We start from the raw sequence: 144,179 nt of genomic DNA, 5'->3' as shown, positions 1-144,179 counted from the left end.
CAGTGGTTTTTGTGTGTAGGAAGTTTTATATAAAGATATAAAAGTACAATGAAACTGTGTACATACCGTGCTGCTGCAAAGGTCCTGCTACAAACAGAACCTGAACAGGGTTTTTATGTTGTGATTCCACGAACTCCTCCCCAGTACAACACACGGACATGCAAATTACAGCCTCTATAATTCTTTGTATCTTATCTATTAGATTGAGATCAGATGAATCTGACTGTTTAGACAAGACTAGATCTTATCAATGTACACAAAAGGGCAGACAAACAGAACTAAATATAAAAAAGGAGTGGTGGACAGTAACAATATGTACTCAAGTACTGTACTTGACAATCCATTATGAAAATAATAATCATTAATTGTGGTCCGATACAGAAGTGTTCAAAGTGAGCTTCAGCTCAGGAACTGCAGCGGTACAATCCTGCTTTTACATTAATGCACGAATAATCATAATCCAATGATATAATATACAATAGCACAACAGTCACAGGGGACATTTTAATGTACTTTTACTTTTTAATACTTTAAGTACATGTTCCTCGTCATACTTGCATACCTTTGCTTAAGTAACATTTTCAATGCAGTTCTCTCAGGAAAGGTTGAGCCCAGGACACAAACTGAGGACTGATCATCCTGCAGCAGGCCACTCTTGTGGACACCCAGTGATGCACTGGCACACTACTAATGATGCATCCCATGCTCAATTGACCAGAAATGTTACCCTGGCCAAGATTTATCTCCCACACAACTCGGAGAACCAGTCGAATGTCTACCACTCTCACTTAAGTAAAGGATCTGAATACTTAGTCCATCACAATAAAAAAGGAACGTCCAGGGATTATAAAGCGGTATTTTCCAGAAACATGCAGCTGAATGAGATGCATGTGAAAAAGCTCCAAAATGACTGAGAAGACAAGACTTTCAGGTCTGCACACGAACGTTTCAAAGAATGACACAGCTTTTATTTCTCCTTAGGATTCATCATGAAGTTATGAACCACCACACCAGAAAGGCCAAACGTCACAGAACACAACAGACCATGAATTCAACATGAAATTATTTATTTCATTATAAATGTACATCACAGCTATAATACAATTTGCTAAAAATGTGTAATGTGATCCTGCCGGAACAGGATCCGGGACCACACGGATCACATATTTAAATCAAATATTGAAATAGGTACACTATTAAGCTCCATTCCAAGGGAAAAGTTTAGTTTACTAAGTCACAGCTGTCTGACAGTGACCAGCCTTGACCTTTGAGTTCAGCCTTATCTCTTTTGGCAGGTATCCTTCTGTTCAGTTTTTCTGTCTTGTGGCCTCTCTTAGTTAGGTTGGTTACAGTTCCAAGGACCTTAAACGTCTTGATAATATTTGTGTTGTGACAGGAACATCCAGCTGTCTGGATTTAGATTTGAAGATGCTTGTCTATTGTTTTCTTTCTGATCTCCTCAGACAGCTCCCTCCTTTGCTGTCTCTGGTCCACCTTCAGTGTGGTGCGCACGATGATACCGAACAGCGCTGTGACCACTATTCTCCATTTAAAAAGGCTGAATGAATGATTACAAGATTGGAGATGTGTGATGTTAATAAAAGAAACTAAATGGGTTGAAAAATCAACATCATCCAGTTATTTACTTTAATTATGACTTCAACTAACGAGTCAGTTATCAAAATATCTGCCCAATAACTGACAAACCAATGCATGGATTTGTGTGGTCAGAATCAACTCTTGGCCGAACATCAGTGAAACAGAATCCATTTCACAACTCACAATAAGAGCAGTTTGATATAAATGACTCTTTCTTGCCCTTTCAGAATACATAATGTTCGAATCACTAACTATCAGCTCTCAAACTGGCTTTTTTGGGATTTATAGTGACTTGACAGCCCAGTGATGAGCGCTGTTATCCTGGATTCATGTTTGCTGCTTGTGTGCATTTGACTTGAGACGCTGAAAGGAAATCTTTTGCTTCCTGTCAACCTGCCGCCTAAATGTTGTCCACATTTACATTTGGTGGGCGCTGATTTCAGACCCTGGTTCCAGCTTCACAACTGTGAAGATTTGCTGCTTTTCCTTTTTCAATTATTTTAATAATTGTAATGTATTGTTAATAGTGTTGAGGTTTGGACTGTTGGTTGGACTAAACAAGCATTGTGAAGGTGTCTCTTTGGGCTGGTTTACTGTGACGGCATTTCTCACTATTTTCAGACTTTGTACAAACAAATACAACAGTAAAATCCTGCTTTTATATTAATGCATGAGTAATCATAATCTGATGATAGAATATATAATCACAGTCACAGAGGACATTTTCTGCTTTGATTACTTTTAATACTTTAAGTACATTTTCCCTCATTATACTTGCATACACTTACTGCATTGAAAATGTTACTTAAGTATCTTTAACAGATTATTTTTACAGTTTGTTATTAGTACTTCTAGAAAGGATCTGAACACTTTGTCCATCACTGTAAAAAGTATGAGTAAAAGTATATCCAGATATATGTAGGGACTTCTCAGGCATTGTCCACAACATGCAGCTGATTGAGATGTACGTGAAAAAGCTGCAAAATGACTGACAGGACAAGACTTTCAACTCTGCACACAAAGGATGACACAGCTTTTATTTCTCCCTTAGTATTCATCATGAAGTTATGAAGGAAATATGAACCACCACACCATAAAGGCCAAACGTCACAGTAACAGAACACAATAGACCATGAAATTGACAGGTATATAAAATGATTTATTTCATTGTAAAAGTAAAATGTGAAATGTGATCCTGCCGGAACAGGATCCAGGACCGTACAGATTGGGACTGGCATGAATTTGATTCAAATATTCATTTATTCATTCATTCTGAGGAATGGAGCTGTTTAAAACAGTATAAACACAGCTGTCTGACACGACATACCTTGACCTTTGAGTTCTGCCTTATCTCCTTTGGCAGCTGTCCTTGCTTCTTTTTGTACTATCCTTCTGTTCAATTATGGGGTTGATTTCCCTTTTGCGGCCTCTCCCAGTTAGGTTTGTTACAGTTCCACAGGCCCTAAACTTCTTGATAACATTTGCAACTGTTGTTACGGCTGCCGCCAGCACCCGCCTGTAATTAACCTGTTCTTGTGAGTATCTGTTATGCTGAGCAGGCTGCGCCAACATCACAGGAACAGGAACATCCAGCTGTTTGGTCTTGTAGCCTTTACCATAACCATGCTTGTCTATTGTTTTCTTTCCTCAGACAGCTCCCTCCTTTGCTGTCTCTGGTCCACACTCAGTGTGTTGCACACGATGATACCAAACAGCGCTGTGACCACTACTCTCCATTTAAATTGGCTGAATGATTGATGCAGGCCTACAGGTATTTAGCTTGGCTCTTGAACGCACCTCTAGAGCATATTAGCTCTACCCAGATAATCCCATTTATTAGCTGAGCTTAGTTAAGGCAGCTGTGTTAGCATAGCTGCCTCTTTCCCTGCATGTTGGTTGCCACATGGAACCCTTTGTCACGTTTAGGTAGGCGATTGAGTTAAAAACCTGTCTTATGTTTTCATTGTGTTTTTCAAATGACTGAGGTTGTATGTTTTGCAGCAGTCTGCTGCCCGTCTGCTCTGTTTTGGTTGATTCCAAGGTTCCCTGTTTGGAGTGGCGTGATGTTTTGTCCTTTATAGAGCACCTTGTGTTAAGGTATGAGAGCTTAATAAGCAACAAGGTGTGTGTGTGTGTTCGCTAGTACACTCTCTTGGTAGTGAACCGGTTTGCAGCGTAGTGTACCAACAGTATGGATTTGTGCATTTTATATCAAATAAATTTGGACTACTCCAAAATCTTTCTCTCTCCCTGGGAGAAAGAAAAGGAGGGGTTGAGATATCAACTCAACAGACGACTGAAGAGACCCCAAAGGAAAAGGTGAAGGGTTCGCTTTCCCTATGTGGCGTTTCTGGGCAGTCTGATCGTAAAACTGGCCACCTCTGATGCCGCAGCGAGATAAGCCTCGGTGCCTGACTGTTAAAATGACAAAAACACTCACCAGAGATTAGCGTTCTCCTGAACAGCCTATCAAAACTCTTTAGAGAGAGTAGGAACCCCCAAACTGCCCCCCGCACATGTAACCATGGCAACTGTCCTCCCTCTTTGTTTAATTACGTCACATCAAAGGATATTATCCTTTTCATAGCCAGATGCAAATTTGAGAAACTCCAGGACACCAGGAGGACAGTCCTGTTGTGTAAACCAGAGTACTGTCTCCTCAAGACTCAAAAATGACCTTGTTTAATTAAATCTTTTAGTTAACTAGGTCTCCCCACTCCATTTTAGTAGTTACGTTACCATGTTGTTATTTGTTGAAAAGAATCTAAATAAGTTAATTTAGCAGTGTTTTAATTTTCAGCAAGGTCACCTGATTTTATTCATTTTATTTGTAACCAATGCTTTGTTCACAATACTTTCTGAAACTTCCTTTAGAAATGATGATAAAGAAATGTCGTCCTATACTCGATTAATTTTCCAGCTCCTGAGAAGATTGTTTTAGGATTAATCAGAGCTTTCCTCATGTAACCCGATCTCCCCGAGTGGACAAAATAAGTATTACATGGCATCGTCTGAAATGCCATTTAATGTATTTACCTGTCCATAATCTAATGCCATTCGTGTATCTTGCTTATATTCTCTAAGAACATGTAGCAGCCAATATATCCAGAAAGCTAGTTAAGTTCTTCTCCTCTGATGATTCAATCTGAAATGCTAGCCTCAAAGTTGAACTACTGACAATTGTTTCCTTTTTATCAAGTGCAAAACTAAGAATGGTATAACCGTTTGACAATCAAGGTTTGATTGTGGGAAGATATTTGATTAAAATACGCGCAAATAGATTTTTGATTAGACATATTAAAAGTTAAAAGACGAGCCCTCCCTCAGGGAACAAAGGACTGCCCTCTGGGAACCACGCCCCAACAGACAAAAGCAGCGACCCAGTTTTCTCGCTCTCTTGTTGTCTTGCTTGTTCCTGGCTCTCCAACTGTGCTTCGGCACGCGCCCAGCGTGCTCCCTCTCCGGCAACGCCCTAAGGGCTTTGACCCGGCGCAGCAAACGGTAATCCGTTTTCAAGCCACACACGAAGTGCCGCGACCTCAGCTTTCTCTCGTTTCAGCAACTGTACTTGCATTTTATTTTCTTCGGTTTTGTTATCAGTCCGTTAAGTTACACTAGTTTAATTGAAGAATGACCAAGTTCTTTCTTAAGCTTTATTTTTCAAGCTAATCCCATCTGACCCGAGCCAGGGTTGGGAAGGCCCCACTGCGAGTTTCTTCAGTAAGCCGACAAAAGACGGACCTCCAGAGCCATTCCCTGGCAGAGAAAGCGAACGGCTGATGGCTTTAAGCTGTCCTAACCGAGAACGCACGGAACTCAGCCAGTGTGAGCCGCCTAACGTTACCAGCAACCCGGCTGAGAGAAGCGACGTGCAGTAAGACCAAAACCCTGCATTCTGTGATCAGTGATGTCCCATAGTTAATAGACATCACTGACTATCATTAGCTGCCGTATGAGTTAAATGCTCCCCACAATAGAACCCACATTCTCATTGTTTAGCCATTGTTTATTTCTTGGATATATATTTTATCCGCATTTTTATAGTCACCTTTAATTAGTTAATAAATTCACTGTAATCAAAGGAGGTGTGTGTGTGTGTCCTGTCTCCAAGTCCCTGCCATGAGAATTTACTCCTTTTGATATGAGACTGACTGATTATTTAAGATAATTGAGCGATTATTAACTAACTGATCACTAGTGAATAATTATTAAAACGCTACCCAGAGGTCCGGAGACTCTGGGTTAATTAAAACTCTGGTGGTGCCCCGCAAAACGAGATATTTATGGATTAATATTTTCTGAATATTAAAATTCATAATTTGGTATTAATTCTCAAATTTATTAAAACATAGTAGACATGCTACAGCAGTGTCTATGATTGCAGTGGGCACATGCGCAATTGGGTTTGCTGATTTGCTGCTTCAGTGATGTACCAAAGGAAATGAAAGAAAATGCTTACAACTGAGAAGCTGGAACAAGGAAGCGTTTCATATTTGTGGTTTAAAAATGACTTCAACTGACAAGTCAATAAAATTAACAGCCTAAGGTGTGTAATCGAGATGAAAATGACTGAATTTGAAGATGGGTGTGGTCCGACGCACGAGTCCTGAGTATTCATGCGTCGGAACATCATCGTGACTTTCAGCTGGTGTGATTTCGTCACAAGATTTCAGTCATGAAAAACATATGGAGAATGAGAGAAAGTAAAATGTTCTGGAAAAATCTTGTGTTGTCCTGAGAAATTTTAAACATTATGTTACGGTTGCTCGGTTACATTGCGGCAGCTGTGAACTCACCACCGAGTCACGTCCCTTGTAGTTCCACACAACTACTTTTTTGTTGCATTTGGATTTTTATTACAGCACATGGGGAGTTTCACCTGATGAGTAAGTTAAACTCCATCGCCAAAATCAGCCAATGATGGCAAATTTTAAATGTAAATAAAATTAAATGTCCAGTGTCCAACATTTAGGAGGATTGACAGACAGAAATGCAATATAAGATCCATAACTATGTTAAGTGGTGTATAAAGACCTTACATAATTATTAGAATGAGACATTTCTAGCTGAAAAACTTAAATATTTTCCTCCGCTAACTTTCACCGTCACGTTCTGCTGCTCGCGCTCTCTCACGCAGAACCTTCAGAACTGCGGGAGTGCGGCGCCCGGACAGTCGGAGGTGTGCACATAACAGAGACCTGGTTATTTGCCGCATTTCGCCGCTGCTGAATGAATGACCAGGCTACTAAAATTTCACTCGCTCATCAATATGACCGCAACATTGATTTTCACCGGGACACCGTGCAGCAACCCTCATCGGTGTTTTGGCTCCCTGTGTGCAAAGGAGTGTGTGTGTGTGTGTGTGTGCCCGCGAAGGAGAGAGAGTGAGCAGCAGAACGGGGAGAATGTGACGGTGAAAGTTAGCGGAGGAAAATATTTAAGTTACTTAGTAAGTTGTCTGTCAGGCAGAACATGTGCAGTGTAGGTCACAGTGTGTCCGTTAAGTCTGTTGTTTCCGCAACTGCTGGAAAAGTGAAGGCGGTTAGTGTTACGCCCCTGTAAAAGGGGAAACAGAAAGTACAACACGGACACGATGTAGCAATGTTGTAATGTATTTACCAAAAACATACCTAAATACTTTCACAGCATTTTAACAGTAGTGGCAAATAACAGTAAATTACATTTACATTTTGTGTGTCATTTTTTTGTGAAAAATGACACACATGACACAGCTAGCATACAGGCTACACTGGAGCAACACTTCACCTTTAGCCTGCTAATTGTGCATACTAAATCGCTACAGTCATTAATATTTACTCCCTGCATGTTCCTTACAGCATTAAACACATAAATAAATCATTCGAACAAACTACAACCCTCGTTCTTACCTGTAAAAGGGGAAATAGAAAGTACGACAGGGACACGATGTAGCCTCAGTCAAGTCCAATGTTGTAATGGACGAACGTAAGCCACACGTTTCGTACACAGGCTGAACGAGGCATGAGCAATCGTGAACAGATCCTCCAATCACAAACTAGTGCTTAAAACTATATGTCAAAAAGAAAGTTAAACTTATGTAAACAATCAAACACTGCATATTGTTATTTAAGATGCATTTCCCAAATTGATATAGAAGTTAAATTAAAAAAAGCATTTTAAACATAGATCGTCTTTTTATCCTATTAACCTTTTTAGCCTCTTTTACCCAAAAAGCAATAGATTACTGATCTACAGATCAGTGTATTTTAACTTTGTCCTGTTTTATAAAGGAATGAATTATCAGTTTTTACTCAAACAGTGCAATGATTCAAAGCATTCTAATTTTCCTTTTTATGGACATTTTTAAGTATCTTTTAACTCATATCAACCCAACTTATATCCTCCCATTCAATTTATTCAGTATAACACCTTTTTGATCATCCTTACGTGCTCACTTAATGTACTCAGTATTACATCATTTTCATCATCCTTACATAAGCGCTAGCTAACAGATCTCCGGTCTGTACAGCGCGGTTTTGGCTGCAGTGTAACGTTAGCTAAATTGGTAACTTAGTAATGTTAATTAGTTGTGTGTCATTACTACCTCACTTGTTGAGGAATGAGAACAGCAAGTTCAAGCTAAACTGGTGTCCACACACATATGTACACATACTGTACATCCTGATAGTTAAGTTAAATTATATTTGTGTCCAGAGGCCCAGAGGAAAAATCTTTTGCCCAGAATAGTCTTTTCTTTAACTCTTGAGAAAACACTAAAATCTCAATAGTATATCTTTTTGAGATCACTCCAATCTGAATTGTTGCTCCTAAAACCCCTTAGGAGAAAAGAATGAGATGAGGAGAGAGCGAGGTTTTGAGATTTAGGTAAGACAAATGGATACTGAATTGAGATTACAATAGGATAAATGAAAGTAACAGATGAGATCTCATCATTGTATCTTTTTCAGTGCTTATTGCTCCTAAAAAGCAGTTGGGAGCTCTGGGGAGATGTTCGTGAGCTTGATTGTATCACATTACTGTCTGTGCTTAGTGAACCATGCTGGAGTTTTAACCCCGCTCCTGCTGTTGAAAGGGTGACGCCGCTGCGCCATCCAGATAAAAGTAACAATGAATGACTGACTGTCTTTAAATAGTGTACAATTTTCCTTTACTTAAAAGAGGAGAAATAGCAAAGTTCTCAAAGTTCTACTCAAGTAAAAGGTATAAAAGTGAATGTACTTAATTATCAAAAGTAAAAGTGCTCATTCTGTAGGACAGATACATGTTGTATCTCAGTTCTTGTGTGCATTCGGTCCTTAATGAATTAATCTGTAAACATCAGGTCAAAGTACTGGGTGTTCCAGTTATGCTGGCTGTGACTACCTTAACAAATTTGAAAGCATGACATTTGAAAGTGAAGATTATTTTCAATGTCAAAACTTATTTTTCTCAGTAACTTGTAACAGATAATTAACAATAAATACAATAAGGATTTGAAATTAAGGGGGGTAAAAGTACAAACCCCATAAAAAGAGAATTCTCAGCCTCAACATTTGATGTAAGTAAAGTGCTTGAGTAAAATGACCCCTAAGTGGGTGAGAGCCCAAATGCAAGGCAGAGCAGATGCAGTTCAGGATATTTAATCCAAATGAGAACAGGTAACAGGCTTACACACAGTTGACTGGAAAGTCCAAATAGGCAGGCAGGCAGAACATTTCTCCCAACAAACATGACTGAGGGTGAACAGAACACTACAATGGAAAGGGAATGAACAGAAACACCAAACATTTATACATGGGGACTAACCAGCAAGGCGGGAGCAACACAGGTGACCGGGATCAGGGCTAACAAGGCAGGCAGAGAGTATGGACAACAGAGAGACACTTACAGATGCAAAACACCATATATTAATAACAAGGACTACAGGCTGAAGCAAAGATAAAACAGAACTCAGATTAGACATGGGCAAAATAACACATAAGAACACAGACCAGAAGTAAACACTAAGATATGAACTGAGGCACAAAACTAGGAGCTAAGACACGGGGCTAAGATGCAGGGAACGATCTATAATACATGACAGACCGGTACAAAGAGAGCTAAACAGAACCACTAAATGAACAAGGGAATACACAAAACTAAACAGAGAACACAAGACCAGGAACCGAACCTCAAACAGGAAACACCTGACTAACAGAATGAAGTAGGGAACAGAGACGGAACCAACTGGAAAACAGGACACCACAAAACACAGACATAAACTAGGTTACTGGACATCTATAAGAAAGATACAGAACTGATCAAAATATCCAAATACCAACAGAGAGCTAAACTTAAAAATAGCCGACAGGCAGAACGTGACATCACTAAGACAAAACTCAGAAATATCTTGGAGCTTTTTTTCTGATCCACATTCTGGAGGCTGAAATTACACCTATTTAAGATACTGTAGAGATCTCATGTTTTGATCAGAGTAAGAGAGAGATGAGTTTTTGCTCCTGAAGCCAATATGAGAAAACAGACATATTTGAGAAGAATCATGAGATCCCAGGAGTCATAGCTGAGTTTTCTTTTAGCTCTTTCTCTGATCTCATGGTCCAATGTTAATAGACTTAAATTAGACTTATTTAAGATGAGTTAGAGATCTCTTGTTTTGATCAGAGTCAGACATAAATGAGATTTATATGGTTGTTTCTCCTGAGATGAATTTGAGAATTGGGAGAAAAGGTCTTTGGTCTCACCTTGGTATTAAAAGCAGCTCATTTTTGTCTAGGAGAAAAGAAGGAAACAACTATGAGATCTCATCTTGGATTTTGCGGGGAGTCTGACAACTGGTTGTTAAGGGAAGGACACTGGTGACGACTGAAAGAGTTTCTTGCCGCACATTGATATAAACTGGTATCACAATTAGTTATAAAACATTAAATCAAAAGGTCATAATACATTATGAACTTGCTATAGTGCATGTTTGTAAGTGATTATAACAGTTGTTATAATGTCTTATGGACGTATTATATCGTGTTATATATATATATATCTTATAGTGATGACCTTCATAGAAAGTGTTACCACTTTTTTATTTTAGTTAATTTTAAAATGCAAATGCTTTTGACATGGCTGGATTAACCTGCCAGGGAGCCCCAGAGCAAAGGTGAGGTGCTGGAACTCTTTCAATCAACCCCATTTCTTTCACTAGCTGTGCAGTCTTGTCTGTGCTTGAAAGCTCCAGATCAGGTACTAATGCAACCAAGTTTGACATTTTCATATAATATATTCCACCACAACCTGTTCAGGATGTACCCCGCCTTTCATCTGATGTCAGCTGGGATTGTGTCCACCCCCCCGGCGATCCTGTACCCAGGAGTAAGTAGTTAATGACTGAGTGAGAGAGAAATATTCCACCATAACAAGCTTTGCCAGGAGAGATTTTTATTAATGCCATTGACATTGGTGCACAGACCTGCATTTTGATCAACAAATGACGTTGTGACGTAACCTACATTATTGCAGCATGCCGTGTTATGTGAGTTAGCATTTTAGTTACAGCTCACGATTAACAACATCTACCCCATAAATTTTGAGCTGTGTTGTTTCCCAGTCAATGACATTTCCTCTGGTCACTCTCTTCCCTGAGAACATGTCTTGGATCGTGCTGTCTGAGAGGACAGAGTCCCACAAATTAACATCATAGAGCTCCCCAACAAAACTCTGTTTGATATCAAAAGCACCCTCATAAGAATCTGGATCTTGTCCGAGGAGAACCCTGCCTCCGGGGCGGACAGAGTGACCTTTCCTGTAAATTTTGGTCAAGCTTTTCCTCCCGTTCATGAAGAAGGTAGTCGCACCTGAACTGGAGTCCCAGGTGACGCAGAGGTGGGTCTGCAGGGCGCCGAGCTCAGGGACTTTGAAGAAAACCCGTGTCCACTTCCACTCAGGTAGAGGGACAATCTAAACACACATATATAATTAATGTGTATGCATCTTTCAAAACGGTTTCAAAGAGTTAAACTAAACAACATAAAAATATATCAGGGTTAAAAGCCAAAAGAAATATGGAGCCAGGAAGTTGTCAGTGAAATGAGGTCAACACTAACGTGAGTTAGTGTTAACTTATTTAAGTAGAAGGAATCCTGAAATCCTCACAGACGTTGGCAACGCCGACTACTCCGACAATGACCTCACAGCAGTGACGGTTCCTCAGAATACATGAACAGTTTTCAGTTGTTGCTGGACATTCAATATTCATGTTCTTTCCAGCTGATCATTTATCAATTGCCAATAATGACACGTTGTACATTCACAACTAATCATGTTTAATGTTTTACATTCTTTGTATCAATCAGGGAATATTTCGCAAGACACAACTGACCTTGCGAGGATGGTTAGGTACCAACAGTTTCCTTATTACAGGTGAACTGTTGGTGGTAGTAGTAGTAGTAGTATTGTTATTGTTGTTTGTAGCAGTGCAGAATATTGTTATTAGTAGTATCAGTAGTATTGCTTGTAGTAGAAAGTTTGTTTTCAGTAGTGGTGGTATTTTAGTAGCTGTTCATAGTATCATTCTCATCAGTGTTAATATTTGTACTAGTAGAAGTAGTAATATCAGAAATATTGGTAAAAACACAATACTAGTGTGGTTAGGAGTACAAGTATTTGTAGCAGCAGTAGTTGTCATATGGTAATTGTTAGTAGAAGTATAGCAGAAAATTGCTTTTAGTAGTAGTATTGCTTGTAGTGTAAGCGTTTGTAGTAGTAGTAGTAGTCGTCAAGACAAGGCAGTTTTATTTACAGTGTACAGTACATTTCAACCACAAATTTAATTCAAAGTGCTTTGCATGACAAAGGAAAGCATTTGAATGACAATAGTAGTAGTTTTAGTAGTATTGTTAGTAGTAGTTATGTATTTATAGCAGTAATCATATTATTATTAGGAGTAGTAGTAGTAGTGGTAGTTAGATGTTAATAGCTAGTAGTACTAGTAGTAGTGGTGTTTGTAAAAGTACTGTTAGTAGCAGTCATTGTAGTAACGTTTGTCTGTTTGTGGTTGAAGTGGTTGTATGAGATACATTTTTGTCATGAAAATGGAGACATTTAATGTAATTTAATCACTTAAATCCTTAATACTATCTTAAATGCAGAATATCGGCATGTTGTTGGCTGTCAGAGTGTCTACCTGCCGTCCAGTTCACGCCACACATTCAGCTCATCATCGTCCATAGTCCGGTAAGCAAAGAGGATGACCTCACGCCTTCCGCTGAGCTCTGTGGCCACATTCATGCACAGAGTGAAAGCCCTCAGTTCCAGGGGTTTCTGGGGCACCATCTCAACATAATTGGTATCGGTCTCAGTCTGGAATACCAAGGTCTTAACGGCAACACTCCCTGAGAGACAAGGAACAGATCTTGTCAAGAAAATGTAAACAGCAGGCAACATCAGTATGTTTGTCTATTTGGTTGTCTTAAATGGTAATTCAAAGTTATGGTATTTCAAAGCAAATTTCATGAAACGTAAAATCACAAAAGAGCTTCAGTTAATCAAGAGCTTCCTGTTTGTGTCCTAGTTGACTGAGGTGAGAATGCGCCCTCTGAGATATGTTCAGTCTACAAAATATAAGTACTTCAAATGAATAATATTTTCACTGAAACATTATCTTTGAATCAGAATAGGATAGTTTTAGTCTTTGATTTGAACATTTGTCGAGATGTTTTTGCGTTCCTCAGGGCTACAAACAGCATTACGTAAAGCCGGCATAATCACTTCCCATGCATCGTAATTGTCCGCACATTTCAACGTGGTGCAACATTGTTATTGTTACTGTATAATTTTTCTGCTTCAACTCGTTTGCCACAAGCAAAATTTCTTGCTTGCTGCAGTTAGGATTTTATTTTGTTTCAAATTTGATCCATTGGTATTTGACTTGTAAAACTGTCAACCTGCTGTCCTAAATGTTGTGCATCCACAGGTTTAGCTGCATTTATTTCCCTCCTTCTCCTCAACATCTTCAACACATCAACATATTCCTAAATTGAAAGTAAATGCCTTTTAATCATGTTCATGTCTGTTTGACAAATTTATTAGCACCATGTAGGCATATGCTGCAGTTAATATAACACACAAATACCATATACACTTGGAAGTAGTGGTGTTTAAATGCATCTAAAGAGTCTGTTTATTTATCTTTAAATTTGCAGACTAATGCTCTTCAAATTAAAATAAAACGTCACATTTATGCATCCACTGATATGCACATGAAGACTCAAACGAGAAGTATATAATTACTGTACCAGCCAACATTGCGGAGAAGGCACTGAGAAAAAGGATGGCTGAAAGTCCCATTTTGTCTCTGTAAACCTGCAGAAAATAAGACACTTTTGAACTCTTTCCACACATTTTCATGCAAGTTTAGGTTAAATGCAGTGTCAGTAGTTTCTGTGTGTGAAAGAGTTACAGAAAGATATAAAAGTACAATAAAACTGTGTACATACTGTGTTGCTGCAAAGGTCCCGCTACAAACAGAACCTGAACACAGGTTTTTATGCTGTTTTTCCACAAACTCCTCCCCATTACAACACACGGATATGCAAAAACAGCCTCTTTAGACAAGATTGGATCTTATCAGTGTACACAAAAGGGCAGACAAACCGAATTAAAGACAAATATAAAAAAGTAAAGTCCAGGTATTACAAAGTGACCTTCTCAGGGCATTTCCCAGCAACAAACAGCTGATTCACATTCAGGACAGCAACGTGAACGGCTGAGAACAGGACACCCAAGGATGCATTGGCACACTACGAATGATGTATCCCATGCCCAGTTGACCCAAATTTTTACCCTGGGCAAGATTTACCTCCCATACAAGAGAACCCCACCGGTGAATGTCTACCACTCCCAACAACAAAGCAAATCTCGAGAAGAGCTCACCACCTGTTGGCACAAGGGACAGTCTCTAACATCTCTGCCTGTGTTTTTGTGATTTTTACTTGCAACAGAGTATTCTACAGTGTGGTATTAGTACTTTCACTTAAGTAAAGGATCTGATTACTTTGTCCATCACAATAAAAAAGGAACGTCCAGGTATTATAAAGCAGCATTTTCCAGAAACATGCAGCTGAATGAGATGCATGTGAAAAAGCTCCAAAATGACTGACAGGACAAGACTTTCAGCTCTTGACACGAACGTTTCAAAGAATGACACAGCTTTTATTTCTTCCTTAGGATTCAAAAAATTTTGACCAGCGTTGATCTTCGAGTTCAGCCTTATCTCTTTTGGCAGGTATTCTTGGTTCTTTTTGCACCATCCTTCTGTTCAATTATGGGGTTGATTTACGCCTCTCCCCGTTAGGTTGGTGACAGTTATTATCATTTATGGTTTATTTTATTATTATTATATTTATTAGTTCCAAGGACCTTAAACGTCTTGATAATATTTGTGTTGTGACAGGAACATCCAGCTGTCTGGATTTAGATTTGAAGATGCTTGTCTATTGTTTTCTTGCTAATCTCCTCAGACAGCTCTAGCTTAAACACAGCTGTCTGACATGACATACCTTGACCTTTGAGTTCAGCCTGATCTCTGTTGGCAGGTTTCCTTGGTTCATTTGCACCATCCTTCTGTTGAGTTATGGAGTTCCCTCTAAAACTTCTCCCAGGGAGGTTGGTTACAGATACATGGACCTTAAACTTCTTGATAGTATTTGCAACTGTTTCCACATCCAGCTGTCTGGAGATGGTCTTGTAGCCTTTGCCATCACCGTACTGTCTATTGTTTTCTTTCTGATCTCCTCAGACAGCTCCCTCCTTTGCTGTCTCTGGTCCAGACTCAGTGTGATGCACACGATGACTCTGAAATACTAACTGAAAAAAACCAATAAGGTTGATTTGCTTCTGTTGTGACATACCAAAGGCATGCAGGGAAATGCTCACAACTGAGAAGTCTGAACAAGGAAGCGTTTAAAATGACTTCAACTGACAAGTCAGCTATAAAATTAGTCAAGATGAAAATGAAGGATGAATTTGAAGATGTGTGTGGGCCGACTTTTATATACAGTCTCTGGGTCCGACCCATAAGTCCTGAGTAGTCGTGCGTCGGAACATCAACATGACTGACGTTGCAGCTGGTGTGATCTCGTCATAAGATGGCCTGTAGCTGTATGATGGTTTTACGATCACCTGAACTTCTACTATTAAAACAGGTAATGGGAAAGATGCTTTATTTTTCTTCTTTAACATGTATATAGCCACGGAACTAAAGGCTCTGAGGGGCCTTCGGATTCCTTCCGAAAATCACAGGGCAAGTGTGCAAAACACTGGTTTTTCCAGAGGCGTGCGACCTCTGACATACATAGCAGTTGTAAGTCGCTTTGGATAAAAGCGTCACCTAAATTAATAAATATAATGTACATGTAACTATGTTTTCAGTGGTGTATAGATACCTTACATAATGAACCGTTATGTTTTTATTACCTTAGAATAAACCATTTAAATCTACATACACAGCAGGTCCCCCTGACATGGAAGTCGCCATGTTGCACCGCCATGTTTCTACAGTAGCCCAAATGGACAAACTGCTCTACAGAGCACGTTTCCTCACCACATTGAATAACTAAAAGAAGAAGAGGGGAGTTTCAAGATGGCGGAGTGAGTGGCAACATTTCGGCAGGCTCCGATTAAAATTCCTTAATTAGTCCTTGAAATGTGATTAATCAATGCAATAACCCTCGATTTCAAGGCTGCTTGAGTAAGTGTCAGTACTGCAGTGACAAAAGTAGGATACCAAAACATTTTGGGATCTTGTTGCTTGTTCTTTTTGCAACAATGTCGGACCACAACCACAACTTGGAGATGCTCCAGGAGGCATGTGATGATATCGACATCGGTGAAGAATTAGGTGCGGTCGGTCTCTCCGCCAAGGAAGCCAAAATTAATAAAGACCAAACACCAATTAAAGAGCCAAATCCCAAAAAACAGAAATACAGAAGTGGAATTGAGGACGAGAACACAGGCACTGCAATTCTTCAAGCAGTACAAGCTCTGACCCGAAAAATGGACGAACAGACTGAACTTTTGAAAAGCTTTGACAGACGTATTGAAGCGAACACAACTGCGACAAAAAAAAAACGGGATGACATCGGCACGCTCCAGGAAAGAGTCGACGACCTTCAGAGGAATAATAACCTCCTTAAAGAAGCATGTGCTGAGCAAACCCGATACAAAAGAAAGTGGAACCTGAGGGTTATTGGTCTCCCAGAAAAGGACGGAGAGGACACGAGAGAAGTCATCTCGGGATACTTACAAGAGTTGTCCCAATGTCTGTGGGACATTGGGTCATGGGTCAGTGCGGGATGAAGTTTGGAAGAAGTCGAAAGATGCAAGGGTGTGTAAGGACATGCACATACGTTTCAAGGAGGACTTCTCGAAGGAAGACCGGGAGGCACGTACGAAACTGTGGCCATTAGTTCAAGAAGCCAGAAAAAGAGGTAAAAGAGCATTCTTGAAAGAGGGATTCGCCCTGATTGATAACCGAAAAGTAGTCCCTGAATAAATCATTTCATGTGAATGGCTGATTGATGCCCAGCCTACACTAACTCTGACTGAGGTGTTTTGTTTCATGGATCGGTTATGTGACTGAACGGACGTGTTGATCAGCTGATCACAACAGGTTTGATAGGGAGAAAATCCCTTGTTAATTGTTAGTTGTTGCTTATTTCTACAAGGTTTTATCACCTGTCACCTTTCTTGGTAGCCTACTATCAGTAGCGATTTTAGTTATTATAAATAAGGAAAATAGGGGAAAAAGTAAGGTGATGTTGTTGTTTTTTTTAAATGGACCATTGCTATACCTTTCTCTAGGGGGTTGAAAGATAACGTAAAGCGTAAAGTTATTTTTCTTTTCTGTAAGGAACAAAGGGCTAACTGTGTTTTTAGCAAGAAACTCATTCAGGTGAGGCAGACACTAAATTTTGGAAAGTGCAATGGGGAGACTATTTTTTTCAGTCATGGAACATCACATTCGGCGGGAGTTATGATTTTATTAAACAGATTCCCTGGGAGGATTATTGACCATGAAGGCGACCCTAATGGTTATTGGCTAATGGTCACCGCAGAAATTAATAGTATAAACTACATTTTAATATGTGTATGGATACAACAGGAAACCTCAGAACAAAAATCTCTGCTCATCCTTAGGTAAAAGCCTAGAGGACTGGAAAATAATAATAATAATAATAATAATAATAATAATCCTTATTTGTAGAGCACTTTTCAAAAACAAGTTACAAAGTGCTTTAACAGGTGTAAAGAATAATACAAAAAAACAAGATAAGAGCATGAAAAATTAATATAAAATTAGTAAAATACAATAAAATAAAAGGGATAAAATAAAGTCAAATAAGATCAGGAAAGGCTCTCCTATAAAAGTATGTTTTAAGAAGGGACTTAAAAGAGTTCACTGACTCAGCCGACCTGATTTCCTCGGGCAGGCTGTTCCAGAGCCTCGGGGCCCTGACAGCAAACGCTCTGTCCCCTTTAGTTTTCAGTCGAGACTCTGGAACAGACAACAGACCTCTGCCCGAGGATCTCAAGGTACGTGCTGGTGCGTATGGGACTAAAAGGTCAGAAATATAACAAGGCGAGAGGCCATGAAGAGCTTTAAAAGTGATCAATAGAATTTTAAAGTCAATTCTAAAACATACTGGGAGCCAGTGTAATGAAGCTAAAATAGGAGTAATGTGGTCATATTTCTTTGTTCTGGTTAAAAGCCTGGCAGCTGAGTTCTGGACAGTCTGGAGTCGATCAATAGATTTTTGGGTTAAACAGGTGAAATGGCTGTTGCAATAATCCAGGCGTGATGAGATGAAGGCGTGTAAAATGGTCTCGGTGTCCTTAAAAGTTAACAAAGATCGAATTTTTGCTATATTTCTAAGTTGATAAAAACATGATTGAACAAGCTTTGTGGTGTGCTGCTCGAAATTTAAATTACTATCAAACCAAACACCAAGGTTCTTTGCCACAGGCTTAATGTGATTTACTAGGGAACCAGTAGATGGCAGTATTTGATTTGCCATCTGCTGGGACCCGAAGACCAGGATTTCTGTTTTGTCTGAGTTCAGCTGGAGGAAATTATTTGTCATCCATTTTTTAACTTCACAAAGGCAGTTGTTAAGTGAACTCAGCATTCCAGGGTCTGTGGATCTGACGGGCAAGTATATTTGTGTATCATCAGCATAAATATGAAGAAATGCCATGTTTATGGATAATATGTCCAAGGGGAAGCAGATACAAGGAAAACAAAATGGGTCCTAAGACCGACCCCTGAGGCACACCATATTTAACTGGACAGAACGAGGAGACATAGTTGTTTACAGACACGCAAAACTTCCTATTTGACAGGTAGGATGAAAACCATTCTAGGGCAGTACCAGAGATCCCCAGCCAGTCTGTCTAACGTGATGTTGTGATCAATGGTGTCAAAAGCAGCGCTAAGGTCCAGGAGTACCAGGACTGAGCACATGCCTTCATCAGCAGACATTAAAAGGTCATTGGTGACTTTAAGCAGGGCAGTCCTAAAACCAGACTGAAACTTTTCAAATAATTTGTTATTTTCCAGCACAGTGAGCAGCTGTTTGGACACAATTCTTTCCAGAATCTTTGCAATAAAAGGCAGTTTTGAAATTGGTCTAAAATTATGTGGGAGGGAGGGATCTAAACCAGGTTTCTTTAAAAGTGGGTTCACGCAAGCCATTTTAAAATAATCAGGGACACAACCAGTAGATAGGGAGCTGTTGAAAACAGAGATCAAATGGGGCCCAACAGAATCTATTACTTTCAGTAGAAACTTTGTAGGTATAACATCAAGTAGGCTGGAGGACACTCGCATTTGTGATACTGTTTTTAAAAGCTCAGACAAGTCGATGGGATAAAACTGGTTAAAACTCTCTTGTTGCTGGTGAGGAACCTCTGAGTAAGAAGCCGCGGGGGTAATAGAGGCTCTGATTGACACCACCTTATTGGTAAAATAAGATAAAAACAATTCACAGTCATCATTACTTCCAGCTGAGGCACAAGGAGGGGTTGGGTTTACCAGCTGATCCACAGTCTTAAACAGAAACCTCGGATTGTGTTTATGTGTAGTAATGAGTTCAGAAAAAACCTTAACCATGTTATTGTAGTTAATTAATAAATCCTTCAGACTGAGGTAATGGACTTGGAGACTGGATTTTTTCCATCTGCGCTCTGCTTTCCTGCATTCCCTTTTTAGGCTGCGAATGCTGTCATTTATCCAGGGTTGCTTACTAGCTTTAGACGTAGGCCTAACCTTTAGAGGAGCAGTAATATTTAGTGATGACAAGCAGATATGATTGAAGTGATCGACCAGATTGTTGGTGTTGGAATCAGACAGGTGTTGGCTTTGGCTCTGAAAGAATGCGCAAAACTTTGAAACACTTTGTTCATTAAAGATGCGAGAACACACGGAGCTTGGTGAGGCGGCATGAGTAACAGGCGAATCACAGCTAAAAACTATACATCTGTGTTCAGATATGGTCATGTCCACCAATTCCACAAAGGAAATGCTGACACCCAGGGTAAAAACCAAGTCCAGTGTATGACCACGGTTATGTGTTTGCCCTTTGACATGTTTGAAGTTAAAAGAAGTGGCCATATTTAAAAAGTCAGTTGCATTAACATTGTTGGGGTCATCAACATAATATTAAAATCGCCACAAAGAACAATTCTGTCATAATTTAAAACCAGAGTAGATAAAAATTCAGGAAGTTCTGATAAAAATCCTCCAGGCGGTTTTGGGGGGCGATAAATTATAACAAATATGATAGGTTGCCGCCTTCCAACTTTAAGAGTGAGAACTTCAAAGGAGTTAAATTCATCACAGCGTACTTGATGACATTTAAAATTTTTCCTATACACGCTCACTAGCCCACCACCACGACCACTGAAAATGCTCTATTCAACTGATAAAGTAATAATTGGGGGCAGTTTTAACCTGGCCCCCGATCTTTGGTTGGACCGGGAACCATCAAGGAGACAATTCCACACATTTGATGAAACAATAATTGAACTGAACCCTTAACAGATCATTGTATAATATCTTTGACCCTCTCTATGGGGGGGAACAAGACTAATATAAACCCCATATGGAAATTCAATAATAGCCTATTGGAAGATACAGAGTTTTGTAAGGAGGTCAAACAGTTGATTAAGGAAGGAACTGGATATGTCTTTTGTGAGCAAATGGGAATGGCTCAAATTTAAAGTGAAGCAGAAAGCAATTAGGACAAGTAAGCAATCATCTAAACTCAAAAAGATAAGACAAAGAGACATCATTAGTAATATTAACAAACTGTGTTGTAAAGTAATCTATCAGTGGAAGAACAGACGTAACTAAAACACCTTCAATCCCAACTTGACATTATATATATATGGAGAAAGCCAGGGGGGCATTTATTCGATGGATGGAAGAAGGGGAAAAAAACTCCACCTATTTCTTCAGGTTGGAAAAACAAAGACAGACCAAAAAGAAAATTCAGAAACTTATTATCAATTACGTTATTATTGACAACCAAGACGAAGTAGATGAGAAAATCAAAGCCTTTTACAGTAATCTCTATAAACCCCATTTTCATTGTTGGTTTTTACTAGAAGAAATCCGATGCTTCCAAAAGAAAATGGATGATAACTTTAACCAACTAATGGAAGAAGATGTCTAAAGGAAAGTCACCTGGAATAGATGGGATAACTGTAGAATTTTTGACTTTCTTCTGGAACGATATCAGGGAACTGCTGCACAATGCCTTCTTAAATTGCATATCAAATGGAAATCTTTCTCCTACTATGAAACATGGTCTCATTACTCTGATTCCCCAGCCTAATAAAGATAACCTTTTACTGGACAATTGGAGACCAATTACCTTATTATGTAATGATTATAAACTTTTGGCACTTGTTTATGCAAATTGGATGAATGAGGGATTGTCACATATAATTGATGAGTGTCAATCAGCCTTCATAAGGGGTCGAAACATACATAACCACACTAGGTTGTTACTAGACATGCTTGATTACCGAGACCATATTGACTCTGAAGCCTTTGTTTTATTTCTTGACTTTTCCAAGGCATTCGACACTATCGAACATGCCTTTCTATTTGAAGTGTTACATTTTTTAGGTTTTGGAAACAACTTTGTAATATTATTAAGTTGTTATATAATGGCATATATAGCTCTGTGTCTTTAAATCCTGGTATAACACCAAGATTCGAGGTACTACGCGGCATTAGACAAGGATGCCCGATTTCTCCAAAATAATTTATTTTAGCCACCCAATTATTTATCATGCTCATAAATAACAATCCCGCTCTGCATGGTATTTCAGTCTTAGATAAGGATTTTAAAATTAGTCAATTTGCGGATGACACAGTCATCTTTTTAAGGAATAAATCTATGATGGATATTGCTCTCAGTATGGTCTCGATATTCTCTAAAGCTTCAGGACTTTCTCTTAATATTCAAAAATGTGAGCTATTTCCCATTCATTCATCTGGAGATTCCAGTATTGCTTCAATAAAGGTTAAGACTGAAGTAAAATATTTAGGAATAGTCTTATCCAAAAATGCTATTGGGAGGGAAGATATAATTTTTTTCTGACCGTTTAATCGATATGAAAAAGGCGCTGGGTCGTTGGTTAACCAGAGACCTCACTATCTTTGGTAGAGTTATGCTATCTAAAACAATTGGCATTTCCAGTGTAATTTACCCTTGTCACTCCCTATATGTATCTTCTAACAATGTCAAAAAAATCAATTCAATTATTTTCCAATTCCTTTGGAAAAATAAAACTCATATTAGGAAATCACAGCTTGTCAAAGAGTATGAAAAAGGTGGTATCAAAGCCTTGGACTTTGAAGCAATGTTTGGGACCCTTAAGATTAATTGGTTGAAAACATATTTATCACAACCAGACTCTATGTGGTTTCACATACCCAGATCTTTATTTAAAAAAATAGGTGGGCTTGATTTTTTCTTACAATGTGATTTTGAGGTGACCAAGATTCCTGTTAAACTTTCACAATTCCACAAACAACTTCTTCAGTACTGGAAAATGATATTTACTCACATTTTTTCTCCCCATGGTTCCACCCTATGGAATAACAGGGTCATTACAATTAATAGGAAATCATTATTTAAGACTGATTGGTATGAGAAGGGCATTGTGTATGTTGATGACATATTAGACGATAATGGAAATTTTTTAGAGCATACTGCTTTTCTGAACAAATATACACTAAACTGCATTCAGAAAGAATATAAAAAGATATGTAAAGCAATACCACTACCATTACTACAGCTAATCCAAAACACATTACTGTATGCAAGAATAAGACCACTACCAACCTTACCTAATCTTGTAATTAATGAATGTCACATACATGATAAAAAATGTAATAACAAACATATTTGTACTTTTTTAAAATCCAAGCTTTTTTCTGATTATAACAGAGGGCTGTGTGTACAGGTTCCAAATATGGATACCTTGTCCATAGATAAACCACATTTCAAATTCATCAAACGGCCCATTTCCCCTAAAATCAAAGAAACTCATTTTAAAATAATTTACAAAATCTATGTGGTTGCAGACTTTCTTAAAAAACGGTTGAAATTTGAAGTAGATCCCTGTAAATTTTGTGAGGCTGCTGAGGAGACTCAGCAGAACACATGTTCTTTTCCTGTCCCTTGTCCAAAACCTTTTGGTCTGATTTACATAATTGGCTGTCACTTAAGATTGATAATATTCCATCTTTCAATTTGTCACACATCCTCTTTTATATGGACAATGTAGATCTGCCTTCGTCTGATCTGGTGAATATGATTGTTCTCTTGGGTAAATATCATATCCATTGTAGTAAGTAGAAATCTTCTAAGCCTTCTTTTTTGTGTTTCATAAATAATTTCAAGTTGTTCTTTTCATCACTGAAGAATGTTAAATCTAGTATAATTGCCAGAAAGATGTGTAGAGATGTATCCAAGCAATTATTGTTTTAACAACCTCCCCATATTGCTGCACCGAAATGAGACCTTATTTTGTTTTCTATAGCCTTACTAACTGGTACCCCCATTCTCCTTTCTGTTTATTCATTTATTTTCATTTATTTCCTGTATTTGTAAGACTGGTTTTTGATTTGTACCAAGTGATCTAATTTTCTGTTCCCCATACGAGAGTGTTGTATGCTGTATGTATGTGTCATAACAATAAAAAAAGAAACTAAAAGAAGAAGAAGAAGAAGAAGAAGAAGTCGTTTCTCCTGCACGATGGAAAGGGAGGGTTGAACGGTGACTGATGCATTCATGTGGTACATGGGACACAAAGAAGTAGAACAGTATACAAATAACTAAGAAAACACAAATAATAAAAACTAGTCTATATTATATAAAGATATTAAAAGAAGACCATTTGTGGTTTTCACATCGTTTTTGTTGTTGGATTTAGAAATTAAATTGATATAAGATATCGTAGATGTCTGTGTTTATATGCTCTGATACTGCTAATCCAACACATCTCTGTTGGAGCGTCCATGTTGATTCCACACTTCACCGAGGTTGGAAGAATGACTTCAGAACAAAATGGGACCATCCGAGGAGCATGTGAATGCACTGTGAGCTGTTTGCAATTCGCAGCCTCACCACTAGATGCCACCAAAACTTACACACTGAACATTTTAATTAGGATAATTAAAGAACTGTAATTTGACTTTGATTGTTGCACTACAGTAATTTTGTATAATTGTATTTTGTTTTCCCCTATTGTTTTTAGTTTTTTCAACACTTTTTATTATAATTTTAAGTTGCTTTTGACATGGCCAGATTAAAATGTCAGGGAGCCCCAGGGCAAAAGTGAACCCTTTCAATCAACCCCATTTCTTTCACTAGCTGTGCAGTCTTTTCTGTGCTTGGAAGCTCCAGATCAGGTACTAATGCATCCTTAGTTTGACATGTTCATGTAATATATTCCACCACAACCTGTTCAGGGTGTTCATCTAATGTCAGCTGGGATTGAGTCCAGCCCCCCCGGTGGTTCTGTACCCAGGGTAAGTGGTTGATGATGAGTGAGTCAGAGAGAGAGATTCCACCACAGGCTTTGCCAGGATAGATTTTATTAATGCCATTGACATTGGTGCACAGACCTGCATTTTGCTCAACAAATGACATTGTGACGTAGCCTACATTATTGCAGCATGCCGTGTCATGTGAGTTAGCATTTTAGTTACAGCTCACGATTAACAACCTCAACCCCATAAATTTTGAGCTGTGTGGTTTCCCAGTCAATGACATTTCCTCTTGTCACTCTCTTCCCTGAGAACATGTCTTGGATCGTGCTGTCTGAGAGGACAGAGTCCCACAAATTAACATCATAGAGCTCCCCAACAAAACTCTGTTTGATATCAAAAGCACCCTGATAAGAATCTGGATCTTGTCCGAGGAGAACCCTGCCTCCGGGGCGGACAGAGTGACCTTTCCTGTAAATTTTGGTCAAGCTTTTCCTCCCGTTCATGAAGAAGGTAGTCGCACCTGAACTGGAGTCCCAGGTGACGCAGAGGTGGGTCTGCAGGGCGCCGAGCTCAGGGACTTTGAAGAAAACAGCATCTCCAGTCAGGTAGAGGGACAATCTAAACACACACATATATAATTAATGTGTATGCATCTTTCAAAACGGTTTCAAAGAGTTAAACTAAACAACATAAAAATATATCAGGGTTAAAAGCCAAAAGAAATATGGAGCCAGGAAGTTGTCAGTGAAATGAGGTCAACACTAACGTGAGCTTACCCGCCCACATCATTCCATCATCAGCCACTCTCTACGTAACAGTCTACTTCTTTTGTTATCTTGTCTGTTTGTCCAAGTTATTGTCTTTACCAGTTGCAGCAGTGTGGCTGTCTTCAACTTCACAAAAAAACCCATTATTTAAGTAGAAGGAATCCTGAAATCCTCACAGACGTTGGCAACGCCGACTACTCCGACAATGACCTCACAGCAGTGACGGTTCCTCAGAATACATGAACAGTTTTCAGTTGTTGCTGGACATTCAATACTCATGTTCTTTCCAGCTGATCATTTATCAATTGCCAATAACATTTATCATTTGCCAATAATGTTCTACATGAATAATCATGTTTAATGTTTTACATTCCTTGTATCAGAGGGAATATTTAGCAAAATGCATATTTGCCAAAACTAACACAGATTAAAAACTGACCTTGCGAGGATGGTTAGGTACCAACATTTCACCTGTTTCTTTATTATTGGTAATAGTAGTAAGATTATTGTTGTTTGTAGTAGTGCAGAATATTGTAATGAGTTTTATCAGTAGTATTGCTTGTAGTAGGTTTGTTTTCAGTAGTGGTGGTGGTTTTGTAGCTGTTCGTAGTATCATTCACATCAGTGCTAATGTTTGTACTAGTAGAAGTATTGGTAGAAACACAATACTAGTGTGGTTAGGAGTACAAGTACTTGTAACAGCAGTAGTTGTCATAGGATTATTGTTAGTAGAAGTATAGCAGAAAATTGCTATTCGTATTGCTTGTAGAGTAAAGCTGATGATACACGGGGCAACTTTTTGAGCAATGTTGCTGGACAATCTTGCTAGTGGCAAGTCCGACTATGTTTTGAACGGATAGTGGCGGTGCGGGGCGGGTGGCGGAGTGGTGGGGGAAGGGGATTACGGTAGTAATTCTTACTCATTACCATTGATGGCAACGTTGCCCTGCACGATTGCTCTAAAAGTTGCTCTGTGTATCATCAGCTTTAGCCTTTGTAGTAGTAGACAAGACAAGGCAGTTTTATCTGCAGTGTACAGCACATTTCAACCACAAATTTAATTCAAAGTGCTTTGCAGCATTAGAAAGCATTAGAATGAGAGTAGTTGTTGTAGTATTGTTAGTAGTAGTAATCTATTTGTAGCAGTAATCTTATTATTGTTAGTAGTAGTGGTGGTAAGATGTTATTTGCTAGTAGTACTAGTAGTAGTGGTATTGTTAGTAGTAGCCTGATGTTTGTGGCAGTAGTAGTGGTGTTTGTAGAGGTACTGCAGTCATTGTAGTAACGTTTGTCTGTAGTAGAAGTGATTGTCTGAGATATATTTTTGTTATGAAAATGGGGACATTTAATGGATTATCTTATCTAAATCCTTAATTTTATCTTAAATTTAGTCAGAGTGTCTACCTGCCGTCCAGTTCACGCCACACATTCAGCTCATCATCGTCCACAGTCCGGTACGCAAAGAGGATGAACTCGCGCTGTCCGCTGAGCTCTGTGGCCACATTCATGCACAGAGTGAAAGCCCTCAGTTCCAGGGGTTTCTGGGGGACGATCTCAACATAATTGGTATTGGTCTCAGTCGGGAATACCAAGGTCTTAATGGCAACACTCCCTGAGAGACAAGAAAAGATCTTGTCAAGAAGCTGTACATAGCAGGCAACATCAGTATGTTTGTCTGAGTCCTAAATATTATATAATAATAACAAGAAGAGCTATTTAAAATTTTGTAAAACTTAAAATACTAAATAGCTTCAGTTGATTAAGAGCTTCCTGTTTGTGTCCTAGATGACTGAGGTGAGAACACGCCCTCTGGGATATGTTCAGGAGACACTGTACAAAATATTACTACTTGAGATTAAAACTACAGCATGTTCACTGAAACAATATGCGTAATCCAGAACAGGGTAGCAGAAAGCAAAATGTCTTGTGTGTTTGGATTTTCTGTTGTTTCTATTTCAGCTAATTTCCTATTTCATCCCTATTAATATATTTATATATAATAAATATATTATATTGTTATTTGACTTGAGACACTGAAAGGAAATCTCTTTCCCCGGCCAACCTGCTGCCCTAAATTTTGTGCATCCACTTTTTTAACTGCATTTATTGCACCCCTTCTCCTCTGTATACATATTCCTCTATTTAAATTTAATGTTTTTAATCACATGCCTCTGGTGCTGCACAGAATCCATTCCATTTCACACAGTTAGTGTAACAAATTAGTGTTATTCATATAGTGTACCATATGTAGTGGTGTTTAAATGCACCTAAAATCAGTAAAATAGATGCAAGAATGTCTTTTCAATATACAGTAAATTGATCGAACAATACATTTTTGTCAGACCAAAGGTCAAACAAAACCTAAAGATACTTTGAAACATTTTTGTTTGAAAAATGACAAACCATTAACCTGTTGCACCTTTTTCCAGGAAAAAAAAAATGCCTAAAATAACATACCCAAAATAAAGCAGGAATAACTCTTCAACCATTTCTGGTCTCCTTTGAAAAGTCTGAAGCTAAGGAACATAAATCCATTGTATATTAATATATTTATTTTACTATTACAGACTACATGGAGGGTCGCCTGGTAAAAAAAGCTATATTTTAATGCAATAAACCATCAAAACCATCAAAAGGAAGCTTATAATGCTACTGAATATCTTGTAATACACTTAGAATGCAATTGTAACTGTAAATCTGATGAAAATAAACTAAAATACAACATATTGTTATCATACAACATTTTCAAAATATACCAGGCGAATGTCCGTATTTTGGCAATATTTAAGCTGATGACACACGTGGCAACTTTTTGAGCAATGTTGCTGGTGTCAAGTCCGACTATGTTTTGAACGGATAGCGGCGGTGCGGGGAGGGTGGCAGAGTGGCAGGCGAAGGGGATTATGGTAGTAATCTTTACTCATTACCGTTGACAGCAACATTGCCCTGCACCGTTGCTCTTAAAGTTGCTCCTTGTATATGTTAATCTATTAGTCTAATGTTAACAATTTCTATCAGTAATTTCGCCCACAGCACCGTTACCACCAGTATCAAATAATCATTTCAGTTTTTGTTTATTTACCTTTAAATGTGCAGACTAATGCCTTCAATTAATAATAAATAAAAAATGTGTCCAGTAACATGCATATGAAAGCTCAAAGTAAAGTTACCAGACAACACTGTGGAGATGGCACAGAGAAAAAGGATTGCTGAAAGTCCCATTTTGTCTTCGTAGACCTGCAGAAAATTAAACAAATTACTTTAAAACTCTTCCCACACATTTTCATGCCATTTTAAGGTATGTAGTTTTTGTGTGTAGGAAGGGTTGGATAAAGACATAAAAGTACAATAAATATGTGTACATACCGTGCTGCTGCAAAGGTCCTGCTACAAACAGAACCTGAACAGGGGTTTTTATGTTGTGATTCCATAAACTCCTCCTCATTAAAACACACGGATGTGCAAATAACAGCCTCTGTAATGTTTTATTCTCCATTAGCTCAGATGATTCTGACTGTTTAGACAAGACTAGATCTTATCAATATACACATCAACGCAGACAAACAGGAATAAAGGCAAATATAAAAAAGGAGTGGTAGACAGTAATTACATTTAAGTACATTTTTCTCAAGTACTGTACAGGATCCAGGCACAATGGGACTGACATATATGTGATCCAAATATTCAAATTGGTGCACTAATAAGCTCCATTCCAAGGAATGAGTTTGGTTTACTAAGTCACAGTTGTCTGACACTGAGCAGCGTACCTTGACCATTGGCGTTAGCCTGATCTGTTTTGACAGGTATCCTTTTTTATTTTGGCACTATCCTTCTGTGTAATTATGTGATCTCCAAGGGAGGTTGGTTACAGTTCCATGGAACTTTAACTTTGTGATAATATTTGCAACTGTTCCAACATCCTGCTGTTTCCATCGTTTGCTGTCTCTGGTCCACCATGTGTGTGGTGCACACAATGATACCAAACATTGCTGTGACCAAACTTCTCCATTTACATAGACTGAATGATTGATTACAAGACTGGAGACGTGTGATGCTAATTTAGGAAACCAATGAGGTTGAAAAATTAGGATAATCCAATTATTTAATATCTTTCTAAGGGGTAACAACAAATGTGTCCCGGCCACCTTAGGAAGAGCAATAATTATCTCTTTTCACAGCTTCTTTGCTTCATTCTGTGACATAAAGGCATGAAAAAAAAATTCAACAGTCCAATCCCGTGCAGACACTGTGGACAGAGGACAAACTACTTTTTATTCGATTTGGTGGGTAAAAGGTTTTTGTGATAATTTGTGCAATGTTTGTACCACGTCGGCAGTTTTACCAGAAACTGCCCCATTCCCATGAAACAGCAGCTCCTCTTATTAGTATGATGGAGCCTGATGGGAGCTGAGTTCGGGGACTCGACACGCAACCACTGATGACCAACATAAGTATTTAGAGTGTTTCTACAGTGTGGTATTAGTATTTTTGCTTAAGTAAAAGATCTGAATGTTTTGTCCATCACTGTAAAAAAAGTAAAGTCCAAAAGCTTTTCAGGGCATTTTCCAGCGACATGCAGCTGAATGAGATGTTTACGTGAAAAAGCTCAAAAATGACTGACAGGACAAGACTTTCAACTCTGCACACGAACGTTTCAAAGGGCGACACAGCTTTTTTATTCTTCCTTAGGATTCATCATGAAGTTATGAAGGAAATATGAACCGCGACAATATAAAGGCCAAACATTACAGTAACAGAACACAACAGACCATGAATTCAACATGAAAGGATTTATTTCATTATAAAAGTACATAACGGCAATAATCTAATTTGCTGAGGGTAATCCTGCTGGAACAGGACCCAGGTTGGGACTGTTTTGTTTCAAATTGGTGCACTAGTAAGCTCCATTCTAAGGAATGAGTTTGGTTTACTAAGTCACAGTTTTCTGACACTGAGCAGCGTACCTTGACCATAGGCGTTAGCCTGATCTGTTTTGACAGGTATCCTTTTTTATTTTGGCACTATCCTTCTGTGTAATTATGTGGTCTCCAAGGGAGGTTGGTTACAGTTCCATGGAACTTTAACTTTGTGATAATATTTACAACTGTTCCAACATCCTGCTGTTTCCATCGTTTGCTGTCTCTGGTCCACCATGTGTGTGGTGCACACAATGATACCAAACATTGCTGTGACCAGAATTCCCCTAAATAGGCTGACTGATTGATTACAAGACTGGAGACGCCTTATACTAATTCAAGAGACAAATGAGGTTGAAAAATCACTAAAATTCAAATTATGTAATATCTTTTCTAAGGGGTACCAACAAATGTGTCCCGGCTACCTTAGGATGAGCATTAATTATCTCTCTTCACCGCTTCTTTGCTTCATTCTGTGACATACCAAAGACATGCTGAAAAATTCAACAGTCCAATCACATGCAGACACTATGGACAGAGGACAAACTACATTTTATTTTATTTGGTGGGTAAAAGTTTTTTGTGATAATTTGGGAAATGTTTGTACTTGATTGGGCTATTTGTGTCAGTCAAATCAGGTCAGCTAAGCAAAAAACTCTAAACTTGTTTCCCAGTTCAGGGGTCGAAAAATTTGACAGGATGTGTGACTGTTTTGTTTCAAAAGGTGCATTCTCTGAACGATCCAAACGGCGTCAGACTAAACCGGCTCCCCCATTTCAAATGACAATACTATTCATTGTTGATTTAGGTATTTTCAAGGGATTTGAACAGCAGAATATCACCACACTTTAACAAGCAGCATGGCTGTTACAAAACACAATAAAACCCTCTACTTTATGTAACTCTGCCACTTTTAAAGGGATAATCAACACCTCATTTAGACACCTGTTACTGCTTCATGTGAAGCTGAGACACCTGTCAATCCTGTTCAATCTTACTACATACGATTAAATGATTGTAGGATACTATTAGTTTTTAAAATGTGTGCTGCCTGGGAGAGGGGTGATTTTGCATTGTTGAGTTATGACAAGTTGATCATCAAACCCAGAAAAAGTTCCTAAACTATGCAAGTCGGACTTTAGGACTAAGGCTGCTTCTAATCACTAATAATAACATTGTGCCCTTTAAATCTTCCAAATAAAGGCTTGGTCACAGCCAGATGGCTTTCTTCAGTGCACTGAGGTATTTAGCAACTCTATTTGAAGACAATACTACCAGCCATGTCTTCCTTCTTTTTCGTGTGGACGCTCTGACAGAGTTTTCATTTAGCGACCTACATGGACACAGAACTGCGAGAAAGTGAGCTGTTATTTGTGAGAACCACATGGTCAGCTAGCCGAAGCTAAATCTGGAGTGCACTCCTATTTGAGTATTTACGGTAAAGGCTCCCACACGGAGCAGCTCTTTGCTCTGCTGTTTCAACAAAAACGCCATTCAGGGTGAAAATTCAACCGTGGTGTTGTGTCGGGAGATGCAGTGACTTAACCAGCGGTGAGTAAGAATATTATGAATGGATCCGGACCCAGCCGCCGTCCTCTCTGGACCACTGACCTATAGCCCATTTATTATTGCAAATTACTACATCGTGACGGAGCTTTTCTTTTTTTAACTCACACAGCTTTTCTAGCATTTACTATACTGGTTTAGCGGCGCAGGAAACTCACAGACCACTCGCATGTGCTCCAATGGTCTCAAGTGATGCTGCTCAGCCAATCAAATCTGTGCTATCTGGTAAGCATTGCGAGTCAGTAGCTGTGAGAGTGAGATAGAGTCATTTTTGGAAACACACAGGGAGAGAGGAGGCGAAAGAGAAAAGAGATTTCACATGGCTTTTAATCAAGAATGTACAGATTCTTACATTTACATTCTTCTCACGGGCAGTTCAAAAGTAGAATATCTCATATAGCTCCAATGCTAGCTGGCAGGACAAGCTAGAGCTTGTAGAACTTGCTAGAGTTTCTCACTGAACAAGAGAAAGTAGGAAAGTGGTAGCTCTATAAGAGGGAATGAAAGAGAAGAGAAGGCATTACAACTGTTCATTTGTTAAGATGTGATGAGTGTTTATTATAAAATTGGTTAAGACAGCACTTCATCACTTCAAGCTAAACTTTTTATTTCATTTTTTTCTGAAACTAAGCACTTTATTTTAGTTTACTTAAATTTAGAATTTATTACTAGAGCAGTTATTATTTATTATCCCTCCAGTTTGATGTGAAAACTGAATATTGTTGAAATATTGTCAGTTGTTGACTAAAAACACATGTTGATACAACTATATGTTATGGCACTGAATGATAAAGCAAGTTAGTCATTTTGATGTTCCAGGCCTTTACTTTGGGAAATTTTCTCTAACTGGACCTCTGTCAATTCTAATTGAATAACCCTGTTGTGATGTGGACAGAGTGGACCCAAACGCAACGCTCAGGAAGAACAGGTTTTATTACAGGGAAAAGAGGGGTTGAGGGAGTGTAGGTGAGGAAGAAGCAGATGCCGGGGAAACACGGGCACGGGGAACCGAGGAGACTGAGACAAGGGAGCCGGGGGGCACTGGGGACCGAGGAAGACAGGAGGCACGGGAGAACTGACCGGGGAGGTTGGGGGAGGAATGTGGTGGCAGGCTGGTTGGCTGGGCACGGGAAAGAGTTGGGAGGACACCGTGGAGGAGGTCCGTGGGGAGAGGGCAGGGTGGCGAGCCCAGCTGACTTGACGGGAGACGAGGGTGAGTGAAACAGGTCTGGAGCAACGACAATCAAGCCAAGATGGTGTGGAGAACCGGGGTTGATATACATACTCAGAGGTTGATTGCTGGCATGTGTGGCAGGCAGAGGAGGTGGCTGACGAGGTGCAGGTGCGGGTTGGGCTCAGGAGCGGAGGGAGAGCACACACAGGGAGAAAGGAGGAGACACAAACAGGCAGGCCAAAACACCAGGGGAAAACAGGATCACAAGCAAAAAAGGAGAAATAAACAGGACACTCACCGTCAGCTGGGCTGCCACCACAACAGGGCCCCCTCCTCAACGGCCGCCTCCAGGAGGGCCTTCCAGTAGGAAGCAGACGTCCGTCAGGGGGGGAGTCACACTAGGGTTCACAGAGACCTGAGCGGGACAGGGCTCGGAGAAATTCAGGCAAATGGGCAGGGCAGAACAGAGGGAACAGGGCCAGACAGGGTGCCTGAGGGCAGAGTAGTGGGACCAGGGAGTTCAGGGGGACGGCCCGAGGGCATGAGGCCGGCGGAGAAGACGTAACCTCTCCAGAGGTCGGGCTAAGGGGGACGAGGGCGAGACCTCCCCGGAGGCAGGGGCAAGACCTCACCGGAGGCTGGGCTGGGGACCAACGGGGAAGGTGGAGTCCCTCTGGAGGCCAGGGACGAGGGCGAGACCTCCCCAAAGGCAGGGGGCGAGGGCGAGACCTCTCCGGAGGCTGGGGATTAGGGTGAGACCTCTCCAGAGGCCGGGGATTAGGGCTGAAGGCCGACAGCGAGACAGCAGTAGGGGGAATCTGGGACGGTCTGCTGGGCTGAGGGCCGGCGCCGAAGCGGGAGCAGGGGGAACCAGAGACGGGGTTGCAGGGTTGGGGGCCGTGGACAGGGAACAAGGAGGTGGCGTGGTCTGGGCGTTTTATAGCGGCTGGGCGACGGCCTTGGTACGAGGAGCAGGGGTCGGCTGGACCACCGGCAGAGTTGAAGCCGGTCGATCCACCAACAGGGCACGAGGAGCAGGGGTTGGCCGGACCACCGGCGGAGTTAAAGCCGGTCGATCCACCAACAGGGCACGAGGAGCGGGAGTAGACCGGACCACCGACGGAGCTGGTGTCGATTGGTCCTCCGACAAAGGACGGGGGGCAGAAGTCGGCCGGACCACCGACGGAGTGAGTGTCGGTAAGTCCCCCGACGGGGCATGAGGAGCAGGCTGAGGGCTAGCGGCGCTAGCAGGCCGGGGAACAGGAGGATCAGATTGGGGACTAGCGGCGCTAGCAGGCCGGGGATCAGAAGAGACAGGTTGGGGGCTAGCGGCTCTAACGGACTTGGGAACAGGCTGAACAGGCCAGGGATCTGGAGAACCTACAGGAGCAGGTGGAAAGGCGCTGGCTAAACATCTGAATACCGTTCCCTACCCGAGGAGCAGACTTGTGGAGGAAGCAGTGAGCCCATGGCGGTAGAGAGTCCCTCAGCCACAGCTTGGCAGCGACTGTGCCCTGAGCCAGTGATCCAAAAACCTCCTGCTCATAGTCATCAACGGCTTCCTTCCAAAAGACCTTCAGTTCGATCAATCAACCTCCAGTTCACACAGATCACGTGAAATGTCTGCAGGGTCCATTACTGGTCTCGTCCTACCATCACAGGGTTCACACCTGGCAGGGGACGCAAAGACGTGCTGGGGGACTCCTTTATAGGTGGAGGGGCTAAGGCGTGGAGGAAGCTGGCGCCCGGGGGGGGGGCAAAATATAATTTAACTACTGTCTACATTACATCAAAAATCCATATCTCAAAATATTAAAATATTAGAGTAAAGAATTAAATGTCAACCTGAGAAGAGCCTTTTATCTCTCAGTCTGGTTCAGTACACACAAGCACAATCATGGGAAAGATTTCAAAATTGACAGTTGTCCAGAAGACAATCATTGACACCCTCCACAAGGAGTGTAAGCCACAGAAGGTCACTCACTGCTGAAAGGGCTGGCTGTTCACAGAGTCTGGATCAAAGCATATTCATGGAAAGTTGACTGGAAGGTTAAAGTGTGGTAGGAAAAGGTGCACAGGCAACAGGGAGGACTGCAGCCTTGAGACTTTGTCTCTTTGACTGGGGGACTGAGGATGGAGTCAGTGCATCAAGAGCCACCAGACACAGATGGGTCCAGGAAATGAGCTGCAAGTGTCACATTCCTACGGTCAAGCCACTCCTGAACCAGAGACAACGTCAGAAGTTTCTTTCTTTCTTTCTGGTCTAAGGAGAAAAATAACTGGTACGTTGCTCAGTGGCCCAAAGTCCTCTTTTCAGATGAAAGTAAATTTTCCATTTCATTTAGAAATCAAGGTCCCAAAGTTTAGAGGATGAGTGGAGAGGCAAAGAATCCAATTTGCTTGAGTCCAGAATGAAGTTCCCACAGTCTGTGAGGACTTGAGGTGCCATGTCATCTGCTAATGTTGGTCCACTGTGTTTTATCAATTCCAGAGTCAATGAAGGAGATTTTAGAGCACTTCATGCTTCCATCTGCTGACAAGCTTTATGGAGGTGCGATGCTGATTTCCTTATCCAGACGGACTTGGCACCTGACCAAAGTGCCAAAACCACTAGTAACTGCTTTGCTGACCATGATATTACTGTGCTTGGTTGGCCAGCCAACTTGCCTGACATGGACTCCATAGAGAGCTTCTGGGTTATTGCCAAGAGGAACATGAGAGACATCAGACCCATTGATCGAGACGAGGTGATGGCCGCTATGAAAGCAACCTGGACTTCCATAACACCTCGGCAGTGTTGATTGGCTATTATTTGCGACGTGTAAACAATAAGATTGAGCAAATAAATATATATATATATACAAAAACACAAACCTAGAGAGAGAAGGGGTTTCGGGGTGCATCAACCCGGTCTAGAAGTAGAAGGGTGTGTGTTGCCTAAAACATTTTGTGTTAAACCCATACAACAGGTGGACATAGTCAAATTGCCTGGCCTTGTCCTCAACAGTCAACTGTCATGAACTGAGTATTGCAGTCTCAAGAAAGTTTTCTCCTTATGCACAATCACACATGCAGGGAAATTTCAGAAATAATATATTGCAAGACAGTGGCATACCATTGGAGGACTGTAGAGGCCAATGTTATGATTATGGAGCCAATGTGTTAGGAAAGGTGAAAGGAGTTTAATCCTAAAAAAAACACACTGGGTGTCAGCTAGAGCTGATGGCTGGAAAAGCAGTGTGAGGTGTCGCTATGACGACCAGCTACAGTGAGTTGGTAATATATCTGCAATGGAAAACGGAGGACTGGGCACCAGAGCAAGCTGAGTAAAGTGGAGGCGATTCGAGCTGGTACCATCCAGTGGAAAACAGGCAAAACTTACCCTCGATCATTGTGGCACTATACAATGTGTGTGACAAGTGAAGCCAAGTCTGAGGCAATTTGTCTGAAGAATTATTTCAAGATGTGTGTTGCTTTTTTGTTTGATGTAAAGCACTTTGAATTGCCTTATTGTTGAAATGTGCTATACATATAAACTTGCCTTGCACTTACAGATGAAGAGCACTTTTTAAATCAGCACAGTAAAGTGCAATGACAATAAAACACACATACAACAAATAACAAGATACATGATCAAAGCAAGAAATTAAAATACAGAAAAAGGAATAAATAAATGAATTTGACTTCAATGAGGAAGGGCTCTTTAAAATGTATGTTTCATGTTTATGATCCACTAGGGAAGCAGCAGATGGCAGTATTTGCTTTGCCATTCGGTCAGATCAGGATCTCTGTTTGTCTGAGTTCAGCTGGAGGAAAGTATTTGACATCCAATTTTTGGACATCACAGAGGCAGTCAGTAAGAGAAATTCCAGGGTCTGTGGATCTGACAGGCAAGTACATCTGTGTGTCATCAGCATAAACACAAAAAGAGACACCATGTTTCTGAATATTGTGTCCAAGAAGAGGCATATACAAGGAAAATAAAATGGGTCCTGAGACCTCATTTGACCATAGCAAAGATACCTTTTATTGACAAAAGAGGGTTGAAATGTGGTAAGATTTCAAACTGTGCCGAATTATTATTACTTGTTTAAATGTGTAATGAATTCATTAGTGTCTACCCTAATCACAGACTCATGTGTACAGTTGTTAGCTCCAGTAAACATTTTTCAACAGATGTGTGAGAGACATGGACCAGGAGAGGAAGGGGGCCCAGAGAGACTTTTTATATATAGCACCCAGAATTTTGTGCTACGGCCCTGAGACACTATAACAAATAGAATTGGCTGCAGTGTTTTTCCAGGTTGGGTGTAATAAATTAAGAACAAGGCTTTGGAATGAGTTATAATTTATTCAATTATAATTTATTTACTCTAATACTAACAATCTGGTTGATAATTTCAGTGCGATCTGCTTGTCCTTATTAAATGTTACAGCACCCCTTAAAGTTAAGTTTAAGTCCAGAGAAAAGCAGCCTTGGCTTCAGAACAAGGCAAGGCAAGTTTATTTGGATAGCACATTTCAACAACAAGGCAATTCAAAGTGCTTTACATTAAACATAAAAGCAACATAAGTTAAAAGAGTTAAATGGAAAATAAAAACAGGCTAAGGGGTTGAGGAAATAATCGAGTTACAATTGTTTTGAAAAGAGAATAAACAGAGAAGTACACTTAATCTACTCTCTCTAACTAGTCTGTACTTGGGTCCATAGCAATCTTTGGGTCCACTGAAACTCCAAAAACCCTCGGACACTACAGAGAAACCAGGACATGTCTGTCCGCAGGCCACTTTGATCCTCTGGACGCACTTGCGCGTTTACAGGTGGACAGAGGTTCCTGCAAATCACTCAGGCGCGAGATTTAAGACCACTTCCTTCACTCTGTTCAATCTCACTCTCATTATCTTTTCACTCAATTACCTACTCATTTCTCACTGTGTAAATATTTAATTAAAAGCAATGGAAAAAGAAAAGTCTTCAGTCTTAATTGACTTGAACTGACAGTTTCAGTAGACCTGCAGTTATCTGGGAGTTTGTTCCAGATATACGGAGCATAATAACTGAACGCTGCTTCTCCTTGTTTAGTTTTGACTCTGGGGACAGAAAGCAGACCTGCCCCAGACGACCTGAGAGGTCTGGATGGTTCGTAACGAAGCAGAAGATCAGAAATGTATTTTGGCCCTGCTTTCTAAACTAACAGCGGGATTTCAAAATCAATTCTTTGACATACAGGAAGCCAATGTAAAGACCTCAGAACTGGAGTGATGTGATCCACCTTTTTGGTCTTAGTGAGGACTCGAGCACCAGAATTCTGAATCAGCTGCAGCTGTCTGATGGATTTCTTAGGGAGCCCTGTAAGGACACTGTTATAGTAGTCGAGTTGACTGAAGATAAATGCATGGATAAGTTTTTCCAGGTCTGCTCAGACATAAGTCCTTTAATCCTTGATTGATTCTTCAGGTGATAGTAGGCTGACTTTGTAATTGTCTCAATGTGGCTCCTCAAATTCAGGTCTGAGTCCATGACTACACCAAGATTTCTGGCTTTGTGGTTCTTAACATTACAGATTGAAGTCGAGGGCTTACTTTAAATTGTTCCTCCCTGGCTCCAAAAACAACAACTTCAGTTTTATCTTTGTTTAATTGAAGAAAATTCTGGCACATCCAATCGACCTGGTGGTAGTCGCACCACCGTGCCGCCCAGGCCCCATGGTGATGTTTTAAAATGTCTTGTTTTTGCCCAACCAAAAGTCAAACAAAATCTTAAGATACTTTTAACCATTTTTTGCTCAAAAAATAACAAACCATAAAAATCGCTATAAAGATAGGTGATCATCAACTCATTGATTAATCAACAAACCATTTTAGCTTTAGTTTATTTACCTTTAAATGTGCAGACTAATACCTTCAATTAAACATAAAGCATTATATTTAGACATTCACTGACACGAAGACTCAAAATAAAGGTATATAATTACTGTACCGGCCAACATTGTGGAGATGGCACCGAGAAAAATGATGGCTGAAAGTCCCATTTTGTCTCCGTAAACCTGCAGAAAATTAAACAAATTTATTTTTAAAATCTTTACACACATTTTCATGGAGTTTTAACTTATACGCAGTGTCAGTGGTTTTTGTGTGTAGGAAGGGTTATATAAAGATATAAAAGTACAATGAAACTGTGTACATACCGTGCTGCTGCAAAGCTCCTGCTACAAACAGAACCTGAACAGGGTTTTTATGTTGTGATTCCACGAACTCCTCCCCAGTACAACACACGGACATGTAAATTACAGCCTCTATAATTCTTTGTATCTTATCTATTAGATTGAGATCAGATGAATCTGACTGTTTAGACAAGACTAGATCTTATCAATGTACACAAAAGGGCAGACAAACAGAACTAAATATAAAAAAGGAGTGGTGGACAGTAACAATATGTACTCAAGTACTGTACTTCAATCAATCTATTAATAGAGAAATTAATCAGCAAATGAATCCATTATTAAAATAATCATTAGTTGTTGTCTGATCCAAAACTGTTCAAAGTGAGCTTCAGCTCAGGAACTGGAGCGGTACAATCCTGCTTTTACATTAATGCGCGAATAATCATAATCTAATGATATAATATACAATAGCACAACAGTCACAGGGGACATTTTAATGTACTTTTACTTTTTAATACTTAAAGTACACATTCAATTTCAATTTCAATTTTATTTATATAGCGCCAAATCACAACAACAGTTATCTCACAGCGCTTTTCATAAAAGAGCAGGTCTAGACCGTACTCTATGATGCTATTTACAGAAGCCCAACAGTTCCCACCAAGAGCAGCACTAGGCTACAGAGGCAAGGAAAAACTTCCTTTTAAGAGGCAGAAACCTCGAGTAGAACCATGGCTCAGGGTGGGCGGCCATCGGCCTCGACCGGTTGGGGTGAAGGAGAGAGAGGGAGAGAGAGAGAGAGAGAGAGAGAGAGAGGGAGAGGGAGAGGGAGTGGGAGAGAGAGAGAGGGAGAGGAAGAGGAACAGAGAGAAAAAGAGAGGGATGTAAGGAGAGAGAGAGGGAGAGGGAGGCAGCCTACACAATATACACACAGAGGTACAGACAGTAAAGGTGATGTTGCTATAGACTAAATGAAAAATGGTACAGATATTTATAGTAGTGTTAATGGTAACAGTCGTAATGTTAATGATTATAATAACAATAATAACAATAAGACTATAGTCGTTGCAGCAGAGGGTGTCGAGCAGGAACACGGGGGCAGCAGGTGACCCGCAACCACAGATCCAGACTCCACAGCTCCAGAGTCAGAAAACCTGCAGGAAGTGATAGGAGAGAGAGGAGAGGGACGAGAAAGCACAAGACTACCAGAAAGGGGAGAAGTTGTGTTAGTAACATGCAATAATGGGATGAGGTTGCATAAAGAGGGAGAGAAAGTAGAGGAGAGAGGAGCTCAGTGCATCATGGGAAATCCCCCGGCAGTCTAGGCCTATATTGGCATAACTAAGGGATGGTTCAGGAATCACCTGAGCCAGCCCTAACTATAAGCTTTATCAAAGAGGAAAGTCTTAAGCCTACTCTTAAATGTGGAGATGGTGTCTGCCTCCTGAACCCAAACTGGAACCTGGTTCCACAGGAGAGGAGCTTGATAGCTGAACACTCTGGCTCCTAGTCTACTTTTGGAGACTCTAGGAACCACAAGTAACCCTGCATTCTGGGAGCGCAGTGCTCTGGTGGGGTAGTAAGGTACTATGAGCTCTTTAACATAAGATGGTGCCTGACCATTAAGAGCTTTGTAGGTAAGAAGAATGATTTTAAATTCTATTCTGGATTTTACTGGAAGCCAATGCAAAGAAGCTAAAACAGGAGAAATGTGATCTCTTTTCCTGGTTCCTGTCAGAACACGTGCTGCAGCATTCTGGATCAGCTGAAGAGTCTTAATGGACTTTTTCGAGCAGCCTGATAATAAGGAGTTGCAGTAATCCAGCCTAGAAGTAACAAATGCATGGACTAGTTTTTCTGCATCATTTTTAGACAGGATGTTCCTGATTTTCGCAATTTTCCTTGAAATTTGCTTAATGTGAGACTTAAACGACATGTCCTGATCAAAGATAACTCCAAGATTCCTCACAGTGGTGCTGGAGGCCAGGGCGATGCCATCCAGGGAAACTATATCTTTAGATAATGCGTCACGGAGGTGCTTAGGCCCCAGAACAATAACTTCAGTTTTATCTGAGTTTAACATTAGAAAATTACAGGTCATCCAGGTTTTAACATCCTGAAGGCACATTTGAAGTTTAGCTAACTGATGAGTTTCATCTGGCTTGATCGATAGATATAACTGAGTATCATCTGCATAACAATGAAAGCTTATGGAATATTTCCTGATAATATTGCCTAAAGGAAGCATATATAAAGTGAAGAGGATTGGTCCGAGGACAGATCCTTGAGGATTCCTCGTCATACTTGCATACCTTTTACTTCAACGGTTGAGAACAGGACACCCAAGGATGCATTGGCACACTACGAATGATGTATCCCATGCCCAGTTGACCCAAATTTTTACCCTGGGCAAGATTTACCTACCATACAAGAGAACCCCCACCGGTGAATGTCTACCACTCCCAACAACAAAGCAAATCTCGAGAAGAGCTCACCACCTGTTGGCACAAGGGACAGTCTCTAACATCTCTGCCTGTGTTTTTGTGATTTTTACTTGCAACAGAGTATTCTACAGTGTGGTATTAGTACTTTCACTTAAGTAAAGGATCTGATTACTTTGTCCATCACAATAAAAAAGGAACGTCCAGGTATTATAAAGTGGCATTTTCCAGAAACATGCAGCTGAATTAGATGCATGTGAAAAAGCTCCAAAATGACTGACAGGACAAGACTTTCAGCTCTGCACACAACGTTTCAAAGAATGACACAGCTTTTATTTCTTCCTTAGGATTCAAAAAATTTTGACCAGCGTTGATCTTCGAGTTCAGCCTTATCTCTTTTGGCAGGTATTCTTGGTTCTTTTTGCACCATCCTTCTGTTCAATTATGGGGTTGATTTACGCCTCTCCCCGTTAGGTTGGTGACAGTTATTATCATTTATGGTTTATTTTATTAATATTATTATATTTATTAGTTCCAAGGACCTTAAACGTCTTGATAATATTTGTGTTGTGACAGGAACATCCAGCTGTCTGGATTTAGATTTGAAGATGCTTGTCTATTGTTTTCTTGCTAATCTCCTCAGACAGCTCTAGCTTAAACACAGCTGTCTGACATGACATACCTTGACCTTTGAGTTCAGCCTGATCTCTGTTGGCAGGTTTCCTTGGTTCATTTTGCACCATCCTTCTGTTGAGTTGTGGAGTTCCCTCTAAAAATTCTCCCAGGGAGGTTGGTTACAGATCCATGGACCTTAAACTTGTTGATAGTATTTGCAACTGTTTCCACATCCAGCTCTCTGGAGATGGTCTTGTAGCCTTTGCCATCACCATACTGTCTATTGTTTTCTTTCTGATCTCCTCAGACAGCTCCCTCCTTTGCTGTCTCTGGTCCAGACTCAGTGTGATGCACACGATGACTCTGAAATACTAACTGAAAAAAACCAATAAGGTTGATTTGCTTCTGTTGTGACATACCAAAGGCATGCAGGGAAATGCTCACAACTGAGAAGTCGAACAAGGAAGCGTTTAAAATGACTTTAGTAAAATTGGTCGAGATGAAAATGAAGGATGAATTTGAAGATGGGTGTGGGCCGACTTTTTATATACAGTCTCTGGGTCCGACCCATAAGTCCTGAGTAGTCGTGCGTTGGAACATCAACATGACTGACGTTGCAGCTGGTGTGATCTCGTCATAAGATGGCCTGTAGCTGTATGATGGTTTTACGATCACCTGAACTTCTACTATTAAAACAGGTAATGGGAAAGATGCTTTATTTTTCTTCTTTAACATGTATATATCCGCGGAACTAAAGGCTCTGAGGGGCCTTCGGATTCCTTCCGAAAATAGTGTGCAAAATACTAGTTGCTCCAGAGGCGTGCGACCTCTGACATACATAGCAGTTGTAAGTCGCTTTGGATAAAAGCGTCAGCTAAATTAATAAATATAATGTACATGTAACTATGTTTTCAGTGGTGTATAGATACCTTACATAATGAACCGTTGTTTTTATTACCTTAGAATAAACCATTTAAATCTACATACACAGCAGGTTCCCCTGACATGGAAGTCGCCATGTTGCACCGCCATGTTTCTACAGTAGCCCAAATGGACAAACTGCTCTACATAATGAACCGTTATGTTTTTATTACCTTAGAATAAACCATTTAAATCTACATACACAGCAGGTCCCCCTGACATGGAAGTCGCCATGTTGCACCGCCATGTTTCTACAGTAGCCCAAATGGACAAACTGCTCTACAGAGCACGTTTCCTCACCACATTGAATAACTAAAAGAAGAAAAAGAAGAAGTAGAAGTAGTAGTCGTTGTCTGGTTTATTAGAAGTAAGAAGAGAAGTGAAAATCAACCACCGTCGTTTCTCCTGCGCGATGGAAAGGGAGGGTTGAACGGTGACTGATGCATTCATGTGGTACATGGGACACAAAGAAGTAGAACAACTACTAAGAATACTAACAATACTACTAACAATAACTAAGAAAACACAAATAATAAAAACTAGTCTATATTATATAAACATATTAAAAGAAGACCATTTTTGGTTTTCACAGCCTTTTTGTTGTTGGATTTTGAAATTAAATTGATATAAGATATCGTAGATGTCTGTGTTTATATGCTCTGATACTGCTAATCCAACACATCTCTGTTGGAGCGTCCATGTTGATTCCACACTTCACCGAGGTTGGAAGAATGACTTCACAACAAAATGGGACCATCCGAGGAGCATGTGAATGCACTGTGAGCTGTTTGCAATTCGCAGCCCTCAACACTAGATGCCACCAAAACTTACACACTGAACATTTTAATTAGGATAATTAAAGAACTGTAATTTGACTTTTTTGATTGTTGTACTACAGTAATTTTGTATAATTGTATTTTGTTTTCCCCTATTGTTTTTGTAGTTTTTTTCAACACTTTTTATTATAATTTTAAGTTGCTTTTGACATGGCCAGATTAAAATGTCAGGGAGCCCCAGGGCAAAAGTGAGGTGCTGGAACTCTTTCAATCAACCCCATTTCTTTCACTAGCTGTGCAGTCTTTTCTGTGCTTGGAAGCTCCAGATCAGGTACTAATGCATCCTTAGTTTGACATGTTCATGTAATATATTCCACCACAACCTGTTCAGGGTGTACGCCGCCTTTCATCTGATGTCAGCTGGGATTGAGTCCAGCCCCCCCGGTGGTCCTGTACCCAGGGTAAGTGGTTGATGATGAGTGAGTCAGAGAGAGAGATTCCTCCACAGGCTTTGCAAGGATAGATTTTTATTAATGCCATTGACATTGGTGCACAGACCTGCATTTTGATCAACAAATTACGTTGTGACGTAACCTACATTATTGCAGCATGCCGTGTCATGTCTGTTAGCATTTTAGCTACAGCTCACGATTAACAAGATCTACCTCCCCATTAATTTTGAGCTGTGTGGTTTCCCAGTCGAAAACATTTCCTCTTGTCTCTCTCTTCCCTGAGAACATGTCATGGATCGTGCTGTCTGAGAGGACAGAGTCCCACATATTAACATCATAGATCTCCCCAACAAAACTCTGATTGATATCAAAAGAACCCTCATAAGTATCTGGATCTTGTCCGAGGAGAACCCTGCCTCCGGAGCGGACAGAGTGACCTTTCCTGTAAATTTTGGTCAAGCTTTTCCTCCCGTTTATGAAGAAGGTAGTCGCACCTGAACTGGAGTCCCAGGTGACGCAGAGGTGGGTCTGCAGGGCGCCGAGCTCAGGGACTTTGAAGAAAACCCCGTGTCCACTTCCAGTCAGGTAGAGGGACAATCTAAACACACACATATATAATTAATGAGTATGCATCTTTCAAAACGGTTTCAAAGAGTTAAACTAAACAACATAAAAATATATCAGGGTTAAAAGCCAAAAGAAATATGGAGCCAGGAAGTTGTCAGTGAAATGAGGTCAACACTAACGTGAGCTTACCCGCCCACATCATTCCATCATCAGCCCCTCTCTACGTAACAGTCTACTTCTTTTGTTATCTTGTCTGTTTGTCCAAGTTATTGTCTTTACCAGTTGCAGCAGTGTGGCTGTCTTCAACTTCACAAAAAACCCCATTATTTAAGTAGAAGGAATCCTGAAATCCTCACAGACGTTGGCAACGCCGACTACTCCGACAATGACCTCACAGCAGTGACGGTTCCTCAGAATACATGAACAGTTTTCAGTTGTTGCTGGACATTCAATATTCATGTTCTTTCCAGCTGATCATTTATCAATTGCCAATAATGACACGTTGTACATTCACAACTAATCATGTTTAATGTTTTACATTCTTTGTATCAATCAGGGAATATTTCGCCAGACTCACCTGACCTTGCGAGGATGGTTAGGTACCAACAGTTTTGTAGTAGTAGTAGTAGTCGTCAAGACAAGGCAGTTTTATTTACAGTGTACAGCACATTTCAACCACAAATTTAATTCAAAGTGCTTTGCAAAGGAAAGCATTTGAATGACAATAGTAGTATTGTTAGTAGTAGTTATGTATTTATAGCAGTAATCATATTATTATTAGGAGTAGTAGTAGTAGTGGTAGTTAGATGTTAATAGCTAGTAGTACTAGTAGTAGTGGTGTTTGTAAAAGTACTGTTAGTAGCAGTCATTGTAGTAACGTTTGTCTGTTTGTGGTAGAAGTGGTTGTATGAGATACATTTTTGTCATGAAAATGGAGACATTTAATGTAATTTAATCACTTAAATCCTTAATACTATCTTAAATGCAGAATATCGGCATGTTGTTGGCTGTCAGAGTGTCTACCTGCCGTCCAGTTCACGCCACACATTCAGCTCATCATTGTCCATAGTCCGGTAAGCAAAGAGGATGACCTCACGCCTTCCGCTGAGCTCTGTGGCCACATTCATGCACAGAGTGAAAGCCCTCAGTTCCAGGGTTTCTGGGGCACCATCTCAACATAATTGGTATCGTCTCAGTCTGGAATACCAAGGTCTTAACGGCAACACTCCCTGAGAGACAAGGAACAGATCTTGTCAAGAAAATGTAAACAGCAGGCAACATCAGTATGTTTGTCTATTTGGTTGTCTTAAATGGTTATTCAAAGTTATGGTATTTCAAAGCAAATTTCATGAAACGTAAAATCACAAAAGAGCTTCAGTTAATCAAGAGCTTCCTGTTTGTGTCCTAGTTGACTGAGGTGAGAATGCGCCCTCTGAGATATGTTCAGTCTACAAAATATAATTACTTCAAATGAATAATGTTTTCACGGAAACATTATCTTTGAATCAGAATAGGATAGTTTTAGTCTTTGATTTGAACATTTGTCGAGATGCTTTTGCGTTCCTCAGGGCTACAAACAGCATTACGTAAAGCTGGCATAATCACTTCCCATGCATCGTAATTGTCCGCACATTTCAACGTGGCGCAACATTGTTATTGTTACTGTATAATTTCTCTGCTTCAACTCGTTTGCCACAAGCAAAATTTCTTGTTTGCTGCAGTTAGGATTTTCTTTTGTTTCAAATTTGATCCAATGTCCTATTTGTACTGGAAAATAACATGTTCTGGAAAACGTTTCAGTCTGGTTTCAGGAAGTACCACAGCACTGAGACTGCCATGCTTAAAGTCACCAATGACCTTTCAATGTCTGCTGATGAAGGCATGTGCTCAGTCCTGGTACTCCTGGATCTTAGCGCTGCTTTTGACACCATTGATCACAACATCATGTTAGACAGACTGAGGCACTGGGTGGGGATCTCTGGTACGGCCCTAGAATGAATAGGATTCATCCTACCTGTCAAATAGGAAGTTTTGCGTGTCTGTAAACAACTATGTCTCTTCGTTCTGTCCAGTTAAATATGGTGTGCCTCAGGGGTCGGTCTTAGGACCCATTTTGTTTTCCTTGTATCTGCTTCCCCTTGGACATATTATTCATAAACATGGTATTTCTTTTCATATTTATGCTTTATGCATATTTATTGATGACACACAAATATACTTGCCCATCTGATCCACAGACCCTGGAATGCTGAGTTCACTTAACAACTGCCTTTGTGAAGTTAAAAAATAGATGTCAAATAATTTCCTCCAACTGAACTCAGACAAAACAGAAATCCTGGTCATCGGGTCTCAGCAGATGGCCATCTGCTGGTTCCCTAGTAAATCACATTAAGCCTGTGGCAAAGAACCTTGGTGTTTGGTTTGATAGTAATTTAAATTTCGAGCAGCACACCACAAAGCTTGTTCAATCATGTTTTTATCAACTTAGAAATATAGCAAAAATTCGATCTATGTTAACTTTTAAGGACACCGAGACCATTTTACACGCCTTCATCTCATCACGCCTGGATTATTGCAACAGCCTTTTCACCTGTTTAACCCAAAAATCTACTGATCGACTCCAGACTGTCCAGAACTCAGCTGCCAGGCTTTTAACCAGAACAAAGAAATATGACCACATTACTCCTATTTTAGCTTCATTACACTGGCTCCCAGTATGTTTTAGAATTGACTTGATTACTTTTAAAGCTCTTCATGGCCTCTCGCCTTGTTATATTTCTGACCTTTTAGTCCCATACGCACCAGCACGTACCTTGAGATCCTCGGGCAGAGGTCTGCAGTCTGTTCCAGAGTCTCGACTGAAAACTAAAGGGGACAGAGCGTTTGCTGTCAGGGCCCCGAGGCTCTGGAACAGCCTGCCCGAGGAAATCAGGTCGGCTGAGTCAGTCTTTCTTAAAACATACTTTTATAGGAGAGCCTTTCCCGATCTTATTTGACTTTATTTTATCCCTTTTATTTTATTGTATTTTACTAATTTTATATTTTATCTTAAACGTGTATTTTAGTCTTTTCAATGTTTTCATGCTTTTATCTTGTATTGTTTTTGTATTATTGTCTTTACACTTGTTAAAGCACTTTGTAACTTGTTTTTGAAAAGTGCTCTATAAATAAAGAATGTTAGTATTATTTCATCACTATTGATATATTTATGTATTTTAAATATATTATGTTGGTATTTGACTTGTAACACTGCCAACCTGCTGCCCTAAATGTTGTGCATCCACAGGTTTAGCTGCATTTATTTCCTCCTTCTCCTCAACATCTTCAACACATCAACATATTCCTAAATTGAAAGTAAATGCCTTTTAATCATGTTCATGTCTGTTTGACAAATTTATTAGCACCATGTAGGCATATGCTGCAGTTGATATAACACACAATATACACTTCCATTTACACTTGGAAGTAGTGGTGTTTAAATGCATCTAAAGAGTCTGTTTATTTATCTTTAAATTTGCAGACTAATGCTCTTCAAATTAAAATAAAACGTCGCATTTATGCATCCACTGATATGCACATGAAGACTCAAACGAGAAGTATATAATTACTGTACCAGCCAACATTGCGGATAAGGCACTGAGAAAAAGGATGGCTGAAAGTCCCATTTTGTCTCTGTAAACCTGCAGAAAATAAGACACTTTTGAACTCTTTCCACACATTTTCATGCAAGTTTAGGTTAAATGCAGTGTCAGTAGTTTCTGTGTGTGAAAAGAGTTACAGAAAGATATAAAAGTACAATAAAACTGTGTACATACTGTGTTGCTGCAAAGGTCCCGCTACAAACAGAACCTGAACACAGGTTTTTATGCTGTTTTTCCACAAACTCCTCCCCATTACAACACACGGATATGCAAAAACAGCCTCTTTAGACAAGACTGGATCTTATCAGTGTACACAAAAGGGCAGACAAACCGAACTAAAGGCAAATATAAAAAAGTAAAGTCCAGGTATTACAAAGTGGCCTTCTCAGGGCATTTCCCAGCAACAAACAGCTGAATCAGGACAGCAAACTTCAGGGGGGACAAAAGACCACACTGGTCAAAATGCAGCCTTTAAAGCCAACCATCAATATTCTGATCCTACTAAAAATGTATTCCTCTTGGGCCATTTCCATATAGTGATTCACACGGTGACATGTGATTTTGGTCACAGTTCAAAAACACCTGTATTTCTTGAGGACGCTTAAGAAGACCAAATTCCCACGGCAAGTTCTTGTCAGCTTTTACAGCGGAGCAATAGAAAGCATCCTGACATCACAAACTGGCATGGGATGTGCAAGGCCCAGGACCGGAGGGCTCTGCAGCGGGTGATTAAAACTGCTCAGAAGATCATTGGTACCTGTCTCCCGAGCATCAGTGATATCGGTGAGGTGGCTACGCAGAGCCCAAAGGATACTAAAGGACAGTACCCACCCCACCACAGCCTGTTCACCCTGTTGCCTTCTGGGAAGAGATACAGAAGTTTCTGCTGCCGCATCACCAGACTGCAAAGCAGCTTTACCCCCCAAGCTATCAGACTCTTAAACTCTAATTCATCCCCAGCACTGCTTCACTGATAGTTTATATCTGTTAACCCTTTGTAGCATGTCTAAACTACCTATGAATTTTAATAAATTCATGAGAATACCCAATTATGAATTTGACTATTCATACAATATTAATCTCTCGTTTCGGGGCACCACCGGAGTTATTATCCTAGAGTCTCCGGACCTCTAGGTAGCTTTTAATAATTATACAATTATTCACCAGTGATCAGTTAGTTAATAATCGCTCAATTATCTTAAATCAATCAGTCAGTCTCATCTCTAAAGGGTAAATTCTCTTGGCAGGGACTCAGAAGTAGGCAATACACACAATTCCTTGATTACTGTGAATCTATTAACTAAGGTCATATAAAACGGTAGTTAAATAGATCAGAGAAATAAACAATGACTAAACAATGAGAATAGAGGTTCGATTGTGAGAAGCATTTGACTCATACGACAGAGGAGAACTAATGAAAGTAAGCTATGAGTTTAGGAGTTAAAACTAGCCCTTTTTGCCAGGGGATTCTCCAAGGTTCTCCGTGTCTGATTGAAGAAAAAACCTCAGGGGTTGGCTGTCCTCCGTCTGGCAATTCGGCTGTTTTCCAGGTGTCCTTCGTTGCCGCTGGCGAGACCACGTGGTCTGACCTCGGTGAAGTTGGCTAGACAGAAAAGCTTAAAAGGGAACTTGGTCGTTCCTGAATTAGACCAGTGTAACTTAATGGACTGATAACTTTTAACAAAACAAAAGAAAGAAAATAAAACAAGTAAAGTTGCTGGAACTGAGGGACAAATTGAGGTCGCGGCACTTCGCGCGTGTAGCTTCAAGCGAAATAAAGACTTAGTTGCGCTGGTCGAATTCTTAGGGTGTTGCCGGGCGCGTGCTGAAGCGTCCAGAGAGCAGAGCGAAGGGGAAGAGAAGAGAAGAGAGAGAACACACGCATGTGTCGCTTTTTTTGTTGTCTGGGGCGTGGTTCCCCAGAGGGCAGTCCTACTTCCCGAGGGACCGTCTTTCTAAACCTTTAATATGTCTATAAAGAAAAAGAAAATCTATTTGCACATATTATATTCAAATATTTTCCACAATCAAACCTCAGTGGTCAAACAGTTGTACCGTTCTAAGTTTAAACATTTGGTAACAGGAAAACACTTTTTGGTCATGATAAATGAGTGACATTTATACATTAACACATTTCCAACGATGGTGTGTAAAACTTATTCTGTCCACTAGGAGCTAAGGTTACATGAGGAAAGCTTAGATTAATCCTAAAACAATCTTTCCTTAGGAACTGGGAAATTTAGTTATTTGGCCTTAAATTTAAGCTGGCAATTAATAGCGTACAGTATGACATTTATCATCATTTCTAAAGGAATTGTGTGAGAAAATATTGTGAACAAGCATTGGTTACATATAAAATGAAGGAGTGTCCTTAATCTTGCTGAAAATTAAAACACTGCAAAAGTAACTTATTTAGATTCTTTTCAGCAATAATATCAACAACATGGTAACTACTGTGGTGTATAACATATGTGCATTTGACCATTACAGTTTAACATAATACTCTGCAGCTGGAGAGAGGCATAGTGGACCCTTATGGGGAAGTAATGATTGATGGGTGTGCAAAGAGTGAACCCTCCTATGGAATTTGACCTCTGACCCAGTGTTAGGGGGAGTAGAGATTAGTGTGTATGAAGGGACTGTACCCTTCTGTGGTGTCTAACAGATGGTTACACTTATTCTACAGCACTGTGCCCTTATATGGTATTTAGCAGAGACCTAAACATGTCCTATATAAGTTGTGTTCGATGTACAGAGAGACAGAGTGGCCATCGGGCTGGGTCACTCTCCAAGCTGCTGCAGAGCTTGTAATTGATGCTGAATTCTTTGATGTAATAAACTTTTATAATCAAGAACAGTGTCAAGCGGATTTCTTCTCAACACATCATCGCAGCATTATCGTTCGGACACCACAGAAATTGGCGACCACGAAGGGACCGTGTTGTGCCAGAATTCATCGTTCCAACACAGGGCACCGTCGAGCTGACTCCCGCTCCAGAAGCTAGCGTATAGGGAGAGTTTTCTCATAAACTGTGGGCGCTGGTCAGTTCGTATGTCTGTGGTTGAAGGGTACACCGGTTCGATCCCGTGTGAATGCTTGCGGGTGGATGTGTGAGAAGACTCCATTCTAAATTTTGTGTGCATTGTGGATAACGCAAAAAGGTTGTGTGTGTGAATGTAATGAAGACAGATAGATAGATATAAAAGGAAGAAAAAGGAGCAGCCTAGGAGTAACGGGAAGTGAGGTTTCATAACTTTGCAAAGATTAAGAATATGGGCCCTCAGATTCTTATAACCGTAAGTCATGTGGGATGGAAATTACTGTCGCGTGAAACTAGGCTTTAAGGAATAGGTAAATTGGAGTAAGGGAAAAAGAGAGAGAGTGCAACCCTGGCCAGGGTCATTCGGCTTGAATACAAATTAATAAGGATAAGGAAGAAAATATAAGGTTAAGGAAAAAGGAAAATATAAGGATTAGGACGCCGCAGATCTGGACAAAAAGCCCTTGAAAGGCGATCTTAGATGGGCCGCAAATCCTGGAAAGGAACTAGGTGAATTTTCGGGTCCGTTCAAAGGAACTGGGAGCTTGTAGAAGAAAAATTTAATTGTAAGTTACCTCTCGATACATGTGTTGACGAACTATGTCCGAAGTGGCCTCTCATTAAATATCTGCAAACTCGAGGTAGCATAAATTTAGGAAGGAAAATAATAAAGGAAAAAGGTGCGGCGGAAGCATGCTTTATAAACAGTGTGAAGAATGCATTCTTGTTGACTGGATAGCTATGTGTGTGTGTGTGTGTGTGGAGAGCTGCCCTGCTGTGTCTCGGTTGTGTGTGTGAGAAATAGGAGAAGCCTAGTGTGTGTGAGAGACTATGCAGAGGACAATAAGGCTAGGATTCAAGAAAACATATATATGAATAATAGAATAAATAAATAAAGAAGGAAGAGAATATACATATATAAATGAAGAAATAGAGAAGGGAACTTGATCAAGGGGAAAACTGTGTTTTGAAATTTGTTAAAGTTATTGATTAATGCTGCTGTATGGTTTGGGTCATTTCAGAAGCAGCAGTGGGGGTTTTTCTTAGCCTAAGTTACTTTTTTGGGAAGTGCGCATTTGTTTTTTCTATATTTTACTTGCATTTCATTTGGGGTTTTTTATGTGTGTAAATACATTTTTAAAAGGCATTTTCATTGGTATTGAAGAATGTTTGTTAATAGAGTAAGCTTTAAATAGGAGTGAAGAGTAGTGTCCCCAGCATCCCCAGTGTAAATGACACCGAAATTCCTTAGCTTGCATGTTAACGTAGATATGTTAAAAAGTTAGGGAAAATAGATTATGATTATTCAGAGAGGTAACACTCTTATTTTTGGGGGGAAATAACCTTGTGAGTACATAAAAGGACTAAAGTGTTGTTTTTTGGTTTTTGTTCTCCTGTGGTCTGAGAGACAAGAAGGAGAGAGAGAGAGAGAAGGAGAGAGAGGGGGTGCCGTCCAGCGCGTCACAGCAAAGCAGCCCCGGATCCAGTCTGGCCAGTATTGTGCAATCCACAAACTCTTTACAAACACCTGTGCATATGTGTCTATACTCATTTATAATTATTACGGCTGATACACATTTAGTTTGTTTCCTTTCAGGATATTATAGACACATTTGTAACAAAGAGAGTCTATTTGTGTATGCCTGCCATATTTCGTGTTATGACTATCTAAGGGGACACTTGGCAACGGACTGATCAGTTACTGTATTTGAATATTACATATGGGAGTTTTTTGTGCAGGGGTCGTTTGACGTCAAGTTGTGTTGGGAATTGAGTGGTATTGAGCTTTTGGGGACAAAACTAAGGTGAGTGGGTGCTTATTAGGTAGGAGTTGGCGCCGTGTGATTGCTGGATAACAAGATTTTTGTGATTGCTCTGGAGTTGACAAATTCCCTTGATTTTTCATTAGCGGATGTGGTAAGATTGCCACCTATCAACAATTAAGTAGAATTAAAAGAAAAATAAACAAATAAGTAATAAGAAAAATAATTTACAATAAAGAAATATAAAAGAGTTGTCACTATGCGGAAAAAGGTCAGACGTCAAAGGTCAAACGTTGAAAGTAACTACTCCGGTTGATGTAGTGCAAAAAAAATAGTTTTTACCAGTGATCAGTTAGTTAATAGGTACATCTAGTTGATGGTATTGTAAAGTTATCTGAAAAATGGCATAAGCGTTGGCCTAATATTGAACAACCATGGCCTGTGGAAGGGACTCTTAACCCAGGTGTACTTAAAATAATGCAAGTACTTGTGTCCACATATAAGTCGGATCAAAATAAGGGGAAAAAAGGGGAACGACGAGTAGAGACGAAGAGAGCTGGGTGTTCTTAAGTTGTTCGAACATGAAGGTCAAAAACTGATGAAAGATACGCAAGAGAAAAGGGACAGTGGTGTGGAGAAAATGGCAAAAGAGGCAAAGATAACAGAAAAATTAATGGCAGAAGTCAACAAACCCTTCTCACATACGGATTCAGCAAAAAGACCTCCACCATACGAGGAGGAAGCGGAGTTTAAGGATGTCTATCCTCAGCTTCCAGTGATCATTCAGGAGGGTGGTTATTGCATCAGAGATGAAGATGAACGAGTCATAGAGAGAGGACAAGCAGAAACAACTATAAAGATGACTCCAAGCTCCAAAAGTAAGAAGAAAATGACACGTTTGGAAACTAAGGGTAGAGCGAGGCTTAGGAGAATGGAAGATGATGATGAACAGAGTGATGTAGAAGAGATCATGGGTGGATATGATCCTGTGATCAGACGGAGGCTGGCCAGAGCGGAAAGAAGGGGTGATGAAAGTTGGAAGAAGAAGGATATAGGAGATCAGATCTCTGATGAAAGTGAAGATGGAGACAGCGATGAAGAGTGGGAGATTAAAGGTGCTTTATGTTCAAGAGGATTTTATCCTAAAATGACTACTGAAGAAATAGAAAAAGACATGGATCGATGCATATCATGCTTGGAGAAGTCGACTTATCCAGAAGAAATAAGAGAATTGGAAGAACATCTCGAGAAGCTGACAATACAGAGGGAGAAACTGAGGAAAAAAGGGTCCCACAAATTGGAGAAGAAGTATGCATTACGCCCAAGGAAAGGGAGCACAAGTAAGAAGATGCTGCCAGTGATAATCCGAGGACAGAATCTGGAGTATAAGCCTTTGCAGAATACCGATATGTCAGATATACTTGAGAAGTTGCCTATTCTTCAAGATGGAGCACATCCTTGGATCTCGAAGTTGGAAGAAATTACGGTAGGAACACAAACTGCCATAGGAGATATTAAGAGACTTTTTGCTAATCTCCTGGGGATTCCAGGTATGGAAGAGATTTTTCAGTGAGCTGGACTTAATCGATATGTGGGGACTGCTGTAAATGATCCTGAGTTGTTCGCTGCAAGTAGGAATCGACTGTGGAGAGCACTGAAAGACTGAAAGGTTTCCAACAAATGTGCATCCTGACAATATCTTGACTGATTCATTGGGAAAAGAAGAGAATCCGAGAGCCTATGTGTTGAGAAGGTGTGGAGAAATATCACAGGAAATGATCCAGAGGCGAGTCAAATGGAGCGGTCAATTTTGCGAGCCAAACTACAGATGGGGTTGCCCCCACCAGTAAGGAGCAAACTGGCAGAGGTGGTTGGACTTGGAAGCATGGCAATAGGAGTCTATACAGATCATATAGCCCATCAAGTGGATCTATATAGGAAAAAGGAACATGATCAGAAAGAACAGGACCAAGTAACTCTCAGGAAACTCAATCAAATACAACTGGGGGAAAATAAGAAGAAGGAGAAGAAACAGGCTTTGGTTATGCAGGATCAGTGTTTACCAAAGCAACAATCACCACCACAGCTTCAGTCAAGCCAGGAACAACCGCAATTGCCCCAACCACCACTAGTGGTTCCAGTTGTTTCATATCCACAGCCAGTTTATGGACAGATGCAGAATTGGAGAGGAAGAGGACGAGGAAGCTCAAGAAGAGGAGGATTTAATCCATACTTTCAGCAATCTCCAGAAGTGTGTTACAATTGTGGACAGGTTGGTCACTTTGCCCGTGAGTGCAATAGCTCAGGAGGAAATTTCAGAGGAGGATTCAGGGGCCAGTCAAGGTCGCTTGGAGGACTGGTGAACCCTCACAGGGGCCCGGAGCCAGGATTCTAGAGGTACCCAGAAAATCCGAAAGGGGGGTGTCAGCTGGTAGCATCAGGGCCGGAAAAAGATCCAACAATTGAGGTGAAAGTAAATAACCGACCATTGGAAGTAATGGCGGATAGCGGAGCGGCTTTCACCTGTGTTCGGCCTGAAGATACACATCTTCCTATGTACAATCAACTGATTCGGACAAGGGGGTTTGAGGGAGTGAAGCAGCTGATTCCTCTCAGGGAACCAATTGAGCTCTGCTATAAAAATCAGAAAACTACAATACCCATATTGGTATCAGAACATACACCTATTGCTCTATTGGGAAGAGATGCTTTGTGTAGATTGAACTGCACAATAAAATGTACACCAGATGGCTGTCTGATAGAAGTGCCAAAAGAAATGGTCCACCAACTATTGATGACAACAGAGATGGAGTCCTCTGCAGTATTCTGGATTGGAAATCTCAGTGCAGATTTCTTGGAGCCGGCTAAGATATGGGAGAAATTCATTGTGGCGAACATGCCAGATGCGAAACTTCCAGAATATCCATTCCATTGTACGCTCAAGTATTTCAAGAATGCTGCCCAAGCAAACCCAGAGGAATGGTTGGCTCATCAACCAAAGGAAATTCAACTAAGCTCATGTTGCATAATTTTGGGACCACAAGGAGCGGCTATGAAGGTAAACACTGACGATTATCTGGAGAAAGAATTCAAAATTGAGAAGAGTGTGCCACATGTGACTTTGTTGGTTTCTGAAGACTATGAGCAGAAACACATAGGGGAAATGATGACAGAAGCAGAGGAAGCTGTTTTTGTACCGATGAAAGAGAATTTGGCAATTTGGAGGAGTACAGATCAGCGATTCGGCAAAATCATGATTTCAGCTAAAGGACAAGGACAGCCACAAGCTGTACGGATGACACATGAATCTATTTGTAGTGCCAAGATGGACTCAGATTCTATGAAAGAGGAGATGTTGCGACAAGTTCCAGAATGTCTGTGGTCCCAACACAGTACCGATATTGGACTTGTGAAGTCAGCCCAACCAGTGAAAGTAGAACTTCGACCAGGAGCTAGACCTCCTTGGAAGTATCAGTATCCATTGAAGGATGAAGCAATTCAAGGAATCGAACCACAAATTGAAGGACTTTTGAAAGCAGGTGTTTTGAAGAAGACAACAAATCCTCAGAGTAACACGCCTTTGTTGAGACTTATCGTATGGTTCATGATTTGAGAGCAGTAAATTAAGTGGTAACTGATTTTCCAGCAGAAGTTCCGGATCCACATACTTTGTTAGCCCAAATTCCTCCTGATGCAACACATTTCACGGTGTTAGATTTGTGTGGTGCATTTTTTAGTGTTCCTCTTAGTGTAGAGAGTCAGGGTTTATTTGGATTCACATATAAAGGACAGTTTTATGAGTATGAGAGATTGAAGGATTTAAACACAGTCCTCATATTTTTAACAAAGTATTGAAAGACGATTTGGTAGGGATAGATCAGATATTGCAGAGTACTGTGATTCAATATGTCGACGATATTATGATCTGTTCACAAGATGAAGAAACATGTCACAAAGACTCAATTAAATTGCTACAAATATTGGCAGAAAAGAGGCATAAGGCCTCACAAAAGAAGTTGCAATATTGCCAGGAGAAGGTTGTATATTTGGGTCAGACAATAACGCATGGACACAGAAGCATTTCTGATTGTCAATTGGAGGCTCCAAAGCCCAGAACTGTCAGAGAGATGTTGACGTTTCTTGGTATTGCTGGTTATTCTTCAGCATGGGTTGAGGATTATTCTAGTTTGATGGGACCTTTGAGAGCTATGGTTAAGGATACTGGGAACGCTCAACTTCACAGCAATCTGTCCTGGACACAGGAAGGCCTTGTGGCATTTGAAACAATCAAACAGAGGTTACAGGAGGCGCCAGCGCTCACACTACCAGACTACTCTAAGAATTTCTTGTTGTATGTGTCTAATTCCACTGGAGGTAAATATGCATGTGCAGTCCTTTGTCAGCCGACGGGTACAGGGTCGAATCCTCAACCTATTTCCTATTATTCGACTGCATATTCAGAAGTAGAATTAGGGCTACCACTGTGCTACAGAGCAATGGTGGGAGTTTATTTAATGTATGACAAAGCATCATCTGTTACGAGGGGTTACCCAGTGACAATTCTTACCCATCATAATCTCAGGAATCTACTGAACTAGGGGAAAATACACATTGACTATGCCAAGGCTTAGAGACTATCATAGGCTCTTAGAGCAGGAGGATGTCACCCTGGTAAGGTGTGATACGGTAAATCCAGCCGAGAATTTGCCGACGTCAGAGGATGGTGAGCCACATGATGGTGTTCAAGAGGCAGAGAAATACTCAAGGCTTAGATCAGACTTGCAAGCCCTTCCACTACGTGAGGCAGACTTGGAGTATTGGACTGATGGGTCTTGTTATCGTGTGGGAGATAAATTGTGTGCTGGCTATGCAGTAGTAAAAGCTCAAGGAACTGGATTTGTTGTTGAAAAAGCTGAAATAATACCACAGCCTGCGTCTGCACAGCTTGCAAAACTTGTGGGGCTAACAGAAGCGTGTTTGTTAGCTGACGGGCAGCGAGTGACAATATATACTGATTCGGCATATGCACATAATGTATGTCATTTGTTTGGAGCAGTGTGGAAAGGTCGGGGGTTTAAGAAAACGGATGGTTCTCCGATACAACATCACGCACAAATAATAAAACTGTTGCATGCTATGATGAGGCCTAAAGAGATAGCGATAGCTAAGTGTGCAGCTCATAAAACAGATGCGTCAAGAGTGACGCAAGGGAACAAAGCTGCTGATGAAGCTGCAAAAGCTGTAACAGGAGCTGACAAATTGGGCAAGGTTTTTCTGGTCACTCATGGGGTGGACTTGGAAGACAAAATTACGCTTAAGGAAGTGATTTTGATGCAGGAAGCTGCTTCTATGATTGATAAACAGTTGTGGCTAGACCGAGGTGCTGTTAAGGATTCTACGGGTCTTTGGAGAAATCACGAGGGATTGATAGTAGCACCTCTGGACCTGTTAGGTTTGATGATTCAGGAAGCACATGGGTTAGCTCATGTTGCCAGGGGGGAGGTTAGGAGAAAAATCACAAAGGAGTATGGTTTTTGGGCACCATATTTGCTTGAACAGATTGATTATGTCATAGGCAGGTGTACAATCTGTCTGAAAAATAATGTCCGCAGGGGTATGACTGTTCCTCCTGGTTACATTCCCACCCCAAGGGGTCCTATGCGTGAGTTAGTTGTTGACTTTGTCGATATGATAAAACCAGTTGAAGGGAAAAGATACATGCTAGTGGTTGTGGATAGATTTTCACGATGGCCGGAGGCCTGTCCAACAAAGCGGAAAGACGCTCAGTCGGTTGCCAAGTTTTTGTGTAGAGAGGTCATAAGCAGGTGGGGACTTCCAGATCGAATATCATCAGATAATGGGAAAGAGTTTGTGGATAAAACAGTGAAATTGATTTTGCAAAAATTGGGAATCAAACAACGTCTTGGAGCAGTTTATCACCCACAAAGTCAAGGGGTGTGTGAAAAATTAATGGGGATTTGCAAATGAAACTATACGAGGGTTTAATCTTCTGTCAAATACTCAAAGAAGTCACAGACTGACATTGTTGAAACATGACATGGCTCTTGACTATATTTTAGCCAAACAAGGAGGTTTGTGTGTGGCTATGAACTTAACGGGAGACGGTTGTTATACTTTGATCCCAGATAGTTCTGATAATATCACTAGTGTTATAGATGCATTAAAGAGTATAAGGGATGCGTTTGGTCAATCTGAGGGAGCTGGATGGTCAGCAAATACTTGGCTACAAAATCAGTTAGGACCAGTGGGAGCAGTGGTGGTTCAGATTTTGGTAGCAGCTTTTGTAGCGCTGTGTTTGATGTTTTGCTTTTGTACGGTGCTATTGACTTTTGCGAAAGCTATGATATTGAGATGGGTTGGAGTGGTAATGCCTGGGGAGAACACTCAGATGCCTTTGTTAACTACGGCTGATTCAGATGGAGAGGATGAAGGGGAACCAGATGAAGTAATGATGGAAAGATATCCATTTTAATGTTACTTTGTATTTTCATACATTGAGGTTTTAATTTTCATGTGTTATTTTGCAACAAGATACTGGTTGGTGTTTTCTTTTCTTCCAGAGTATATGGGGATGTACAGATGGGGATTCAAATACTCAAACAAGGACAATATGAAAGGACTCTGGACAAGGACAGTGTGGAAACGTCTGGATTGCATCGACACTGCTGAGGAGCTGCAGTGGAATATTTTCCTATGTCTACTTTGATATAGATATGAATACATATGTGAATGAATAATATTTAATTAACAATCATATTCTTTTTGTGTGTTAACTGTGTAAAGACTTGTACTTTCACTTAGGGAGTTAATATTTGGGGACCTCAGGTTTTTTTCTGTTTCTTGATGCTTAGGGATATAGGGTCTAGGCAGGGAAAGGTCCGTTGGAGGGTCCGATGGGTTGACCAGCCTGAATTCGGACATTGTTTTGATTTGTTTTATTTCCTGAGGTTTTCACATGTATTGGCTAAACCGTATTTCTGCATTGACTGATAAAGATGTCTTTTAGTAATTGGACTGGAGTACCATGCGTGGCCGCCTAAGGCAGAGGGGCCGTGAGAAAATTTTCCTGTCTAGATTGTCTTGAAGGGAATTTGGAATGAAGGCTGCCGGACGGGTTTTTCGTTCTCACACTCCATAAAGTTGATATGTTGTTAAAAATAATATTGCAAGAAGTATGTGTTGGAGAAATTGATCTCTTTTTGTTTTCGAGACTCAATTAAGTCTCGTAGGGGGGAATATGTGGTGTATAACATATGTGCATTTGACCATTACAGTTTAACATAATACTCTGCAGCTGGAGAGAGGCATAGTGGACCCTTATGGGGAAGTAATGATTGATGGGTGTGCAAAGAGTGAACCCTCCTATGGAATTTGACCTCTGACCCAGTGTTAGGGGGAGTAGAGATTAGTGTGTATGAAGGGACTGTACCCTTCTGTGGTGTCTAACAGATGGTTACACTTATTCTACAGCACTGTGCCCTTATATGGTATTTAGCAGAGACCTAAACATGTCCTATATAAGTTGTGTTCGATGTACAGAGAGACAGAGTGGCCATCGGGCTGGGTCACTCTCCAAGCTGCTGCAGAGCTTGTAATTGATGCTGAATTCTTTGATGTAATAAACTTTTATAATCAAGAACAGTGTCAAGCGGATTTCTTCTCAACACATCATCGCAGCATTATCGTTCGGACACCACACTACTCAAATAGAGGCAAACGTAATCAAGTAACTAAAAGATTATTTAATTAAACAGGTAACGCTTTGAGTCTTTGGAGACAGCAGTCTTTGTTTACATAAAGTTCAAGGCTGTCCTTGGTGTCCTGGATTTTGTCACACTTGGGTGAGAAGGAGTATCCCTTTGATGAGAGGTAATAAAACACAGAGCAAGGTCCGTTGCCATGGTTACATGACATGACTCTCCTCTCAGGGAGAGGGGAATAATATTTGAGTAGTCCAAATTTATTTACTATAAAATGCACAAATCCACACTGTTGTTCACTAAACCTTTTTATGAGTGCTTCTATATTAATGTTTAGTGTCTGCTATGTAGCAAAAGGGATTTACAAACTCTCATTCTATAACCTGTTGCGCTGTGACAAAACAAATCTACCTACATACCATACAGTGAAAACACATGTCATCACAGCCAAGAGATCAAGAAAGTTCAGGCTGATGTTTTTGTAAGATGCCATGTTCAGAGAAAATCTTCCCACACTGGTCGCAGGTGTAAGGCTTTTCACCAGTGTGAGTCTGCTGATGTTTTCTTTAAAGAGGTGGTATTCTGCTTTTTGGCTTTTCACCCTCTCCTTTATTGAGTTAAATACCTTTTTTGTGCATGTAACAGGTTTGCAAAGTGAAAAAGCCCAAAGTCCAGCCCAAAGGGAGTTCCCATCTCCCACAGAAAACTCTGCTCTGAGCTGACTGAAAACAGCCTTTATGCTGCGTTCCAGGCAACTCGGAACTGGGAAATCCCCGACCACCAACTAGAAAAACTCTCCTGGAACGCCACCTGAAGACGATATGTACCCCAACTTCACGAGTAGCAGCTGAATTACGTCTCAAAACAATTTAAATGGTAAACCATACACTAAAAGGCAACAAAACGTATATTTGCATGTGTTTAAATTAAAATAATACATACGATCATATAGTAAAACCTGTTCTGCATGTACATTGATGTAGAAATATGTTATGCACATTAGGTCGCTGGCTACAGTAAAGACTCTCATAAAGTCTTCTTCTCTGCATAAAAGTTATTGTTAAAAATGCCAAAACATTAGGAAGTATAACCTACTACGTTGACTGACTTGAACCCTACACAGAACTGTTATTGCTGTTAAACTGCCATCCTTTTAATTAACACCTAAAGCACTGCTGAGGGTGCAACTTGTCACGGTCTGCCATGGTTTTTATTCACTTTGGCGTCATGTACCACCATGCACCTGAATGCTTTGATGTTGGAAGTCAGAAGTTTCTACTGGCTAGTAGTCCTTAACTAGGAACTGCGCATGTACATCTCCCAACAAAGATCATTTAGAGATGAGATGTATCACTCCATAGCTAAAACGAAGCCTTCAACACAGGGTGAAAAGAGGAGCTGCAGCAATGTGCAGTATAATGTAAAAATATGATGTTTTTTGAAAATTAAACCATGTAAAACTGTTCTGGTACAACCCCTAAATAGGATTTTGAACCTGAAAATGAGCGTAATACCACCTCTTTAAATTTCCAGATTGTATGAACATCTTCCCACACTGGTTGTAGGTATAAGGTGTTTCTCCTGGTCACAGAGGTGTGGTTTCTCCACAGTGTCAGCACACTGATATGGACACATTTGTCCTCCAATAAATTTTTTGTCACCCTCATCATAAGGTTCGGCTGGATTTTTGGAAAAAATATTTAGACAGTGAAAGAAACAGATTCATGAGTATGAGAGGATATAAAATAATGGAGCTCTATAATAATACAGGAGGAGGTGCCATGATAAATGAACATCAAACTATGGGATGTTTACATCAGAGAGTCTCAAGTTTCTGTGTTCAGTAACATTGAGGAGAAAACTTCTAGTGCCATGTCCACTAAATCAAGTTCTGCCAGCTGAAAACACCAGCTGCTCTTCTGAAAACGCCTAGCTGGGAGCGCTAGCGGGTGTTTGAGGCGCAGCATTTTTTCTGCTCTAGTTGCTATGGTACATAAAATCTGTGGAAGTGATGTTGCAAATAGTTCTACCTAACTTTACTGGATGTAAAAATGTCTACACAGAGTAGAGTACTTGCTCTGGCCCTTGCTCTGTATGAAGAGAAGGCTGAAGCAGGTAGAGAGAGAGGTCGGACGTACGTGTGTTCATGAGATTTTGTGGGTGAAAAAACATCTGGACGAGTACCACCGTTTACTCCAGCAGCTGAGGTTCGACGAAGCCCGGTTCCAGGATAGCAACCGTTGCATGAACATTTTTAAAGTCTCGGCGACCAGAAAGAAAACTCAGCGCTCAGCGAGAAAAAGACGCTCAGCGCCTCGTCACACTGCTGGCGTTTTTACCATGTTGTAAAAACATGGCGCATCCATCCATCCATCGTCAACCGCTTATCCTGCCTACAAGGTCGCGGGGGGCTGCAGCCAATCCCAGCTTACATCGGGCGAAAGGCGGGGTACACCCTGGACAGGTCGCCAGACCATCGCAGGGCAACAAGGCGCTCCCATTGCAATGAATTGAAAAAACAAAGCGTTTTTTCAATTCATGTGGACACGGTGGACACAAGCCCTTAAATGGGAACACAGAAAAGGAAAAACACTTCCAGAAACTTTGCACTTTAAATTGCCTGTAACCATAGTAACTAATGCTTCAAGCTATGTTAGCAATTCACTGACTGGATGAAGGTTTCCGGATCATATTTTAAAATGTGTACAAACACACTTTATAGTATTCAGGACAACTTAAACACAGCGTGTTCCTTATGGTATAAGAGCCATAATGCACTTTCAAAGGAAATGTCCTCTTCATCTCTACTTTGGCCACATTTTAAATGCATCAGGGCATCAATACTGTATTATAGGTAACCTCTACCATTTAATATCCTCTGACACTCTTGTACCTTTCTCTTTCTGAGTATTTTTGATTCATAGAAACTGAACGCCAAAAATCCAGCCGAACCTGATGAGGGTGACAAGAGTTTTATTGGAAGAAAAATGGGTCCACATCAGCGTGCCGACAGTGTAGAGAAACCACACCTCTGTGACCGGAGTAGCAAGAGCTTCTCTTTCCCAGAAAATTTAAAACATCAGCGCACCCACACTGGTGGTTCATCAGGGCGACTAAAAGCTTTGCTCTGAACTGATCCGTTTAGGCTATTTTAGCATTTACCATCTTTACCATAGACTGCTTCATGCTTAGATGAGTTTGTTGTGGAAAAATGTTTTCGAATGTGGGGCTGTTTTTATTTTGGATTGGATTCAGTTACCATGGAAACCATCAGTTCACCTGTCAGACCTGCGACTCGGCGCTCCGTGAAGACGCCCATCACCTGCAGGAGTCTGTGAATCTCACTCAGCAGAGAAACGGTAAGAACAAACGAGCTTTGTCCAGCCGGTGTGTGTGATGGTCTGCAGGTCAAAGCTTCAACAAGGAAACTTCAGACAAACTTTGTTTGGCTGCTGGAGCCTGGCTGGAGGAGAGAGAACTCAGGAGCCAAACAATGTTAGTTTACTGAGAGTTCGGTCATTAACATTACACTGTAAAAACTGTAAAACATGTTGGCATTTCAGCTAACTGTGGCCATCAATTGATCTACTGTAAATTTTAACTGGTCCTCTTCTGAAGTGGAAGCACTTCCTCTGCAAAGGTAAATTTGGTAATTGAACATTGAAGATTGTATTTTGACTAATGAAGTAGCCACACTATTGTACATGTGAAAATATGATGCATATCAAGCCAATATATTTTGAACTGAATTTGTCTGACTGGATCATCTTGCTTATGGGCGCTTACATGTGATCAAATACGTTTCTTTTTCCCCATTTCCTTACGGTCTTTGTGATGACAGAGTTGACCCACAGATAGAGAAATATCTGGCAGAAGAGGAGAAAAACACAACCATCAATATGAGCTCAACAGACGAGGTAGGACCACAAAACAGACTTCCGAGAGATGTTGGTGGGACGGGATACATGCTGCAGGCATCAGTGACATTATACCACAGCCAAGTGTGATTTCATTTGGCAGGTGTCTGTTAAAATGTATGAGGACACCTTAAACATAGTTCTAGTGGGAAGTATGGAGTTTTCTTTTCTTTTTTTTTTATGACAAGTCACTACTATCCATAGATCATTACTTACAAAAATAAAACCACACATACATGATTTCTTAGAAACACAGTTGAATAAATGAAATCTGGTGGCCACAACTTAAACCTTTAGGATTGTTTACATCAGAGAGAGTCCTGTTGTTCAGCAACGATATTGTTTAAAGTAAACATTTAAATTGAAACACAGAACTGAATTGCCTGTGACCATAGTAACCGTACTGATGCTTGAAGCTATGTTAGAGGTTAAGACTGAAAATTACCTAACAATGGTTTAAACTGAGTACAAAAACACTTTATAACATTCAGGACGACTCCAACATGTTTGTTCCTTTGTGGTTCCTTATGGTATAATAGCTATAGGGGAGAGCGGGGTGATTTGAGCCTGTGGGGAAATTGATCCACCCCTTGGTTCTCTGCAACCATAGACAAAATTAGTCATGTGACCAAACCATTTTGAAGACGCATCCATTTTACGCTGTGATGGAGAGAGGTCCATGGAACAAGTCATAAGCACATTTAAGTTAAAAAAAACACAACAAAAAAACAGTTCAAAGTGATTTTCTTTTTGTTCAAAGAGTCCTGATTCTTGTGTCTGAACAACAGGCAGGTTTTAAAAAAATTTTACGCATGTGTTAGTGTCATAGACTGTAGTGCTTTAGAAAGTAACAATATGAGGCTATACTGTTAGCTTTAAACTGCTGGATGACACAAGTTTGTTAAAATGGCAGGGATGTGGAAATTTCAGCCAAAAGACCTGGGGATAGTTGAGCCAGCTATTTTACATTGCATTCTTGTGCCTCCATGAAATGAGTGACATTATGAGTTGTAGACCAGAAACCATCATGCCATGCTTCTATAAAGGGAAGACAGACAGGCTTTAACTCTTCTTGTGGGTTTGGACCATACATCAGGTGGCACGGGACATGAAGATCAACGGGATGATTTTAAAGCTATAAACTGATGGGACTAGGGAGACATAGCTGTAATGTTTCTGTCACGATTTGTGTGGTGAGGCAGGATGGTGGACCTAAATGCAGACACGAGAAACAGGCAGGAACAGTTAAAAAGGTTTATTAAAACGAACAAAAGGTGAGTACACTTACTGGCAGAGTGGCTGATAAACAGAGTCTAAAAACCAAGGTCATCCAAACAGAAATCCAAATCCACAGAAAGAGGGGGGTGGGGCAGGCAAAACGATACAACACAAGACAGAGCATCTACACACTACAATGACCAGACAAAGACTGAGGGAAACAAGCAAGGATATATACACAGGTTAACAAGCTGGGAGGAGACACACAGGTGAGGGACATGAGGCTGAAGAGACACAGGCAGGCAGAGAGATAACTGGGGGAAAAGACGGAACACTTGACAGGCAGACATGGGGCAAAATAACAACCAACAGAAGAACACAGATTAATAAACATAAATTGACATACAGCAAACAGACTCAACTCAAGCATGATGGTACAGAAACTAATACACAAGACTGGAACAGAACTGAGATCGGGAAAATACCAAAACACCACTAAACACCAGCTGACGGATAATAACCAGATAAACAATAACATAGACTACATAACAGATAGAGAAAAGACTGAAATAACAAAACTGGGAACTACACAAGGCAGGCAGGCACACAGCGTGACAGTTTCACTGTCAAAGTGCATTTAAATGTTGGGAACTGGCATTTGAGTTTGCTTGATGAAATGACATTGATGTCCCTGACCTCCATGTTGCTCATCTTACCCTCTCATTGGGGGTAAGTTGAGCCAAGATTCCACAAACCCCCTTCAGCTCTACGTCATCCATATTTTTCATGTATCAGGGCTCTACCTGTATTATTAGTGAGCTTCACCATTTAATATCCTCTCACGCTCTTGCATCTGTCTTTTTCCGTGTCTGAATATTTTTGCTTCATAGAAACAGGACGCCAAAATTCCAGCCGAGCCTTATGATGAGGGTGACGAGAGTTTTATTGGAGGACAAATGGATCCACATCAGCGTGCCGACACTGTAGAGAATCCACACATCTGTGACCAGTGCGGCAAGAGCTTCTGTTTCCCAGCATATTTAAAGAAACATCAGCGTATCCACACTGGAGAAAAGCCTCATACCTGCGACCAGTGTGGGACGATGTTTAGACACCCTGCAAATTTAAAGATCCATCAGCGTATCCACACTGGAGAAAAGCCCTACTTCTGTGACCAGTGTGGGAAGCTGTTCAGACAGTCTGGACATTTAAAGATCCATCAGCGTATCCACACTGGAGAGAAGCCCTATACCTGCAGCCAGTGTGGGAAGATGTTTAGACGCCTTGCAAATTTAAAGATCCATCAGCGTATCCACACTGGAGAGAAGCCCTATACCTGCAGCCAGTGTGGGATGATGTTTAGATGCTCTGCAAATTTATACACTCATCAGCGTATCCACACTGGAGAAAAGCCCTACTTCTGTGACCAGTGTGGGAAGCTGTTCAGACAGTCTGGACATTTAAAGAATCATCAGCGGACTCACACTGGAGTAAAACCTTACCCCTGCGACCAGTGTGGGAAGAGCTTCTCTGAACGTCACACCCTACAGAAACATCAGCAGACTCACTCTTCAGAGCGTCTACCTGAACTGTCTTGATCTCTTGGCTGTTAAAAGATGACATGTGATTTGTAAAAGCTGTCATGAAAATATTTCAATAACATTGAAACGCATGCAACTTGAGTCTTCCACTGTTATTGGTTGCTTTACTTCTGCTATCAAAGCTACAGCAGTAAATACACAACAGTTACAGTTCTAGTCATGAACATGTTAAGACTGGGGGATTCTAAAGGAACGTGCAGCCAATGCTAAAAGCCTACTTGCTGCAGATAATGAGTTTCAAACATCCATCAGTTAGGACGTAACGTACAGCTACAGCCAACACCATTCATGAAACATATACTAGTGTTTATTAGATTTTTTGGTTGTCATGATAAAAATATGATTTCATGAACTGCAGCACTGATGCAACTGGATTTCATCTGATTCCTGAGTTTGCTGATGTTTGAATATTTTACATTTTCAGAGTTAACAGTAACCGTTAAGCTGCAACAAAATCTCAGGTTGGGGAAGCAGAAATTATGTTCATATACTACTAATTTGCAACAGCAAAGTAACATTATTAGGGAACATTTACCATGCAATAATTGCGCTTTCCACAAAATGTATTTGGTAAAAGAAATTCGTTTCTACAAGACAAGTTTAGGGAAGCGCATACATTTATTCCAGAATAATTTAAAGTCATCAACTTTATTCAAAAACAAACCAGTATATCATAATTGCAAACAGTCAGGAATTCAACAAAAAAGTCTCATGAAAAGCCTTTTGAACATTTAAGTGAATCATAGTGGTATTTGAAAACATAATAAAGCTGCTGAATTGTGTTTTAATTCAGAAATTATGCAAATACATTTAAGTGAACATACGTTTCGAACACTTAACAGGACCACAGAATGTTTACCTTTATACAGTTCATATGTAACATGCAGACTGTACAATACTATGCAAGGGCGTCACTTTGTGTTGAAAAGTGGACATAAGGGCACAGATTAGGAACGTGATGATACATTTTGGTCACAAGACGTGACGATGCACAAGAACAAGACAAGAAGATCTGTAGCACTATTTTGAAGAAATATTTGATGCTGATTTATGAGCGGGGGTCTGGGGGTCGTCCCCCATAAGATTTTGAACTTTAAATATGTAATTTCCTGCATTCTGAAGAAATTTTCTGTCTTTTTTTTATATGAAGGGAAACTACATTTTAATTGCATTGCATATTCTTATTGCGCAATTAAACTTTTCTCAAAAGCATTTTCATTTGTCAGTAAACATTTTTTGCTGCAAACTATTTTTCAGAACGTTTTTAACAAATGCTTTCAAAAAGTGATGGGGACAAAAAGTGATGGGGAGATGTCCCCAGCGTCCCCAGTGTATATGATACCTATGATACTATGAACCAAACACGCATCCATGCAGCTCTTTGTACTTTACCTACACCTGCTGGCCATGTGTGTAACTGCTTTTAATCACTGAATCTGACGGGCATCAGGACCCAGAGGAGACCTGCAGCAGGGAGCATGCGTGGCTGGTAAACATGGCGGACCAAAACAAGACAGACACAGAAGGGAAGTTCTTCAGTGAAATATTAAGGTATATTATTGTCTTTTTTTTAGCTCATATCGTGAAAATTACAGACCGGGGAGAAATAGCGCGCACATGTCTGTTGGTCATCCATTTTCTGTTGTCGGAGCGCGTAACAGTTAGTTGCCCTGCTCACATGGTGGCTTCATGTAACTGTGGTAGTTAACGCTGGTAAAGTTTTGAGGTTGTGCTACATGCATGTAACCTGCAGGGAAAACGCTAGTTAACAAGTTTTTGTAGGTAGCTTGAATCATTCTCGTCATTGGTATCCTCCATTTGGCTCACCTGCCGTTCTCCACGTTGTGTTTTATTAAGAACAGCTGTGGGAACAAGATGGGAAACTGTTGTTAAATTTAAAAACAATACGCATTAATTGGAGTAAAAGGTGTTTGTGGGGGCTGGTAGGGTGCAATTTCAAACGGGTTTCGGTCATAACACATGCAAGACATCATGCAGTTGACTGATTATATCGCACGAATAACGTTATAACCGGTTATAACATGTCTGGGCGAGGTCCCATGGCAGTGAGTCATAACCACATATGACTCAAGACACTGGAAATGAACAATAATGTGAGCCATCATGTGCAGCTGTACTTCATAAGTAATACGTAGCATGCAAAAAAAAAACAATGCAAATGCTGTTTCCTGTATTTATAAACACTTTAGGATGACACTGGTGACTGTGCTTCCTATAAAGAGTGATATGCACTAATCCTGCTTAAATTTCACTTACTCTTAAGAGTATTAATGCTGCAGCATACAGTTTTAGACAATAGTTATTCCAAAAGGCCTTTTACTGTTTCAATAAGACAACGCCCCAGTGCACAAAGCCAGCTCCATAAGGAAATGGTTTTGCCAGTTTGGTGTAGAGCAGGGGTTTTTCAGTGTGAGGTGGGCCTCCGGGGCTCCAAACAGTTTCATGGGAGGCTCAGTGAATGGAAGTGAAACAATATTACATTACTTATTGCTTTAGTTATCAAAAGGAGATCACATAGAATAGCCTACATGGGTGAGAATTATTCAGAGATACAGTAGTTTTGGGAACTGAATGAATGTCTTAAGACAGACCTTTTATAAACCTATTTGGTGTAGTCAGAAGTTATGTCAAACAGCAATATTAAGCTATTTTGGCTTAAATCTTGAGTGTCTATAGGATCAGATAATATAATCATGATCCCATACGCATCCAGGAATTGTGCGAAACTTACCAAGTAAAGGGGGGGCACCGTTTCCCAAGATTTGTCTGAGGGGGGGGCACGTAGTCTCAGACTTTGAAAACCCCTGGTGTAGAAGAACTTGACTGGCTAGCACAGAGCTCTGACCTCAACTCTATCGAACACCTTTGGGGTTGAACTTGAACGGAGATTGTGCGGCATGCCCTCTTGCCAAGATCAGTTTCTGACCTCACAAATACTCTTCTGGATGAATGGGCAAAAATTTCCACAGACAACGTCCAAAATCTCTCAGAAAGCCTTACTAGAAGAGTGGAAGCTGTTATAGCTGCAAAAGGGGGGCCGACTCTATATTAATGACTTATGGATTTAGAATGGGATGTTATGAAAGTAATGTGTACTGTTTGTCCATATAGTGTATCTGGAACTATAAACTGATCTGTGCTTTTGTTTTCTCCAAAAGCAACTGCTGCAGTTGTCCTCCATCACTGGAGAATCAAACAAATGGATATAAAGCCTTTAACCTTCCTACTCAAATATGAAAAGTAACTCATGTTTTATAAACTCACAGTGGTTTCCCTTCTGATCTCTTTCCAGTTTGTGTCTTAAAAAACTGAAAGGATGACCACCTCTGCATCAAAACATTTATTCATCTGCCTTGTTTATATTAATGTCTTCTTGCCTTAATCTAGTGATTAAAGCATTAAATGTTTTCTTTCTGTAAATCCCCAGTCCATCTGAACTGTTCGCTGCTCGGTCCAGGAGTCACAAGATCCCTGTCAGAGGACAGAAGGACTTCTTCCCCAATGACTCAGAGGAGCAAAGACAGCGGCTTGAGCAGAGTCTGAATGAGCACTGGAGCCTCATATCAGAGGAGAGAGTGGAGAAGCTGTGAGTAGGATTAGCATCCAACCATCCCCAGTGATAATTACTGATGTGTGAGCCATGCGTGTAGTGTGCACTTTTATCTTTTTTGCCTCTTCTTGATTTGGATTCACGTCACATTTTGGTTCAGTCGTCAACCCGTTTCCAGCAGCTGTTTTTAGAAAACAAGCTCTATTCTATTAGCTAAAGAGCCAGATATTTTTCTCAGGGGTTGGTGTAGAGTGTGAATATTGGACGAACATTCATCAAGAAGATACAAACACTAACTTCAAACTAAAAAATGTTGATCCACGTATTAATAAAGCGGCTGTTCACTAACATATTCACCATAATCACTGTATGTGGCAATAATATGTCAGGGCTGGGTGTCTTTTGGCTTGTTGTGGAGTTTTTCTGCCTGCTGACGGGAAATATCTTCTAACTTTCCTGTATTTGACGGTAGGCTCAGGTTGTGCTGCACCGACACGAGATCGATACTGTCTGCTTTTCTTTTCCTGTAGAGGAAACCTAGTGAAGGCCACGTGGATTCCAAGTGAGCAGAAAGTGGAGCTTCAGTCTCCAGCTGTGAGTACACACACCCTGTCATAAGCTGAGAACGTCTGCACTTCCTCCTCGTTTCTTGTTATAATATGTTAGTCAAATTATTTTACTGTGTCTTTTTTTGCGTAGGGAAAGTTTTGGCACACGATGGGCTTTTCTGCCAGCGGCAAGCAGTATCTCCTCCCTGAAGAGGCTCTCTACCTGATGGAGTGTGTGAGTGGCAGATAAAACCTGTTTGCCAGGGTGTGGTTTACCCTCTTAGGACACGTCAATCTCTGCATTATTATTCAGTAATATTTATGTAGCACTTTAAGAGCCCTGCTGAAACTCATCCGATCTGTAAAATAGTAATTAATGACATCTAAAGATGGCAATGTGCTGTGTGAACAGGGAAACGTGCAGGTGTTTTACCAGGACCTGCCGCTGTCCATCCAGGACGGGTATGAGAAATTTCTGTCCGCGAGCTCAGTGAGCCTCCAGCAGTATCAGGTACAAGTAAATGTCCTGCAGATATTCTGAAGGAGGACTGCGCTGCTGAACTGGTCTAATGACTCTTTTTCATCACAAAGGTGTTCGGGCATTTGAAGAGGCTTGGCTATGTGGTGCACAGATTCGATCCCAGGTAGAATCTTAATGCCCCATTCAGACGGGCATTAAATTATAAGATAATAGGAAGCGAATGACGGTCAGTCCTCCACTGTGGTGCAGACAGAAAGGAAAGAAGTGTATTCCATCCATCAATCCAGTATATATACTTACATTTTTAGACATGCACTTCATCACGTAGTCTGGAGAAACAAATCCTGTCCAGCTGGATCTTTAGAGACTCAGCATTTTGGATGAAGTTGGTGTGATGAAGTCCGGGATTCACCATCAGCAAAATGTCGGTGTCGTGTTTTGCTTCTTACAGTTCGGAGCCATCGTCCTACGCGAGGCAGCTGAACCTGCCTCAGTCACGTGACAGAGCAGGGAGACAACTAAAGAGGAAGCGCAGCCCCAGCCCCTCCCCCATCCTCCCAGCAACATCCAGGTAAACAGAGTCCAGTACAAAATCACTGCCTATTTTCTTTACAGTGCACGCTATTTACTTTCTGCCTTTTTATGGTTCAATTTAACTTTATTATCCCCAAGGGGGAATTTGGTTTACAGCCAGCAGTAACAAACAGATATCAAACAACAATAAATAAATACATCAACAAATGCAACAGAATTATATTTATATAGTAGCATTTACAAGGCTGATAACAGCAGGGATAGATGACTTTTTTGCCAATTTGTTCTGTGTGTTAGACTATATTTGTGCCCTGATGGTAGCAGCATGAATTCGCCTCACAAGGGCTGGCTCGGCCAAGATGGTTCTTTCTTTCTGTAAAGCTATTGCCCGACCTTGTACTGGTCATGGAGGTCATTTAAGGGTGTACCAGCAAATTTGCTGCACATCTTATCTTATCTTGCAGGCAATTTTTCTGTTTAACACAAAGTGACCCGTGCCAGTGAAACTTTTCTTTACGCATCCATATTCTGTGCATGAATGAGCCACAACTAGAACAAGACTATTCTTGTTATTAAAAAAGAATAGTTGCAGAGGCCTAAGATACCCTGACATGGGTCAATTTTCAAAAAACATGGATTGTACAACTCCCGTAATACAACTTGATGCCCTGTACAAGTAGCTACATGGCCAGAATGACAATAAAGTCTTCTTGAATCTTTTGATAAATTCTCCCTCGCTGGTCAGTGTCCACACCTTTCAGATTCCACACAAAATGTCTCGGGCTTGTGCAGATTATAATCCACCAACATGCTCTGACAAATTTTTAATTTTATCCATTCTGATCTATTGTGAAGTGTCAAATAAACGACTGGCTGATTTTCCGTCACTAGTCAGTGCAGTGAAACTTTATGTAAATCAGACGCTTACACAGTGTTTGTTGTTGCTGTAGTCGTACTGTAGTACAAGAAGAATCCACAGCTGACAGAATGGAGGAGGATGAATCTGAGCCACAACTGAACACGTCTCCGGGGACTTCAGGGACCCAGACTAGCTCTGTTCAGCAAGGTTCAGCAGACAAAAGCGGGGGGGGCAGGAACTGGTGGATGACTGATGTTCCCGGGGACCGATCAGATCACCAGGCCGCCCCTGGTTCCTCACGCTGGGACTTCAGCTCCATCGCTTTTCCTGACCTGGGCTCCAAGGAGCGCCTCTCCAGCTCCCTGGTCCCTCCAAACCCCTCTCTGCTCCCTGGGTCTTTGGCTGTGGGAGTGTGTGACGTCGCCCCCTGGAGGCAGAGAATAAACCTACGGAAGGTGAAGATGTCCTCAAAGGAGCAGAAGAGGGAAGAGGACAAGCGAAGGCGCCGGTGGGATGTCGACAGAGAGGTTTGTAGCCTGTGTAACAAAACATAAGAATGAAACTGAAAAATGTTCTATGCAATATTTTCAAGTGATGTAAAAGGCACACATTATGGGGACTCACATTCCTTCAAGGTTCGGCAGTGCAAAAACTGGGCAGAGTATCGGGAGCTCATGGCGAGGCGGCAGCGGAAGCGTAAAGGCCGACCAGCACACCTGTGGAACAGGGAAGTCACTCCTTTACATGACCCAAGACAACCAATCCCCACTGGTGAGATGACACGGGCCGAGTCTGTAAAGTGTTCTGGATTTTAATCCACGTAAATGAGTCGGTATACGATTCAGTGACGTTTGGTTTTTATTCCAGGGAAGCTTTTGGAGAAAATCAGCGTGATTAAATCTACACATTTGCTCGAGGGAGCGTCCAGGTATCACTTTCCTGTTGTTTCCTGTTATTACACTGAAAATGATTTGACTTATCTGATACCAGGCCAGGAGAGCCTAAGCGGGGTGTTAAAATAGGCCTGCATAAAAAAAATAAACTCCAACATGATCCGCTCAGTGTCAGTCGCCATTGTTTGAAGAAAAAGAAACACAACGCAGTGGAACATAGAAATCCTACCACCAACTAGCGTTTTGGTGGTGTAATTAGAGAGTGAAGCAGACACCATCGCACAAGTATAAATGTTCAAGACTACACGTAGCCGCTGTACACTTGACGCAGAAGTATAAATTGGCATAGAGAAGGTAATAAACGGTCTTAAATTTTATTTACAGAGGAGTTGAATCTTTTTTCTTATCTGCTATAGACAGTAACATTAGTTCTAACTTTTTTTGTATGTGGTTGCGGGCTGTCAGGAGACGTCATACACCTGTAAACCAGAAGGGACTGGAGTGCATTGTGTGTCCAGGAGGTATTTTTGTGGAGTTTCAGTCAGCCCCCATCCAATCTGTAGCAGACTACTGCTAGCGACAGCAGCTAAGGAGCTCAGTGACTCATTATGGGCATGTGAAAATTATAACAGTAGTAACTGTGTTACTAGGATTTATTGTTGTATACAGCTTGAAATACTGACATAAATGTCAATAAATACATGTACTTAATAAGTACTTGTAAGCCTTAGTGTCCCTACTTGTTTTCCGTCATTCTTCGACCGACATAACAATAAAAATAAAGGTATTAAATTGCACTGTGTGTTATTAAAAAAGTCTTGGATGTGACACAGCAGAAACCCTTATTAAGTAAGCCATTGTATCACAATAATCTGGTGCAATAAGGGTGCAAGAGGCAACTAATTCAACCGTACCTCCTGCATGTAAACATGCAGGTTGGCATTAAAATGTCACCTCATGCAGCTACTTTTTGTCACCTGTGAAGGAAAATAAATCAGAATGTGGACTGAATGTGTTAGTGGAGCTCCTCTCACTGCTGTCACAAATTTATGATCTAATTTACAAACCCATGAAGTGTGGTGATGTAGAGTCCATCGCGCAGGGGATAAACGTGTGCTTTGTCCTCTCAGTTTACAAGGGTCCGATGAGTGGAGGATTTGTTTCAATGTTTACCAACCTGACACGGTGGCTGACTTCAAGAAGAGCAACCCGGGGAAACCTTACTCCCGCATGTGTGTGTGCAGGTAAGCAAACACACGAACTACATGGGGGCATGTGTCCTCAAGATTGGCTTACAAGAAACAGCAGACATGTGACGCAAATCTAATGACTCTCACAGAGGTTGAAGATGAATGGCCGTTTTGTCTGATTACTAGATCTTGATCTGTTGATTACTTTTGATTAATCATGTGGTCTGTAAAATGTCATCACAACTTCCCAGAACACAATGGGACGTCTTCAGATCGCTTGTTTTGTCTGAGCAACCCTTCAAAATTAAAAATTTAGGTAGCAAACCCTCACATTTGAGAAGCCAATTACTTCTTTGCATTGTTATCATTTAATTTTCTGTTTAATTGATTAACTGACGACATCATCTGATTCCCTCCCTGTCGTGTCTCAGCTTCGACGGCCCTGTGCCTGACCTGCGAGCTCTCAAGCTGCTGGCCTTCCAGAGTGGAGACATCCCAGTGGTCTTTGCTGTGGTGGACCACGGAGACATCTCCTTCTACACCTTCAAAGACTTCCAGCTGCCCACTGATGTGCACCCCTAACCTCGCTGCTCTTTAACATCACTTTAGATCAAGTACCAACACTTATCCAGGACTTTATAAAACTGAAATGAAGTTAATCTGCTTCTGGTGGGAAATGAAAATATGGTACATCCAAACCTTGATGTTACAGATGGTAAGTTAGGAAGGGGCTTCCATCGCTGTATGCCACTGTGTCCTTTTTGATACTACCTCTGAGCCGTGCCAAAGTTTTTAAATTCTAGAGGATTTAATGCACCAGTGACAAAAAGTGGTTTCATCAGGGTCTGGGCTTTGTTTTCACGTTTGACATAGTGCTGTTAGAGAGAAACTGTATTTTTCCTTATTCAATTTTGGCTGACCAGACTTTTTATTGTTTATTTATTTTCAAAAACAACAAGATCGATTGATTACTTTATTGCTAGTGGGAAATAACTCGTTGCTACAACAACAATGCCACAAAAAGTATGTTTTTATTTAAAGATAAACTCAGTTGTAGCACTCAGTGCTACCACCACATTTCCCTCCAGCCCCTTATAAACGCACTTATGAGTTGAGTTTCAGAACATCAACGGTGAGTTGGGAGGAAAATGTTGGAAGTTGAGTGCACTACAATTCGCATTCTAAGTTAGAAGTTAAGAATAATTTGTGAAACTACTATTCACAAGATTAAGAAATTTGAAGTGAAAATAAAACATTTCCAACGAGACTTACTATGTTTATTGTACAGTTGGTTACATCATCTCACCCCATGGTCTATTAGTAGGTGTTCTGGAGCTCTCTATCTGTCCACAGCAGATGAAGTTTGCCCGATGGTCATGGAATTGTATATTTTAAAACGTCTCTTACCACTACTTTGTGATTATGTTGGTTTCGGGCTAAAGTCACACTATGGAAAATGTTTTCTCTTTGACTGTTGCATGCAAACACAGAGTACTGGGTATTTAACATATTGACATGGACAGCTGAGATATTGATGTAACTGTTAACTTCTTTTTATGTGCAGGTTTTGTTTTAATTTTCTAATTAAAAAACCTGGAATCATTTCTAGTCACGTGCTGTTTTTGTTTCTAGGCCACAGGTGTAAGCCTTGAGAGCAGTGTGCACACTAAAACCTTTCCATTTCCAGCTGGTGTTGCATTGAGAGCTCCTCATGTTGAGTATTTGCTTCAGCTGCATTTTAACAATATAAATATACTGATGATTTGTGGTCTGTCCTTCAACAACAGATCATACGAGCGTTCTTACACTTGACAGTGTAACCAATTAGATCTATTAATGCTTCTTCCGAACTTAACTGTTGTATTATTCCACTGTTAATGTAACTCAGCGTTTTAAAGGGTTTCCTCAAATGGATATGAAGGAAAAAGCTGAGCTGTATTCGTTTCTGAAGGTTTATATCCTGTGTTTTCTTTCACATGATGTTTTTGTCTCCTTTTCCTACTTAAACCAGTTACCAGAAAAACAACAAATTATGTTTAAGCATCCATCACAAGACCTGTGACAAACTGGACTACATCCACCCTCGTTCAGATTTCCATGTTATATGGTATTTTACAAGTGGTGTCTTCATAACTGTGTGAATTTAGCAGTACATTTTTTTTGTTCAATACAGTGGTGGAAAGTATGTTCACTTGAGAACTGTACTTTTTATATTTTACTTGCATTTCAGAGGGTTAGACTGTTGGATATGTGACACAAGATAAATGTAAGGGAGGCAAAATGTATATAATGGAAGATCGCATGCATATATTGAGTAATGTGAAAATTATACGAGGGCTTTTCTTTAAAGGTTGTGTGACCTTGCACCTTATTGAGAGGATCCGTCAGTTTCATCTGCAGAGAACCATAAACTGATTTGTTATGAATTTAAATTCAAGTGAATGATTTTTAAATTTATTAGATGAACCACTTCAGGCCCCCTCCAGTCACTGAACCTCACTTTGGGAACCTCTGAGCCTGAGTCCCGCACCTAGCTCTGTCCTGGACACCTATCAGGCAGGCAGCCCAGTTTTCCCCCACTCTTTCACATGCAGACTGCAACAAAATCAAATTTCATAATATTTTAAAAGCACCAAAAATCTATCAAAGGTGAGGTTGATATGCTCAGAATATACACTGCATGCATGCACAGACAGGTGTGGATGTCATATGACATGAACAGGTGTCACATGACATATACAGACAAGCTAAACACAATAATAACAAAGACAAATCCGTTTTTTTAAATTCACAATAGAAGCTTTATTATATAAACAACTAATCTGAACATATGCACGACGGAGATGGTTTTATTTTGAAATTCATTACCGGATGTGTGCGTTTGTGTTAGCGGAAGCGTGACGCCTGTTTGTGCCGGAGCGGGTCAGCTGGTCGGTTAGTTTACTGCTTCAGTTAGCTAAGTGTTTGAGCCTTGCTGGCCCATGGGGAAGTGTCTGAGCTTTCTGTTTACAGACACTTTCCTCCTGTTATCTGACAGCGGAGCAGCTTATGTTAGCTAGGTGTTTAGGATCTGCGTTCATTCAGGTGGCTAGTGAGGATTTAATCCAGCTGACAGCTTGGAGCATCCTGCTAGGCTAGCAGCTAAACTAGCAAAATACCCTGGATAGAAGTTAAGGTGAGAAGTGTTCACTTTTGTTTTCATTAATGACACTCGTGTAGTTAGCCACATGATAGCTAGCTGCTCACTTTTATCTGTGTGTTTTATGAAATTTCACAACAATACATCATCCGTATGTGTTTTTGTGTGATACAGCTAACGTGATTCTAATGCTGCCAGTGTTGCTGCAAAGACATGTCTGCTCACTGAGATCAACAGTGACTTAAACTTTATAGAGGCAGGAAGGCTTTTCTGAGTGACCCTGTTCTTCATTACGCTGAATTACTCAGTCATTAATCAAGTGAAATAAGTAGTTGTTACTTCCACAGTCTTTGCCCTGAAACAAACAAACGTACTGATCAGTAGATTATTTTGCTAAAGCACACATTTTAAAAAAAATCTGTGCTGCTTACTAAATCATATGTATGCCGAATTGAAAAGTGATTCTTAAAGTTTAAGAAATGTCTTGAATCGATTTTTTTTAACCCGTGTGAATTCTTGCCAAAGTTGAATAAGTGCTAATAGCAAGATAAGTGATTGGGGTTCTTTTTGTATGGAAGATAGAACTGAACGACCACTTGTTGTCTTTTTTTCTTATACTGGGAATGCTTATTCTTACATTATAGACCTTGTACAACTTGTTTTGGAAATACTGTACTTAAATATGGTCAAACTGATAAACGCAAGAGTGAATAAAACATATAGCTGGCTTCTGCTACCTGGCTTCTGTTGTCCTTTCAGGTAAAGACCAGGGTGATCAACCATGGCAGGTGGAATTACAGAGACCGGGGAACCCTACTCCGCATTTGTGAGTATCATGCAGGATGCTTTGGTTAATTCTTAATCTCTTTTAGATAATTTAAGTTCAGGCACAATGTGGGATTGTCATTAGGCTGTGTGGTAGCCAGAAGCTTGAAGCTACAGTGGATAGATTTACTGAATTCAAAGACAACCCGACTTTGCAAACTTATGTATTACTTCCTTGCTTATAATAACAGGGTTTTATTTTCATGAAACTTTCTGTGGGTTATCCAGCGGATGTAAGGAGAGATTGTGCGTTTGAAAGTGCTGTGAAAAATAAAGAGGAAGCTAAAATGCTTACACACCAGGCCCGTTTATGGTCTGGAGTTTTGACAGCACATTTGAGTCCCTCGCTTTGCTAGGTCAGCATGACCCTGCCAAAAAGATAAAGTTCTGCTGGTGAAAGGTTTTTTTTTTTTCTCCAGGAAGCTAAAAAAGCTTTGAATCATTAAAGCGCAACCTGATAGGGGTAAAAGCTGCCTTAGTTGTCTTCCATGGTCGATTCCTTCATCTAGTAGTCTGATCCTTATCAACTAGGGTGCTGAGAAACACCTGATACTGCAGGGTCTGAGGTTGAAGTAAATCATTAATATTAGATTAAACTTAAGTGATCCCTCTAGAGAAATTAGGTCAGTGCAGCAGGAGGTGTACAAGCACACAACATACAGTATAAAATGAATTATAGTTGAATCTCAGCAGGGCCTCATTAGACTTGGACATTGTTCTCATGTCTCCTCCAGGTGGGGCTGGTGTATATGTTCAATCTGATTGTGGGAACAGGAGCTCTGACCATGCCCAAAGCCTTCGCTACAGCCGGTTGGGTGGTCAGTCTATCACTCATCGCCTTTTTAGGATTCATGAGGTAAGTCTTGTTCTACCGCAGCATCGATTTTAGAGCAACATGGAGAATACCTGTACTGCACACTGACCCACCTCATGTCCATTTCCAACATGTGTCGCTTCTCTTACTGTCTATTTGAACAAAGAGCTAAGATAAATGTAATTAGAGTTTTATTGGTATGCACAAGGTCAAATACGTGTTTTTCCCTTAAGAAAAGGTACCCTATATTGGAGGGGTTGTTTTTGTCATGGTGTGGTCTTTATTAAAGAAACTCTTAATGCTACAGGATTCAATTTTAGACAATAGTTCTTCCACCAGCTTGTGTTTGGCCTTTTCCTGTTTCAATAAGACAATGCCCCCGTGCACAAAGCCAGCTCCATAAAGAAATGGTTTTCCCTGTTAAGTTTGGAAGAAGTTGAGTGACCCAGAGCCCTGACCTCAGACTCTCTCGTCCAACATCAGTGTCTGACAACACAAATACTCTTCTGGATGAATGGGCACCGACACACTCCCATATCTTGTAGAAAGCCTTCCCAGAAGAGTGGAAACTGTTAAAGTTGCAAAAGGTAGATGCTGTAGAAGTTCCTTTAGGTGTAATGTGTTTACTTTTGTCTATATAGTGTATTCAGAGGTGAAAGGTTGTTTATTATTCATGTGTGTAGTATGAATTGGTCTGAAAGTAATGAAATGGTTGCTCTTGGGCTTTTTCTTATGTTGGCAAGTACTCACATGATCAGTGAGGACGAGTACACATTGAAGTTTATGTTCCTTTTTGAAAATTGTAGCGATTTTATTTATTTTTTTTATGAGAGAAAGTTTCCTTCTTTTGGATATTTGCTGAAACTTGTTTTCATTTGAGGCAACAGTTAGCCCTGGATAGCATCTCCTGAAACCTAGACATGTTCAGTCACTCGTTGGCTAGTGAAATGTGTTACAGGAAAAGTGTTGAAAATATAAACTTACTGGAATGTTAGGCATCGTCTTTGTGATTTGTAGGGCGGGGAAAAACTATGCCCAGGAGGTGCTCTGTAACTAAAAACATGATTTACTGAGAAATGTCTTTTCCCTAATGTCCCTAAAAGATGTATAAGTTATTATTTATTATTAATTCTGATTAAAACAGTGTCCTTTCCTAAATCTTGTCTTCGCCAAGAAGTTTTCGAATGATCTGAGGAGTTCACATTTTGAACACTCTTCCCGTAACAATTTTTTTTGACCCACTGAAGGCCAATTTATGCTTGCAACGAATATTCACTGTTGGTACTCTGTACCCTACGCCGTAGTTTGACACACAACTCCCCACACATTTAACTAACTATGATTGTTCAGCTTGGTAGCATCGCATATCCTCCTCCATTTCTGGCTTCTCTTTCTGCCTCAACCGGTTCAAGGGTCACGCATACCATCTCCTCTGACGCCTACCTTCATTTCTGCGTTTTAGTAATTTTTACAAAAAGTAAATGGTCTGTTTTTGCGTAGCGCCTTTCTAGTCTTTCGACCACTCAAATTGCTTTTACACTACATTACATTCACACAAGTGCAAGAACCGCCGATCTTCCAATTAACAGGCAACCCGCTCTACCTCCTGAGCTGCTGCACAACATCGATCAACTTCAACTCCAACATGATCCACTCAGTTTCAGATGCCGTTGTAGCGTCTAGCCAACTCTGGCCTCGAGTAAATGAAATGTCTGAGTTACAGTAGATCCAGGAGAATCTTCCACCCCAGATTTTCTACCTAAGTAATTGTTGTGTTGATTTCATATTTGTTTTCAGGCCGTGTATAAACAGTAAAGATGTCACTGCAGCTGTTTATGTTGTCTTTGTTGTTGCATGCCAAACACACAGACAAAGAGAAGCGACTATGCATGATGGTCCAGGACCAGGGGAAGGCAACAGTGTTGTAGAAAGAAACATGCACAAAGATGTTTGACCAGATGTTTGTTGTAATAATGGATAGACTCCGTTGGTGGAAATTAAACATATGTTGCTGTTGCTATGAATAATAAAATCTCTTTGTTTTGCACAGTTAATGATTTAAATGATGGTGGACACACTTCATTTGAACGCCAGGGTCATTACTAGCAGCTCGTTAACCTAAAGGTCGTCTTATCTTTCACTCTCTCCTGTCACCAGCTACATGACCACCACGTTTGTGATTGAGGCGATGGCGGCGGCCAATGCTCAGCTGCGCTGGAAGAGGAGAGAGCAGGAAGAGGTGAGATGATGAACTCTGTCTTAGTTAATATGTAAATATCTTTAATAGGGGATTGGATTGGTTTCAGTACTGGATGGACAGTTCTCTGTTTGCTGTAAGGATGTGTCAGACAAACCAAATATTAAAGTAGTAAATGTTCCTCTCTGTCGGGGGGGAGTTTGTCTAATAAGACATTAAGCCAAATACTATTTACACTCTGCAGGCAAAAAAAGTGGAACTAATGTGAGTATAAATGCTGCACAGGGACATTTCCAGTTCTTTGCTCCAGTTAATGTGCTTTCAGGTCTTGTTCTGACATATTTAGGCAGCTAATAACAGAATTAACTTCATCTTTTTTTTTTTTTTTTACGACGATAAACCAGTGAAATAATCTGCGTCGATATAAACACAAATCCAGAGGGACTTCAGTCAGGGAGAGTGATGGTGTGCTTGTGTAGAACCACATTGCAAGATTAATGAGAACTATCCCTTCTTCCTTTGGAGCATGCCAGCTCCCCTTTGTTTCATTGATTCTAAAAAAGAAAAATAGACTTATGCTGATCCAGACTTGGCACTGAGAAAACACAAATACTGGATAATATGGGAGCATGCAGCGGACAGGGGTGCACTCACTATAGGAAAATACTTTGTTACTATGGATGTGTCCTGTTGAGTTAAAGCTGGATTTATACTGTGGTTAATGGCTCGTCATAGATACCTCTTCCAAAGGTACGTTAGGTCAGTGCTAGAGAATGGCGTCGCCCGTCAGAGGGCCCAAGTCCATTTAGTAGGCTCACCGCAGGGCTTAGTGATGACTCAAAACATCACGACACATGAATACAAGAATTTCTAAACCAATCATTCAAAAACCTTCATTATAACTAAAGTGAAATGAACTGGTCTGCGATTATTTAAACATGTAACACATAATAGTAGACATTAAAGACCTTGCAGTTTACTTAAAGATCTTAAAGTTGTGTTTCTGTATCACCAATGGTGAGTGATCTTATCACTGAGCGGGCGTCCTTATTTGACCATATAGACATCTCCTCTTTCACATTTTCTGTCTGTCTGTTGAGAGAAACAATGACTGTTTAAATTTGTAGCCCCGTAAAATACCTAGACTGTAGAATATATCATATTTAAAGACTGAAACGAAATTCCCCTTTTAACAGGAAGCTGTATTTTTTCTTTAGAGGTCTGTTGTTGTTTTATTGTCCAATCTTAGCACAAGTGAAATGTGTCTCTTGCTACCCGTCTTTAAGAAACCCAATTTGGATGAAGCCGTCAGTGTAGGACTGTACCTCAAGGGAAACCGCCCAGGCTTCAATCATTTTTCCTTTGACTAAGAAAAAGACTTGGTGCACTTTAAATGGCTCGGCCTTTTGCTTTTTGTTTCTCCCCCTGGTACAGAAGTCATCTTGCTTAATGCCTGTGGGTTTCCAGTTGAGGAGTTATGAGCCTGTGGACAATAGCCTGACTCTAACTGAGCCCCAAACACTCTGCCTTGATTCATGCCTCCTGTACTCCTCTCATCCGTTTCCTCCCACGTAATGGAAAACAAGAGGGGGAGAAAGCTGGAAGTGTTTGCCCCTGAATGCTTTTTATTTCGCTCTGCTTGAGTGAAGCATATTAACGAAAATAAAGGCCATTTTTACGATGATGCATCATATGTTTTCCAAGAAAGTCTCATATAAGTTTATTAGGTGGAAACCGGAGACGGTGAGTTACAGAATGGCCTTTCTTTCTCTGTTACCTGCTATAGAAATCATTTTAATCCAGCTCATATTGAAAACAAGGCAGGTTTGTAGGGAAAGATACAGTATCCAACTCTGTTCTTGTGATGTGAACAGGCGTAGTGGATGATCCCTTATAGGACATCCCCTGTGTGAATGGTAGTAGTGGAGATATGACAAGCCTGTGCTGGGAGTATAGTGGGACTTGATTGTGTTAATGTCTTCTCTTTATAAAGCTTCAACATGGGCTGTATTCTTAGATATTCTCTCCCCAGATGTAAAAAAGCCATTAAGAAATGAAAAGGGCACCGCTAATGGTCCAGTCTTGCAAATCTGCAAGCACAACCACTGTATATGGATATATTTCTATTACACTTACAGTATGTCAGAGTATGGTTGTGCCCAGCTGAAGCCTCATCATCTAAGCTAGTGGTTGGCAATAAGCAGCGCGCGGGCCAAAGCTGGTGCTGAAACAGAAAAAGCAAACAGCTAAAGTTACTCACATAATCACTAGTGATTGTGCCTACAAAATAAAAGAGCAACAACATTATTGCAGCAGTACTTAATGTTTAATTTTTTTTTTTTTATTGAGAGCTTTTACTTTTTAAAGTCCTGAAGGAAATTCAAAAGGCTTACTTGACACACCTCCGAAAAAGCCGTCAGAAAACGTGAGATCGGATTCCCCTGAATGAGAAAAGCAGGAAGTTCCTCTGCCTGGAGATACTGGGAAAATAAGCGTCATGTGGACCACTCGCCGGGAGGCACCCACTCCTGCACATGCTTAATTGTGAACGTGTAAGACGATCTCTTGATAATCAGTTTGTTGAAAAGGGAGAAAAAAGCAAGTGGGTATTGAACACAAAACCTTTTGCGCAGAAGTCCTGTGCACTACTGACTGTGCTAACCAGGCAAACAATAATAGCTGTATTATAAATGATCAATTCATCAATTGTCTCTAAGCTGTACATTTTATTACATACTTTGCGCAGGTCAAAAGAGCCAGAATCCCGGAATAATCTGGAAACATTGCATCCCTTATTGCTGCATTTGTTTCTACAGTGATATTTTATGCTTTGTTGTATGTTCAAAGCACACCGACTGATTTGCACATGTGCAACAAATTCAGTTCATTTTGCCATAGGCACCAGTGTTATAATCCACCTATTTCGCAATGTTAACAAAAGTGAGAAATAATTTGTTTATCTGCCATGTGATTCAGATCAACCCCAGAATGTAAAGGGTTCTTCCTTGGTCTATGCTGCACCCTGCCCCCAAGTTTCCTGAATAACAGGCCAGTTTTTCTGTAATCCTGATGGCAAACAAACAAACAAACAAACGGCACCTAAGTGTTTACTGAGGTAATAAATCAATTGGGAAGTAGGGTAATTTTACCATTATTTCTAATGTTTTTTTTTTTGCAACCAGTGGAGTCGCCGAATGCTGGCCGTTGAAAAGAAATCAGGTTTTAGGGACTTGTGCAGTGGCTTCACTTTTCAGACCCAGAGGTTCACTCTTGGTGAGGACCCAGTAGTCATGCAAGCATTAGAACAGGGTTTTACCAACATCATATCATGAAAAGCCACCAGAAATGAACAACAGATTAATTTATTTACATATTAAATGTTAAGTATGTCTGACAAATGTTTTATCAGCATTTGTTTTAATTCTTTTCTTTTTAGGACAACATATTGTAAAGTCAAAATCATGGTGTACTAATGTTGACATCGCTCTGCCCTAGAAAAATGCTCATTGGCCTGCATGGATTCGCAGATTTTACATGTAACCTGGTGTTCAACTTTGTTTCTTTATCAGTGTCTTACGCACGCACAGCCCGACTCTGATCCATAGCTGCACATGCTAATCTGGTATTTTGTTAGGTTTCTTATGTTTGCTGTTGCTTGTTTGTTGTTTGTCACAGAGCCATTAGCTCCTGTCACTCCTCATCTCCTCTTCCTCCCTCAGTCCCTGCCAATGTGTCACTTTAATTAATTCAGCTGATGACACTCACAAAGTTGAGCCTCATTGACATTAATCTGCAGAGAATTTGTAAGATGATAAGAAGTGATGTGTGGGTATGCGGTTGGTGTGAATATCGAAGTCCTCGATCCTCCAAAGTGCTTCCCAGCTGTTGCTTGTAATTTCCAGATGTTGCCTTTCCCTGCGTCATGCACAGAGCAAATAAACGCTGTCTTAATCGCTTGTAAACTGACTGTTGTTTATGTTACGATATTAGGAAAACACGCAACCAATATAGACCTTCACACACTCGTATTATCTCCACAGATCGATGACAGCGACTCCACCTCTGAGTATTCGGATGATGATGTCGTGGGCCGAGGCCGATCGGAGCCGGAGACGAAGCCCATCTTGTCTGTCCGTGAGTACGATAAGTGTTTATGGCACATGGATTTTATTACTGTGCCACTACTGACAACAAAAAGGGGGTTGAGCCGCTTATAACTGGGCACAGTTACATTCTGGTAAATCAACATGTCGTCCAAACTAAAAGACTAAACAGGTAGTATTTTGTTGTCCTGCAAAACCATTTATTCTGCTTTTAAAACTGCTTAGTTTAAGTTAGAGAGAAACTTAGACTTAGTTTGACATGGGAGACCACTGTTTCCCAGAAAGTCACAAGCATCGTTGACCTATATATCCACCCTGACCGCTTCCTTGTGGGGTTTTGTGGTGAAGTCACAAAATCACGTTACTTACGCCTTTGCTCCAGACCGACAAGAGTCATATTTCTTTAAGTGTTAGTTGTATGGATTTTAATAAATGACTGATGCTGTGATTTTTCTTGTGAGTATAGTCTCATTGCAGACAACATGTTTTGTAGGCAGGGACAATGGATGAAACTGCACTCTTAGTTAACCTTAGCAGAGGCTTTTTATTAAAAGCTAGAAGAGTAAACTCAGTAGAGAGCAGACCTCCCTCCACCAGGCCTGGTATCACCAAATTGCCTGTGAATAACACGCCGATATCTTCAGTCATTTTGCGTGTTATCACAAAACCTTTTTTTTTTGTTTGTTTTTCACATGTCATTTCACACCATTTGGTCTCTAATGACATTTTTTTGTGCAGAGAGGTCGTGTCATTTAACGTGCGAATGTCATCGAGGAAAAAAACAATCAGGTGAGGAATTTTAAGAGCAAGACCACGTAGGGACGACGTCAGGGTGGATGGATAGCTCAAGGAAACACAGGACTTTCACCCAGGAGACTGTTAACAGATTAACCGTACGTAACGTATTTTACTTGAGTCACACGCGTAACTTCACTGACATAACTAACGTTCTTACCTACCTGTCGGGTAAGAGGACAGAGCGGCGACCAGTCCATGGTGGACACTGCAGTCAAAAGGTCCTTGAGCAGTATAAGAGATTTACCCGCTGAAAGGTACACACACATTAAAACATGTGTGCAAATGTGAGTGCTGCTGTTGTGTCACTTCAGTTTATCCACTAAATCTTAACAATGGTGAACAGTAAAAAAATCACAGTTTTTTTAAATCACTTTTTAAAGCTTTTTTTAAACAGGGTCACGGTGCATTGTATCCAGCAGATGTGCTTTTTTCTGTGCACCTGTGTAGGCTAAGCACTGACCGTGAAAACAAGAGATGAAACTGTTTGCACTGCAGCTGCTTAATCGTACTGTCTAATGTGATGTGTTTGTAATGTTTCTTGTGTTGTCTGCCTAAATGTTGTGCTATTTTAAGTGTGCACATTGTAATGCAAGACAAGTTTCTGAGAAATGAGTGTAAATAAAATGAAATCATTACACTGCCCTTTGACAGTTAATTACCTGTACTGTGCACGATGTTCACTGTAGGTGGTTTCTGTGTTTTCACAGAGCGATCAGGAGGTCACGTCGACCATTTCGACATTGTGGAGCGGGTTGAGATGGGTCAAATGGCCTCTATGTTCTTCAACAAAGGTAATCTTCATCCACCCTCAAGCTTCTACTCTCGCTGCCCATTAGTCAATTAACTGCAGACACCGCCATCGTTAGCCACGTGTAACATTTATGGGAGAGTAGTGAAGGTTGAGTGTTTTTACACCTTTTCCGTCCAATCCTCACATTCACAGAGGAAGGCTGCTGGCTTTCTAATGGGATGTAATTATATATGGATAAATTGCCTTTGGTTGTAATTACCTGTTTGAGACTCCATCATGGCTGTTAATCTCCCTACTGTGCATGCATGTGGGAGGGGGTACAACCTGTACTTGTGGCAAAGGCGGTAAGACTTCTGCCTGAATCATTTGGGAGGTAATGAACCCTCCGTTAACTTGTGATGGCAAATTGAAAGCAGAATCACGTTCACCTTGAACCACACAGAACAAGCTTTACATTCCTCATTCTTATCAATACATTGTCCTGGCCGTGTCTGCGTGCAGCAAACCCCCTTCCCCTCATCTCTTCCCTCCCCTTGTCGGCTTACATTACGCCGACCGGCTCTTCTTAACCAGATGCGAGTGACTCAACAGTCTGCGGCGCCCCCGTTGTCGCAGGAATAAAGGAACAACGAAAGGTCACAGCTCTGACAACATCATCTGTGCTGACATGTTCTGTCCTTCGGCGTTTCAACACTAGGTGGAGCAGTCGGCACACACACAGTGTAACACGCGTCCACTCGGCTCATGTTCACACTCGCACGTGTGATCGCGCTCATGCTGCCGTCATGCAGCTCATGCTGTTAAAGCTGCAGTGTGCTCCCATCCATTCAGCCTCTTGTCACTCAGCTCGACTGTCCTGCCTGATAAAGGTGAAGTGCTTTAAAAAAAAAAAAAGGATCTTTCCCACTATTAAACAGACGGTGCAGGTGTGGCACGTGGAGGTATTGATTGGTAATAAGGAAATGAGTTTTCTCTCCTCTTCCCCACCCCCCCCCAATGCTATGGGAAAGCTGCCCAGTGACTATAATCAGAAATGAATTAGATAGGCACGAGTCCCGGCACATGCTGAACGAGGAAAGGGGAAATGCAGCTCCTCCGCCGTCTGTCCTGACAGCACCGACCTGCACAGTTTCTACCTGCTATCCAGAATTTTCACACCTATTTTCACAAATGAATAAATGAAATGGGTCCAAGATTATATTTGAGTTTTGTACTAATGCCTAACTTCTTAATGTTTAAAATGAGCTCAGTTTTATTTATCAGGATCTGTCTAATCAATTACAAATCTGCAAGACATTCGATGCCAACTTTTCAGTCAAGTTTTTAATATTCGCTGTGCTGTGGACTACGGGTTGCGTTCTGGACGACCACACTGGAAAACGGTGTGAAAAGCCGTTTTTCAGAGATTTGTGTCTCCTGGAATAAATTCACAAAGTTGCAACCAGTTGTTAAAGATAGTTGTTTAGAGAGAGAGAGAGGTTTAAACCCTGGCTCCTTGTCTCACCTCTGTCTGGCTGATGAAACATGGTGTGAAGAGGGTGTGAATGATGAACTGTCAGTGTTTGAAAGTTACAGAAAAGCACATCCGGCAAGCAGTTCTGATGTTTCTGATGAAGTTTGCTGGCAGCTTAAAGCTGAAGCAATTAGCTGATTAATTAATTTGTCGATCGACATTCTTTGGTTGATGTTTCTCATATGTGAGAGCTTTTCTTTGTCATACATGACAGTAAATAGAATATTTTTGGACTGTTACCAAAATCTTTTCTTAATCCACTAAAATTTCACTTTTCTTGGGTAAATTTGTTGATTTAATTAGTGTTTAGTAAAGTTGTAGACTCAGTGCCAGGCGAGAGCGCTAATAGAAAGGACAGTCTTGTGTGAATATGTAAAAACTTACTGATTAACTGTCAAGTTAATAATCTTGATTAATCCAGTCATTCTCAAGATAATAAGATAATAGTTAGCAGATTTATAATGAAAATAACTGTTAGTTGCAGTGTGTCAACTTAATTCACACCGGCCCCGGGAAACAAACCTAAATTGCAAAGGATTATGGGTGTGGTAGGGGACAGATCTGATGACCTATAGTTTCTCTTTCTTGGAAAGCAGAGGAAAGCGAATTCAGCTGAAGGCAAACTGCTGTCTGGACTGCCAGTTGTATTCAGCTCTTTCTTCATGTGTTCAAGGAGGTTAATAACAAAGAAAGAGTGCAAACAAGTCCATTAAGTTACAGGACGGTAAAACAGTTGTAACACCACTTCCCCACCCTTCACAGATGATAAACAATAGGCGAGACTGCATGCTGTCTTTCTATTCTGCTCCTTTGCAAGCAATTAAACGGCATCTCTCCTGCTGTTTAAGAGGCACTCGTGGAGGGCATTTGACTTCCTCCTGGACTGAAATTGACATGGCAGCGGTAAGGCAGGCTTGGAATAAGGCCATGGGTATCGTATCTGCCTGACCTGCAGGCACTGACAGGAATGTTGATGGGGGCTGGTTTATCTGCACCACTGTGGAAAGGTGTTGCTATAACCTTCACATTGATGATTTGAAAGTTGATTAGAAGACGACTTTGGTTAAAGTCACAAAAGAGAGAGGCTAACGGGGCGCTGTCCTTGCATCAGCATCTTGTCTCAGCTTTTCTTACCTCTGTGATGTGATGTAGTGGATTATTTCTTAAACTTTAGCCGTCCTTCCCCTGACATACAGAGGACCGTGGCAGCGAATAGTAATTTACTCTGCTGCAACCCGGGCTTCTGTCTTTAATGAGAGCCAAACATGCGCACATCCATTTTTAATACTTCAGTGACTTTTACTTAAATGTCATACTTGAGCATTGAGAGCATTTGCAAAATGAAAATCAGGCGTTCCTGAGTCACTGGGAAGATAAATGGATGTGTTTGCTTCGGCTCGCCGCCCAATCATTTTCCATAAGCCACTCCATTGATACTTTACTGTCTCTGCAATGTAAGAAATGCACTGTAATTTGTGCATCTCTACGTTCTAATGGCTAACTGTGATCAACCCAACAGATCGATATTACGAGTTGAGTACCAGGAAAGATACTTGCTCCAACGAAAACTTGATTTGTTTCTCAAAATGAAGCCAAGTGAGAACTTTTATGTTTTAACTTCAGTCCTTTCTGTTAGAAGTGTATTTGTATGATTTGAATTTGCCTTTTTGTAACACGGTTTCCCAGCCTGAAGGTAATGTTGTGAGCAGTCACGATAAGATTAGATTAGATGAGTATATCTATATCTATAAGAGGGCACGTCCAGGTTTATCAGTATATTTCTTGATTACAATTCTTCAGACCTCTGAATTGTTGCCCAGGACTTTTTTTTTTTAGCAGTTCCAATCCGATGTCTGATCTTGCTTTCTTTAGACGCTAATGATAATGAAAATAACCTTTTAGTTGCAGCCGTAGTGTAAATGATGTTAACTATTGATTATTTTAATGGTATACTGACAGAGAAATCCAGTCTGTTACCTGCACCACCCAGAAGTTGTGTTAAGTACTGTAGACCTAAATTGGCCATCATACCAAATACTGTCCTATTTACTTATTTTAGAGACGTGTTTTTAATGGTGTTATTGCCTTCGTCTATAATCTGAGTTCATCATCAGTTCACTCTGATTTAGAAGTGGAAGTAGAATTTGAATATAAGGAGAGACAAATTAGGTAAATTTCACTTTCCTCCTTCCTTGTCACCTAACTCCATGAAAACAAGTCTACTTACAGGGGAGGTCAAAGCAGACTTATAATTGGATTCTTAAAATAATTCCTGTTATGTAATGTACAGTACTAAATCCCTACCATTATACGGTAATAAAAGTGCCTTCACATATTATACTCTTAGCTAACCAGTGGCTGCTTGCTTCTGTAGCTGCTCACGGAGAGGTTGTCAGGCCTGCTGTCCGTCAGAAGCAGAGTGATGATGGATAGTGGTGCGTTTCACAGCTACATGAAAGACCGAGCTCCTACGTGAAGACCCATTTTGCAGCATTTTCGCCTGTGGCTCTGGGTAATTGGGAAATATTAGTTACAGTGCCGTGAAGGCCTGCATCCCTGTGGTCATGCAGGGCTCTCGCCTTGCTATCGCTTACTGACAGCGGCAGCAGAGTACAGTACGTCCTGTTTTTGCTATCTGCCACCGGGACACTAATATGCCTTGTCCAACAGTTTACCACAGGAGACATTATGCTGTGCAGAGAAGGATTTGTTTCGTCAGCTATACAATGTGAGAAATTAGACTAATAAACACAGGCCTGTCTGGTTTGAACCTGGAAAATATTTTATTATCATATTATATCATATACTGCTTGAGTCAGACCGATATTTCATCATTTCCTTGCTTGCAGAACTACTTACACTCTACTTTGCATTTTAAGGCTGCATGAAAATAAGTACTGACTTGAGCCTTTTTCTTGCTGCACCTGACATTAAGTATACCGTTAAACCATCACTTCCAAAAGTAACTTATATTGTCTTGTGACTCATGCATTTGTAATTACATAGTTTGGGTATTGTTGGAAAAGTCGATAACTAGTGATGAGACGATACCCGGATTTCGATGCTGATACCAAAACCGTACTTTCGATACCTTTCTTTGACAAATACAAAAAATGTTTTTCTACAGAAGCCATTATTTGTTGTATTTAATAAATGTTAAAAGCACCATAAGGCTATGTGCAGCAACGTAATCAGATTAGAAGTTATTAGGAGGAAAGATTTTCACCATCAGAAAGTAAAAAAAAAAAAGATGATCTTTTATATATAAAATTGGTCATCTCAAACTTTTCTCATCACTTGCATATTTTTTCAAAGTATTGATTAAATTAAAATCACCCAAGGCTGAAGCACTTAAAAATTCTTAAATCAGTGCAATCATCTCTGTTGATTGCCCCATTCAGTGTTTATTGATTTGGTCGTTTTTATTTTCAAAATGACGCATAATGCTCATTACAGCTTTGAAGTAGAGCTAGTAAAATCTTTTGTAATGTGATTTTCTCTTTCATGTATTGGGTTTTCTGTTTTTTCTTACTTTTAAGTGGAGTTGAAGGGTTGGTGTTTCGTGCATTCTCATAAAACTGGCTTTAACTTTTTAACTGATTCACAGAAACATCAAGTGCCAGTAGAGGCAAACCATGGCCCTATATAACAATATAGTTCTGTTTTTTTTGTTTGTTTGTTTATTTCACAGCCTCGGCCATAATAGCTGCTTCACAAATACAAAACTATTTGATCACAGCTGAGCTGAAAAGTGGCTGATCATGTGATATCCCAGTTCTGATCCAGTCATTTAAATGTGAGCATCTCATGATGTGACAGAATGTAATAAGTGATCAGATAAATGTTTGGACAGTTGCTTTACATTTGCACATGTCCAGTTCCTAAATCGGAACAATGCGAGAATGATATATTGGAATAACGGTCCAGAAATTGTAGACAAATACCATGTGGTTGAAATGTCTTTCAATTAGTGCTCAGACAGTCGGCAGGTAAAAAAAGAAACCCCTCCAAATACTAACATACAGGGTGCAAAATTAACTTTTTTCTCCACCAGCCTAATGGCTTGTGAATGTTTAAATTTTTCGATTCAATACTAGTCCAGTGGACAGCACTGTGGCCTCACAGCAAGAAGGTCCCGGGTTCAAACCCCAGTCGTCCCGGGCTTTCTGTGTAGAGTTTGCATGTTCTTCCCTGTGTCTGCGTAGATTTTCTCCCAGTTTCCCCCACCATCAGTACCATTGACCAGTGATACTGCTATAGATCTGGAATTGGTCCCCAAGCGCCGCACAGCAGCTGCCTACTGCTCCCTTGAGGGATGGGTTGAATGCAGAGGATATCTACCAGCATCTGGCTGTAATTTTGTACCCTGCTTACATACTATAGTACTTTAATTTGCGGCACGGCTCAACAGTCCACTGGAATCCATTCTCCTTCATTTTACCACTGAGTTCTTCTGCACCTTCTCTAGGCACTGAGAAATGTTCTCTTTAGCCCAAATATTCAGGAAGCATCTCACTTTGTCGTGAGTCCAGATTTGTTCCGGGCTAGTTGACATTTTGGTAGCAAAACAGCATGAGAAAATGTTTTTAACCAATGAAATGACACATAGAATAGGTTGTTTCCTGTTATTTGTTCGAATGGTGTTGGACCACCTCTTAGACACGGACCAGAGAGCGTTTGTCTGTGTCCAGAGTTTGAGTCTTGACGTTCACACCAACACAAATGAACCGCACCAAGGGCATAAATGCTCCAGGGTTTGTTCAGCCGGATTAAAGAGTATAGAGCAGAAATGATTAGTCAATCAATCAATTAGTCAAGTGACAGAAAATTAATAGGCAATGATTTTAAAGTTTATTTTTAACCAAAAATGTCAAAACTCTTCAATTTTAGCTCCTCAAATGTTAGGATTTGCTGTTGGCTCATATTGACTTGCAGTAGCACTCTGTAGGCCTCCAGTATCTAATGTTGGTTTCTGACTGTGAACAGCTTTTTTAAAACTAGATGAATGCGTACTGTCTGTTTGGCTGCCAGTTCCTTATGTTTTCAGCTTTTTGTCACAGCCTAATTTAACTGTTTGATAGGCACCCTCAGCTCTTAATTCATAAAATAATTAGTGTCGCCCATAAAGCTGTGAATCTGTCACTTTTTATTTCTTTTTAATGGACTCTATGTTAGTAATGAATTAGCTGAGGGGTCCAGTTGGACGGTTGAACCCCCTTCTGAGAATTCAAGAGCATGATGGATGTGTGGTGCACTGTGATGATCTATCTGCTGGTAAAGCGTTCGATCTTGTCTTGGCAAAAGCAGCCGGCTCGGGGCCGCTAGTTGGGCGCGTGGATGAAGAGAGAAGGGCAGATGGTTAAACGCTTGTGGCTGTGGAGAGTAAAGACTGATAAGGAACATTTCCTTCATGGAGTGATTTGTTTGTTTAATTAATGCTATTAATATTTTTCATTGGACAAATAAGATGTGCCTCCGCTGTACAGGCTGCTGTCCCAGAAAAGGGATGGAGGGACGTAATGAGCGGATGAGAGTGCATTTTAATAGAAATGGCACCATAGTGGTAAAGTCTGACACACATGGTCCATCAAGCATGCTTCATGATGAAGTGTTTGGACGGCTGATAAAGATGAAAAATGTGTTTGATCTTCGCTTCCTGACCTCCTGTTACTTTAAGAATCTGTTGATTTTCTTCACATAGACAAACTTTGAACACATTTCTTGAGTCATATATTGATCTTTTTTATATTTGTCTTTCAGTTGGTGTCAATATGTTCTACATCTGCATCATAGTCTATCTGTACGGAGACCTGGCCATCTACGCAGCAGCTGTGCCTATATCACTGATGGAAGTTGCCTGGTAAGACCAATATACATACTTTATCACATTCATTCTCAGTTTTATAGTGAAATAAAACTTCTATACAGATAGATTATTTTAGATTTTGTGCTTTGAAGAACATTTGCTTTTGTTCCGTTTTGGCACTGGCTCCTTTGCTCTTCTTTGGTCGTATAGTCACCTTCTGAACTCAAGATAAATACAATAAAGCTTTGGCAACAGAGGCCTTTAGGCCTGCTGACCTCTTACGGGTGCTGCTGGCACCTGATACATGCTGCCCTGCTTCCAGGCAGATTTTTATTGCAAGTCCGTTGGCCAGACTGGGTGAGAATGAGGTGTTTCATAAAGTTACGGACTCAGCCCTTCAGACCCTGGACCACAGAAATAGCTTTACCCTCTTTACTGTTGTTTTAGTGACAGTAAAAGTTTCTGACAACAATGTTTTTGGTAGTTTAAGGCAGTTAAATCATTTTAAAAGAAAGTATATCTGTTTTATAAACTACCACCATGTTATCTCAGTGATTTCTCTGACTTGAAAAACGTGTCCATGTCGTGTCCCTGCAAAGCCAGGTCCATTTGAAACTTATTGTTGTTTACTCCTGAAAACAATGTCGTTTTTTTTTTGTAAAGATCTCAACCATGCTCAAACAAAATGGCTGAATCGCTTCCTCGTTGTACTCTGTAGATCAGTAAAAAAGAAAAAGGTCATTCTCTTGTGGTGCAATGCCTGTTTAATTTAAGATTGGGAACATAAACATGAATATAGGTACATAAATGATGTGTGATTGCCTAAAATGAACATGGCAGTGATTACAGATAAAGTAATAGACAACAGAAGGCTGTTGTTGTCACATGTATCTTGAGATGGTTCTCTAAAAGCTCTTTTTTAGGCTATAAGAAAATGCAGGCTTGGCGTGGACGGAGGGCCAAAACTGGGAGAAAAAGATGCGTCTTCAAATTTAGCCTCACTCATAACATCCAAACTTGACCCCTGTTACCAAGTTCCTTGGACACACAGCACACTGACAGAAATAGAACTGATTACCTAGATCGGATCTTTCATCAGGACATTGTTATAAAGCTTTCACATTACCTTCACTAAGTAAACTGAATTCCCCTTACAGTTTCCTTCATTTATTGTTACATTGAATTTACTTAATTCAGTCCTGATTTTGAGTTGGAAAAAGTCGTCTTCTCTTAATTGTTGTTGTGACAAAGCGGGCCTATCTCATCCTGTCCTGGGGCACAGCACGCTGATGCTGTCTTCTCGTATTAAATTCTCCTCCACTGTGGTCCAAACCCCGCTAACCTTCCAGCAAAAATAAATGTGAGATGTAACTGAGACTTCAAAAGCAGTTAGCTTTGCCTGAAGGCACAAACTGCAGATTTCTTAGTGGCATGGGCAGAGCCAGATGATTTTACTAAAGCTCAGTCTGTCACGCAACAATGATAGGGTTTGTGATTACATTAAGAGATACTCTTTAAGTTTTTACAACCTCTGCTGCACACAACATTTTTTCTTCGCTTTTCCTTTAGCTGATTCATCCGATTGTGTCTTTCATGATATGTAAACCCAGACATTTAAATGACACGTTGTAATGAGAGTTCAAACATTCAATTTAAAAGGGCAGTGTTGATGCTTTGCAGTCTGCATCAGTTTCAGATAACAATATGTCACAAGATTGGGGTTAAAAAATTAAGTTGTGTTTGTTTGTGTTTTTGCCTATGCAGTGGAAATCACTCCTGCAGCGCTGGAAGTGTGAAGTACAACGAAACAGACCCGTGCTGGGGTTCTGTCACGAGGAAAGATGCGTACCGGGTGTTTCTGGTAAGTGTTGATTCCTCTTCAATCAGGCCGATATCTGGCATTTTGAGGTAATCAGCGGTGGCCGGTACCTGCACTCACAATGCTGATAAACATAAAATGTCTGCAGATACGTCTGCAGGCAGCCTTGTCAGTTTGGCTTCTGTGGAACAATGTTAGTGCTCCCCCAGTGTGAGTTTTGGGAAGGTGATGAAAAAGTTAGTTTGGAGCCTTAAACGTCCTCAGTCACCATCGTCTTTTCTAAATGTTAATACATTCCTCCCATCCCAAATCAATATCAATATCAATTTTATTTATATAGCACACTTAAAACAACCAAGGTTGGCCAAGGTGCTTCACAGGTTAATTACAACAACAAGACACTACTCACACAGTAAAAGTACAGCAATAAAACATTATATTATACAGTACATGATATATAGTGATATTAAAATTGCCAGGAAAAATAACTTAACTCAAAGGAAATGCCAAAGAAAAGAGATGTGTTATGTGTATAATGACAGCTAACCTAATGTTAAACCATTACTGGCTAGAGTTAAATATAAATTGTTATACTGTAGAGCAGTGGTCGGCAATAGGCGGTCCGCGGGCAAGAACCGGCCTGCCAGCAGTAACATCTGGCCCCTGGCCAGATTGCTTTGATAGCAGAAAAATAAATAAATTGATAGGCTGGTGCTGAAATAGATATCAGTCATGACAGATACAGCTACTCACACAATCACTTCCTCTTAAGTAATTGTGGCTGCAAAATAAAAGCGCAAATGCTTTATGTTGAGTTAATTGAAAGCTTTTACTGTGAAGAGTTCTGAAGGACATTCAAAAGAGTCTCTGGCTTGCTTGACACACCTCTGGGAAGAATGTAGAAAGTTGCGCGGCGCTCTAGTTCGCATCCTGAATTTCCTCAGGGACATGAAAAGCATCCATAGATTTATGATTGCAGATCAAAAAACCGGGCGCACACACACACTGCAGCACGTGCCTTATTGTGAGCATGTGCAAAAATGTCCTTATAATCAAGTAATAAGGAGGAAAAAACATACTTAGTTAATTGGAATTGATCTTCCAATCTTCCTAACGGGAGTCCCACACAGTGCCTACTGAGCTAAACCTAAACATGCACATGAGTCTACAAGGATTTGAAATAATTTGACTTTGTTCTGGCCCGCCACATAATGGCTTGAAAAAAATCCTGGCCCCACGGCAGACTTAATTGCCGACCCCTGCTGTAGAGAATAATAGAGCTTGATGATGTCACCTCTGACCAGTGTTGGGCAAGTTACTGAAATTGTAATAAAATATTAGGTACTTATTACGCCTTAAAAAATTAATACCGGTAAGATTACTTTACTTATCACTAGTTACGTTACTATATTACTTTCACCCCCAACCCCCCCTCCAAATAAAGCATTCTCTATGTAAAATAGTTTGCAGTTGAAATCCTTTTGTTCTTTGCATCAAAGTACTGTTACTGAGTAAGGGACGTTAAAAATACAGACTCACTGGATGGTAGGAAATCTTCTTAGGAACCTACCAGCTAGGAGAAAACAACGTGAAGAGAGCACCTGAGAAAGAGTGAAGAAGATAGGACAGTATCAGTCAGTTCTTTCACTGAACTGTTTACATTTTTACAAAGACATGGTAAAAGTTGAGGATTGTTGAACAATGTGAATATCAACAGGGATTTCTCCTTTTTGGAATGATACTCGACGAAGATGGTTGACAGTACATGAAAGTATACGTTCATGTTTCAGTGCAGCTGCGATTTGTCTGCGTACATCCTGTGCAGGTGTTTTTATCTCCTGCGTGAACAAGGTGTAATGTGCCAAGCCATGCCTGCTTATCAGATGCAGCTCTGGCAACATTTTCCGTCCCTCCCTCGCCTGGACTTCCCCGGACACCCCCAGCCTCTGCAGGCCACAGGAAGTGTGTGTGTCCTTGAAGTCTTAAGCGAGCCAAACTCTGCGATTTCCACTCGAGCTTTAACTTAGCACAGCGACAGTGATAGATGTGCTGATCTCCCCCTGTATAATTTCTCAGCCGCCCTCCTCTCTGCTCTCCCTGTTTCCTGTCCTTGCTTATATTTTAACAGGATGAGAAGACCCCAAATAATTTGTCGATAAATTAACTTTTCCCACTTTATCTCCTGTGGGATAAGCTTCTTACTGTTTGTAAGCAAATTGAAATAATGCTGATTTGTAATCTCTGGTCAGTTTGTTTACACTTGCAGTTTTGCAGTCTAATTTCCCAGTTTCAACTGCTCAGGGAAATAGATATGTAACACCACAGAATACATTTACCAGTGAACACTGACAAGTAGAGATGCACTGATCTGACCTTTTTCTCCAGCTATACTGATACTTAATAATGGCCATACAAGCACTGCTCTCAACACCAATGCTCTTTTGTTTTTATTATTACCAAAAATCTGAAACCTCTCTTTGACTCTGATTAAACTGGTAACGGGTCACATGAAGCTGTTAACTGCACCGCTTCGATGGGTGGAACCTGACAATCTCACAGTCGAAGCTTCGCAGCGGAAATAGGATCACGCCATTTTGGCGATATGGGGGTGCTCAACGTCTGATTTTACATAGAACTACCAGTTTTCTCCCAATAAGTTAATATACACCCTGTTACAAGATACATTTCAACATTTAATGCTGTAAATAAACATGTAAAAACAATAAAACTTTCAGTAAATGTTTTTAAAGTGCGTAAATAAATACAAAATTGTAACGCTAACCTTAGCGTAGCGTGTAGGTGCAGAAGAGGAACACTTGCTGAAGAGACGGAGCCCCGTCTTCACTAGTGTTACGCCGAGTTGTCCGCACCTCGCGGGACTTTCAGATAATTTATCACCACACAAAGAATATTTTATCGTTTTTAAACAGCCAGCTCCTTGAAATAGACCCGCGAGGAACCGCGACTTGCATGTAGTTGTCCGCTGCACGACATGCACGCAAAACTCTGCACAAGACTGGTGAATGGCGAGAGAGAGAGAGAGAGAAAAGGGTCTTCAAAAAGCCTCAGTTTAGCTGGAAATTTACAATGTAAGTTGAATGAATAGAGACTGCAGCTCCACAGCTGCTCAAGATTAAAGCGGAGCTACCGTGTGTTTTCTACAGAAAATTCTGATGTCATAATAACTGTTAATCAACCATTTCCTGTGTCTGTGCTGTGGACCTCCTAGTTCTTCTCATAAATCAGTTGACAATCAAGCCAACAAATTAACTTTCTCTTCTGTTTTTCATTTTCTAATTAGTTTTGTTAACCTTAATCTGAACTAATTCTGCACATATGTTAGTTGTCATAATGACATTTCTTTCTATAATTAAAAAAAAACAATGTTTTTGCTTTGGGCAAAGTCAATATTGAGACAATGTGTTGCATTGCAGTGGTCTCTTAGTTAAAATTTAGTACATAAACATTAATGCTAACATAACCGTGCTGAGTTTTCCAGCATCTTGTAATTTTTTATCTTGGAAATCTTCTGTCTTCTTTATTTTTTTCGTCATTGTTGACCTTTCCCTAAATAAATCGGAAGCATGGAGCGGTAGTGAAACATTCAGCAGGTCCTTACAGCATACTGTAAAGTGAGGATTGTCTCTTCACTCCACTCTGTCTGTGCCTTCACAGGATCAGAGTCTGTGGCCTAAAGACACTGCCAGGACTCTGAATGATGAGTCTAAATAATTAATTATTTCTCATCAGCTGTGCTCTACCCTGCGGACAGAGCTATCAAAACATTCCCCACCCAGGATCCACTTGGGCTCCTTTGTATTCTCAGTGTTGTGAGCTGAGCTGCAAGGACAAAGTGCCCTTCTTTCACAGTATTTAACTGAGTGTCCATTTTTGTAACGGACCATTTTCACTCGGCTCTTCCAGAGGTACAAAGTGACCTCAGAGAGGTCAGTCAGTGAAACCAGCTCAAAATTGGTAGCTGAAAAATAGATTTGCAAAGATGGATTTGAAGCAGGCTTCTTCTTGCCAACACCCCTGACTTGACAAATGATGTGCATAAAGCAAGAGTTCATAACCCTTTGTGGCTAATGAGCTCATTGTTAGGTCCCAATATTTTCATTACATTCAGTGAGCGTGAGAATATTAGGAGATTGTCTTGCTATTATACCGATTTGAGCATGGCAAATTAAATTTTAGGGTCATGCCGGGGTGCAAGTTTGCGTAGTTTAAGTCCAAAAATCAGCGGGCGCCATCTTGATTATTGTGCAATACCTGGAAGCTGTGTCTGCCTTCTCTCGCCTTTTTCTGCCGTTCTCAAGCTACAGGCCTGTAAAGCATGGGTGTGCTTTTGTTGACAGGAATGTTGATGAATATTCACTGTTTTTAATGAAAATTTCACTGTTATGTTATTTGGAACGTGGTTGTATGGACATAAATAGTGTTTTAAAGATAACTCCCAATAAAAGTCAACATTTAAACAGTAAATATTGCCAAAATATGGACATTTGCCTGGTATATTTTGAAAATATTGTATGAGAACTGTTGTATTTTTGTTTATTTTCATCAAATTTACAGTTAAATGGATGAAAATATCCTCTTTTTTCTTTATTACATCTCCATTTAGTCTGTAATGGTAAAATAAATGTTAATTTATAATGGATTTATATTTCTTAGCTTCTGACCTTTTTAAAGGAGACCAGAATTATGCATCTAGGCCAAATGGTTGAGGAGTTATTCCTGATTCATTTTGGGTTTGTTATTTTAGGCGTTTTTTCCTGGAAATAGGGGCAAATAGCTGGCCGTTTCCAACAGGCTAAACTAGGTTTTTAAAAAATGGGGCAAACTCTCGGTTTTTCAGTACAAAACAGAGCAATGCATATTCTTTCAACCTTGGTTTTAAAAGTAAACCAAACCTGGCTCCACACATGATTACTGTAAATTCATAGCAATCTCAAATCAATACTCTTTTCTGAGAACAGTTTCACTAAATGTATCCGGTTGAAAATCTGTAATTTAAAAAGGAAAAAACTGAATGTTCATACTGTGTGCTGCATAGACATGTCAACAAATAAATAACAATAAAATATAGTTATAATCCATATTTTGTATGTATATGATGTACATGTACAGCAAACTATATGCAGACAGAACTGAACAAGTCGTTGCTGTCTTACATTGCAACAGTCTAAATGTTTTGGATGCTTTTCTGGTCCTTAGCTCCTCAGCAGTATGAATTTTAGAATCGTTCATATTTAAACTCTTGTTATTTTTTGTACTGGAGTTACAGGGCTGTGTAAGCATTGTGGATTATTGTACAACAATAGTGTGATAAAGGGGCTTCTTTGGGGTGATTCTAGAGGCATTACTACAGCTATAACGTTTTTAGAGTTTAGAAAATGACGAGAGATTAAAGAGCAGCCTGCTGATGGTGTTTCTCTAAAGAGGTTTATCCCTGTGTCGGCGATAATGGATTTATATTTCTTAGCTTCTGACCTTTTTAAAGGAGACCAGAATTATGCATCTAGGCCAAATGGTTGAGGAGTTATTCCTGATTCATTTTGGGTTTGTTATTTTAGGCGTTTTTTCCTGGAAATAGGGGCAAATAGCTGGCCGTTTCCAACAGGCTAAACTAGGTTTTTAAAAAATGGGGCAAACTCTCGGTTTTTCAGTACAAAACAGAGCAATGCATATTCTTTCAACCTTGGTTTTAAAAGTAAACCAAACCTGGCTCCACACATGATTACTGTAAATTCATAGCAATCTCAAATCAATACTCTTTTCTGAGAACAGTTTCACTAAATGTATCCGGTTGAAAATCTGTAATTTAAAAAGGAAAAAACTGAATGTTCATACTGTGTGCTGCATAGACATGTCAACAAATAAATAACAATAAAATATAGTTATAATCCATATTTTGTATGTATATGATGTACATGTACAGCAAACTATATGCAGACAGAACTGAACAAGTCGTTGCTGTCTTACATTGCAACAGTCTAAATGTTTTGGATGCTTTTCTGGTCCTTAGCTCCTCAGCAGTATGAATTTTAGAATCGTTCATATTTAAACTCTTGTTATTTTTTGTACTGGAGTTACAGGGCTGTGTAAGCATTGTGGATTATTGTACAACAATAGTGTGATAAAGGGGCTTCTTTGGGGTGATTCTAGAGGCATTACTACAGCTATAACGTTTTTAGAGTTTAGAAAATGACGAGAGATTAAAGAGCAGCCTGCTGATGGTGTTTCTCTAAAGAGGTTTATCCCTGTGTCGGCGATTGGTTCACAGACGGTTAAAACGAGGCAAAGAGACAGTTGATGTCAGAGGGGTTCGGACAGAGGGAGCTTTATGCTGCGTTCCAGGCAACTCGGAACATTGGGAAATGTCTGACCTCCAACTAGAAACCATAAAGTGTAAAGTATTAAATTAAAATAATACATACTGGTATCAAATAGTAAAACTTGTTCTGCATGTAAATTGATGTAGAAATATTTTGTCAATGTTATTAGGTAGCTGGTTACAGTAAACCACCTCTGAAATTCATCTTCCCTGCCCAAAGGTTATTCGGGAAAATGTTAAAAATGCCCAGAAATGTGAAAACATCTGGAAATATAGCCTACAACTTTTGCTGAATTGTGAGGATTACCAACTGATGTAGCTACAAGGATACACAGTGAATTAGTAGCGTATATTTATCACCTGTTTTTAATAAAATGACCATCCTTTTAATTAACACCAAGTGCACTGAGGGTTTAACTGTGCATCAACTTGCTTCTTTGTCACGATCAGCTATGTGTATTGTTTACATTTGGTGTCATGCACCACAATTCACCTGAAACGCTTTGAGGTCAGAAGTCGGATAGTTCATCTTGGAAATTTCCCACTTCCTACCGGTCTGGAAGGCGGCATAATTCCTAAAGGATAAATTGTTGTCCACCTAAGTTCAGAGGCCTTCACTGACTCCTGCCCTACAAGTGGATTCTCAGCCCAGATTCTGAGAATCACTACAAATCCACACTACACTACAGATCCCAACGGTTAAATCTCAGGCTTCTACTACTGATTATTTCATAGTTATCAGTTAATGTGTTAATTTTTCCAATTAATGGATTAATCGTTTGTTGTCTATAACAGGTCCTGGAGCCTAAGCTTCTGCACTGAAATGTCTTTTTTTTTCCCAACCAAGAATCCAAAACAATCAGTTAACAATGACGTAAAACACATAAAATTTTAGAAGCTAGACCAAGTGGAAATTTGGCGTTTCATAAATTACTTAAACTATAAATTGATAATTAGAGTTGTTGCTGATTTACTTTCTGTTGATAAGCTAATTACAGGGTTTCCAAACCTCTCCCGGTGTACCCCTTGACACACATCGTGTAGATTGCTCCCTGCTCCAACACAGCTGATTCAAATCATCAGCTTGTTATGAACTCCTGAAGCTGCTTGATAACAAGCTGGTCATTTAAATCAGCTGTGTTGGAGCAGGGAGCGTTCTAAATCATGCAGGACAAAGGGTAATCCAGGAGAGATTTGGGAAATGCTGGACTAACAAATTCATGGACTAATCATTTTAGCACTTATCAATCTCATTATCCAGGGTTTTACAGAGCTTCTTGTCGTTGACCTTGTTCATAGTGTCCCTTCTGTCTGGTTCTGAGATTTTATGTGTGAATCTCTTCAACAGTTTTTTTGGCAGGTTTCCCACAGATGGCGGCTCTGCGGCGATCGGGGTGCTTTGTTCACAGTGGACAACAGATTGTGGGTTATTTTTAGGTTTGAGAACAGCTGTCTGTACAGATGACTAGACCTTTATCAACATCACTCCTGATAGACACTGAGGAAATGAGGAGGGATGAGTGAAAGTGAGAAAAAACACTCCTGGTTTGGCTCATTTGTGATTGATGGCGTCGTTTCAACAGGCCAGTGTTTATTTATTTAACCTGTTGTTGAAGGTTTTTTTTCAACTGTGTTGTTTTCTAGACCCTTGCCTGACCCTTGTTTCTCACTTTAACACTTAGAGGGCATGTTTGTATTTAGTATGTTTTCAGGCGTTACATATTTCTTTTTAGCTCCACACCTCAGGCCCTTTCCTTCATGTGTCACTCGCATTAACTGAGTGTCAGTCTTGATATTGACACTCAGCCTATAGGGAAACGGTGGTATAAGTGTGGTTTCCACAAAGTTAAATAAGCTAATATCTGCATGGTCTTCACAATGGTCCATCCAACATTGTCATGTTTTACTTTCAAAGGCCACAAGCCACCGCTGAATGATCTTGTAATGCACATCAAACTCTCATTAAATTAGGCTTTTTCATTTTTATCAAGACCTCACTGCTGAATTCAAAGAGAGACTAATTACTCCACGATAATAAGGCCTGAAGCAGCCCGGTTGATATTTCATTAGGTCACATCTTTGACTTAATCGGTATTGACTTCACACATCAACACTATCAGCTGTGAACATGTCACGACAGCCATTTTTCTCATCCTAGCTTCTGAAAGCTCTTAAGAAGATCAATTGAACGTGCTTTGCTCTGCTGCTGATTGATTCTCGTGTTTGCTGCCCGAGTGGACCGCTAAGGGCTTCGCATATCTACAATATTTGTTGGCTTTGGGGGTATGAAAGGGAGGTGACGGGGGCCATTGCATAACAGAGCACTCGCTGTTGATCCTGGCCCCTTCACACAGCTTTGATTGAAAAGATTAAGCAGCCGTGCAACAGCGGGGTCTTTCTGGGTTTTCGTTCAGCTCCAGCAGAGATTCCCAAGACCTCAATTAAATGTCTTTGTCCTTGATTGTCCCCTGCTAAGTTTTCTTTTTAAATTTCACTGCAGGGGCTTTGTCACAGTGGCTAGCCAAGCAGTGGTTGGTGTACTCCACCCTGCTGGACAGCCAGTACAATTTTAAATGGCTGATTTATTGTTCTCCCAGTATGTGGGAAGTGATGGAAAATCAATGAGCTCAAAAGACAGATTGTGCTTACACTGCATTGTTCACTGCTTATCTTCATGTAGATGTTTCAGTTATAGTATGTTTCTATTAAGCCATACACACTCTCATGTATTAAAATAAAGTTAATTTGAAATGCAGGAGAAGTTGTTGCCCGTCCCCTAAGAGTTCAGAAATGACCCACCCTGCTACTTTCCTCAATACAGAGCTGATTGATTAATTAACTGACTAATAAAGATTTATTTCAGTGACCTTGATGTCCGTTCCCTGCGGAGGCCTCCTGCAATCTTTTTACTGCAGTGTATTATCCTGTTTCACCCAGTTAATAGTACACATGCGTGACATGTCAGGCATTCAGGTTTAGGTTCAGTTGGTGAGCTAATGGAGGAAAGCTTTTGTTTGTCCACAAGCGCACACACAATAGTGTGAGCACAACTATAGTAAGTATAATACTTTAAGTCAAAGTTGAAACAGAAGATTTTTCAGTACAATGGACACTTTGAGTAATAATTTATTATTACTACTGATATGAAGGCTATAAAAATAAGTTGTATTATATGAAGCTGAAACTTTGAAAGAAACAGAGAAAAAATAACTTATTCAGGATGTGTGTGCAATTACAAAAGGCAGAAGTTTTAAACTGTGGATCCTCCTCCTGGAAATTTCATATTTTGACAAGCTTGTAACCAATATTGAATAACATTTAATGGTAAATGGACTGTACTTGTATATCGCCTTTCAAGTCTTCTGACCACTCATTTATGCAGCCTTCGGGAAGAATTGTGGGTTCAGTGTCTTGCCCATGATCGAACCACCGACCTTCCGATTAGTGGGCAACTCGCTCTACCGCCTGAGCCACAGCCGCCCTTTTACTGATATGCGTACAAGTACTTGCAGGATCAGCCTCGATTGCCATCCTACAGCTCTACTACACGCGGCTGAATCACTCGTGTTTGATGTGTACAGTAAGGAGGTACAGTATATACTGCAGTCGAGTGGCAGCGACTTTCCCAGTAAGGACCGGAGCTGTGGGGAGATGACAGTGCAGATGGTTCAGTAGAGATTAACACAGCAGGATGAAGTGTTTGAGCTCCGATCCGCACGGGGGGAGTCCACTCCACGCAGCAGCAGGAAGCTGTATCAGAGCAGCGGATCGGGATAGGGAGGAGACGCATTATGCTGCTGGCGCTGGAATGACTGGCGGTGACTGGCGATGAGGGAGCCGTTGTCAAGGAGACGCAGAGGTCACGGAGCGATAACTGATGGGCCCTGTAGGTTTTCTATTTAGCTATTTCGCTAGTTATTTAGCCCATTGTGTTGCAGCCTTATAAACACAATTGATTGATCATGTGGACTTTTTTGTACCAGATAACACATGTACTCATACTTCATGCTTTTATTAAACAGTAGTAGACATTTCGCACCAAAGTCTGATCAGATATTTCTCTTTTGCTTTGGTGTGTTCAAGGGCATTGTGAGTTTGTTTGTGTGTGTGTGGCCCTAATGTCCTCCCAACAAAAAAAAAACCCGAGAGCCTCAGTTGTTTCAAGTGAGAAAGCCCTCTAGCGGGTGCTGTAATAAGACTCCTGTTTGTCAGGAGCAAAGGAGGAAGTAGTCTGGCGCCGTTGTAGAGCCACAAAGCGTGCAAAAGAGAACGTCGGAGTAGTAAGTCAATGGTGAAAATTGGAGGATCTCCTATTTCTAGTGCGGTAATAATCATTTTACTAGTAGCCACACTGAAACGAGCTAGCTTAGCATAGCTTGCCTGACTCGAGTAGAGTGTTTTTCTTTGGGGAGGGAGGGGCAGACAGCATGTTGCCTGTTGCGTTGTTTGGGCTGTCTTGTTGAGCGCAGTTGCGTACCTTCCCGAACGGCTCAATACGAATTCATGTATTGTTGCACACCTAGAATACATACATTTGGTGACTATTCTTTCATGACATTTGTTTGTGATTGTCTCTTCTTGGAGGGTGAGATAAAGAAAATGTGCTTTTAACAAGGTCATTGTGATTTTTAAAATCTTTTTTTGAATAAGGAAGAGCATGGAGGGAAGACAAATCCATGTGCTGAATGCAAGCAGTGTAAAGCTGGTTATCTGCTCCAAGGGCATTTCAGAGTGAACTGTCTCACTCACTGAAGGCAAAGGAGCGTGATTTCCATGAAATGTACAGCAGTTCATGGCCCCGTTTAAAATGCAGACGGGTTAACAATACCCGTCCACATTGAGACCCAGTGTAACCTTGAGCTCATTATGTGTCGGGCTGTATGTTTGCGGGTTGGCACGCTGTAGGTTTTCACCGTGGTCCACCTCAAGTGTGTTTCTGAATTGATTGGGTAGTTAGGTCATGGTGGTTTCTAGTCGCTCCTTTGGGAGCAGCTGCTTAAGTGCTTTCGACTGACCTGTTGGGCTCTTCTGCAAAGTGGATAATAAAATATCCAGTCGTTGTCTTTTTCAATTACAACTTGATCGTATAGGATATTCACAAATGTTCTCTTTGTGGATTTATTATTATTATTTTTTTCATAAGGCATATCATCAGTGTCCTGTACAGGAAAGTGTCCCGTACTATGATGCAGCTTCCTCCTCTTCTTCCTCATCCTCCTTCTCTGTCTCCCTTTTACAATGGTTGGGATGATGGGCGGAGTGAAATAGCCATCGTCCTATTAAACCACAAGCAAATTATCATTACTCATTTTATCCCCAGATATGTCCCCAGCCTGTAATAAATCTTCACTGTGTGCTGTTGCTTGTTATTTTTACCTAGGTAGGTGTGTAATGGTTTCTTTTTTTTTTTAAGGAGCAGAATAGCACATTAAGAGTTTTAATTAGGTGAATGTCTTGGAAACAGCAGCTTGTTCAAAGTCATAAAGACGGCGGCAAATGGAAGCTCGGTGTTTACTTTGACAAGGTTTTGTCCTTTCCTGTCAAAAGGAATGAGTGAACACATGAGTTCAAATGCAGCTACAACAGGTTTTTGTTGAGATAGGCTTTGAGTATAGCCACATTATTAAGCAAAGTAGTAATTATGCACAAATCCTTTGGGACACTTATTTTGAACGACACTTTGTTATGTGAATGTGTAGTGACTACTAGATGTGTGTGAAGCACTGTAGGTTCTCACGTGTCCAGTTTCCGCACACACATCTTTGCTCAAACAGGCTGTTGAGTGTGTCCCTGCGGAACAGCTATAAACCTTCTGATGTTTTTTTTTTTACGACACATCTTACAAACTACTTTTACCCAATTTTAAGTACAGCAGAGATGCTTCCTGTTCACGGGACAGGGTTTGCCGTGTGTAACCGCTTCTTTTAGTTTCTTTCCTTAATTTTTCTTCTGTTTGTAAACAAGATCCAAGGTAAATCTGACCTTGTTGCTGAAAGGTGAGAGATATATGTTGAAAGACCTTTTGTTGTTATTAAAATCAGGGAAGTGGAACATCCTAATCACCTACTAAATCACACTGGAGATGGCCAATGTGTAATTAACTTTTACACGTGAGTTCTGCCACAAACAGCCCAGCCAACCCATTAATTATGTTTGCATATTGCAACAGTCTTGGGTTGACAGTGATTGGATTGGTTGTACAGTCTAAAGTTGAATGCCACATTTTCCCTGTGCTCTTTTTATATTATGCAAACATTTTTTTAGCATAGTGGCCCCCAGTCAGAATTGAACCCCAAACCTGGCAGCCTTTGTTTTATTCTTAACTTCATTTAGTGATGTATCTTTATTCACAGTATACAAAATGCATTCGCCTTGCATCTCCGCCCTCACTTTATCCTTCCACCTCCCCTCCTTTTGTCTGAGTTGTCCTCCTTCCCCTCATTAGAGTCCTATCTTAAATCGTGTGAAGACATGGCAGTCTCCAGGGCCACATACCTAATTAACAGTATAGGCTACTGCGTTGGATGCGGTTCGTTTTCACAGACTGCAAATGAGATGAAAGGTGCTTCGAGAGTTTGTCTATAGATGGTCTTATGGGACTTTTCAAATCTGGTCTGGTAGATATTAGCATTTTTTGTGCCTATTTCCAGTTACTGTTGTCAGTTTTTATTACTAGTTTTTTCATCTGTACTTAAATAAATTGTAGATGCATTGTGTTCTGCGTATGTAGGATTACTTGTAGTCAAAAACCTCGCCGTAGGGTTGTTGGTGGTGTTGAAATTACATTTCATTCCAGACGTGTTGTGTAGATCTGTTCATGTTTATTTGTAAGAAACGGCAAAAACAACAAATATGCACACCCACATTTGACAGTGGTCTTGATAATAATCATAGTAATGTGATTTACTTTCTGCTACACTAAGCTGCTCTTCACAAGTCCAAGTGTGATAACGATGACGCACAGTGCCATGCGTGATGCCAATTGCTCGACAGCTGTATTGACTGACAAAGTGAGTTAATGATCCTCGTTCCAGAATAACTGAGACATTGTCTTCCCTCCTACTGGCTTCTGTGAGGAGAAACTGCGAGTGAGTGAATGTGTGACTCACTTATATTTACTCACTTACACTCAAGGCCAAAACACACTGGCAGCGTACGACATGTGTCTAAACAGACTTTCCTATTATTATCTACGCAAGCCCACACACCAGTGCCAGCGAGACACGCATCAGCACAGATGGATAAGACGTTCTGTGACAGCAAACGTCCTGTTTTCCATCATCTATGGCACTTGTTAATGTATAACAGTATCAAGACCTGTATGAGCCAGGGTCTCAGCAAGGTAAACATAACATTTAAAAGACAATTCCTGAGGAGGAGAGATAGTGTTGCAGGAGATATCTGCCCGTAATAAATAATAAGCTCCAAATTTGCTTTATACTATGCTGTGTGGTCTGGTTGAGGTGCTGTACCTGCAGTTTACTACGGTGTTAAATTCTGTTAAATTACATTCCAACTATCTTATCTTTATCTACCTATCCTATCTTGTTTTGTTTTGAGAAAAAAAGAGAAATAGTCTAAAATTGAAGAACAATATATTTTATGTGCTTTTTTTATTGGGCAAACTGGCTGAAGGACTTCCAGTGATTTGAATTGTCTTGCTCTTGGCTTGGCAGTCCATCCACAGCCTGGTTCACGGGTTTCCTGAAGTCTGCTCTGTATGCAAGGCATTTTTGGAGAGGGACAGCATTATTTATTAATCTATATATGTGTGTTGGTGTATTGGTTTTTCTTTTTTTGTATGTGTGTTGTTAAGTCTTTGTGTAAGTTGACTTTATGTTGCTTTGTGGTGGTGACCCAAAGACCCAGAGGGGTGGGAGCAGCGTCCAGAGCTGACACAGACGGTCACATAAGAGATGGATGGAGAGGCTTCTGTTGGCGGCCGATAAGCCCTCAATTATACAGTCTTTATGTCTGTGTCATAAAACACAGAAATATGCATGCATACACAGAAATTAACATGAAATTGACCCTAAATCTATCATTAATGATTCTTATAATGGAATTTAAATTTTTTTTAGACAAATGTCTTTTACCCATCAGCTTTAGAGCCTGCATAGACACTAAGGCCCCATTCACACTACTCCGTTTTAGTTTAATAACGAGGATTAAAACGAATACGATCTCCGTCCACACCAGCGTTTTAACTGCATATCAGAGTTGATCTCTGTCTATACTAAAACCACTAAAAAGAAAATGCACATCTAGTGGTCGTGTTATTTGCACAGTACAAAATATTTTAATAAAATAACCAAATCAAAAACTCTGTCAGTAGCATCGTATTTCTACTTATGAGACCCAAACAGAGAGCCAAATGTGAGCGTCTTCATCATCATTTCTAAAGTCGTTGTTCTCTTCACTAAAAAGCTCTCCGGAGTTTCAAAACGAAAAACGGGGTCGGCAGCGTTTTCAAACTTCTCCATTTGAGGTCTTTATTTTTGCTGTTTTGTCTGGACGGGAGGTGCAAACATAGCGAAAGGTCTCCGTTTTAAAACGAAAACACAGTAGTGTGGATGGGGCCTTAGAGAAGCAAATGCAGGCAATTTGCAAGGGAAAAACAATTTTCCACTGTGTTTTTCAAGATGTTTGTTGAAAATGTTGATTAAATGGTCATTTGTTTTCTTCTCTTTGTCCTCCATTCTTGCTGGTGACTTTGACTTTCCTGGAATGTGGCTGGTAATAACCCAGAAACCCAAATGTGGACGTGTTTATAGCAAATATTCCCCCCAAAAGGTTTATAAACTGCAATAAACAGCCAGTTTCTAGAAAATGAATTGAGGCATGCCAGCACTGACTCACAGATGAGGTTTTTTTCTACTGTAATGTGATTTTACAGTCCCTTGAGTTCTGGCACACTTTATGTGCACACAGCATCAATCACAATGTTTATAGTGTTAAAGACACATCATGTCTGGATTCTTTCACCAGATGCACCTACAAATGAACTTGTCCTCATTACACTGACTCAAATAAATGTTTAAACAGTGTACCTTAATTGCTGTCAAGTTTGCCTGTTTTTTCATTCACATGTCTGCCAGACACTAATAATTAAAGACTTTTTTTTAAAAAATATGAATGTCAGAAAATAGAGAAAAATACCCATTATAATCTCAGAGCCAAGGGTGACTTCTTCACAATGCTTGAAATGAATAACAGTGAGTAAACTAAAGATATTCAGTTCACGATGATATGAAACAGAAACACATTTGAGAAGCTTGATGTGTTTTGTTGACTTACTGCTTCATTAAGTAATGATTTCTTTGCCAAAGTGCACTCATATTGTTATTAATTGTTATTAATTACAGTTGTGCAAACACAGTAGCTTGCTTAAAGATGCTGCTTAATGCTGACATTCCAATGCAGGGTTAACTACCAATAATTCACTTTGTCTTGATAGAGGACATCTAAAGCTGGATTGAACCATGGTGTCATTAATTGATCTTGAAATATGACTAGTCAGATCATTTTATTAATCCATACTTTTATTTTATCTAGTTATGTTAATTGTGTCTGCTTGGAGGAGATGTTTGCTGGTGATTAATGACTCTGAAGGTAGACTCTCTTTCATCCTGACATACGTATAGTTCCAACATGGTTTTAACAGCATAGTGTTGCCTCCCAGGCACCGTCTCTGCTCACCCCCCAATCATGTTAATGTCTGTCTTACTTCCCTTTCCTCCCTGCTGCCTGTGTGTTCAGTGAATCAGTTGACTTGTTATTGCTATCATAAGGGTTTGTACCTATCTCCTGGGCTTTTATGGCCTATTTTATGCCATTTATATTCTATACCATCATGGTCAGGCTACCCTGAAGTCTTTTATCATACATGTCACAACCAAGACAATGAATTGCCCCATAATATCCAATATTCCATTGCATTGTATGATGTGGTTGAAGTGGTGATTTTCTTTGCATCATGCAATCACAGAGAGTTTTATTTTGTTTTGCATCATTTAGATTAAATATTGTCCGGAAATTGAAATAATTAATTACTGACTTTGTCGTGAATATATATTATTGTAAAATATTGTAGGGCTGTGAGCCATTTAAATGTGTAATGAATACTTGGCTAACTTCTCTCTGCTGATTCATTTTAAGCACTTCTGATGAAAAGAAAAGCAAATTGTGGATCATTCCCGCTGCGAACGTGAGCGATGTCTTAATTTCTGTCAGACTGTCTGTAAGTTGAAAGAAGTATTAGATTGCGTGATTTTATATTTTACACATTCAAGGTCTCAACTCAAGTTCTTAATTAAAGTTAAATGATGCGGGCAGTTGTAGAGGTCTTCAATTATTGCAGTTGCTGGAGAGGAGGCAGCCAAGATCTGTGTTTCAATTTGAGTCTGCATTGCAACTACATATGGTTCTGTTGTGAAATGCATCTTGTAAATAATTACAGCTGACATTTATGTAGTTTTTGTAGCTTATAGAAGAGGGCGAGAGTTTTCATGTGGCATTTGAGGTATATTATCAATCACAGTCAGGTAGATGATTGAAATGGAGAAATACAGGATTTCCTCCAATGTATCGAAGTGGAGTTGTGCTGCCTCAACTGAAATAAAGAGTGCCTCTCAACAATACCCTATATTTGTGAAATATAGTATTAGGCTTCAGGGAAAACGAGATAAGTTGCTACAAAGAGAAGGCCACATATTAATGATCAAGGCAGATAATGAGTTGCGATTGTCTGATGCAGCGCAACACGTGACAATGATTGATTAATCACATAACACATTCACTTTGCGTTCATTACTCGGGGCTACAATGTCTGAGGAAAAGAAAGCTGGGAAATGTTGGGAACTATAGAGGAAACAGCTCAATCAGTCATAAACAGGGATGTTTGAAAAAGATCTCACAGCAGAGCTGCAGGTTGAAGTTAGTTTGATAAACACCAGCTGGATACAATCCAACAGTCTGCATCGAGTTAAAGTTGATTTGTCCTCGAAGAAACCCTAATATATCAACATGAGCTTACCCTTTAATCACATCCAGCTATCCTTTGCTTTTCTTAATTAGCAGAATAATTACTTAAAAGTTTTGTATTCCTTTTCTTTCCAAAGCTCTGACAATGGAAATGACCAAAAATCACTACTACCGCTCACTAATGAAGAAAAATGTAATAAGTAATGACCTGCAGTACCATTTTTTTAAAGTTTGAAATCTGTTTGGAATAAAGATTAACATCAGACCCAAATGGCAAGGGGATCTTGGGACTATGGGGAGTGGGAATCATAATCCTTTCTCTGTTTGATGGTGGGCGGATTATCAGCATCCAGGCTGGACCACCACATGGAACCACCAGGGCACTTAACGATTTTCATTGCTGGACCTTCTCCCTAGCGTGATATCTGCTCATCCTCTGGGCCTCATCAGACAAAATATTTTACCAGTGATTTCACAATTGTCCAGTGCCTGACAGCTTGGCAGTCATGAACAAAGCGGTCATATGGCTCTCTTGGATATAAATTCTACTACAGTGACGTCCAAGAGCTTGAGAACATCTGCGCCATCACAGTATTTGGCCGACCCAACAGAAAGGAACAACAAAATATGTTGATTAATTACTTAAATGGAGTGGCCGGTCAGGGACTTATGGAGCGCAACTGTGATGGATGAAGAACCTACGCAACACGTGGCTCAGGAGAATTGCTTGCATGTGGTGATTAATGAGACTATTGGATTGGCTCGTGAGCGCTGAGTGACGCAATCTAATGCCAATTAATTGCCTTTCCATACTCTCTGCAGCCTCTCATCCGCACAAATCCAAAACACTTGTCTTTATAGACTTTGTGATTGACAGCTACAGCCCGGGTTGCCAGTTGGTGACGGGTTTTCACCATTATTGAGATCATTCACCATATCTAAGCCCCATTAATCTCTTACTCCCAAATTATAACTTTACAGCGTCACAGAGAGCGCTGGAAAACTTTGAGAAAAGTATTTTGTGGACAGTAGAGCGTGGGTAGGAAATGAAGGGGGAGAGACTGGGGATGACATCAAAGGCAAAGTCCCTGGCCAGAGTCAAACTAGAGTTGTTGCAATTACGTCCTAAACCCGTAGGCCACGAGGACGGTCCTGTTACCTTTTTAATGTTGTAATTTCCTGAAAGTGATGCTCTCTTTCTGAAACAGCATCCCCTACAATCACACCTGGAAGCTGCCGAGTTACAAAAGTAACACAGTATACGTAATTAGGGCTGTTGCGGTGAAGTAATTTCCACCGTGGCAATATGTTAGGACCCGGTATTATCGCATCTTTCATCAGTGAAGTAATTTGGAGGAGTGTCTGTCAACCTCACTGCACAGCGCGCCGCTAACACTAACAGTAGCTTTATGCTTGGAACAAGCTAGCTGCTGGGTGCTAGTCAATAACATTGCCAAGCAAACTCCTTTTTGTAGTTTGACCGTGTCTTTTTTACGCGTAGCTATATGATTACCCTCAGGGCACGTATATCAAGTCAATTTACATACCGCAGCAATGCACACGCGCGCCACGGTGCGTAGCCGAATGGCTGTCCGCAACTAACCAGTGCGCTGTAGTAACATTATAACTAAATTTCAACAGAAAGCAGCATGAAAAACAGCTGCAGGCTTCCAACAAACTACGCTCGTTAGTTAGTGAGCTTCAAATGAGGCTTAGTGTTCAGTTTGTCTTGACTGTCCCTCAGGATCACAACGTTAGTCCAACATCGCCGAGCCTGCTAGCCACATTATGCTAACGCTAAGTTAGCTAACCTTTAAAATACACTGTAAAACAACACAAAACACGATGACACTTACAGCTTCCAAGTCCATCCTTGATCCGTTACAGAGCTCGTTACGGTTGTGGAACTTTTGAAGCATATATTTATTAATTGAACACGCCCTGAAGTGTTAAGTATGAACATTGCGGTTGTTGCCATCCTCCGCGGTTGGCTTGACCAATAGCGCGGTATTTCAATTTTTGCGGTTATCGTGCCAGCCCTATACGTAATGTATTGCTTTTTGCTGTAACGCAGTTATATAACGAATTACTAAAAAAATCTGTAATGATAAACCTGTTACAGTCTCAGTAACGTGCGTTACAATACATTGTAACCTGAAATTAAGTGATGTTTTGTTAATAATTCACCAACATTTCGGCAGCAGGAAAAACAAATCAGTGAGTAAAAGAATAACGTTATTTCCTGTTGAGGGAATTCGATGGTCAAGATTGTTGGCAGGGTGCAAACTACGGTGGAGCTCGCCTGATGAATCATGCGTAAATAAATTTCTATAGGCTGTGTATTTTATTATAACGCTTTACTTTCATAATTAGAAAGGCTGCTTTCAGGTCATCCTAACTGATCCTGTCTGATGCCCCCATATTAATCAGGTTAATTTTTATGACAAAGACCCACCTGATCCCCGGATATAACTCACATCAATAGAACCCACCTATGAAGCACATCATACTATCATAATAATGCGCCCATTAAATAATAGTGAAAGTAACTCAAAAGTAACAGACAGTAATATTGTAATATAAGTAATTACTCTCAAATGACAGTAACTAGTAATCTATAATGTGTTATATTTTGGAAGTAACTTGCCCAACACTTGTCCACACTCAGTAGAAGTTCTGGACCCTAAACTGACTTCTTAGTATGAAATTAACGTTGGTGTTACCACAAACAACCAAAGGTGCGTAAAGATGAAACACATGTTTGTGAAAGGCTTTTAAAAAGTAGTTCCCAAGAGATAGCAATTACTGGAGTTCAGCCGTAGAAGTGTTTCTGTCTGAGTGATGGATGTTAACGACTAAAAAGATTTGTTTACCTGAACTGCTCATTTTAGCAAAGAGTTTTGAAAAACACAAAATAAAAGGATCATCTTTCAGGCTGCAGCTCTTTTGTCAGACCAGTGAAGTTTCAATTATTTATTTCAACAGCGAGTCAGTAGATAGACCTTGGATTTTGTTGAGCTATTCTTTCCTTCTGGTAGGTGTTGGACATTTTTAGAACTAAAACAACTTTGTACATTGTGATTACAGGGCTTGCCTATTCTTCTTCATTTAGTTTAATGATGTGTCTCCTTAGACTCACTCATTTATTTCACAATGTGAAAGTCCATTTCAGGAATCCCAATTAGACCGTCTAATGTTTGTGCATTTATACTTTTTAATGGTTCCATATTATATTACAGTTTAAACAGAGATCCAGATATAATATGACCTCATCTCCTTCTCATGTTTTCTGCAAAGGGATGATTATGACCTTACATGCTACGCAGCCTATGCAAGAATCTTTTTCTCAGTATTTGCTGATGCACCTTCGGTCTTTAGAGGTAATAGGACAGATCTCAATGTTTGTATCATAGACTGTTTGGTTTGTATCCGTCATTGCCTTTGTCACCTTTTGCAGTTTCTCATCTCAGACTCACAGTTTATTGTGATTCATTGAAGTGTGTGATTGGAGTGAGCCAGGTGGTTGTTGCTAAAAGTGTTGTCTCATACTGAGGAGGAGAACTGGTCGATTTTTAAGAATGTCTTTGTCGTCAAAAGTGAAATGCTCATAGTTGATGAGTGAGCGAAACCCATCAGCTCGCCGAAGAGGAGGGAATGGGGGGAAGGGGGTGTTGGATGTCGCCAAAATTGATTCATGCCACTTTTCTCCTGACAGAATTTGTTTTTGTTTATTGAGACATTTATTAAACTGAGCATGAAACGTAAGCAGTTTCCGTAGCAAGGAAGAAAAAATGCAGATCAAAAATTCTGTATGTCTGCCTTCGGAGCAAGAATGAAATGAAATTGCTTCAACAGCCTGAGCAAAGTATTAAATGAATAAATGCATTGGAACCAAATGTCATTCAATCTGTCCATGTTGTGAAATTCTAGTTATATTCATCTCTTCTCCTCTTGTTGTCTGGCACTTATATTTCTCTAGCTGACACTGCTGCATATTCCCAGCTAAGGCAGACCATTGATACTGCCTCTAATCTTCTACTGTTATTGTGCTCATGTTGATATAATTAGGCTACTACTTTTAAAAATATGACGCTGCCGAGCATAGATTTAGTGGATCTAGCAAAAGTATTTCTTTCGATAAGTTTGATTCTTCCTGCAGCTTCATTTTTATATTTGGCACATGAAGATGTGTGAATGTGTTGTTCAGTCATTTCACACATCCGGAAGTATGAAGTGCACAACACTTTGCCTCTGTTTTACAGCAGCATGTATAAAGGCAATCATGTGAAGCTCAACACTAACATTATGTGCCACTTTGCTCCGCCACACAGTGTAGGATAAATATATAAGTTAAGAATAAATATATTGTAGTTACCCATGTTTTCTTAAGAAGAGGAAATCTACATGCGTTAAAGCTAAGGAAAGCACTGCTGTGTATGGGGGCAGTGGGTGGTGCCAAAGAAAAGGGCTGTCTGACAGCAAGGTAAAGCGGTGAAAATATGAATATACTTAACTTAACTCATATTGATTTTTTTGAGATTGGCCTTTTTTACGTGGCTATAATGTTTTTCTGCTGTCCCCGTCCACAGCAGCGCATTGCTTAGCTTCCCGGCCAGGAATCCTGTCTGCTTCTCCAAACTGGGGGCGAGCTGGCCTCCATCTACTGTAGGTAATACACTGACTATAGAGAAGTACCTCATGCAATCTCGTGTCAAAATACCCCAACTAATGATACCTACTGCTAATACCCTTTTTAATATTATTTGCCGTTTGATTCCTCAGTCGTAGCACCTGTAGAGATAGTGTCCACAGCCCAGACTCACCAGGCAGTATGTTTTCTGCCAAATAATCACAAGACAGTGGGTCATAGAGCACCAACAGCACTGACCCTTTTCACATCCATTACGGTAGCTGGAAAAGACCAGAAATGGAGATGACCTGACACTATACATTTCTTTTTATTAGCAGACTGTGGGTGCTCATGCAAAAGTGTCTGGTCCTAATGTCTAATAGAAGGCTATTTTTGTTTGATTGTATGCATCGTGAAGTTCACCTAGCTTTAGCAGATTGTAGTCTAATCTGGACTAGACCCTCCCGTTGTGTGCTTCCTGCTTCATCCCTCACAGCCAGATCATACTGAAAGTGCACAATAGAACTGCTTATTTAAGGTGGAATGGTGAAGTGTGATCTCCTGCTGGCCGTGCCTCTAGTGACCCTGTCCGTCTGTCTCTCTACTCTGGTATGGTCATGCCAACTCTCTGGGTCTGAGTCACCCTACAGCACATGGCATCTGATGCCTTTACACTCGCCCACTCACACTTCCCCTGCTTCTTTTCCATTCCCATGCTCCCTCTCTAAAACACTGTCATGTTCTCTGTCCTGTCCTGTGCAGGTCTAGTGCCTTTGGGTACTAATTTCTACCAAAGTCAACACAACCTTTTCTGTTTGGGATGTGGGAGTAAATACTGTACTTCTGATATTTAGTTTATGTCCTCACTGTCTAGTCAGGTTTAACCTAGAATCAGTGCCAGCCATAATTCAGCCTAATTTAAGAAAGCCAAGGTTTTAGAAATCAACATAACAATGAATGGACTGAATTGGACAAAATGCACGAAAACCACAATTATGGAAATGAAAGACAGAAATCCTGTAAGATTTGTCCTGGATAGGTGCTGTGTTAGCCATCATTAACCAGCATTCATCAGTGCCATTTTAAGAATTACCGTATGATAAAATGTAGTACTTTTCTTTTTTGTGTAAAAGCTGTTGAATCTGCTCCTATTTGGGTTACCATTCCTCAAAAAAAACAGCGTGACTCGTGGCTGCATGCAGACTGATCTGTTGAGGCTTCTGTAGAGAAATAAATCTCTTTCGCTTACCTTTTCTGTGATCGAATTTTCTCTTGTGTTGTTGCTGAACATCTGTGCAAAGAAACACTTGCTCTTTTGAGAGACATTAAAAAGACAGCAGGACATGATCTGAAATGTTTGGTCATTTATCTACCAAAATATGGATAGATAAATAATAAAATAATTTGGCACATCCCCAGTAGCCACATTAATGGCTTTGTTCTGATCTAATTGGTGCAATTGGAGCTTTGTCTATGGAGGAGTTGTTGCAGTTATTTATGTTTTGAGCGTTGTTGTGTTCTTGTTGTTGAGATGCAGTTGAGCAGTCCAGTGTCCTCAGGCCGTTGTTTGGCATGGGGTTTTATGGGCGGTCCAGAAATTCATCAGCTGTGTGCCATATATACCACCCTCAGGGATATTAACTATCTGTGCCTCACCAGGCTGGATCAGACCCAGCACTAAGTTCTGCAATTAAGCTGATATGTAACAATGTTAAAAGCTTTAGAAATGGGCTATGACCAATGAAGTTTCTTCTTATCCAAACTGAGGGCCTAAAGGTATATTCAGACAGAAAGGGAAGCACATTTTTACCTCACATCATTCACGCAAATTTGACTGCTGGAACATTTTGTGCAGTCTGTGTTAATTCTTCCCAAACAGCCAATGTATCGGCTGTGCGAAATGCTACGAACGGACCGTGTGAGGAAGTGTGCCTGCGTGTGTGATTGTGAGTTAAGCGTCAGACTGAATTCACCAGAAACTTGTATGTTTGTCTCTATCTGTCTTACCATTTTGCCAAAAAGTCACTATATAATGCTAAAAACATGTCCAGTCCCTTACAGTAGATAATATTGGAGCTCAGTATTTTACGCGTTTGGTCAACTTCCTGTCTACTTATGTACACAGTTTATATCAAGAGGACAGCTTCTTCAGACTCCTCAATGCTCTCAAAATGCCAAGCTGATCTTTAGTTGTAGAAGTCAAATTTATTCACTCAGTACTTCAAGTACTCAGTGAGTTTTCATTAAGAATGACAAATATGTTATAAACTGAAATATATCTAAACTTTGGCCCGGGTTGATGTCATGCTGTAGTTTACAAAGTGATCTTAAGAGAGTAACCAACCAAATGTGCTTGGAAAGGGCCGACTATGCTGCAACATTCATGGCTAAAACACCTTCGTCCGTCAGCCAGCTGCCATTAATTTCACTCTCTTCTTCAGACCCATCTCTCTTCATAATGGTTCATTCATTACCTCCGATAGGTGTTGCAGATTTATGCTTTGGCTTGAGCTTAGGCTGCACATTGCCAAGAAGACAGCTGGTAATACTTTAATATATAGACACATAGGCATCATCATTATTCAGCAGAATTAAAAGTCTATTATTTTGTTCCTCTCCCACCCACAGATACCCCAGCTGTCCATCTGTCCATCTGGAAATATTTGCTGTGTGTTGCTGTGTCCGAAATCGCTCCCTTGTTCCCTCATTCATTAGTTCAAACATGGCAAAAACTGTTGGACACTTTCAGATACACATAAATCATCATTTTGCACCACCCCTGTTTTACTAATTTACAGCAGAAATTAATAAGTGTTCCAAACGGCTCCCCCGATCTTTGCTCCCTGGACCTCAGTTCTGAGTCATACGTCCACATATGTACAAACAACTTACATTAATGTTTAGCCAAAGTTTATGTTCAAGTTTACTTAAAATATCATTAATCGATTAAGTGCGAGTGGAAACTTCTGCCTTCAAACTTCTCAGTCAAGGTTTCAGAAGTCGTGGATGGTTTGGTTCAGCAATCCCTTTGACTCCTGACTGAAGTTTACTAAGGAACAGATTTGAAATATTTGATACACTTATGACCGTGATGATGATACGAACATGCTGATGTTTAGAGGGGTCATGTTTACCATGTTCAACATTTTATTTTAATGTGTTAGCATGCTAACATTGGTTAGTTAGCACTAAACACAAAGTGCAGCTGAGGCTGATGGGAATGTCATTAGAAATGCAGGTATCTGGTCACAAACCAAAGTTTTGGAAAAAGTGAAATTTCAACCTGATTATAGTGTAGGGCCCTATGAAATTCATTTAATTTTTTTTCCAGATTTTTTTGTTTTACAATCTAAGCACATTTTGTCAACAGAAAGAGTGTGTGATCATGTGGTGGATGAATAAAATTTAAACAACTCAATAAGAAAATATTAAAAATGTAATCAATATCAATGAATATGATGCATCAAACCAAAAATTCATATACAAATGATGAAATGTAGGCCTATGTACAATTATTTATGGGCACAATTCACAATAAATGTATTAATGCAATGCTTTTACTGTGAATTATCCCCTTTTATGTTATTACTTGACTACAGATAATTTCTTTCCACGGATCTTCTGTAGCCTCCATATGCTGCTTGACATTATTTTTTCAGAATCTCCACTTTTGCACTTTTGGGAGTTTGTGTTGAGCTCGAGCTAGCAAGCTGATTTTGGTGTGTGTGTCCGCTCTAGGTGAAACACAGGGAGCAGAGGAAAGAGACAGTTGGTGTTTGTAGATTAAACCAAAATATAGCAGTGTACTTTCTGTTTGTTTGCCTAAAGTGCAGTGAAAAACATGCTTATAATGCTATGGAAGACCCCCATTTATATAAATTGCAACCACATGCTGGCAGATGTTGCTGCGATATTCTGCGTTTAACAGCTGATTCCATTTTTATTATCAAATCCCGAGATTCCGTCCGCGTTTACAACATTGCGGAAATCATAGGACCCTAATGGTGCTAGATGAAGCTATTACATGGAAGACACGTACCAAATTAATGGCAAAATCTCTCTGGACACACAAAACAAAATTAAATAGTTTGAGTCCTTATGTCGACTAATTTTTTCTACATGTCCAACACTAAACTGAGTCTTATTCTGGGTCCTCACAGAGATGTGTATGTAAGTGTGAGTCTGAATGGGAGGGTGAGATCCCTGAAACCCTGCAGGCTGCTGCTCTTCAGATGAAATGGCACACAAGTGACTCCCTCTGAGATCACATGCCACTCAAACTGTGCAGTCAGACCTGAGAGCGTCAGAGAATGGGAATAGAGGGAAGAAATGGATGAAAGGAATACGTTTGCAGGAGTGAGGGGAACTGATGGAATTGGAGCTGCAGTAGCTGAGCCACTGCGTCTGATTGCAGCTCTTGATAAAGAAAAGTATCAGATAGGCAATCAGAGTCCTGGCCTGAGAGGATTTGAAATTTTTGGTGGACTATGGATCAGTCCACCTGTTTCTCTGTTCGTCTATCTTTGAGAGAGCTGATGGGATTTTGACAGCAGTTGGAAGAATGATACGTCTCCAGTGGTATTTCAAAATTGTAGATCAGGGAATTATCACAACCGCAAGTCAAATACAGAGGTGCAAGCTAAAATAAACAAGCAAGCAAACACACAAACATGGGATTGGGCCATGATGTTGAAGGCAGGGAGGGTTACTTCTAACCTTTACCGGTGTAAAAAGAATAGTAAAAAATGCCAATCACAATTTCCTAGAGGTGAAGTCTTCAAATAACTTACAGTGAAAAGCAGCACAGTCTCACATTTAAGAAGCAGGATTAATTGATTGATAAAGTAAATTTTCTGTCAGTGAACAACCTGATGAATCATCTGTTCTCTGTGGTAATTAAAATCATGTAACAGCAAAATACAGGATCAGTTGATTAAACATTTGAAATAGATCAAAGGTAGGGTTGCACAGATGCCCATAATATTCATCTCCTGTAAATCAAATGTACTCACTGCCGTGCTCTGACATTTACGGCCTCATTCATGGTGACATTTTACTGCTGTTCCTTTTGATTTCTCACTATTTGCCTGCTCTTATTATTGGAAAGTAAAGGAAGGTCCTCGCTTAAAGTCTGCTTTCACAAGACCATGAGTTTGATTCCTGTCATTCCTTTCTGACAATTAAAGAGTTAAATTAAAGAGTTTTTAGAAACTTCTTTTTGTTTTGTTTTTTGCCTAATCTTGAGCAAGTAAGGATGTTATTTTGTCTTATACATGAGTAATCAACCCTTTCTCTCTGTCCCTTCCTGCAGAGCGTGTTCACTGTTCTGTTGGGGCCTTTCACCTTCTTCAACGCCCAGAAGACCAAATATCTTCAGATTCTCACTTCCGTCATGCGCTGGATTGGTAAGAATAAACTAATCCTACAGTATTTCTTCGCTAACAGTAATTATTCCGTTTACCGATATGTTGAAGATTTTGATTTTTTTTTATGCCTTTTACCGTTCTCCCCTTTTCTAATTCTGTTTGGTTCTACCTCTCTTTTTCAACCGACACGTATTTCCATTTTCTCTGTGTCTCCCTATGTTTCTTTCATCCCTCGCTCCCTCCTGCTCTCGCCTGTGTGGCTGCTGTGCTCAGGTCTGTCCATCATGGTTCGGTCCTGCTCTGTGTCTTTGATTCCCATCCCCTCTCATTCCTCAGCCTGACAGGCTTGACAGCCCGTCCCGAGCCTGATTGGACCGTCACTCACCTGGTGACGGGCGAAAATAAACCACCCGTCCTGGACCCGCTGTTAAAATCACAACACTACTGAATCATGGCGCTCCCGCCACCCCCGCACAGGCGCGCGCTCGTTCGCAAAAACAACACACAATCACAGCAGCATCCGCACACTGTCCACTGTCTGGATGGCTAAATAACGCAGGCTGCACCTTTCACTCCTCTTCATCTTTCTTCACCTTCCCCAGGCATGTTATGTATTTGATTGGTGGTGTCGCTGTGCAGGGCTCCTAACAACACTGGCTAATGATTTTAAATGGCTCCAGTCAAAGCTCTGTGTTTCCTCCTATGTGTTTGATCAATAACATGAGCCAACAGCCAATAAAATTAGATTTTGAATGAAGTTTTAAATCATAAAAAAAATTCAGTTTTAACAAAAGCCAACGAAAAACACTGTGGTATTGTCTTTCTTGGTCTACATTAGATGGGATTGAACAGGCTTAGACATGACGTGCTAATAATGGAAAACATTACTAACAAAAATAACATTTAAAAAAAAGGAGACAGTTATTTAGCCAAGCCCAACATTTCCCTCAATAACATACACACCCCTGAAGCACTATATCTAGCAACCCCCTCTGAGTTTCTGGTGAAATGTAGGCATTCACTGAAAATAGTAGACTTCAACTTTATAACAACACAAAAGACATGTTGGTGATACACAGCAGTTCTATAGCAGAGTTAAAGCATTATTCCAATTTATTACAACATGCCATCACAACTGGCCATCGTTCCTATTAATAATTAAAACATTGTATTCACAGAGTTCACTGATGACATCTGGTGGAAAGACGTCAGAGGTCAGGTGATTTAAGAGCAGTCAGATGATCAAAATAATTTCTTTGGAAGAGGAAACGAAAGCGGGCCGTAAAATAACTACCAAAAATGTAACATAAGCATTTATCAGATTTAACAGACAGTTTTCCTGCTTACCTTTTACCTACTGCACTCATCATAGTTGTGTGCACATAGTTCTCCACATAAAGGTTCACATTATTTAGATAAATCATCAGATCATGTGACTTTGACCTTGGCATATGTTGTAGCGATGGCTGAGTTCAGAAACAACTACATTTGTGTGTACGGTGAAATCACAGGAGATAGATTTGGTCACCAAAATTAAGAAAATAACACCCTTTTAATGATAAAAAGAGTGGAAAGACAGTTTGAGTGAGAGATTGTTGGAGTGTTTCTGGATGAGCTGCTGCTGGAGGACAAAAGAAAATATTATGCTGTTAAGACCAAGCGGCATTTTCAGGTCTGAAACGTGAATCCAATGTAGGACTCCCTTAAACCTGTATTCTATCGAACGGCCTGCAGGGGGCGACTCTTCTGGTTGCAAAAAGAAGTCCGGTTCCATTACAAATAATGGTGAAATGACCCTACTTCTCAGCTGATTTCTTACCTCAGTGAACACTTTCATAATGAGTTTATGGTCTCAATCACTAGTTTCATGTCTATGACTGCGTCCACTTCTTTTATACAGTCTATGGTTAAGACACTGTTTCCCTTCAGATATATGCAAGTGTGTTTTTTTTAGGCAGCTACGAGTTCTTTGCTGCAAAGTGGTGTTCTGCTCTCAAAAGCACTTTAACGCTCTGTAGCAAGTGGCTGCAGTATCGTACAGTACTCCCCCGTTTACATGTGTTTACAAACTGCGCCTTTAAATTAAATGTTAAGACAGTCAAAGGTGTGTTTGCAGATATTTTATTGCGGCTATAAATGTGTCAACATTGGATCCATTTTACAAATACCAAGCTTGAAAGTAAAACTCCACTCTAGCTCTGCCTTTGTAGTATCAAACACTCGTCCCCTGCAGGCTGGAGAGGTGGCTGTAAAAGCTTCTTAGTTATTGCTAAAAATGGTGAAAACGTGACTGATGAACTCAAGCCAATCATAGCTGCTTTTCTCTTAATGAGGAAACTGCTAACTCTGAGAGGAATATCCCTTCATATACTCAATTTGGTCATTTTTCTGTGTGATCCTGAGTCTCAGGATGTATTTTGTTTAACACTCTGTGGACATAAGACCCCACCTCCCCTCCTGACCGTTACTCACCACTCCCTGGATACACCTGCAGTCACCTGCGTTGCCCTGTGAGGGGACGTGGTGTGTTTGATGTCAGGGTTAGCAGCTGGCTGGTGTGTTGGGGCCCTGCCTCCTGCCCTCGGCTCTAGCCTTGTCACATTCGTTGCCACTCAACTATAGTCACCTTCTTGTCCAGTGAGCCCTGTTTCTTTGCACCAAACATGAGTGATAGTGTGACTGCCTGCTGCTGTGCTGCCTGTAACACGCTGTGATTTTCAATAGAGTAGCCATTAGCCTGGGTTAGCGTGACACCGTTTTACAACCCAGAACACCTGACTGCAGTCACTTTTTGTTTTTTAATCGTTCCGAAATTAAAATAGAAAGTGGTGTGAAGGGCAGCGTTGGGGCTCAGGCCATCTGTACCCATTTTTGTCAGTCACTGCTATAAATGCACTACAAAGTAATTTGTGACAAAACTAATAAGGAATGATGCATTCAACCATTCTTCTCTTTTCAGCACACAGCGGGTAATGACCTGAAGGGTGTCACCTCGAATATCTGAGACACTAGTGATCCGCACGTAAAGTGACAACACTGGCAGGCTTGGTTCTGGAGGTTCAAAATGAATCTTAGGGACCAGGAGCGTGGTATTGTTTAGGGCGTTCACTTGTTTTCTTCTCTATTGTTTGCCTAGAGAGGCATTTGCATATGTTATTATTATGTCAAGTGACTGGTTGTCTATGTGTGGCCCTGCAATGGATTAGTGACCTCTCCAGGGTGTACCCCGCCTTTCGCCCGACGTTAGCTGGGATTGGCTCCAGCCCCTCGTGACCCTGTAGGCAGGATAAGTGGTTGACAATGGATGGATGGATGGATTATTATGTCAAGTTTTTATTTAACTACATTTGTTTGTTTTTTTTAAACTCAAAACAATACAATAAGAATAAACCAATAAAATAACTACATTTGAAGTCATAATGATAATTAACTTCTTTAAAGAACTTCAACATCCTTGGTAGTCAAGACGGCCAAACCGAGACCAAGTCAAGAATTTAATGAGTCTGAGACAAGACCAAGACTTTTAGAGGCAGAGACCAAGTCGAGACCAAGACCGAGGGATGGCGAGACCAACAACCAGTTCCCCACGTTACATGACACACAAACAAATGTGGAACAAGATCATAGGTACTTCTCAGATTGATCTGAAAAATCTACATTCCCTTTAAAACACCCACGCACAAACACTAAGAGCTGAAATCAACTTAAGCATCTTTATTCAACACTCCTTTTCCGTGCTGACCAACGCGGGTAGGGCTGACAGTCGTTAACGGTAACAGCACATTTTTAATTATGGTTATTGGTTGCATTTGAAGCAATACAATTTATATCTAATCAAAGATTAGTACAAGTAAATCAGACCATGCAAAATCAATTTATTGATATTCCCAAAGTTATGGTTGACTAGTTTTGAAATAAAATCCCGAGTCCTCAATGACTGAGACCGAGATAAGACCGGGTCCAAGCAGACGAGACCAAGACCATCAAAAAGTGGTCTTAAGACCGGTCTCGAGTACTACAACACTAGTCCGTCGTTCACGTCCAGGGAGATTTTGTTGCATCTCTCCTCCCCATATCTTGTCATCTCTCTACTGTCTGTAAGAAAGTCATAATAATGCCTTCAGTATAATTTTTTAAATAATAAAGAGAAACTTAACACCCCTTTTTACCTAGAACAAGCACCCCTTCACAAGTTCTTTCTTCTTCTTCCAACTGTTTATGTGGCGCATACTGAAAGACTCAAACGCCATCCATCATTCATTGACTTTTGAAAATTCTTGTTAACCTTTATGTCTCTCTTTTCAGCGCAGTGTAATAACAATCCAAAATCTTGTACAGTTGCAGTGTAAATGTAGCTGCATTACATTAACCCTTTGCATTTTTTTGCAAGTGACATTAAACCATGAAGTCCTGCTTTAGATTGGGATCTTTGACACTTGTCACCAGGAAATATTACCAGTCTGTTATTGCACTACCTAAACTTACTGGCATTCACAGTATATTTATTTTGTCACAAATTTCTAACTGCACACAAATCTTGTCAGGTCAATTTTATTTATGTTGACCAATATCACAAATATGCCTCAAGAGGCTTCACAATCTGTACAAATAAATCCAAGAGAGAGAGAGTTTTGCAAACTCTTTAAGCAAATAAGGTGCTTTTTACCAGCAGTATTCCCTTTGCACAGTAGCAAAAAAATATTTCTAAATATTTAAATTTTATTTAATTTTTTTATTTAAATTAAAAAAAGTAAATCTCAACTTAATATCAATGTAATCAAATCAAATATTAAACCAAAGCTATTTGCCACTGCCCGGGCATTACCTTTTATCTAGCTTATTAAAACAAGTTACCATCAGAGTCCAGTTTTTCAGTTGTTTTTCTGAACGAGTATAAGCAGAAACGTTTTTTTTTTTATCAGGGAGCAGCATAAACAGTCTATGTTCAGTAGCAAGTGTCCCTGTTAGAGTGAGGTGAAGTGGTCGAACACAAGGCGCAGCGACAAGCGGGCGTGTTCCCGTGAAACTGTCACGGTTGTGCTCGCCTCACGCACATGCCCGCCCGCTGCCGAAGTTGAATTGTCTTGAACTTTTTGTACGCAACGCGCAGTACAGATGATTGGAAGAGAGACCGATCCTCGCTGTTTGTGAGTTTCCAGAAAGCCGTTGCCATGGTTACTCTCAATAGAGCGCCTGCCGTTTACTCGCGGAGAGCTGTCCTACTTCCACACTGACACAAGCAGAAACCTTTCCTAATTGGTGGTATGAGGAAGGGAATAAATTAACAGCCTCTTCACTCGAGTAAACGAGTATTAATCACTTTCGTCCATCTCTCCCGGGATGGATGGATGGATGGATGGATGGATGGATGGATGGATGGATAGCTGTTTGGAGCCTCAGAGTGGCTGCTGTCTATATTAACAGTTAATTCAGAGGCATATGGATCTTGTGCTTCCCTAAGGCAACTGTCACATTAATTTCAGAGGTGTTCCTTGATGAAAACAACATCATACCACTGGTTTTATTTTCTGAAGCATCTTTTCTGAGCTATTTACAAGAGCTTTCAAGAATTTGCTGTTTAATACTTGTACAAAGAGTAAGACTGTAAATGCAGTACATGCAGTACAAAGTTTTCATTTTTTATCTTTTAATGGAAGTAGATTTAATCTGCTTGACTACCTGACAGTGATAGACTGATTCTTTTTGTGAAATATAGTAAGCGGCACCATTTCTTCTGCAAAAAGAAGAAAGATCATCATTTGAAGAGCGATAGCTTCAGTGATCCATGGGCCTCACCATCCATCTAATGTTCTTAGTTTACTTTAACATAGTAGAATAGAAGGAGCTAAGAGGGTCCCCCTCAGATATGTTCACAGCTGTCGGTGCCATTTTAGATGGATGAGGGAGGGAGATATTGTTTGTGAAGGTCGAGAGGACTCTGGTGGCTGGTTGAATAGAAAGTTCAGTGTGTCCAGAGCATGCAGCTCACAGGGGAATGGTGAAAAATGAGCAGGCCTCCATGAACCGTACAGCAGAACCACAGATCAGAGGTCCTGAAAAATTACTTTTAAGGGGGGGAAAAAAACCCAGATTGGAAAACATACTTCCTTTCAGTCTTTTGTGACGCTGCTGTTGTCAGCCACGTATTAAATCATTGCACTTCTTTTGATTGTAACTAAATGGCAACATGATCACGGCCACTGTCACTGTTCTGACTTCCAGTTAGTTAGTTAGTGCCCCTGTCCTCCATCCCTGCTTAATATTGATGTTTCTTTTCTTGATGAGATGTTTGACTTCCTGCTGAGATGAGTTCCAGGGTGATAAGGCGAATGTTTGGTGGATGTCTGCTTTGGTTGAAGAACATGATCAATTGAATCTATACCCAGCAACTAAGCCTTTAATTATGGTCGGTGACCTCAGGGTCTTGTTTACCTCAGAGTTGCCACTCATTCCTTGGCAAAAAGAAGCAATTTGTTCGTACTTGTTATAAATTGCTTAAATCCTGAACCTGTGAGTCTCTAATTTGATTTTAATCCTGTGCTAATGTACTGGGCAAAGACAAAACTACCTACGTTACATTTCTTATACATTATTTCCATTTGGTATCTCCTTTATTGCTTCACTCACAAACAATTGTTCCCTTTTCAGTGAACAAAATGCAAAATTTAAATGTCGATGTTAAATGTTCATTTACTAGTTTTACCATAACGACATACTGATAGATCTGAACATTTTGATGTCTTTTTTTTCTCGTACTGGAGGAGCTGGAACCAGAGAATACTTTGCTGTTCTGTTTAATAAATAACCGTACTGATGAATCAATTGCCAGACTTTAATTTTCCATCACTTGACTTATTCTTCCAGCGCTAGATATCTTAGAGACCCAAAATGTGACATTGCCTTAAAGTTAAACAATTTTTTTATATTTTTAGTATGACATTTAAATCAATGAAACAAACAAAATTGCCTTTCTACCAACCACACTGACTCAGTGCTTCACAATGAAGTGGAAGGTGTATGAAAGGATATATAGCAGTAGTGGCACAAGCAGATCATTTATTACCCTTTTTTAAACGTGTGAATTATTTGGATTGTTTCTTGTCTTGGAGGTTGCAGAGACAGGTGTATTTATGTCTTATCTGTGGATTATGTACATACTTTTAGAGTTCTGGTGAGTAGAGCCCGACCGAAAAAAGAACCGATTTATGAGCAGATATTTTGATTTTAAGAATGATTTTGAAAGTAGACCTCGTTACTGTATAAACTACACTTGAAACAGGCCGATATTGAAAGCTGGTATTTATGTGGGCTATAAAACCTTTTCCTAAATGGATAATGTTAATAAAATCGATTTACAGTCTCAAAAAAGTGAACACACATGAATACACACACATCAATAAATATTTGCTATTAGAAGGTGCAACTTTTTCAGCCGTCAGTAAACAGAGAGGGTGAGAGAGAATAAGCATGTGTATTTCACTTTACCCATAATCTGCCATAATTTCAATGTAGCTCATTCACATCTAGTCCATCCCTTTACCAGCACTCTTTAATTATAAGCAAAGCTATGTGAAACCATTTAACCACCATCGGTATAAGTCATGCCGTCTAGCATACAGTGAGCTGCTGCTGAATGCATCTAATACTACAGGAATGTCTACAACGAGGACCTGCAACTATGAGATTTCATTTAACTAACGTTATATCTATATACGCAGATATATTTAGAATACGTCAGAAACTATAGTTTAACGGCTTATTAATGTTACCGCTCCTCCACTGATAAACACGACATTAACGGAATTGTGGTTAATTTAGCAACGGGCAGCGTTGGCTGCTGTAACGTTACGTGATGAACTAGTGACAAATGCGGACTGTTTGAAATAAATATACAGTACGTCTGTTCAGCAGCGTAGCTTTCAACACCCAACTACCGTAACATTAAACTGCTGTGAGCTGGTAGGAAGCCGGGAGATGGCAGTGAAAAACGGGAGGGTTAGCAGGTCATGAATGTTTTCAGGAGAGGAGAAGTGACTAGGTCTGTTTTTATTAAAGTCATGTAATTAACATGACAAAAGACCGACTCACCGCTCACACAGTTTAAGCTCTGGTAAACTCCAGTAAGCTGATTGTTTTCTTCTGTGGTTTTTGTGGCGAGGCAGTGTAGTTAACAGGGGAGCTGCAGCTGGTCGACCTCTAGTGGGCAAACTATTCAGCACCCATGACATGAGTGAAGGATCTGACTCTAGGTTTCTTTTTTTTAATAGTCATATATCTGCTGTTATAAACGGCCGATGCTTTGGCTGGCTCATCCCTGTGAACCTGAGCTGCAGCAAGGAGTGCTAAACTGTTGGCTGACTGCTGTGCTGCTCTCTGCTGTGTTTACTGATAATCCTATCTGAGATCACACAACTTCTTTTACGAGGCAAGGCAGACATTTATGACCCAGTCGTCCAACAAACACAGCAGCAGCAGCAGCAGCAGCCCTGCTAGCTCTGGTCCCAACTGGTTTGAAGTGATCTAGCTCTACTCACAGCAAGATATCCTGAGACTTAGTGAGAATCAGGCAAAGGGCCAGGGCTACCAATTACCTATCCAAGAGAGCTTAAGGAGTGTCTCTCCTAATTAATGAAGGGATGATTGCTGTGCCTCTAAAACCACTACAGGCGAAGGAGATGAGAAAACGGTAGTGCAGCATCACCAGAACCTTCGAATCAATTCATGACAGAAGTTATCTCATTGCACTTTCATATAGCAGGTCTAAACCATTTATTTTGTGATAATAACATAGACCAAACAGTTCCCACCATGAGCATGCACTTGGTGACGTAGACAAGTAAAAACTCCACTTTCCCTTGCGTTGCATTGAAGTACAATGTGTTTCATCTAGTGTCTGAAATACTGTCCCAGCAATGTCAATCCTCTCAGGCGTTCAAGCACGGCTGGGAAGTCCTTGACCTTCTCACTATTATCAATAAATTGCTCCAAGTCATTCTCTCCAAGGAGCGAGACCCCCCAACTTGCAGCTTTCTAGTGCTCCGTCGCACATGAGATTGATCACCTCTCACCTTCTACCATTTTCTACTCATTAATTGAGTTCAGGAATCCCATCTCGTCTGAGATAGCCGCTGAAGAATCCTTCTCCGTGCGCAGGCAATGACTCCTTGGGGCATTGAGAGTGTGTGCCAGCCTTGGCTTAACAGCGACAGCTTTGTTTGCAACCAGTAAGAATACAGCTGTAAGGGCCCCCTCTGGATGGTTGTTAAATGGAAGTATTCCTCACAAGGTCATTGCCATCCACATCTATGTAATATAAATCACAGGCTGCAAGATTGACGGGCAGTAGTTACATGGACGTGATATGTGGCTGTTTGATACTTACTCAGTTCCTGTCGTTTCATGTCAAGTGTACTGGAGAGTATTGGCGTGGCCCAGCATGTCAATTTGAAAGTGCATGTAATCACTGTATCCCGATAGATATCTGCAGAGATAAATAGCTCATTGCCTCTGATCCATTGTGGAGAATCTTTGGAAAGATGGGTGTTGCTCATGGGTTGTAGTGGGTGACATTGAAATATGTGAGATGAGAGTCAATGGCATCTTTAAAAGGGTCTCTTTCATCCTGTCAATTCACAGTAAGACAGAACACTCCAAGATAGGGGACAGGCAATAGTGACTATAAGAAGAGATGACCAATTTAGATTAAAGCTGATCAATCCAGTGACCTGGGAGGCTGTAGTGAATTTACTATGTAAATAATGTACCAGACTCTGTTTTCTTGTTCCCGCTTGCAAGGCGATCAAAGCTAATACGCTATAATTCCATGGCTGCATTGAGCTTCAGCCTTGAGATTCACAGCTATAGGTGCAGTGAGTGCAGTGAGAGTCACGGGCAGACGTGATTTGCCCACCTCATGTAGCATGATACAGCTGAGAGTCGGTGACAAATGAGCACATTATGAAAAGCTTCATTCTAGTGGCTTTGTTCTTGGTGTTCAGCTCCTCTCTACCATCTGATTGACTTTCAATTTCTTTGAAAAATAAGGGATTAGTTCCTGTGTCTTAAGTAAGATTAATGAGTTCTCTGCCTCTTCTTAGCATAAACCTTTGTGAATTGTGGGTAGAAAAAAAGAGATGTTAGCTTTTAATTTTGCAATTTGCAGGGATTCTGAATATTATTTAGTTATTCAGGCTCATTAACTGTAAGCTTTACCAGTACAACCAGCCTTGCTGTCCTTTCTCACAGGCTGTATTGCAGCATCTTAATCTTGGCTGGACTTGCACAAAGGTGCTTTAGGTAATGTATTAGTGCTCAACCACCCCAAGGCACTCTTAATTAAATGCCCCATGCTTGTTTCCTTCCTGCAAGTGTTGGTGTCAGAGAGGAGAAAAGCTCCCTTTCTCGTGTCCTGCACCTCTTTTCTCCGTCGGGTACAGCAGGCAGACAGGTGGCTGTGCTCGGTGGATCACACATAGCTTTCTTACGGACAGAAAGGTGGGAAAGAAGGTGAGAGTTTGAAGGAGAAAAAAGGCAGAAGGAGCGACAGCAACAGACAGATGGGTTCTAGTGATGGCTCGTTCACACACTAAATGTAGTTTTGCGTATCTCCAGACACCAATATTAAAATGAAATGTGGTTAGACTTTTCAGAGAAATAGTATGTGTAGAGCTTCAATGATTAATCAATTCATCGAGTGGTGGATCATTTTTTTACAAATATTCTCTGGTTTCATCTCCTCAAATGTGAGAATTTGTAGATTTTGTCATATACGACAGAAAGTTGAATATCTTTAGGTTTTGGACTGTTGGTCCACAAAAAAGAGGCATACTGTATCATCGAGGGCTTGGAGAACACATTCGTGTGTCGTGTCTTTGAGGGTTGGTCTGTTGCCCAGCGATTTGACCTCTCTGTACAAGGAGGGTTGAGGTCAGAGTGGGAAGGTTTGGATGTTAGCCAAAGATGCACTGAGCATTGAACACTTGTGCTACAGTTTTGCAGACCTGTATTGTGTGTTTGGCTACATGGATATATTTAAACTGAGTGATCACGTTAAACAATTAAGCTGACAGAAAGTTACCACACTACCACACAACCCCCCAAAAAAGTCTTAGGAGGCTTGTGTGGTTTTCCCCAACACACTACAACACGAGGCTAGCGTTTTCAGATTGATCCACTTTTGGGTGGTTTGCATTTTTTCTTGGGTGTACTCCTTGTTTTAGTTCTGCTTTATGCCTCTCGTCTTTTAGTTTTGTGCGGATTATAAATTGTTTTAGTCACAATTTTTTTTCAGTCTTGATACACAGTAGCTCTTTCCAGTTATTCTTCTTCGGCTTCTCTTTCTTTCTTAATCCCTCACAGACACTTCTATTCTTGTAAACCTTTTTCCAGACACTCACCTCTGTCCCGAATGCCTTTGCTGCTCGTTCCCTTTGTACAGTCCACCCCTGATAATTGGAATGGGTTTTATCCTCCTGAAAGACATTAAAGTGTCACTGCAAGAGCACACACTAGCTAATTAATAGAGCTTGTTTGAAACTTCTGGTTCCCAGCTTGCACACCCTCCACCCTGAGCAAGCACCGCTGCCTGTGCTGGAAAAAGACACTACAAAACACTACTCTAAGACATGCTGTACCGCTTTTTAAATATTTCCATAAAAGGCAGCAGGGATCTCACTCTTTCATTATTACAGCCAGTCTCACAGAGTGCATGGAAGTGTATGGTATAGAATCATATTCTGCATACGTGTAGCAAATTATGACCTGAGTGGTACTTTCTAAATGTCACCCTGTGTCTAAAGGATGGTTTGAGGATGAAAGTTGAGGAGCTGGCTGCTAGCCGTCACAGGGCTATGACTAACTCCTGGTGTCACGGCTGATTAAGTGAGTGTGGAGGTTAGATGACTTACCGGGCCACATGACTGTCAGCCCGTAACAGGACCGCATGCCACGCTCAGAGGTCTCCTTTAGACACGCTCATGCTAGTTGCCAGAGAGGCGCAATCAATTGGAGATGCGATGTGAACAGCAGGAGGTGGAGACACATGAGGAGGCCTCTCTATCTTCACCTGGCTCCAGTGACTTTATGCCTGGCCATGAAATGTCCCCTAGTTGGTTTTTTATGCCTGGTGTTTCAGGGAAAAACAGCTGGAAGGCAGTTCCACACTGGGCGAATGAGTTTTATTCACATGTGGTGTATTACCTTCCCTTTTTAAAGCAGTAGATGGAGTGTTTTAACATCCGTATTGATACCACATTGAAATTTAGTATGAACAAGGTATGGAAAATTTATTTTAATAGCAGGTCACGCACAATCAAATTGCTTTACATAAAAAAAATCAAAAACATAATAGACAAAATACAACCTAAAACACATATCAAAAGGATAGAAATCTGAGATCAGAGAAATCAAAACTGATTCTAAACTGAAGGAGTAAAAAGAAGTTCAGGATGTGAGTTCAAGATTAATGATGAACGCTAAAGATTCAATCAACATGGATTTAAATCAAACTAGTAGTTGTAGTCACGGCAAGTCTTGTGTCTTCTGGAAGTTCAACACATGTTTTGGTACTGAACCAGAGAGATTTATAAGACAAGCAAGCCGCTGTACAACTGGTGCTACCAGGTCCATTTTTGTGACTGGTGGAAATTGATTGATAGACTATGGTGGAAAATGGATGTAGCTTTATAGTACAAAACATGAACAAACTGTCAGATGATGTGTGAAGGAGTGAATGGCCATGGGGAAAAATTCTCATGACATATTTATTGTCTTCCACAGCCCAATCTTTAGTTAATTATGTCTTATGTTAGTGTTTAAAAATGCTACCCATAATATTGTTGCAGCATGAGGGGTGCACAAAGTGCAGTACATACTGGGCCAGGCCACTGCAACCCAAATGATTTCACTAAGTCAACACTGATCTCTTTTAGATTAATACAATATTTCCTTTTACAGTGGTAGAATAATAACGAGGACGTTTTGGAATTAATGAGTTGTGGAAGAGAGGAACAAAGGTGGTTGGATTAGGGAGCAGCTAAATAAAAGGGTAATTTCAGGGTTTGGCCCCAAGCAGACCGAGGACTGTTGCAATATCCCAGCACATCAACCCCTTATCGTTATTCTGCAGCTAAGCTTTGCCTTGTTGGCATGCATGCAGGGTAGAGTTTGGCATTGGACAAGAACATAATAGTGCAGTGCAGGGAAGGCAGCAAGACATGAAGGGGAGATGGTAAAAAAAAAAACCACACGTTATCCTCATTGACCAGCCAAAAGACGTGGCCTGCTACTGCATCTGTTGTCTACACAATCCCCAGGCCAGAACAAGGGCATCTTTTTGTTTATCACCTCGTGACTCCAATATGGACACAGAGTACAGAACTTGCCCTATGAACCTAATATGTAGCTGCCTTCTGCTTGGGGTTTGTCCAACTAAAAAGAAAAGAAGAATACAGATGATGGTTCCAAGCTGGGAAATAGATGTCCAAAAATACTGAAGTGGCTGCCCCATCAGTTTTATTTTACGTGAAAATTAAATTAGCATCACTGACTTGCTGGAAAAGTCTGCACTTGATTTAATCAATATGTTTTGATGAGTTCAGTAGCTATAGCACTCTCTTTCTGTCCCTTTTATTGACGGGGACACAATATTCCCAATATTCCTTTAACAAATGAAAAGTTGAATTAATAAGCATTGTTGTGTTCAGTGGCTTATTGTGGCTAATGTCCCAGAACATTTTACTCAGGTCAGGTGACGTCTTTAAAGCAACCGACTCAAGAACGTTTTATGAAATGAAATGCAATTATCCTGAAATAACCCTGGTTCAGCAAAAGTTACACAGTCTCACTTTAAACAGTTTTACAAATTAAGTCTCAAGCGGCTGCCTATGCGAACAGCCAGTAAATGGCTTGACCGTCAAAGGACACAGAGGACTTAGTATGAGGCTTTATGTTAAACCACCACCACCTCATTCAAACTTGGAGGCACTGTGGGTTTATGTCCAATTCTCATCTTTTTGAGCAATTTGCCGTCAAAGTTTGTAATTAATTCCATCTCCCCTGTTGTCTTCTTACAGCATTCACCATGATGATCATCTTGGCTCTCATCCGCATTGGTAAAGGCACCGGCGAGGGCCACCCGCCAGTCGCCTCCTTCTCTGGGGTGCCCAACCTGTTCGGGGTGTGCGTCTACTCCTTCATGTGTCAACACTCCCTGCCCTCCCTTGTGACACCCATCTCTGACAAGAAACGTGTCGGCACCCTGGTGTTTGCGGACTACACCCTGATCCTGGGCTTCTACGTCCTCCTCTCATTCACCGCCATCTTCTGCTTTGACAGCTCACTGCTGCACGACATGTACACCCTGAACTTCACGGACAACTGCAACGTGTTGGATATTCCATTCCTGCGTTACTTCCTGGGCCTGTTCCCAGTTTTCACCATCAGCACCAACTTCCCAATCATTGCCGTCACACTTCGCAACAACTGGAAGACCCTATTCCACCGGGATGGCGGCACCTACCCGTGGGTGGTGGACCGTGTCGTGTTTCCCCTCATTACCCTGGTGCCCCCGATCGTGGTGGCCTTCTGCACCCACAATTTGGAGTCCCTGGTGGGCATTACAGGATCCTATGCTGGCACAGGAATCCAGTACATTATCCCAGCCTGCCTTGTTTATTACGCTAGACGTCATCTGGAGCCCGTGATGGGCAGGGATGCCGTCAACAAGCACCGGTCTCCCTTCCGCCATGCCTTTTGGGTGTGGTTTGTTTTATTGTGGGCCGCCTCCTGCCTCATATTTGTTACAGTCAACATTATCCTGACTGACAACAAGTTATGAGAAGTCACTGTTCCAAGAACTGTCTTTAAAAAAAAAAAAATGTATATCTGTCTGGCCAGTCTCTGTATTCCTGTACACGAGGCCTTACTTGCTGCTGGTTGGACAGTGTGCCTTTTTATGGGACTTTTGTTGCATAATATATGTAATTAAGAGTAATTTATCAAATTTGTTAAAAGGGACCAAGTCGAGTTTTTTTTTGTTCTGTCAAAAAAGTTGGAACAGTGCATGACAACAATGAAAGGGAATTGAAAAGGGCCATTTTGCAAACAAACACACATATGAACACTTTTTAAAACGATATCTTAAGGGTTCAGTATGCTTCAAACAATCTAGTTCATACTAAGTGTAGCATGATCAGATACACACCATAATGTTGGCTTGCTTGTCGCATTGTTTTCAAAAGTTACAAAACTTGTTGGATGCGACTCCTGCTTCTGTCATTATAAAGTTTCAGGGATTCTGACATTATAAAGGTTCAGGGCAGGGTTGTCAGACACTGGTTGACAGTCCAACAAACACTTTGTTTGAAGGAGACTGAAGCCTTAAGAGATCTGCGGGTTCTCCATCCTGTAGTTCTTTATTTTAGTATGCCTCGTTCAAATCCCAGTCTATAAAAAAAGGTATACGGTGTCAAGATGGTGAGGGATCCAATGGACCTTCAGCGCAGAATGTTCCAATAAAAATATATGAAAGCAATTTAGAGAGCAGAGTAGCAACAAGAAAAAGAGCCTGTCACATCCAGACTGGTGTTCTGTTGCTAAACTGCTTGGCATCTACACAGCCTGATAATCAAATTGGATCAGAAACCAACAGAAGAAGAAAAAGGAGTGAAACCAGGCGTGATCTGTCTTTCAGGGCTGATGTGTATGTATTCCTCAGCCCAGGCTGCCTCCGATCTCCTCTTCCCCTTGTGAGGGATGGAGCTCCGTCCGTGACAGATCCACTGACAGATAGGCCTCCAGGAAGAGCTCCATCTCTGTTTATCACCTGGCACTCGCTCCTGTAGTTCACACAACGGTCATGTCTCCCATCTTACTGCTCAGCACCCATTCATAGCTCTGTCAGCCTCATACTGTATCCATCACACAGCCCAACACCTGACAGGATAAAAGTGATCTACAATGTTTCAGCTCCGGATGTGGGGAAGGCATCAGTGGCCAAAAGTGAAGTGACGTAACTGCCACTGTACTAGTAATGCTGATTTCTCTGACACTTGGCAGCTTCCTCTCTTGAGTTGTGCCTATGTTGATGGACTTCTGCCTCTTATTTTGATTTTATGATTTTTATAATTAATTATTATTAGTGAAATGCTTCTTTAAGGGTTGGTTCAAGTACATAAAACCATGAGGGACATTTGTTTGTGTCTTAGTGGAAACCGTGTCCATGTTTCTCTGAATAATCCACAGATTGTAGACTGGTGTCATGGGGACTGTTTCTTCTGTAGAAAGTTGTTTCCCCTGAAAACTGTTCATTCTGGGGTCTGTGGATTATCCAAAGTAACAAGGGAAATTTCTCCAGAAAGAAATATTGCTTTTCAGAAATAAAATTTTATTCCGCTCCACTGTAATTGGGTGGGGGTAGAAATCTCAGAGACAGATCTCAAAACCTGGACAAATAAAACCCGGTAAACCACTAAAGGTTTGTTTGTTTGCAATGTGGATAAAATTACCAAATTTAAATGTAGGGTTGTCCATTAGTGTTGCTTCACCAAACTTCAGGATGTTGTTGGATTTACATAGCTCCAGTCAACAGTTTAATCAAATGCTGTGTCCAATATCACCACCCTGAGTTTATGCTCTGTTTAGTGCCGTCAGAAATTATTCATTCCATTCATTCCTCTATGGAATGGAAATATGTAGATACCAAAACACAGCGATGGTGAAAAATGAGTCCGAAATCTCATTTTACTGCTCACTGCAGAGCGAACTGCAAAATGTGTTTATGATGTAGGGAACGCTGAATAAGTGAACGGACGATTTCAGGCACAGACGCAGCTTCAAAACTCAATGTATATTAAACAGCAGGTAACCATAGCAACAACAATACTTCTGCTTTATGTTGCCTTACCGGTCAACTCGTAGTGGTCTGACAGAACTAATATGTTGAAGTGTGAATGGATATATGCGCAATGGCACAGTCAAGTTTCGGATCAAGAGTCTAACTGACTCAGCGGAAGAAACGCCACTCTGCAGAGCGTTTTCGCCTCCGCCTTGCCCATTATTTGTTTATATCATCAACATCTTGGTTGTCGAAATGTGAAAAATGTTATGCTTGTCTGCAAAGCTGCTTTATGGTTTAGTGACACAGCATTTCGGAGCTCATTTGACCTGTTGACATGACGTATTCAGCAACAAATCCACTTTACAAACAGCTAATTTTTTTATCTAAATGTTTCTTCTGAAAGCATCCATAATCATGTGGTCACGCTCCATCTTTACCTCAGGTCAGATATGGTAAATGTTTATCACAATCGTCACCCAGCTTGTCCCTTAAATGTCAAGATTTATGCTGTTACCACGAATCAGAGCTTTAGGGTGCGCTTTTTATCCTTTTACACCAAAATTAGCACATATGTGCATTAAACATAGGTAAACTTGTTAAAAATAGGGTCCTTTCACATTGCCAGTATGAGTTTGTCTTTGAAAAGTCCACCCGGGTGTCATATTGACATCAATGCAAATACCCATGACTACTGCAGAGTCTGTTGACCTGGAAGTGAATGCCGACTGTACCCTGTCACACAGAAGACGAATGCCAGATGTTAGCAGGTGTAAGGGTTTTTTTTGTCCAGCATAAACGGGTCTTAATTGTGGTAAAAGGGACACACACAGTCATCCACACAGCAACACAACACTTTTTTTTTTTTTTTTCACACCTTTGTATTTAAATGCCAATACAGTTGTCGTCAATTAAAATGCAAAGTCTGTATTAGGGTGTACAGTAGTTCAGTGGCTTGTGGAGCAGTTAGGGAGGTTGTGCAGCTTTTTCATCAACTCCTGTAATGCAGTTTAAATTGAAAGGTAATGTCCTGTGACTGGAGTATTTTTAAGGTACTGCAACTCCATGATTTCTACTCGTGAATTTTAGACTTACTGGAGCACTGTTGAAGGTTATAGAGGTGCCTCTGCTTTGTGGTGTTGTCAACTTTATTGTCACCACACGACTGTTTATCTTGTTTAAACTGCTTCTGTCTTTCTGCACCTGTCAGTATTTGTCAAATTGGAGTGGAAATGGACGGATCAGTAACAGTCCCTGTACGGCAGAGGCACATAAAACATCATCATAATGTCATTTATTTGTTTACGTTCCCACTTTTGTGCCGTTTCGTTTTCGTTCTCCCATATTCTGATGTTTCAGGTCTTTTTCTCCTCTACACCTGAAGTTGAACCATCCGAATGCAAAGTACAGCCATTTTAACAATAGATAGATTTTCATAATTCAATCTGAAGACAAAGTAGTACACAAGTGTGTGTGTGTGTGTGTGTGTGTGTGTGTGTGTGTGTGTGTGTGAGAGAGAGAGAGAGATTGTGCGTCTGTGTGAGTGAATGATTAGATATTGAATATTTTAAATGTTTTTCTGATGACTCCTGTTTGGAGTTGTGAAACGTGCCTTTTTTATGGGGTCATTTTATTGCCCTAAACATATCGACTGCTGGCTTCTCATCTTGTGAAAAGCAGCTTGGCAGACAACATCTGCATGTAAGCAGTTTCATTTAACTGATAATCCATGTTGTTTTTTCTTTTATTTCTGTTCTTCTTCTGTTACGTGGGATGCCCCTGAGTTTACTGTATTTCTGATAATCATTTTAGTTTCTAATTTTTCCTCCATGTTTCTGGTGATTGTTTACAATAATTTGCCCAGCATGTGATTCAATCATTTTATGGATGTTTACTGATTTAATTGATGTTCGGATTGATTTTTATGATTCACAAAGAAAATAAAGGCTCAGTTTCTTAAATGAAAATTTGGATTTTCTTACAACCCGGGTCTTCTTTTGTAGTTTTTGCCCTCATGCCTATCATTTACAGTGGAGAGAATATGGTCACAAGGACTCTGCCACACATTTAAAATCCATTAATCAAGTCCAGTTAGCTGCTAATTGCATTGCCTAGCCATACTATATGGCCAAAGTTGTGTGTGGACACATCTTCCTACATACATTTGTGTACAGTCTGGACCTATTTTTCCTGGTTTGGACTAGACCCCTTAGTTGCAGTGAAGAGAACACAGTGATATTATTACTGTTCTAACAGTTTGTGTTTGTCCCACGACAATGTCCCCGTGCACAAG

The 144,179-nt window shown here is 40.5% G+C and overlaps 5 protein-coding genes and 2 pseudogenes across 7 annotated transcripts in view; 3 read left to right on the top strand and 4 right to left on the bottom strand.

The window, feature by feature from the left end:
• LOC119894889 (pentraxin fusion protein-like) overlaps positions 1-84 on the bottom strand; it is a 2,294-nt gene extending 2,210 nt beyond the window's left edge. The window contains exon 1 of the mRNA XM_038707601.1: positions 67-84. The gene's annotated coding sequence lies outside the window, so the exon portion shown is untranslated. The remainder of the gene's footprint in view (positions 1-66) is intronic.
• A 10,901-nt stretch (positions 85-10,985) lies between these two features.
• Positions 10,986-14,152, bottom strand: LOC119894899 (annotated as a pseudogene).
• A 10,634-nt stretch (positions 14,153-24,786) lies between these two features.
• Positions 24,787-39,049, bottom strand: LOC119894907 (pentraxin fusion protein-like). Of its 3 annotated transcripts, none has more exons than XM_038707622.1 (3): positions 39,038-39,049; positions 26,806-27,013; positions 24,787-25,252 (listed from the first exon to the last, which is right to left on the bottom strand). In XM_038707622.1, the coding sequence occupies exons 1-3, from the start codon at positions 39,045-39,047 to the stop codon at positions 24,850-24,852; spliced, it is 621 nt and encodes a 206-aa protein (XP_038563550.1). In that variant the 5' UTR covers positions 39,048-39,049; the 3' UTR covers positions 24,787-24,849. The 3 variants fall into 3 exon arrangements, 2 of the variants coding, with proteins under 2 accessions (XP_038563550.1, XP_038563557.1); XM_038707629.1 differs by lacking the exon at positions 39,038-39,049 and adding an exon at positions 28,572-28,638; XR_005443004.1 differs by lacking the exons at positions 26,806-27,013; positions 39,038-39,049 and adding exons at positions 28,572-28,638; positions 28,768-28,850 and having other exon boundaries at positions 25,121-25,252.
• Positions 39,050-44,477: 5,428 nt separating this feature from the next.
• On the bottom strand, positions 44,478-48,673 carry LOC119894872 (annotated as a pseudogene).
• A 15,763-nt stretch (positions 48,674-64,436) lies between these two features.
• Positions 64,437-67,976, top strand: LOC119894868 (zinc finger protein 239-like). Its single transcript, XM_038707566.1, has 3 exons — positions 64,437-64,518; positions 65,001-65,076; positions 67,185-67,976. Exons 2-3 carry the CDS (start codon positions 65,059-65,061, stop codon positions 67,890-67,892), a joined length of 726 nt encoding a protein of 241 aa, XP_038563494.1. The 5' UTR covers positions 64,437-64,518; positions 65,001-65,058; the 3' UTR covers positions 67,893-67,976.
• A 1,367-nt stretch (positions 67,977-69,343) lies between these two features.
• tsen54 (TSEN54 tRNA splicing endonuclease subunit) lies at positions 69,344-77,575 on the top strand. Its single transcript, XM_038707555.1, has 12 exons — positions 69,344-69,446; positions 71,344-71,502; positions 71,997-72,060; positions 72,166-72,249; positions 72,427-72,525; positions 72,606-72,658; positions 72,947-73,066; positions 73,980-74,415; positions 74,524-74,659; positions 74,756-74,816; positions 75,912-76,025; positions 76,403-77,575. The coding sequence occupies exons 1-12, from the start codon at positions 69,391-69,393 to the stop codon at positions 76,551-76,553; spliced, it is 1,533 nt and encodes a 510-aa protein (XP_038563483.1). The 5' UTR covers positions 69,344-69,390; the 3' UTR covers positions 76,554-77,575.
• Positions 77,576-78,869: 1,294 nt separating this feature from the next.
• tmem104 (transmembrane protein 104) lies at positions 78,870-143,857 on the top strand. Its single transcript, XM_038707544.1, has 10 exons — positions 78,870-79,146; positions 79,870-79,936; positions 80,670-80,791; positions 82,907-82,988; positions 86,987-87,080; positions 88,555-88,638; positions 95,872-95,971; positions 97,682-97,778; positions 124,998-125,091; positions 139,125-143,857. The coding sequence occupies exons 2-10, from the start codon at positions 79,892-79,894 to the stop codon at positions 139,886-139,888; spliced, it is 1,482 nt and encodes a 493-aa protein (XP_038563472.1). The 5' UTR covers positions 78,870-79,146; positions 79,870-79,891; the 3' UTR covers positions 139,889-143,857.
• The last annotated feature ends 322 nt before the right edge of the window (positions 143,858-144,179 follow it).

This window comes from Micropterus salmoides, unplaced genomic scaffold, assembly GCF_014851395.1.
Source record: "Micropterus salmoides isolate LMB-PRFRI ecotype aquatic unplaced genomic scaffold, ASM1485139v1 Ms_hic_scaffold_10, whole genome shotgun sequence".
NCBI classification, from domain to species: domain Eukaryota; kingdom Metazoa; phylum Chordata; class Actinopteri; order Centrarchiformes; family Centrarchidae; genus Micropterus; species Micropterus salmoides.
The sequence above is the reverse complement of the archived record's forward strand: the minus strand, read 5'-3'. Positions and strand labels throughout refer to the sequence as shown.

Excerpts from the sequence above, each read along its gene's own strand:
- LOC119894907 (XM_038707629.1), bottom strand. The coding sequence starts at position 28,623 with ATGGGACTTTCAGCAATCCTTTTTCTCTGTGCCATCTCCACAGTGTTG. Across the intron at positions 27,014-28,571 it reads CATCTCCACAGTGTTGTCTG|GGAGTGTTGCCATTAAGACC; the intron begins GTAACTTTACTT and ends CTTGTCTCTCAG. Across the intron at positions 25,253-26,805 it reads TGGCGTGAACTGGACGGCAG|ATTGTCCCTCTACCTGACTG; the intron begins GTAGACACTCTG and ends GTGTGTGTTTAG.
- tmem104 (XM_038707544.1), top strand. The coding sequence starts at position 79,892 with ATGGCAGGTGGAATTACAGAGACCGGGGAACCCTACTCCGCATTT. Across the intron at positions 80,792-82,906 it reads GCCTTTTTAGGATTCATGAG|CTACATGACCACCACGTTTG; the intron begins GTAAGTCTTGTT and ends TCCTGTCACCAG. Across the intron at positions 82,989-86,986 it reads AGAGGAGAGAGCAGGAAGAG|ATCGATGACAGCGACTCCAC; the intron begins GTGAGATGATGA and ends TTATCTCCACAG.
- tsen54 (XM_038707555.1), top strand. The coding sequence starts at position 69,391 with ATGGCGGACCAAAACAAGACAGACACAGAAGGGAAGTTCTTCAGTGAA. Across the intron at positions 72,659-72,946 it reads GTGCACAGATTCGATCCCAG|TTCGGAGCCATCGTCCTACG; the intron begins GTAGAATCTTAA and ends TGCTTCTTACAG. Across the intron at positions 74,817-75,911 it reads TTGCTCGAGGGAGCGTCCAG|TTTACAAGGGTCCGATGAGT; the intron begins GTATCACTTTCC and ends TTGTCCTCTCAG.